The following is a 144,179-nucleotide window of genomic DNA, read 5'->3' as shown; positions in this document are numbered from 1 at the left end:
TATCGGCATGGACACAGTTCCTGCCTCACATGAGACCTGTAGTCTCAGTAGGAGGGAGAACAAGTATTCCAATCCCTATTTTATAGATGAAGAAACGGAGTCACAAGAAGTTAAGTGACTTGCCCAGGAACTTATAGTAGGTAACTGGAGGATTAGAATCCAGCTCCTCTGGCTTCCAGGCCTGTGATCATTCCACTAGGCCACTCTACTTCTCAAGGGGAGCACTAGAGAACTGAAAAAGGCAATCAGCCTTCTGGCGGGAAATGTAACTCAACTCTTATCAATTTGTAAAGGTGGGAGTCTGGGAGAGCTGGATATTTGAAATCTACAAATAACCCAGAAACTTGGTAGCTATTAGTTTCATCATCCTCCCCAACAAAATAATTTAACAGGGCAGCAAAATGTACTGAAAAAATTTTAGCAACTCTCCCTTCACCCTGGCCATCTTTTCTATGCTGTCCCTTCCTCTGGAGGCACTATCAAACAGAGAATTGGACAACAGATTGTCGCTAAGAAGAACAAAGATAATCCACTAATGGTTTACCTCCAAATTAGCCGTAATGATGGTGAGTGATGATGAGTAATGATGTCTACGAGCACAGAGTTTTTTGCAAATCTCTCGCTAACCTTCCCAAGAACCTTCTGGTTGAAACAACAGTTCCATTTTGTACAGATGTGCATTCTGAAGATTGAGAAGGGACTTCTTTGAAGCCAGACGGGTTTTCAGAATCTAGTGTTCCTGGCCCTTTGCCTGGGACTGATCATCCAGACTAAGCTACCCTCTGACAAGCTTTGCATTCTGTACCCATTCCAAGAAGCAGCGTGGCTCAGTGGAAAGAGCACGGGCTTTGGAGTCAGAGGTCATGGGTTCGAGTCCCGGCTCCACCACGTCTGCTGTGTGACCTTGGGCAAGTCACTTAACTTCTCGGAGCCTCAGTTAGCTCATCTATAAAATGGGGATGATGACTGTAAGCCCCACGTGGGACAAACTGATCACCTTGTATCCCCCCCAGCACTTAGAACAGTGCTTTGCACATAGTAAGTGCTTAACAAATGCCATCATTATTATTATTATTGTCTGCTGTGTGATCTTGGGCCTCAGTTACCACATCTGTAAAATGGGGATTAAGACTGTGAGTCCCATGTGAGGCAACCTGATTACCTTGTACCTACCCCAGTGCTTAGAACAGTGCTTGGCCCATAGTAAGTGCTTAACAAAGAGCATAATTATTATTATTACCCAGAAAGTAGGTGTTGGTCGTGGCGTTTCTGACAGACTGAAGCAAAGAACTCCTGACTTCCAAACACCAAAGTACCCTTCTTGTCTCCTGACCTTTAAGTGTTACTCCAAACATCAGAATCCAGATACTTGCAGCGTGGCCTAGTGGAAAGAGCACGGGCCTGAGAATCAGAGGACCTGGGTTCCAATTCCAGCTCTGCCATGTACCTGCTGTGTGACCTTGGGTAAGTCACTTAACTTTTTTGAGCCTCAGGTACCTTACATGCCAAATGGGGATTCAAGACCTGTTTTCTCTCCTACTTAGACTGTGAGCCCCATGTGGGAACTGCTTATCTCAAATCTACCCCAGGGCTTAGTACAGTGCTTGGCATCTAGTAAGCGCTTAACAAATACCACAGTCATTATTATTATTACGTGTAGGGTGAACTGGTTGGGCAGTCACATGGGCTGAAATGAGGTAGAACCTGCAGTCTGCAGGTCCCGAAGCAGAAAACATCACAGATGATAGTGGTGGCTAAACTTCTGACAAAGACCCAGTGGGGTGGGGAGGAAGGAGAATATTATGTGAAATGAAGCAGCCCATCAGCCCTCTGGATACATGCAGGAAATTAATTCTGTTCTAGCCAACTCTTGGCTGGAAACCATGTGCCTGCAACAGTATGATCTTGGCACCCTCTAATGGAAAGTTGCATCATTGAAATACTGCTTAACCTGCTGCTTTAGCGATCACTGCGAGGAGGCTATTTTTACTCTAATAGAGCAGTCATAACTCCCAGGCATCCTGGGTTCATGCAGAGCTCCAGTGAAGACAAGAAAATACACTGCCCAGATGTCAAGGCCACACACGGGAAATGGAGGTCATTTCATCCTCCCTCCCCACCTCCACTCCACGTCTGGAAGTCCTCCTGTAAACGGATTGCTGGTTTGCTTTCCTTTCCAAATGGCAAGAAACAAAATCCAACTATGACCTCGTGACTTTGTTAGCTTCAGTCAAACCCTGGGGAGAGTGTGCTTTGCCTAGTTATAAATAGCTTTCTTGGGCTTCTTAGACTGCAAAACCGTTCTGCAAACTGCTTCGTTTTCCTGCTGAGACAGAGCGGGTTTAGCGGGTTTCCAGAGCAAAGCCAAACAGGAAAGGAACTTGAGTTTTGGGCCTAATTCCCACTCAAGATACAACGAGTTAACACTGCTCCCCTGCTAACAGCTTGAGAGAGAGAGAGAGAGAGAGAGAGAGAGCCCTCAGGGAGGAGGAAAAACCCTGCCTGTCAGCAACGGATAATTACAGAAGTACAAATTCAGGTTTTGTGTGCTCCAGTGCATGCCCCGGTGAGTAGAGATGAGGCATGTTCAGGCCAAGAGCCTGTTGAAAATTTCACTCTCTGGGCAGGAACATTTCCTAATCTTCTTTTTGCCAATTTGTGGTGATTATGGTTTGGAGCCCTGAGATGCCTCTTCTTTCCCAGTTCTTCAGTCACCAGGCCTTTCATTTTTGCCGTTCTTATCCCTGGAAACCAGGTGGAGCTTTTCTCTCTCACTCACCACTACTTAATTGGCTTATTTCTCCTTTTCCCCAGGGCTGCTGTGGTCTCTGCTGCAATTCTGGAAGTCGTGAAATAAGGAGTAACTTCTAATTGGTCTGAGGGTCGGAAAGTGATAATCAGTGGGGAGTGTTTCATTGGTGAACATAAGGACTGACAAAGACACTTGGATATCATTGTCATCAGCATGTTTACTGAAAAAGTAACTCTAAAGATTTTAAAAAAGTCAAAACTCAGAGACTCAAGTAGCATGGCCTAAGGCAGGACCTCTCAAATGATATATTTCTATACATATTCTGGATTTAACTATACAGATATACTCTTGCACATGCTTGTATCACATACATGCACCCCAGATCCACGCTCAGGCAACATGCATGTGGGTGCAATGACTCAAGCGGTGGTCTCTGCAAAGCTATTCTTGTGGTGAGGTCAGTGCCCATTCAATAATCAATCATTCATCCCATCAATACTATTTATTAAGAGCTTACCCCATGCAGAGCACTGTACTAAATGGTCGAGAGAGTGCAATGGAATTAATAGGTATGAGACGCTTACACTCTAGCAGGGGAGACAGATGCTAAATAAATTACAGGCGGGGGAAAGCAATGAAATGTAAAGATATGTTCATAAGTGTTTCGATGATGTGGAAGCAGTGAAGTGTCAGTCAGTAGGGAAATAAAGTAGGGAGATGAGAGATGGGTCAGGGAAAGCTTTCTGGTGGAGATGTGATTTTAGCAGGGCTTTGAAGATGGGGAGAGTAGTGGTCTGCCAGATGCGAAGGGAAAGAAGATACCCCCAAAATACCCAAGATACTTAAAAAAATACCCAAATCTGACAGATCTTCACCCTCCCTACCCTTAAATGACTCCTAAAATCCCACATCCACCAACAAACTTTTCCCAGCCCTTCAGCTACCCTTTGCACTTACGTGTTTATTTATGCCCATCCTCAATAATTGTGTTCAAACTTACTTATTCTAGTTCCACTACTAGTGCATAGTTCTGTCTTCCGTAATAATAATAATAATTATGGTATTTGCTAAGTGCTTGCTTTGTGCCTAGTACAGAGATAAGGTAGGAGGGGGAAAGATGATTGAGTGTTTTAAAGCTGATGATAAGAAGTTTCTGTTTGATGTGGAGGTGGATGGGCAACCACTGGAGGTTCTTGAGAAGTGGGGAAACATGGACTGAATGATTTTGTGGAAAAATGATCCAGGCAGCAGGGTGAAGTTTGTAACCATAGTGGGGAGAGATAGAAGACAGGGAGGTCAGCCGGGAGGCTGATGCAGTAACCAAGGTGGGATAGGATAAATGCTAGGATTAATATAGTAACTCTTTGGATAGAGAGGAAAGAGCAGATTTAAGCAATGATGTGAAGGTTGAACTGACAGGATTTAGTGACAGATTAAATATGTGAGTTGAGTTGAGGATAACACCAAGGTTACAGGCCTGTGAGGGAGGAGGATGGTGATGTGGTCTACAGTGACAGGGAAGTCACGGGGTGGACATGTTTTCAGTGTGAAGATGAGAAGTTCTGTGTGGGTCATGTTAAATTTGAGGTGGGGGCAGGACATCCAAGTAGAAAGGTCCTGAAGGAGGGTGGAAATGCGGGCTGCAGAGAAGGAGCGAGATCAGGACCTAAGTTGTAGATTTGGGAATCATTTGCATAGAAATAATAGTTGAAGCCATGGGAGCAAATGAGTTCTCCAAGGGAGAGAGTGTAAATGGAAAACAGAAAGGGACCCGGAACTGAGTCCTGAGGGACTCCCACAGTTAAGGGATTGGAAGCAGAGGAAAAACCCCCGAAAGAGACTGAGAATGAGCGGCTAGAGAGATGGGAGGAGAGCCAGGAGAGGACAGTGTCAGCGAAGCTAAGGTTGGAATAATGTTTCCAGAAGGGGATGGTCAACAGTTTTCTACAGTAGGGCTAGCCTCCACCTAATATGAATGGTGACTTGGAAAGCAGAGTGGTCTAGCGGAAAGACCTGGGGCCTGGGGGTCAGAGGACCTGGGTTCTAATCCCTGCTCTGTCCCTGATTTGCTGTGTGACCTTGGGCAAGTCACTTGACTTCTCCAAGTCACTTAACTTTTCTCTGCCTCAGTTACCTCATCTGTAATGTGCATATAGCTGCAATTCCATTTTTTCTGATGATTTTGACACCTGTCTACATGTTTTGTTTTGTTGTCTGTCTCCCCTTTCTAGACTGTGAGCCCGTTGTTGGTTAGGGACCTTCTCTATATATTGCCGACGTACTTCCCAAGCACTTAGTACAGTGCTCTGCACACAGTAAGCGCTCAATAAATATGATTGAATGAATGGGTTCTAATCCAACCTATGTGCTATGTGCCAAGCACAGAGATAAGGTAGGAGGGGGAAAGATGATTGAGTGTTTTAAAGCTGATGATAAGAAGCTTCTGTTTGATGTGGAGGTGGATGGGCAACCACTGGAGGTTCTTGAGAAGTGGGGAAACATGGACTGAATGATGAATGATTTTGTGGAAAAATGATCCAGGCAGCAGGGTGAAGTTCGTCACTATAGTGGGGAGAGATAGAAGACAGGGAGGTCTTGTATCTACTTCCGCAATTAGTACGATGCAGGGCACAAATTAAATGCTTAATAAATGCCATAAAAAGGAATACTAGTCTATTGTCCTTGAAGTTGATGTGAACCAGCTGAACGAGAGCATAGACAACTGACTCAGGAAATAGTTTGGTTTGGTGCCCCTGGGGGCAAAGCTTTAGAACCAGACAGTCAAAAAGAAGGTCAATTGGTGCTACCCTCTTATTACAAAGCCCTTTTGGGGAGGACGCAGTATTGTAAACCCTGTGCGGAATTGGATACTGTTAATATATGTGTTAAACTGGAAGCTTGTGGGTGTCATTGCCATCTGCTGGTATGATCATATATTTCAGTGTTTTTTCTTGGTTTGTTAATTGTTCTTTAATAGTATTCGTTAAGTGCTTACTATGTGCCAGGCACTTCAATAAGCGCTGCGATAGATACGAGTTTGGACACAGTCTATGTCCCACATCGGGGCTCACAGCCCTAATCCACCATTTACAGATCAGGTAACTGAGGCACAGAGAAGTTAAATCATCATCATCATCATCAATCGTATTTATTGAGCGCTTACTGTGTGCAGAGCACTGTACTAAGCGCTTGGGAAGTCCAAGCTGGCAACATATAGAGACAGTCCCTACCCAACAGTGGGCTCACAGTCTAAAAGGGGGAGACAGAGAACAAAACCAAACATACTAACAAAATAAAATAAATAGAATAGATATGTACAAGTAAAATAAATAAATAAATAAATAGAGTAACAAATATGTACAAACATACCCAAGATCACACAGGTGACAGGTTGCAGAGCCGGGATTAGAACCCAGGTCCTCTCAACCCCAAACCCAGGCTCTTTCCACTCGGCTTCACACCATCCCACCGCCCAAACGGTTCTGTCAATTGTGGGGGTGCACCTTTTCCTTCATGAGCGGTGTCCTGATGACTCCAGGATGTCCTGAGGTGATTTTGGTTAATACTCTCAAAATTGGAACCAGGGCCTGGGGAACAGGATGGAAAGAGGCAATAGTGTAGATCCTTGACTCGGGGACAAAAGAAGGAATCATGGGGCAGCCGCTCAGACCTAAACCCCTGAAAAGTTGAAAAATGATTAAAGGGCTCTGTTCAAGGCCTCCTTGTCTTTTTATCTCATATTCAAAGCTGACAGATGGGAAATAGAGGAACAGTACACAGAGGGATTCAAAGTTGTAGAAGAACAGTGGGGGTGTCAGACGAAACACATGCACCCTGTCATTTGTCTTCATAAACTGCTCTGGGAGAATCCTTTCCCAAAGTCACCCTTGACACTCTGCATAAGGAAATGGGGGTTTGTACCTTCTTCCCACATATGACGTCACACCTGGACACCCCTGCCTGCAAATTGAGTACATGTAAATGGAAAAACCACTTACTAGTCTCTGTTTAAGAGAGGTAATTATATTTAAGCGATGCAGCATGGCTCAGTGGAAAGAGCTCAGGCTTTGGAGTCAGTGGTCATGGGTTCAAATGTGGCTCCGCCACTTGTCAGCTGTGTGACTTTGGGCAAGTCACTTCACTTCTCTGGGCCTCAGTTCCCTCATCTGGAAAATGGGGATTAAGTCTGTGAGCCCCACGTGGGACAACTTGCTTACCTTGTATCTACCCCAGCGCTTAGAACAGTGCTTTGCACATAGTAAGCACTTAATAAATGCCATAATTATTATTATTATTATTAAGAGTCCCAGGTGGTACTTTCTTCAATGGCTTTTCAACAAATGGGCCTCACACCACATGAAAGGTTTTACAGAATGTTAGGAGGTACATCCCCATCCTGCATCTGAGAAGGATTTGGTGAGGAAGGAAAACCCAGTGATTTGATTTTCATCTGTGGCGACCTCACATTTTATCTCTCCCTTATGTCTCTCTTGATGTTAAATAATTATGGTACTTGTTAAATGCTTACTATGCGCCAAGCATTGTTCTAAGCGCTTAAATAGATACAAGTTAATTAGACTGGACACAGTCTCTGTACCATGTGGGGCTCACACTTTTAATCCCCATTTTTACATAGATGAGGTAACTGAGGCCCAGAGAAGTTAAGTGTCTTGCCCAAGGTCACACAGCAGACATGTGGCAGAGCCGGGATTAGAACCCAGGCCCATGCTCTATCCATTATACCACACTGCTTCTCTGATGTTCCCCTTGCAGGGTTTACCTATGACCCTTGGAGGTACTTGGGGAAAAGTGTTACTCTAAAAGAGGGTAGAGATTACTGTCAGTCTGTCAATCATACTATCCAGGGCAACAGGAGAAGAAGCCAAGTTTCCTCTTCTCCCCTCAACCCCAAAGTGGAAAGACAGCTCGGTTAGAGTTAGGGTGATAACTCTAGAATTTGATCTAGTCCCCAGTTGTGTTTCAGGGAAAAAGATAAATGTGAGTTGATGATGATGACGGTATTTGTTAAGCGCTTACTATGTGCCAAGCCCTGTTCTAAGCGCTGAGGTAGATACAAGGTAAATAGGTTATCCCACATGGGGCTCAAAGTCTTAATCCCCATTTTACAGATGAGGTAATTAGGTTATCCCATGGGGCTCAAAGTCTTAATCCCCATTTTACAGATGAGGTAACTGAGGCACAGAGAAGTTAAGTGACTTGCCCAAAGTCACACAGCTGATAAGTGGCAGAGCCGGGATTAGAAGCCGCAACCTCTGCCTCCCAAGCCTAGGCTCTTTCTACTAAGCCGCGCTGCTTTTCTGAGTTGTGGCATTAATTAGACTTTGTGAATTGTTTGACTCAAATAAATTAAAAAATGGCAGAGCTCTGTGCGTCTCTTTTCATAAATGATAGCTATTGTTTAGGACCTTCATGGGCGTGGTCCTGAGCTGGGCAGTATGACAGTGGTGAAAGAAAGCATGGTCCCGGACCACTAGGACCTTTATATTCTCTAAAAGAAAGACCATATTGCTCCCTAGTCACCACCAGAACTCAGCCATGAGAGACGTGCTTAGAAGAGAACTGTAAAATGGGGATTAAATACCTGTTCTCCCAACTACTTCAAATATGAACATCATGTGGGACAGAGATTGTGTCCCACCTAATTATCTACCCCAGGGCTTAAAACAGTGTTTGACACATAGTAGGCACTTAACAAATACCATAAAAAAGAGGATCAGAAAAGGACAGAAAAAAATTTCCTTTCTGCTACCTTTTGAGACCTTGAAGTGATAGGGCCCGTGTCTAATTCCTAGCTAGACACAGCGTGGTGAGAAGCAGTGTCTCAGTGGAAAGAGCCCGGGCTTTGGAGTCAGAGGTCATGGGTTCTAATCCCGGCTCCGCCAATTGTCAGCTGTGTGGCTTTGGGCAAGTCACTTAACTTCTCTGGACCTCAGTTCCCTCATCTGTAAAATGGGGATTAAGACTGTGAGCCCTCTGTGGGACAACTTCATCACCTTGTAACCTCCCCGGTACTTTGCACATAGTAAGCGCTTAATAAATGCCATTATTATTATTATTATTTTTATTAGTGGATAGAGCACAAGCCTGGGAGTCAGAAGGTCTAATCCTGGCTCTGCCACTTGTTTGTCTGCTGTGTGACCTTGGTCAAGACCTTCACTTCTCTGTGCCTCTGTTACCTCATCAGGAAAATGGGAATTGAGACAGTGAGCTCCACATGGGACAGAGACTGTGTCCTACCCAATTTGCTTGGGACAGAGACTGTGTCCAACCCAGTTTGCTTGTATCCACTACAGTGCCAGGCACTTAGTCAGCGCTTAATACCACAGTTATTATAATCTGTGTATTCTTTCCCAATGCTTAGTACAGTGCTCTCACACAGTAAACACTGAAAAAATATACTATTACCACAGCTACTACTACTACTACTACTACAGCGTGGCTCAGTGGAAAGAGAATGGGCTTTGGAGTCAGAGGTTCAAATCCCAGCTCTGCCAATTGTCAGCTGTGTGACTTTGGGCAAGTCACTTAACTTCTCTGTGCCTCAGTTCCCTCATCTGTAAAATGGGGATTAAAACTGGGAGCCCCCCGTGGGACAACCTGATCACCTTGTAACCTCCCCAGCGGTTAGAACAGTGCTTTTCACATAGTAAGCGCTTAACAAATACCATTATTATTATTATTATTATTATTATTATTATTATTATTATTACCATGTCCCTACTGGTTAGTAAGCCCAGCCCCAGGGTTCCTCCACAGGTGGATTAGTGTGGCTTCATGTATCCCACTTTCCCAGGCTTCTCCCCCACAGCATCAACTCCCCAAGCTCTTTTTCTCTGGACTGTTATGGAGACAGTAGTTCTATCAATGCTATTCATTGGGCGCTTACAACCGTACTAAGTGTTTGGAAGAGTACAATACAGTCAGTAGGCACAATTCCTGCCATGCAGTTTACAAAGCTAATCCCCCTTCTAGACTGTAAACCCAATGTGGGAAGGGATTGTCTCTATTGCTGAATTGCACTTTCCAAACACTTAGTACAGTGCTCTGCACACAGTAAGCGCTCAATAAATATGATTGAATGAATAAATGAATAATGGGGGAGACTGATATTAAAATAGATTCCAGGTAGGGAAGCCACTTATTATAAGGATATGTACTGTTTGTAAGCACTGTGGGAGTGGGACAAGGGGAGTACCTAAGAAGCAGCATGGCTCAGTGGAAAGAGCACGGGGCTTGGGAGTCAGAAGTCATGGGTTCTAATCCCGGCTCCACCGTTTGTCAGCTGTGTGACTTTGGACAAGTCACATCATTTATCTGTGCCTCAGTTACCTCATCTGTAAAATGGGGATTAAGACCATGAGCCCCATGTGGGACAACCTGATTACCTTGTATGTCCCCCAGCACTTAGAACAGTGCTTGGCATATAGTAAACACTTAACAAATGCCATCATCCTTATTATTATTATTAAGTTCCCAGGGGGTGAGACTAAGTGCATAGTCAATCAGTCAATCCTATTTACTGAGCACTTACCTACGCAGAGCAGTATAGTTAGCACTTGGGAGAGGGCAATACAATCAAGGTGGTAGACAAGACCCCTGCCCACAAGGAGCTTACAGTCTACAAGGGGAGACAGGTATTAAAATAAATTACGGATAGTGGATTAGGTGACACAATAGGGAGGATAAATATGGTGGAGGGATGAGAACCCAGAAAGAAAATCCTGGCCTTCTAGCTCAGCTTCCTTCTCCAAGCCCTTCCCCTGGAGTAATTTAGAGTTCTGGACTGTGTGCTTTTTAAGCTGTTCCCACACTTTCCATCCCTCCAGCACACCTCCTTTTTGCCAACACAATCGTTCCTCTAACGCCAACCTACTCACTGTACCTTGATCTCACTGCCAACCCCTTGATCACGTCCTCCTTCTGGACTGGATCTCCCTCCCCCTTTATATATATGATGGGCCATCGCTCTCCCCAACTTCAAAGTCTTATTAAAATCACACCTCTCCCAAGAGGCCTTCCCCGACAAATTTCTCATTTCCCCATTCACTCTACCTTCTATGTCACTTACGCACTTGGATTTTTACCCTTTAAGCACTTGACATTCACCCCATCCTCAGCCCCACAACAGCTATGTAGATACCGTTGTGGGCAGGGATTGTCACTGTTTATTGTTGTATTGTGCTTTCCCAAGCCCTTAGCAGGTTCTGCGCACAGATGAGCTTAATAAATACTATTGAATGAACGAATAAATGATGAAGATCTGCGATATATTTTGATGTCTGCCTCCTCTAGATTGTAAGCTTCTAGTGGGCAGGGAACATTTCTACCAACTCTGTTGTACTCCAAGTGTTTGTACAATGCTCTGCACACAGTAAGTGCTCAATAATTACCACTGATTGATATGTTTCCCAAGCTGGGTTCTAGATAAAAGCATGGAATGGGACAGAGGTAGGGCAGGGCCTGGCAAATTTCTCAGTTGGTCAGGAGAGGGTAAGGCTACAACCTTCAGAAGTGGTGGAGGCAATAAATTTTTTTAATTGCATTTGTTAAGTGCTTTCTATATGCCAAGCACTGTTCTAAGCACTGGGATAGATACAAGTTAATCAGGTTGGACACAGCCCCTGTCCCCCATAGGGACAGTCTTAATCCCCATTTTACAGATGAGGTTAACTGAGGCACAGAGAAGTGAAGTGATTTGCCCAAGGTCATACAGCAGGCAAGTGGCGGAGTGGGATTAGAACCCAGTCCTTCTGACTCCCAGGCTTCATCCACTAGGCTAAAGAAACCTGGCTCAGGCATCTGCTAATTTGGGTTCCACCATAAGGTAAAGAGAAAACTGAACTATGGAAAACTGAACAGAGATAACTGGACTCTGAGAGAAGAGCAAAATGTGGTGCAATTAATATTACAAATTAGCTAGAGTCTTTGCTTTTCTCTCCCTCCTGCTGCTTATGGAAAGGAAAAGGTTGTTTTGGCCATTTTAGTGCTCATTAGTGTCAGGGAAGATGGCTCAAGGGAGCACTGATATTCGAGTTGTCATATACTTGCATAGCACACCAGATTTTGAACATACAATATTCCTAGACTCAGGAATACTGCTGGATTAGTTGAGGGCATAACCCTGTCCCGATTGGCCCCGTGAATCAGGAGGGTGGAGATCTTGCACACCTGTACCATCGGCACTTGACTAGGAGAGCCAATTAGCACCCCCTTAGCTGGCAAGTGGTGGATGAATGTTGAAGGGCTGCACATAAGGAAGGAAGGGGCAAAATGCAATTAATATTGTGGAAGGGTGGCTTGCTGTCTTGGCTCTCTGAAGTCTTGTCCACTAATAATTTTACCTGCAAGAGGAAGGAGAAATCAAATGCTAGATTCATTTTTGCTTTTTAGGAGACTTCTTTGGTCTTCCTTTCTCACACATTTTCATGCAGTGAAGCAGGGTGGTCTAAGGCATCAGGGGTGCTGGGTTTTAACCTTGGCTTTACTGTTTGTCTGCTGTATGGCAAGTAATATCCCGTTAATTGTTGCAGCCTTGGACAAGTCACTTAACTTCTCTGTGTTTTCAACTTTCTCATCTGTAAAGGTAAGGATTAAATACCTATTCTCCCTTCTCTTCAGACTAGAAGCCCCGTGAGAGACAGAGACTGCCTGACCTCATTTTGTAACTACCCCCAGTGTTTAGCACATAGTCAGTGCTACTGTTGTTCCTAGAATTGTTGTTATGGTCTATTTTAAACCTCTTTCATCACATCTGGAAGCTGAAAACTTGTGGGTAGGGATCAAGTGTATTAAGCATAGTATATTTTTTTTCAAATAGGTAATACCGTACACTTTTTATAGTAAATACTCAATAAGTAGTATTGATCTGATGGGAACAGGGTTAACTACTATAGTCTAATCTAACCTCTCAGCCCAGGTTCCCTGGGCACTGAGGTAGAGGAACTACTCAGTCAAAGGCCAAGGAGGGTGATAAAGGGTGGGGGTGAGGGAGATCATGATCACTTGACCAATATTACTAGAGGCTCCATTAAAGCCTTTTCCCCCCAGGTGGCCTTTTGACAGCATGTGTGAGTTCAGATGGTCTGAAGTAAAAAAACAAAAAAAACCCCAACAACTGTATTAACCCACTCGGCTTTCAGGACCCTGAAGCTTTCTCTAGAAGCCTTTTAGTTTTAGAATCCCAGTTTCCACAGCAACAGAACACAATGGTTTCTGTGGAGTTAAGGTCTATAAATAATTTCTAGATCAGTAGTTGTGATATTAACTATGTGGATTCAGAAAAAGGGTGCATGGTAACTAGCAGGAAAAGGTCACTGTCCAAAGGAAATGGCCTCATTAGGGGTTGCATAGGGCAACATTAGTTGCATGTGTATTTCAAATAACTTTTGTTTAAGCTTAGATAAATTCAGCTTTGCAAGACACTAAAGCTTCATTTCTGTTTAAATGAAAATATTTAGAATGAACCATCTGGACTCTAAATATTAAGGAATCTGAGCTGCCCTTATTTTCCCCCTGGAAAATTTATGGATCTTAAAAATATTTTGGGGGATGGCTGGGCTTGTAGAAGCATCCAGATGGTGTGAATTTGATAGTGTGAATACCACTTATTGCTTCAGGATAACAGTAGAAGTCAATGGTAGTATATGTAGAGAGAGTTACCCTTTGTTTGCAGAGATGATGCCGCGACCATGAAATTCACCCAAGAGTATGTGTGTGATGGAAAAGACCAAAGTGGGGCTCAGTCACAACTGTATTAAACACACAAGAGATTGACTCTTACTGTGCAGTGTGCAGACACTGTGCAGTGTCTGGTGCACCCTCTCCATCCCCTCCGTCTTACCTCCTTCCCTTCCCCACAGCACCTGTATATATGCATATATGTTTGTACATATTTATTATTTTACTTGTACTTATCTATTCTATTTCTTTTATTTTGTTAATATGTTTGGTTTTGTTCTCTGTCTCCCCCTTCTAAACTGTGAGCCCACTGTTGGGTAGGAACTGTCTGTACATGTTGCCAACTTGTACTTCCCAAGTGCTTAGTACAGTGCTCTGCACACAGTAAGCGCTCAATAAATACGATTGCTGATTTTGCTTTAGCTTTTTATGTGATATTTAAGTGCTTACTAAGTGCCAAGTACTGTACTAAGCACTGGGGTAGATACAAGCTAATCAGGTTGGACACACTCTAGGTCCCACATGGGGTTCCCAGCCTAAATTCCCATTTTTCAAATGAGGGAACTGAGGTACAGGGAAGTTATGTGACTTTTCCCAGCAGACAAGTGGCAGAGTGGGGATTAGAACCCAAGTCCTCTGACTCCCAGCCCTGGGCTCTTTCTACTAGGCCATGCTGCTTCTCGATGATCCTGGGAGAGCTTCTACTCCAAAGAGCCTCCCCTTTCCTGATTGTGCTGCGCTGGTCTAGCGGCAATAACTGACTCCCAGCTTCAGCATTATGTGAGGTTTTGTTTAACTTGTCTTATGCCGTCTAGTCGATTCTGACACATAGTGACACCATGGATGCATCTCTCCCAGACTGCCCCGCTCTCCATCTGCAATCGTTCTGGTAGTGTATCCATAGAGTTTTCTTGGTAAAAATATGGAAGTGGTTTATCATTGCCTCTTTTCATGCAGCAAACATGAGTCTCCACCCTCGACTCCTCTCCCCCCGCCCCATGCTGCTACTGCCCAGCATAGGTGAGTTTTGACTTGTAGCAGATTGCCTTCCACTCACTAACCACTGCCCAAGCTAGGAATGGAATGGGTAGGCCTCTGCTTGACTCTCCCTCCTGTAGCCGAGACTGGTAGAGTATTGGAAACTCTTCAGGTGTGACCCTGAGAGGGGTTTGTTTTGCTGCAAGGACAAATAAATAACAAAATTGAGGTGGAAAGGATTTTGAGCAATCATTTGGTCCAGCTCCCTGCTTCTCCCAACTGCCCCACCCATGCACATAATCCCACCCCTTAAGCATCTAGGTACTCACCCTGCCCCTCAACCCCAGCACTTATTTAATATCCTTATATTACTCATTTTCTTCTCTTATCTGCCATTTTAATGCCTGTAAGTTCCTTAAAGGCAGAGATTGTATACTAATTGCATGTACTTTCCCAGCTGCTAACTGTAGTGCTCTGTTCACAGTAAGCACTCACATACCACTGATTGATTGGAGAAGTCTCCAACCTAACCTCTCCTATCCTGTTGCCGGAGATTCAGGTCCTAGAATGGACAACTGTCCTTCCTTGGGGAGGAGAACCCCTGGGAAGGTAGGGGATGAGCCCCAGTTTGGGGGGAGAAGAGGAAAGAAGGAGTGGGGGCTGATGTTTCTGCAAAAGAGCTTATCTGATCAGTCCCACTCTATAAAGAACATTTTTTCTCCTAAGAGGCTTATTGTATTTTTATTCATTTTCAATTGCAATAATTGGAAAAAAAATCAAATTTAGCTTTTCATTAGGTTGAGTTGATGGGTCAATAAGTAGTTTTGTGTGAACTCCTGGGAAGATGGTGTTTTTAGGGCTGGGGTGCCCACTGTTGGGTAGGGACCGTCTCTATATGTTGCCAACTTGTACTTCCCAAGTGCTTAGTACAGTGCTCTGCACACAGTAAGCGCTCAATAAATACTATTGATTGATTGCAGAACACTGTACTAAGCTCTTGGGAGAGTACAGCACAACAATTTAACAGACACATTCTCTGCCCACAATGAGCTTACAGTCTAGATGGGGAGACAAGATAACAAGGTACTCCGTAGCAAACACGCTGGGATCTGAGAAGATAAAGACTAAGGGAATGCAAAAGGATAAGAGTGAAGAATCCATGAGGAAGCCAAGGGCAAAAGTGAGATCTTAGTCAAAATGGGGGACAAAAGATAGGCAGCTCTGTCTGAGAAAGTCTGCCCTTGTGATTAATGATTAATCTAAGGGCTCAAAAATCAGTCACCGGGTTGTCATTGGTTAATAGATATTTTACTTTGGCTCCTAGATGAGAACTCAGTTTCAGATTTTTAACTTTTTTGTTTTGCCCTAGAAAAGTTTGCTGTGACACCAGCTAGCCACCAGAGCCTTAAAGCTGGCTGGTAGCCAGATGAGTGGCTCATCCAGCCAATTATCTGGGCTTCATTCATTCATTCAATCGTATTTATTGAGCATTTACTGTGTGCAGAGTGCACCCAGTAAGCGCTCAATAAATACGATTGATGATGATGATGATGCAGAGCACTGTACTAAGTGCTTGGGAAGTACAAGTTGGCAACATATAGAGACGGTCCCTACCCAACAACGGGCTCACAGTCTAGAAGGGCTTCAACAAGACAACACTATCCTTGCCTCTTTACCAATCATTGCTAATATTTCTCTTTACATAATGAACTTTACAACGTGCACAGCAGTCTATCCAGTACCACATTTGATGTGCAGATGACAATTCCCAGGAATCTGTCTGCCAGGCAGACCACTGGGGTATGTCCAACACTCACGTCTGAAATCCCAGTAACCTCACCTGCTCAAATAATCGTATCATGGCCAGCCATCGTAGAATTTCAACTCATCTAGAGCCCTTCCAGACCTGTCTTTCCACTACCTGTTAGGAATCTGGCCTCATGCAGGGCTCTTGCTTGGGAAGGGCTCTGCTTAGAGGTTTGCCCTGGAAGAAAGCTGGGACCCTGGGGGAAGAGAATACCCACCATACTTCAGCTTGCCATGAGGCTTGCAAGGCACCCAACCCCATCCAGACCTCCAGTACTAGCATGTCTCCCAAGTTTGTTAGGAGGATCATAAAACAATGTGAAGCATTTTGCCAACAAAATGCTTAATCCCATCATAATAAATGTGGCAAATCTGAATGGAAACTCATACTAACTGATGCCATTTTTACTGGATTTTTTTTCAAATGTTATGCTATGGTGCATAGTAATAATAATCATGGTATTAATTAGTTACTATGTGCCAAGCACTGGAGCAAATACAAGATGATCGGATTGGACACGGTCCCCATCCCTCATGGGGCTTCCTACCAAGGGGGTGGGAGAACGGTTATTGAAGCCCCATTTTATGCCTCATTAGAGAAGTTAAGTGACTTGTCCAAGGTCACACAGCAGACTAGTAGGGCTGGGATTAGAACCTGGGTCCTCTGACTTCCAGGCCTGTGCCTGGGTTCTAATCCTGGCTCCACTGCTTTTCTGCTGTGTGACTTTGGGCAAATGACTTCACTTCTCTGGGCCTCAGTTACCTCACCTGTAAAATGGGGATTGACTATGAGCCCCATGTGGGACAGGGACTGTGTCCAACCTGATTTGCTTGTATCCAACCCAGAGCTTTCCACTAGGCCGTGCTGCTTCCTCCAGGCTTTAACTGCTAACTTTGTCATACCACATTTGGCTTTCTTTCCTTTCTTTTTTTTTTTGTATTGAAAAAGCTATTGTTAAAATTGGAAGACTTGAAAACTTGATCTGTTTGGGTTTAAAAAATACATTTGATCCTAAATGGCTTCAACAGTATTTGATCCTAAATGGTTTCTTCAGTTTAAAGAAACAATATCTTTGCTAAGCAGCCTCCCAAGAAAATCTCCAATAACAATGCAGTGTTGGCCAGGGTAACTAACTGCATGCCAGGTAACATTCCATTCTATTAATTATTCATATAGAGCCTATCTCTCTGCCATCTCTCCCCCTTATTTATGGTATTTAACCACCAGCCAGCTGCACATTTCAGGTGATATCTCTTTGCTCCAAGTGGAACAGAATGTCCAAACCACCAGGGCTCGGGGTATCGGGAACATGGCAGATGCTAGAGCAGGAAGAAGGAATGTGTGAGCAAAGTCGGGCAAAAAATGGGAAGAAAGAGGCAAGAAAAAACAAAATGAGAAAGCTGCCTAGGAAATTCTGCATTGTCAGAATCAACCAGTTTCTGATTGATTGATCCCTCACAATCAATCAATTGATTGCCAATCATTCAATTGCATTTATGTTGGCAGAGACTGTACTAAACTGGGAGAGAGTACAACCTAACAGAACAGACACATTCCCTGCCCACAATGAGCTTTACAATCTAGAGGTGGGGACAGACATTACCTTTGTTTTAATAAACCATATAAATAAAAAAATGACTGATTTTCAAACTATTTTTTCACTGACAGATCAAAAGTCAGGAAGAAACAGCATTGAGGAGGGTTGGTGGCTGTTCATGTGGGAACAGTTGACTGGACTCATGATAAACTATGGAAAAAAATCATTCTCAACAATTAATAATAATAATTGTGGTGCTTACTATGTGTCAGGCACAGTACTAAGCCCTGGGATAGATACAAGAAAATCAGGTCGGACACAGTCCCTGTTTTACATGGGGCTCACAATCTTTATCCTCATTTTACAGATGAGGTGACTGAGGCCCAGAGAAGTGAAGTGACTTACCCAAGGTCACAGAGCAGACGTGTGGTGGTCAGCATTAAAGCCTAAGTCCTTCTGATTCCCAGGCCCATGCTCTATCCACTAGGCCATGCTGCTTCCTGGAACCCTGCTCCCTACCCTACTACATAACAGGGAGTTGAATGGTGTTTGGCTGCCATTTCCCTCTAAGCTAAAAATGAAATGGCCAGTTTTGTCCATGACTGTGTCTGCCTGGGATTCTTTTGGAAGACAGTAGAAGAGTCCCGAGTAGTATCAGGGAAGCAGCGTGGCTCAGTGGAAAGAGCCCGGGCTTTGGAGTCAGAGGTCATGGGTTCAAATCCCGGCTCCACCACTTGTCAGCTGTGTGACTTCGGGCAAGTCACTTCACTTCTCTGTGCCTCAGTGACCTCATCTGTAAAATGGGGATGAAGACTGTGAGCCCCCCGTGGGACAACCTGATCACCTTGTAACCTGCCCAGTGTTTAGAACAGTGCTTTGCACATAGTAAGCGCTTAATAAATACCATCATTATTATTATCAGTGGGGTTGGGAGGTCAGGAACTATATTGGCCTGTCATTTCTGGCTCCTCAGTGGGCTAAACTCTTTTCCCTGGAAGTCCTGTTGGTGACACCATTTCTGAGTAAAGACTTGGGGAGGAGCATGGGCTAGGGGATAAAGCACAGGCCTGGGTTCTAACCCTGGCTCGGCTACTTGTCTGCTGTGTGACCTTAGGCAAGTTACTTTACTTCTTTGGGCCTCAATTACCACATCTGTAAAAGGGAGATTAAGACTGGGAGTTCCATGTGGGACATGGACTGTGTCCAACCTGATTATGTTGTATCTACTCCAGAGCATAGAACAGCGCCTGGCATGTAGTAAGTGCTTAACAAATACTATTTTTTTTTTTAAAAAAGTCACCAGGTAATAATGCTTGAGCATCTTTTCCATGTGTCGACGTAGAGGGAAGCTATTACATTGTCTTTCCAAGAGTCTATTGGTGTCCATATTGGTGATGGTTGGATCATTGACCAAAGCCACCAAGATATTGCTTATCTTCTTATTTCTTAAGAATGGCCTCTGTCCTAAATGCTCTGGAAAGGAATATAGAGGTTGAGAACAGTCACAATCAAACATTTATTGAGTGACCCCAAGGTAGGTGGAACTGCAGTAGCTGAGAATGAAGATGTCACATGAATGCCCTCAAGGAGCACATATATAAAGTACAAAGGGACATTAAATGAGTACAGATGGAGTGTAGGAATTGGAGATCAAAGAACTGCCAAGGGGTCTCAGCTTGATGCATTTGGGATGCCAGAATTATTCCCTAAGTGCTCTTTACATCTACAAGGTGCTCTGCTCATTAAACAGTTTCTTGTTTATAGAAAAAAGGAACTGGACTGCAGGAACAGGTTTAGAGGGGGAGATGCTGAGACAATTGGGTGTTGAGATGGGGTAGAGGATAGATTGAAGACTACAGCTTTTCGGTTCAGGTATGAAACCTTGGGTCTAAACTACCTCCACATTTTTATGATTCCTATAATGTCCATAGTGAGAAGATTGGGTAATGCATTTCCCTTTGGGATCAACAATTCTGGGGGAAGGGAACAGTGGGGCAGTGGGGATGGTAAAGCATTTCTGATTTAGATGAGAGAGCAACCCCAGAATAGAAATACCCTTGAAGCGAGCATCCTCTCACCCCCAGAGTTCATCCCCAAAACGTGGGCCGCGGCTGTTTCGGAGAGGGGATAGGAAAAGTCAGCTATCACATGGCTTAAGGCAACATTCAGTCTCAAGCCTGCCCTGGGTACTTCATGAGACCTGTACAAAAGCAAAATTCAGTTTCAAGCTTTCAGCAGCCTTTTTGTTGAAAGCAAGTGGTTTTAAATTATTGACTTTTAAGGTGTGATTAATAAGGAGGCTGAAGGATTCAAAGGCACTAAATGCAGCAAACAATAGTGACTACCAAGACGGGCTCAAGCAGTTTTTGTGTTTTGTTTTGTTTTGTTTTGTTTTTTGAATTCGTAGGGAGAGGCAGGGACTGAATGGAAATTGTACTGTCAATGCAGAAGTTGGTTGTACTGCCTGGATCTAAAGTTCTGTAGAGATGGGTGGAAGCCACATGTGGTGGTTCTGCCCTAGAATTTAAGACAGTATATGATTAAAGCTCTTAGTAGGCTGACATCCTGGCAGTCCTAACGGTGCTATTGTTAGAGCTCTCTGTGTACATTCTCCCTTTTCAAACCTTTGAATTTGATTTTTTCTCTTTATATGTATAAAATAATAGTGCCAATAGCTTAAAATTAGCATTCCTCTCAAACTGAAAGCATGAAATTTTTAAGAACATAAATCATCTCAGTGATTTGGAGAACAAAGATTACTGAGCAATCTATTCCTTGAGTTAACAAATAACAAGTTACCACTATTACCCTCTATTTAAACATCAGCTTTCCACTGGGAGGGAGAGTACACCCTTAAAACAAGTTTACCCACCAAAACTGGCTTTGTAGGGCCATCCAAAATTTGGAACTTACTACTTTTGGCAAAAGCTTTAAGGGGAAAGCCCTTTTTTCTGCTGTCCTTGCCTCTGCCTTTGATGCCACTATTGATGTTAGCAGCATCCTGTTCAGTCAAGGAAAAAGGTGTAGATGTATATAATCCCTTGGCAGGTGATAGTTACTGTAGTTGTTAATCCACTCCTCTTTCACCCTGGTCACTGTGAAGGGAAATAACGATAATAATAATAATGACGATGGTACTTAGTGCTTACTATGTGCCAGGCACTGTTTTAAGCGCTGGGGTAGATACAAGGTAATCAGGTTGTCCCACTTGGGGCTCACAGTCTTAATCCCCATTTTACAGATGAGGTAACTGAGGCACAGTGAAGTGACTTGCCCGAGGTCACATAGAGGTCAAATGGCAGAATCGGGATTAGAACCCACTACCTCTGACTCCAAAATCCATGCTCTTTCCACTAAGCCACACTGCTTGTGAGGGACGATTAGAAATCTGAGGTAAGAGCTGGGTGACGGCAAATAGTTTGACCCAATCCTGCCATGGGGACCTGACTATCGAAAGATCCAGAGGAAGAGAAAGAATTTTAGGAAAACTGACTTCATCTAGTTTAGCCCCAAAATAGGAAGGAGCCAGTGGAAAGGTAGAATGATCAAGAGAATTGGTTGTCTCTAAAGTCAGCAGTTCATTACGGCTGGGAACAAATTAAACCCAGAAATATGGAAATGTCTCCATGGTCCAAATTAGTTCAGGTCACTAAGGAGGAGGTTTTTTTTATCTCTAACTGTCTTCGATGTAAATGATGGTGGTAACTATCCGTGTGTGTGAGAGAATTGTGATGCCTATTCAAAAATCTGTTCCACACTGCCCACTTGTAAAAAACCGCTTTCTAATTATTTGCGGCACCCAGAACTGTTCTTGACCTTACATTTTAGACTATCCTTCAATATGAATCATGCCAATGAACGTCTATTCAGTTGCAGTCTTCCAGTGACTCTGGTTTGTAGAAGGCAAGCAAATTTAAGGGTTCCTTTTCTGGGCAGGTCACTTCTCTGTGCCTCAGTTACCTCATCTGTAAAACGGGATTGAGATTGTGAGCCCCATGTGGGACAGGGATTGGGTCCAACCTGATTACCTTATATCTACCTCAGCACTTAGGACAGTTCATGGCATCTACTAAGCACTTAACACATGCCATAATTATTATTATTAACTCTCTTCCCAAGTGAAATGAGCAGTGCTTTTCTGAATAGAGTACTGATGCCAGATAAAATTACACACTCTTGTAGGCACAAATCAGGAAAGCCATAAAAGGAGGTACAGCTTACAAAATAGAGAGAAAAGGAATACAAACCTTGCAAAAAGAGATCCAAGTGAAATGTCATCTGTTTTTTAGGTGGTGAGAAGGTTGATAGCATGCCTTGAATAATTTTGGTATAAGCAGTGGTGTAAGCTTAAAATTGGGATCTGCAAGCAAATACAAAGAAAGGAGGCTCCCATTAGTGGGGTAGAGATGTGTTCTGACTTCAGCCTCCATTTCGAGCAAAGGGGAAGGGACACTTAAAATTAGAAATGTGTAAGCATGGGGAAGGGTGAATGGTAGGGGTCCCTCTGCACTCTAGGGGCTTCTTAGGCCCAGAATTTTCTTCATGTAGTATGTGAGATAAGCAGTCCTTTTTAGTTAGCATGCAGCAAAGGGGATGGCTTTCCTCCTGACCTTCCCAAGATGGCTGCCACTTGGGACATTCAAGATTGTGCAATCAATCAATCATATTTATTGAGCGCTTACTGTGTGCAGAGCACTGTACTAAGCGCTTGGGAAGTACAAGTCGGCAACATATATAGTCCCTACCCAACAGCAGGCTCACAGTCTAGAAGCACATATGGTATGTATGTGCACATACCGGACCTCATCAAGGTGATCGCCCCCACCTTCCCTCCACATCACCCACAGACAACTTTAATGTTCTCTGTTACAGGATATTCCATTTCCCCCACCCTCCCTGAAAAGATCTTCCTTTGGCAGTCTCCTGAAATAGCAGAATCCTCTAAAGGCCTGACATTTTTCTATTTGCTTTTATTTAGGCAACCAGAAGTGGCTTGATGGGGGAGGTCTTAGGAGAGGGGTTTGGAGGGAGTAGGTCTAGGCTCCGTTTTCCAGACCAAGGAAGAAGGGCAGATGGGAGGGCAGACCAAGGGGTTCCAGGCTAGCTTCTCCCCTCCTCACGGAATGGGGGTGGATTGTAAGGCTGGCTAGGGTGAGCTTGTTGTGGTCAGGGAATGTGTCTGTTTGTTGTTATATTGTACTCTCCCAAGCACTTAGTACAGTGCTTTGCACACAGTAAGTGGTCAGTAAGTACAATTCAATGAATGAACGAATAGAGTCTGGGATGGGCCCTCTCTGCCTTGGGGAAGGGAGGGCAGGCCAGTGAGAACACATAGGACAGGATCTCAGGACCGAGCCAAACACAGAACTGAATCCACTGTCTTGTTTCTGGTTCCTGCTGCAGCCTGGGGCAAAGTTGGAGAGGTTAGGCTGCAGCAGGAGCTAGGGATGAGGCCAGGGGATCCTGTCCCTGAAGGGCTTGGACTTTGACAGCTCCAAATTGACTTTAGGAGCTGCTGTAGGGGGCAAAGAATGAATATTCCTGAAGCAAAAACAGAACCTCTGTGCAGCCATCCCCCATGACGATTCGGAGCTGCAAAGTCTGGCATCCACTGCCTTGTCCTGGCTATTGTCGGGGCGCTGCAGCTGTCTTTCCACTGCAGCTTTTCAGCCCCTTCCCCACCCATGGACAAGCCCCCACCAAATTATGAGAGCGCTGCTCCCACAACCAAAAGCCTCTCTGCCTCCTACCAGTCCTGAGAGCCAGGGCCAAAACTGTATATATGTATATATGGTTGTACATATTTATTACTCTATTTATTTATGTATTTATTTATTTATTTTACTTGTACATTTCTATCCTATTTATTTTATTTTGTTGGTATGTTTGGTTCTGTTCTCTGTCTCCCCCTTTTAGACTGTGAGCCCACTGTTGGGTAGGGACTGTCTCTATGTGTTGCCAATTTGTACTTCCCAAGCGCTTAGTACAGTGCTCTGCACATAGTAAGCGCTCAATAAATACGATTGATTGATTGATTGTGGCAGAGCTTGCTGTGGGCAGGGGATGTCTGTTTCTTGTTACATCATGCTCTCCTAAGTGCTTAGTACAGAGTTTTGCACACAGTAAGTGCTCAATAAATATGATTGAATTAATTGAATGAACACTACCTGGGGGCTTAAACCTGTTCCTCTCCAAAGATCCCTTCCAGTGCCCCTGAAACAATATCTCTGCGGGTTTTTTACATTTTCAATTGTTTTTATTATTTTTATTTTACTTTATTATAAAGTCTTGTAGTCAGACCCTACTCTGCCCCACGCCAGCCTGGCTCCCCCATTGCCACCCCCCGAACGGAGATTCTGCCCGCCCCAAACCTTTCGTGCCCTCCTGCGAGAAACAACTCCAAGTGCAGGGCATGTGTGTGGGGCTGCTATCTTGGAAATCTAACATCAGGCATCAGGGTTGGACCACAAGCTATTTTCCAGCCTGAAGATTCTTAGGATTTCATAACCAAGTTACAAATTAAGCTCAATAAGTAAATTAGATGCCACTATGGCATTAGTAAGCAGCCCAAGCTGATTTCAGTTGCAGCATTTGAGAAAGGCTGGTCAAAAGAAAACTTAGGTTTGCAAAGATCTTTCAGGAAATTCCTTCTGCAACTTCTGCAGATTCTTCCCTGGCATGCTGAAAGAAATTCTCTAGCTTCTTTGGAAAAAAAACAATTCCCTCATCACGTTTTCTAAGCTATGCGGGACAGACAACAGCTGGGAAAGATCCAAGCACAGGGAAATGGCTTTCGTTTTTTAAATAGAAATGAGAGAATATCCGTCCCAAGCTCTGAAAAACAATATCACTAACAATCGGTCTCCAATTAAGAGGGCATATATGTTCTGGTGGATGAAATTGGAACCAAGGAACCTGGTATAAAGACGTTGAATCGGACACGGGAACAAGGAGTGAAAAGTAGGCTTCCATTCTTTTCTTTCAGTCTAGCATCAGATATGAAGGAAAAAAATCCATCTCTTCCTCTACTCTCAAAGCAAAATGTATTAAAACAAATGCATTTGAATCTATACATGTTTTCCCCTTTAGTCTTTTTAGGAGTATAATTCCTGCTAGTGGAATTTTATGTTTGTAGCTTAAATTTTTAGTACCTTATGAAAGCTTAATAGTTCACCATAATATGGAGGCATCACTCCCTCCTACTTTGAAGTCCAGAGTCCTTAAATTTTCTCTCCAGGCCAGCCAGTGACCTACCATGTAACACTACACCTTTCAAAACCAACCCATATCCTCTTATCTTCCAAGCTTCTTTCATTCCTCTAGGAGCCCAAGTGGACAACACACCACTCTATCATAGCTTGACTTTGTCAATCCTGTCCATAAAATGGGCAGTTAACAAAACTCTACTTGCAGTGTTCTAAGACCCTTGGATAAATTCATTCATTCAGTCGTATTTATTGAGCACTTACTGTGTACAGAGCACTGTACTAAGCGCTTGGAAAGTACAATGTGGCAACAGATAGTCCCAACCCAACAATGGCCTCACAGTCTAGAGGGGGGAGAAAGAAACAACAGAACAAGTAGACAGGTGTCAATACCCTACCTCCTTCCTCTCCCCACAGCACCTGTATATATGTTTGTACAGATTTATTACTCTATTTATTTTACTTGTACATATTTACTATTCTATTTTATTTTGTTAATATATTTTGTTTTGTTGTCTGTCTCCCCCTTCTTGACTGTGAGCCCGTTGTTGGGTAGGGACTGTCTCTATGTGGGCCTCAGTTCCCTCATCTGGGAAATGGGGATTAAGACTGTGAGCCTCCCATGGGACAACCTGATCACTATGTAACCTCCCCAGCGCTTAGAACAGTGCTTTGCACAGAGTAAGCGCTTAATAAATGTCATTATTATCAATAAATACGATTGAATGAATGATGTGAGCCTCCCGTGGGACAACCTGATCACTTTGTAACCTCCCCAGTGCCTAGAACAGTGCTTGGCACATAGTAAATGCTTAACAAATACCATTATCATCATTGTAACCTCCCCAGCGCTTTGAACAGTGCTTTGCACAGAATAAGCGCTTAATAAATGTAATTATCAACTTGTACTTCCCAAGCGCTTAGTACAGTGCTCTGCACACAGTAAGCGCTCGATAAATACGATTGAATGAATACCATCAAAATAGACAAAATTATATATATATATATACACATCATTAATAAAATAAAGTAATAAATATGTAGAAATATACATATGTGCTGTGGGGAGGGGAAGGGGGAAGGGCAGAGGGAGAGCGTGGGGGTGATGGGAAGAGGAGGAAGAGCAGAGGAAAAAGGGGGGTGCAGTCTGGGAAGGCCTTCTGGAGGAAGTGAGCTCTCAGGAGGGCTTTGAAGGGAGGAAGAGAGCTAGCTTGGCGGATGTGTGGAGGGAGGGCATTCCAGGCCAGGGGGAGGACGTGGGCCGGGGGGCGACGGCGGGACAGGCGAGAATGAGGCACAGTGAGGAGGTTAGCGGCGGCAGAGGAGCGGAGGGTGCGGGCTGGGCTGAAGAAGTAGAGAAGGGAGGTGAGGATAAGTGCTGGATGCAGTTGATTCTATTGGAATCCCAACTCAGTAAGCAGTCAGGGCAAAATTCAATACTCCAATCTTTAACCATCGAATGATCTAGGAGACCCTATTCTTGATCTTCTTGTTAGAGAACCCTTGTAAGAAATGGTGTAGCCTGGTGGATAGAGCACAGGCCTGGGAATCAGAAAGACCTGAGTTCTAATCCCAGCTCCACCACTTGTCAGATATGTGACCTTGGGTAAGTCTCTTAGTTTCTCTGTACCCCAATTACCTCATCTGTAAAATGGAGACTAAGACAGTGAGCCCTATGAGGGACAACGGATGTGTCCAAGCCGATTACCTTGAATCTGCCCCAATGCTTAAAACAGTGCCTGGCACATAGTGAGCGCTTAACAAATACCATTATTATTATTCATTCATTCATTCAATCATATTTATTGAGCACTTACTGTGTGCAGAGCACTGTACTAAGCCCTTGGGAAGTACAAATTGGCACCATATAGAGACGGTCCCTACCCAACAGTGGGCTCACAGTCTAGAAGGGGGAGACAGAGAACAAAACAAAACATTAACAAAATAAAATAAATAGAATCTCAATTTTGACTTCAGATCTGCATTCTGGCCAAAATGATATCAGAGCCATCAATTAGTCCTTTTTTTTTTTTTTGACAGTTGATTCTGACAAAGAATCGCAGCACCGTGGATAAAAATAGTGGGCTTATTTTCACTGGCAAGAATGGTGTAGCATGGGTAAGCAGTATTGCTGCCAAATATTAATATGGGTAAGACATACATCTAGCTCAATTATCCATAAGAATAGGATAAAGAGGAGGCAAATATTTTTATGGTGCTCTGTAGTGTCCTTTCCTGGCTTGGTGACATAATGGCACTCTTTGGATTTGCATTAACCAAATTACTTTACATTACATTGCACATTGTATAGGTCAACTAGACCTTTTCCTGAAGTGGAAGATCATTTTGCCTCTGCCACCCAGATTTCTGGCTTAACTTGAGAGGGTAGCTCTAGTATCTCCTACCGGCTGGACCTGAAGGAATATTGTTTTCAAATGCCACATTTTTAAATCCTCTCCTGGCATATATCCTTCTTTTAAGGCTGAGGAACTGTAGTAGTAGTAGTAATAAAATTTATTAAGCACTTACTGGTTGAAATGCACGGTACTAAGTACTGAGAAAGAATACATAGGTGGGAATTAGACCTGGTCCCTGCCTCTCGGAAGGCTCACCATTTATGTAGTAGAAACAGATTCTTGAAGGCCTTCACAAGAGGCAGCTAATCAATCCTAAGAGTGTTTCTGAAATACCACACAGGATCCTACCTGGACTTCATGTGATTCCTTTACTTAACCTGACTTTTTCTCACATTATTTAGCCAAATGCAGATTGATGGGGTAAAATTTCCATAACGGAGTTGAAAAAAAAACAAGTCACCAATGCTGCTAAACTATATGGAGCAAAAACTTATCCAAGTGCTAGGTTTAATGAAATTCCAGATCAGCTATTACCCAAAAGCATTAAGCCAACTTAACTGTTTGAGTTCAAATACACACACTGTTCAGTTGGCACCTAGTTCATCCATTCATTCATTCATTCAATTGTATTTATTGAGTACTTACTGTGTGCAGAGCACTGTACTAAGCACTTGGGAAGTACAGGTTGGCAACATATAGAGATGGTCCCTACCCAACAGTGGGCTCACAGTCTAGAAGGGGGAGACAGAGAACAAAACAAAACATATTAACAGAATAAAATAGAATAAATATGTACAAATAAAATAGAGTAATAAATACATACAAACATATATACATATATACAGGTATATACATATATATACCTAGTTAGCATTCCCCCAGACATTCTTGAAGCTGGGATATTTCAATCAGCCAATCAATTGTTCTTATTGAATGCTTACTGTGTGCAGAGCACTGTAATAATAATAATAATAATATGTTGGTATTTGTTAAGCACTTACTATGTGCCAAGCACTGTTCTAAGCACTTGGGAGAATACAATATAACAGAGTGGAAGACATGTTTCCTGCCCACAATGAGCTTACAGTCTGGGGCGGGGGGGGGGGACACGACACACATTAATATAAATAAATAATGGATAAATACATTCATTCAACTGTATTGAGCACTTACTATGTGAAAAGCATTGTAACAAGTGCTTGGGAGAGAACAATATAACAACAGACACATTCCTGCCCACAATGAGCTCACAGTCTAGAGGGGGAGACAGGCATTAATATAAATAAATAATGGATAAATACATTCATTCAACTGTATTGAGCGCTTACTATGTGGAAAGCATTGTAACAAGCGCTTGGGAGATAACAATATAGCAGACACATTCCTGCCCACAATGAGCTCACAGTCTAGAGGGAGAGACAGGCATTAATATAAATACGTAGATAAATTACAGATACATACATAGTGTATAAGTACTGAGGGGCTCGGGGTGGGGGGCGTTTGGTGAATAAAGGGTGCAAATCCAATTGTCTGTTAACTATTATCTCCACCATTACCATCAACATTCCTAACACCTCCTTGGTTCAAAAAGTCATCTCTGCCCCATCCCCTTTCTTTTAGACATTAGGAGAACAAATATTAGAGAAAGGGAAATGGAGTTATACTTTCTTCCAAATTGTCCACTTTCACTTTTCCCCTTTTCATGACCCCGTTCACAAAACCAAACTTTGAACGGGGCAAATCTGGCATATTTATACACGTGTATTCAGAGCATTTAAATTGGGCCTTGAGTTGAGGAGCAAGAGCCAAGAGCATTTCCTGGATCTATCATTTCCTCTCCACTCAAGCAGCTTCCACTGTGGCTCAAGCGCTTTTCAAATAACAGTTGGACTGCCCAGTCAAGATCCTATCACCAGCTTCATCTTGCTTCATTCAGTCTGTACTACCCACTGCTACCCAGATCATCTTCTTGAAATGTCTCTTAGCACCCCTCTAATGGCTGCCTATTTCCCTTCACCTCAAGGAAAAACCCTTGACCTTTGACTCCATGGCTTTCCATGTCCTACGTATCAGGTTGTTTCCCCCATTATTCCCAGTTCACACTCTTTGCTCCTCTTCAGCTCATGTATCTCACTCGTGAACCTCCTGCCTCTGATCCCTTGCTCATTCTTCTCTCCTGTCCCAAATCCATCTGCAACAGGTCTCTCCATATTCAAAGCCTTCCTAAAATCCATGTCCTCCAGGAAGCCTTCCCTGGTTAATTCACATTACCCTAAATCACATCAATCCAATAGTTCATTCATTCAATCATATTTATTGAGTGCTTACTTTATTTTGTTAGTATGTTTGGTTTTGTTCTCTGTCTCCCCCTTTTAGACTGTGAGCCCACTGTTGGGTAGGGACTGTCTCTATATGTTGCCAACTTGTACTTCCCAAGCGCTTAGTACAGTGCTCTGCACACAGTAAGCACTCAATAAATACAATTGATGATGATGATGATACTGTGTGCAGAGCACTGTACTAAGCACTTGGGAAGTACAAATCGGCAACATATAGAGATGGTCCCTACACAACAATGTGCTCACAGTCTAGAAGGGGGAGACAGAAAACAAAACAAAGACAGTAGACAGGTGTCATTACCATCAGAATAATAGAGTTATAGCTATATCCACATCATTAATAAAATATAGTAAATATATACAAATAAAATAGAGAAATAAATATGTACAAATATATACAAGTGCTGTGGGCTTTGATATTAACAATTAATAATAGTTAATTGTCACAGGCCCAAGAGAGGTAGTAACTTCGTGGCTTCGTGGCTAGAACATGGGCTTGGGAATCCTCCCAAGGACCTGGGTGCTAATTCCAGCTAAGCCACTTGCCTGCTGTGTGAGCTTGGGCAAGTCACTTCACTTCTCTGGGCCTCAGTTACCGCATCCATAAAATGGGGATTAAGACTGTGAGCCCCGTGTGGGACATGGACTGTGTCCAACCTGATTAGCTTGTATCTATCCTGTGCTTAGTACAGCGCCTGACACTAAGTGCTATAAAATACCATTAAACACACACACGCACAAATATGTGAACTGCATTTTATAGGTTGAAAAGTAGAAGAGATTTTTGTAAGAAGACAGCCCTTTTCAAACAGGGCTTTGAGAAGCAGTGTGTCCTGATGGGAAGAACACAAGCATGGACGTTAGGAGACCTGGGTTCTAATCCCAGCTGTAGGATCTGGGAAAACCACTTAGTTTCTCAGTGCCTGTTTCCTCAACTGTAAACTAGGGTTTAATACTTGTTCTCCCTTCCTTTTAGACTGTGAGCCCCATATGGGACAGAGACTGCCTGATCTCACTGTACTTACCACAGTGATTGGCGTATTTGAAGCACTTAACAAATTTCACTAATATTATTATTTCTATTATGGCTTGAGATGGGCTGGTGGTTCCAGGTCTCAGACCCATTATCATCCATTATATTTTCTAATTCTTAAGGAGATGATGCTAGACTTGTCCTGGAGAGAGAGGAAACAAGCTAGAGCAGAGCAGGATTAGTAAACAATCTCAATTTATGCTTCTGTTCAATTAAGAACACTTGGTGCAAAGCATTATTCTAGTGCTGAGAAGAATACATGGACATGAAGACAGACTTTCAATCATTCAATTGTATTTATTGAGCACTTACCAAGTGCAGAGCACTGTACTAAGTGCTTGGAAAGTACAATTCAGCAACAAATTGGTTTGGGTTTATGGGTTTATAATCTATGCAGGGGGGAAGAGAGATGTGTAGGGCAAAAAAGATAGTCTACATCCGTGAAGCCAGAAGCAACAACCTTGAAAGGTGAGTAGCTTGTCTCAACCCCTCGACCACCTCATCGCTTCAGTCTCCCTGTTCAAATACCCACAATCTGCCTAACATTCTGAATGTTGAATAAGCACAGTAAATGTTGGGAAGGTAGGTTTTCCTCTCACAATGACTGGCAAGAGAATGGAGGCAGTTGGGCCTTCAGGTCACTCTTCAATCCTAGAGTTCTGGTGGAGGGGAAGACCCAGGCTATCTTCCTCCCAGTTGTCCAGACAGAGTATGAAAACTCTTCCAGGGCTCACATTTGTTAACCTTACTCAGTCTAGTTCAGGGCTCTGCATGCATGAAGTATTTAATAAACTGATGGTTGACTGACCATTCACTTTTCCAACCTCTCCTACCGTTCACCACCAGGGCAGAGAGGCTTCAGGGGGTTGTGGAGGGAGTGTCAAATAGGTTTATTTTTAAACCACTAAACCTTGAAGTTAAAATAAAAACAGTAATGAGTTCAAACTGCAAAAAGGAATTTGAGATTAGTGTTCCATTTTGACAGTCAGGTTTGGCTGGAGCATGGAGACACTCCCTCGTTGAAGGAAGCCAAGGACAGATTAGGTAAGTGGTAAGTGGCACGAGGGCCTCAACCAGTTGTACGAACTTTCTCTCTCCAAAACTCACAGTGTATGGACAGTTGCTGTGTCCTCTAGACTGTAAGTTCGTTGTGGGCAGTGAACGTGTCTGCCAACTCTGTTAGACTGTATTCTCCCAGTCACTTAGTGAAGTGCTCTGCACAAAGTAAGCGCTTGGAAAATATGACCGATTGATTTGGATGATGAATAGATAGTGAGGCCAGTGACTATCTGCAGATCTGAGTAGAGATCAGAGGTGGCCAAAAAGAGTTGGGTAGGAACGGATTTCTCTTGAGGCTATTCCGTTTCCCATAGGAGGCATCGGATCCCAGTTAGAACTTGCCTCTAAATTGCATTGTTTTCTTCATCTGCCTCCATGCCCTAAGCACAAAAACAGGATATTGACAATGCTAGTCCTCGAGACCACGTTCCTCAAAGCTCCGCCGTGCTGGTATCCCCCATTCCTCCCCCCAACCAGTCCCCACCATGATACATATCAACGTAGTAGTCGTACTAATAGTATTTATTAAGCTCTTACTGTGTGCAGAGCTCTGTACTTAGTGCTGGAAAAAAATACACAAGAGGTATTCGTCACAATCCCTGTCCCTCAAGGGGCTCGCAATCTGAAAATAAAAAAGGGAGAGAGGGGACTGGCGAAGGCACATAAGAGATGAAACAAAACAGTAAGGTAATATAGATGAAAGAAACAGATACAGAGATTGGGAGGATACTGGGGCTACAGGAGCAGAATTTCAGGCTCTTTGCAGCTGTAGAGTTCACAGTCATCATCATCATCATCAATCGTATTTATTGAGCGCTTACTATGTGCAGAGCACTGTACTAAGCGCTTGGGAAGTACAAATTGGCAACACATAGAGACAGTCCCTACCCAACAGTGGGCTCACAGTCTAAAAGGGGGAGACAGAGAACAAAACCAAACATACCAACAAAATAAAATAAATAGGATAGATATGTACAAGTAAAATAAATAAATAAATAGAATAATAAATATGTACAACCATATATACATATATACACGTGCTGTGGGGAAGGGAAGGAGGTAAGATGGGGGGATGGAGAGGGGGACGAGGGGGAGAGGAAGGAAGGGGCTCAGTCTGGGAAGTCTGGGAAGGCTCAGTCACAATCGCAGCCACCGCCACAAGCTTCCGGAGGTTCTGTGGAGGCAGCATGCTGTAGCTGTTATTCTCTGCCCCTCTGGAGATCAAAATCTTATCTCGGGACTTCTGAGTCCCATATCAGTCTGTTCTACCTAACTGGTACTGTGCCCAGGCCCGCTGTCTCTCTGTTTTCCACATTCTTTTCTCCCTAGCTGCTCCTGGGTTCTCCCTCACTGCCCCTGGAGTGATCTTGAAATGGCTGGAACAGCTTCCTTATGCCGTGCAACCAGCTACATCATTCCTTTTAGTGTTCAGCGCTAGGCCCAGCTATTTGAAAGCCTTCCTAGATTAGGTAAAAAAGTTGGTGAATTCACCACGGACCCATTGCCCACGTCCTCTCTCTGATCTGGAACGCCCCTCCCACTTCGTGTTTGACAGTTCACCACTATTCCCACCATCATAGCCTTATTAAAATCATAACTCTTTCAAGATGCCTTCCCCGACTACACCCTAATTTCCCTACTCTCTCTCTCCTCTGCACTGCCTATGCACTTGTATCTGTACCTTTTAAGCGCTTGATATTCACCCCACCCTCATTTAAGTACATATCTGTAATTTAATGTTCATCTCCTCCTCTAGACTGCAAGCTCCTTGTAAGCAGGGAATGTGTCTACAATCTCTGTTGTACTCTCCCAAGCACTTAGTATAGTGCTCTGTACAGAGTAAGCTCATAGAACACAGATCTGGGAGTCCGTGCTTGCTGTGTGACTGTGGGCAAGTCACTTCACTTCTCTGTGCCTGTTACCTCGAGTGTAAAATGGGGGTTATTAATAATAATAATAATAATAATAATGGTATTTGTTAAGCACTTACTATGTGCAAAGCACTGTTCTAAGCACTGGGGGGGATAAACGGTGATCAGGTTGTCCCACGTGGGGCTCGCAGTCTTCATCCCCATTTTACAGATGAGGTAATTTAGGCTCAGAGAAGTGAAGTGACTTGCCCAGAGTCACACAGCTGACAAATGGCGGAGCTGGGATTAGAACTCACAACCTGTGACTCCCAAATCCGTACTCTTTCCACTGAGCCACGCTGCTACTTATTAAGATTAATACTATGAGCTCCATGTGGAGTAGGGACTGTAACCGACCTGATTAGCTTGTATCTATCCCAGCGCTCTGAACAGTGCCTGGCACATAGTAAGCACATAACAAATACCATAAAATTATATATGTATAATTTTATATATTATTATATATATTATATATATATTATATATATAATTGATTGGTTGATTGACCTTTTCTCCATCTTTCTTTATAAGCAGTTGGATCTCTACCCCTTAAACACTTGTTCACCCCACCCTTAGCCCCATAGCACTTAGATACATATCTTTAGGCTCTGCCATTTCCCCATCAGTAATTTATTTTATGATTACTACTAATAATAATTATTACTGAGATTTTTGCAGAGCGCTTATTATATTCCACATACGGTACAAAGCACTGGGGTAGATACCAGCTCAGAGTCTAAGGAGGAGGGAAAAGAGGGGTTTGGGGGGCTGTTTTATGGTATTCATTAATCATTCATTCATTCATTCAATCGTATTTATTGAGCGCTTACTGTGTGCAGAGCACTGTACTAAGCGCTTGGGAAGTACAAGTTGGCAACATATAGAGACAGTCCCTACTCAACAGCGGGCTCAAAGTCTAGTAGGGGGAGACAGACAACAAAACAAAGCATATTAATAAAATAAAATAAATAGAATAGTAAATATGTACAAGTAAAATAGAGTAATAAATCTGTACAAACATATATACAGGTGCTGCGGGGAGGGGAAGAAGGTAAGGCAGGGGGGAATGGAGAGGGGGGATAGGGGGAGAGGAAGGAGGGGGCTCAGTGTGGGAAGGCCTCCTGGAGGAGGTGAGCTCTCAGTAGGGCCTTGAAGGGAGGAAGAGAGCGAGCTTGGTGGATGGGCAGAGGGAGGGCATAGATGAGATTTGTCTGAGGAATAAATGTGGAAGAAAAACAAGCTGCACAGCATCCAGAATGACTTTCTGACAGAAGGTGGGATGTTCTGAAGATAGTGTGTCCATGGGAGTTGCCGTTGCTTCACTGATCTCCAGTGGAGTAGGATCTCCTGATCTCTGGGACCTTGTACACAGTTACGCTGTTGGAGGCTCCTACTTGCCCTTTCATTCATCCTCCCTCCCATCCCTGCAGCACACGTGTATATCTGTAGTTTATCTATAAATCTATCTACTTATTTATTTATGTTAATGTCTGTCTCCCCCTCTAGACTGTGAGCTCGTTGTGGGATGGAACGTGTCTGTTGTTATATTGCACTCTCCCAAGCGCTTAGTGCTTTGAGCACAGTAAGCCCTCAGTAAATACAACTGAATGAATGACTGAAGAAGCGGCATGGCGTAGTGGAGAGAGCAAAGGCCTGGGAGAGAGAAGGCCATAGGTTCTAATGCTGGCTCTGCCACGTGTCTGCTGTGTGACTTGGAGCAGGTCATTTCACTTCTTTGTGCCTCAGTTGCCTCATCTGTAAAATGAGGATTGAGACCGTGAGTGACTTTATCAACCCGATTTGCTTGTATCCACCCCAGCGCTTAGTACAGTGCCTGGCACGCAGTAAGTGCTTAACAAATGCCACAGTTATTATTATTAATGCTTTGAAGGAGAGGAGAGTGGTGGTCTGGCGAATATGGAGGCCCCTTCCTTCCTCTCCCCCTCGTCCCCCTCTCCATCCCCCCCATCTTACCTCCTTCCCTTCCCCACAGCACCTGTATATATGTATATATGTTTGTACATATTTTTTACTCTATTTATTTATTTATTTATTTTATTTGTACATGTCTATTCTATTTATTTTATTTTGTTAGTATGTTTGGTTTTGTTCTCTGTCTCCCCGTTTTAGACTGTGAGCCCACTGTTGGGTAGGGACTGTCTCTATATGTTGCCAATTTGTACTTCCCAAGTGCTTTAGTACAGTGCTCTGCACATAGTAAGCGCTCAATAAATACGATTGATGATGATGATGATGATGATGGATGGGGAGGAAATTCTAGGCTAGAAGGAGGACATGGGAAAGGGGCCAGCGGCAAGTTAGACAGGATCGAGGGACAGTGAGTAAACTGGCACCAGAGGAGCGGGGTGTGCGGGCTGGGGTTTAGTAGATCTGTGAGGGCAGATAGGAGGGGTGAGTTGATTCAGTACTTTAAAACCAATGGTAAGGAGTTTCTGTTTGATGCAGAGGTGGATGGACAACCACTAAAGGTTCTTGAGGAATGGGGAGTCACGGATTGAGCTTTTTTGGGAAAAAAGATCCATGAAACAGAATGAAGTATGGACTGGAGTGGGGAGAGACGGGAGTGTGGGAGGCGAGGAGGAGGCAGATGCGATAGTCACAGCGGGTTAAGATAAATGCTTGGATCAGGGTGGTAGCGGTTTGGATGATGAGGAATGGATGGACTTCCCTAGTGCTTAGCACAGTGCTCTGCACACAGTAAGCGCCCAATAAATACGACTGAATGGATTTTAACGATAAGCTCTTAGCAGCAGAATCTGGAGACAGATTGAATTTATGGGTGAAATGGTAGAGGCGAGTCTAGGACGGGCCTGTGAGACAGGGACGACCGTGGCATCGTCTACAGTGACGGGAAAGACAGGGGAAGGGCAAGGTTAGGGGGGAGGATGAGTTCAGATTTGGACATCCTCACAATCAAATCTCTGTCGCTTCCCTGTAATAATCCATCAGACAAACCTCATCCATAAATTTAGGGGCCTCCTCCTCGGTCTTCCACTGTCCCATATTTTCCCCGATAATGGTCACCAATTTCATCTCAGCCTTTCTAGCCCCCGTTAGTATTTTCAGCCTACAAACTTCCCGAGGTTCATTCATTCATCATCATCATCAATCGTATTTATTGAGCGCTTACTGTGTGCAGAGCACTGTACTGAGCGCTTGGGAAGTACAAGTCGGCCACAAAGAGAGACGGTCCCTACCCAGGTTAATAATGATAGCACTCATCAATCAATAAATTATTTTATTGATTAATATAATATATAACGCACAATTATAATATAATTATAATAGCAATTAATGCTAATATAATTATTTTATTGATTAATGTATTATCAAATTATTAAATATTAATTATTAATGATAGCATTTATTAAGCACTTACCATGTGCAAAGCACTGTTCTAAGCACTGGGGAGGTTACAGGGTGATCAGGTTGTCCCGGGGGGCTCACAGTCTTCATCCCCATTTTACAGATGAGGGAACTGAGGCACCGAGAAGTGAAGCGACTTGCCCAAAATCACCCAGCTGGCAATTGGCGGAGATGGGATTTGAACCCATGACCTCTGACTCCAAAGCCCGGGCTCTTTCCATTGAGCCACGTCGGTTCCCACCACCAGCTGGGTGCTTTGTCTTCAAACGTGCCACCTTCCAACTCCAGTAGGCACCCCTCACTTCTGGCACTGCGGGTTTGGGGTAACAATGATTCTTTGTTCACCCCTTCCACACCCTTCGCCATCAGGGAGCCCTCCAATCTCAATCAATCAATCAATCAATTGTATTTATTGAGTGCTTACTGTGTGCAGAGCACTGTACTAAGCGCTTGGGAAGTACAAGTTGGCAACATACAGAGACGGTCCCTACCCACCAGTGGGCTCACAGTCTAAAAGGGGGAGACAGAGAACAAAACCAAACATACTAACAAAACAAAATAAATAGAATAGATATGTACAAGTAAAATAAATAAATAGAGTAATAGATATGTACAAACATATACAGAGAAGCAGCGTGGCTCAGGGGAAAGAGCACGGGCTTTGGAGTCAGAGGTCATGGGTTCAAATCCTGGCTCCGCCACGTCAGCTGTGTGACCTTGGGCAAGTCACTTCACTTCTCTGAGCCTCAGTTACCTCATCTGTAAAATGGGGATTAAGACTGGGAGCCCCAACATGGGACAACTTGATCGCCTTGTATTCCCCCCCACCCCCGGCGCTTAGAACAGTGCTCTGCAATCAATCAGTCGTATTTATTGAGCGCTTACTGTGTGCAGAGCACTGAACTAAGCGCTTGGGAAGTACAAGTCACTTCTCTGGGCCTCAGTTCCCTCATCTGTAAAATGGGGATTAAAACTGTGAGCCCCCCGTGGGACAACCTGATCACCTGGTAACCTTCCCAGCGCTTAGAACAGTGCTTTGCACATAGTAAACGCTTAATAAATGCCATTATTATTATTATTATTACAAGTTGGCAACATATAGAGACAGTCCCTACCCAACAGTGGGCTCACAGTCTAAAATAAAATAAACAGCATAGATTTCTAATAGTAAGCGCTTAATAAATACCATTATTATTATTAATTATATATACATATATACAGTTTTTGTCTCTCCAGGCAGGGACTTCCCCACCCGTCCTGGCTCCTTCGGTCGTTTGGATGATTATTTCTCCCCCTCTCCTGGCATCCCTTCCGACCCGAAAGCGTTTGGATTTCCAACTAGGTGATGCCACCCAGGGTGGGCTCGGTTAAAACAGGTCAGTCTGCAAATCGGGGGATTTTAAAAAAAAGGGAAGATTGAACCAGCCGCTAGCTCTACGTCCTGGTGTGCCGGGCTCGCCGCCCCCGAAGCTGTTTTCCTAAAAACAACCCCCCAAAAAAGCCTTCTCCTCTCCACCAATTTTCTGGCCCATCCTTGCCCACCCAACGCGGCTCGCTGAGAACAAGAGCAAAGCGAGGATTCCCCCCCATCCCGCAGCCAACCAATGAAAACCCTGGAAACACGAGTGGGCCTCCGCGGCCAGCCAATGAAAACGCTGGACGCCCGAGAGGGCCTCCCGCGGAGCCAATGAAAACGCTAGACGCCCGAGAGGGCCTCCCGCGCCAGCCAATGAAAACCCTGGACGCCCGAGTGGGCCTCCTGCGAACGGCCAATGAAAACCCTGGACGCCCGAGTGGGCCTCCTGCGAACGGCCAATGAAAACCCTGGACGCCCGAGAGGGCCTCCCGCGCCAGCCAATGAAAACCCTGGACGCCCGAGAGGGCCTCCCGCGTCCAGCCAATGAAAACGCTGGACGCCCGAAAGGGCCTCCCGCGGCCAGCCAATGAAAACGCTGGACGCCCGAGAGGGCCTCCCGAGGCGAGCCAATGAAAACCCTGGACGCCCGAGAGGGCCTTCCACGGCCAGCCAATGAAAACCCTGGACGCCCGAAAGGGCCTCCCGCGGCCGGCCAATGAAAACGCTGGACACCCAAGAGGGCCTCCCGCGGCCAGCCAATGAAAACGCTGGACGCCCGAGAGGGCCTCCCGAGGCGGGCCAATGAAAACGCTGGACGCCCGAGAGGGCCTCCCGCGGCCAGCCGATGAAAACCCTGGACGCCCGAGTGGGGCTCCCGCGGCCGGCCAGTGAAAATCCTCGAAGCTTGAGTTGCCGGGGGGGGGGGGGCTCTCGCGCCCAGCCAATGAGAACCCTCGACCCGCCCTGGTGGGCGTGGACTCCCGCGTCCGGCCAATGAGAACCCTGGACGCCCCGAGCGGGCGGGGCCTCCCGCCTCGTGATTGACAACCCCCCCGAGACCGTTGGAAAAGCGAGCCGGCCGGGAGAGTGAACCCTCCCCAGGCCCCGCCCCCCTCCCCCGTCCGGACCAATCAGCTGCCCGCGCCGGGTCCAGCGGAGCGGGCGGGGTTCGGAGCCCGACGGCTTCGTTGTCGCGAGAGTTGGGCCGCCCCACCCACCCACCCACCCACCGGGCCTCGTTCCCGCTGCCGGGGCAGGGTGAGGGGTAGATCCGTCCGCGGCGGCGAGATCCCTCCGCCCGTCAACGGTCGTGAGGGGCGGGCCGGCCGGCATGGCCGGGGGGCCTCGCGCGTAGCGACGGGCCGCGCGGCGCGGGGGGGCGATGGGGGCGGCCGCCGCCTCTGGGACGACGACGACGACGACGACGACGACGACGACGACGACGAGGAGGAGGAGGAGCCGCCGCCGGGGACGGGCGGCGGGAAGGAGCCTCCCCGTGAGGGGGGAGCGGGAGGCGGCGCGCCGCCGGCCCTGAGGAGAACCGGCGCCACAGGCCGGCAGGCCTCGTCGTCCTCACGTCGTGGTGGTGGTGGCGGTGGTGGTCCCTCCGTCCCTCCCTCCCTCCCTCCCCGCGACCCCGGCTTCGTCAGCATGGTGGAGAAGCGGTGCCCGCTGCAGAGGGACGGCGTGTACCGCTGGTTCTCCGAGCTTCCGTCCCCGCAGCGGGTGGAGTTCCTGTGCGGCCTCCTGGACCTGTGCATCCCGCTGGAGCTGCGCTTCCTGGGCTCCTGCCTGGAGGACCTGGCCCGCAAGGACTACCACTCCCTGCGGGACTCGGAGATCAAGGCCAACAACCCCGCCGACCTGGGCAGCCTGACCAACCTGACGGACGAGGTGGTCCGCAGCAAGCTGCTCGTCTCGCTGGCCCTGCTGGGCTCCGAGCAGCGGGAGGCGGCCGGGGTCCTCTACCGCACCCTCACGCACATCGACTCCGTCATCCACGACTACGGGCTGCAGCTCAACGAGGGCCGCACGGGCGATGAGTTCCTGCTGCTCTTCACCATGGCCTCCAACCACCCCGCCTTCAGCTTCCACCAGAAGCAGGTCTTGAGGCGGGAGCTCACCCAGATCCAGGGCAGCCTCGCCGGTGGTGGTGCCGGGGCCGGTGGTGGTGCCGGTGGTGGTGCCGGTGGCGGCGGCCGCGGGCATGGGCACGGCAAGAGCCCCCCGGCCCACGCCAGCCCCCTGCCCACCTGTCCGGCTTGTCACAAGGTACGTCGTCCTTCCTCCTCCTCCTCCTCCTCCGAACCCTGACTTTGGAGTCACAGGTCAGGGGTTCAGGTCCCGGCCCCGCCAGTTGGCAGCCGTGTGACTTTGGGCACTATATGTCGACAACTTGTACTTCCCAAGCGCCTAGTACAGTGCTCTCCACATTGAGCGCTCAATATGTACGATTGATTCACTTAGAGAAGCAGCGTGGCTCGGCGGAAAGAGCCCGGGCCTTGGAGTCAGAGGTCAGGGTTTCAAATCCCGACCCCGCCAGTTGGCAGCCGTGTGACTTTGGGCACTATATGTTGACAACTTGTACTTCCCAAGCGCCTAGTACAGCGCCCTGCACACAGTAAGCGCTCATAAATTTGATTGATTCACTTAGAGAAGCAGCGTGGCTCAGTGGAAAGAGTCCGGGCTTTGGAGTCAGAGGTTAGGGGTTCAGATCGCGGCCCCGCCAGTTGGCAGCCGTGTGACTTTGGGCACTATATGTAGACAACTTGTACTTCCCAAGCGCCTAGTACAGCGCCCTGCACACAGTAAGCGCTCAATGTATACGACTGATTCACTTAGAGAAGCAGCCTGGCTCAGCGGAAAGAGCCCGGGCCTTGGAGTGAGAGGTCAGGGGTTCAGATCCCGGCCCCGCCACTTGGCAGCCGTGTGACTTTGGGCACTATATGTTGACAACTTGTACTTCCCAAGCGCTTAGTACAGTGCCGTGCACACAGTAAGCGCTCAGTAAATACGATTGATTCACTTAGAGAAGCAGCGTGGCTCAGTGGAAAGAGCCCGGGCTTTGGAGTCAGAGGTCAGGGGTTCAGATCGCGGCCCCGCCAGTTGGCAGCCGTGTGACTTTGGGCACTATATGTTGACAACTTGTACTTCCCAAGCGCCTAGTACAGTGCTCTGCTCACTGAGCGCTCAATATATACGATTGATTCACTTAGAGAAGCAGCCTGGCTCAGCGGAAAGAGCCCGGGCCTTGGAGTGAGAGGTCAGGGGTTCAGATCCCGGCCCCGCCACTTGGCAGCCGTGTGACTTTGGGCACTATATGTTGACAACTTGTACTTCCCAAGCGCTTAGTACAGTGCCGTGCACACAGTAAGCGCTCAGTAAATACGATTGATTCACTTAGAGAAGCAGCGTGGCTCAGTGGAAAGAGCCCGGGCTTTGGAGTCAGAGGTTAGGGGTTCAGATCGCGGCCCCGCCAGTTGGCAGCCGTGTGATTTTGGGCACTATATGTTGACAACTTGTACTTCCCAAGCGCCTAGTACAGTGCTCTGCTCACCGAGCGCTCAATATATACGATTGATTCACTTAGAGAAGCAGCGTGGCTCAGCGGAAAGAGCCCGGGCTTTGGAGTGAGAGGTCAGGGGTTCAGATCCCGGCCCCGCCAGTTGGCAGCCGTGTGACTTTGGGCACTATATGTTGACAACTTGTACTTCCCAAACGCCTAGTGCGCCTAGTACAGCGCCCTGCACACAGTAAGCGCTCAATGTATACGATTGATTCACTTAGAGAAGCAGCCTGGCTCAGCGGAAAGAGCCCGGGCCTTGGAGTGAGAGGTCAGGGGTTCAGATCCCGGCCCCGCCACTTGGCAGCCGTGTGACTTTGGGCACTATATGTTGACAACTTGTACTTCCCAAGCGCTTAGTACAGTGCCGTGCACACAGTAAGCGCTCAGTAAATACGATTGATTCACTTAGAGAAGCAGCGTGGCTCAGTGGAAAGAGCCCGGGCTTTGGAGTCAGAGGTCAGGGGTTCAGATCGCGGCCCCGCCAGTTGGCAGCCGTGTGACTTTGGGCACTATATGTTGACAACTTGTACTTCCCAAGCGCCTAGTACAGTGCTCTGCTCACTGAGCGCTCAATATATACGATTGATTCACTTAGAGAAGCAGCGTGGCTCGGTGGAAAGAGCCCGGGCTTTGGAGTCAGGGGTTCAGATCCCGGCCCTGCCAATTGGCAGCCGTGCGACTTTGGGCACTATACGTTGGCAGCTTGTACTTCCCAAGCGCCTAGTACAGTGCTGTGCACACAGTGAGCGCTCAATATATGCGATTGATTCACATAGAGAAGCAGCGTGGCTCAGTGGAAAGAGCCCGGGCTTTGGAGTCAGGGGTTCAGATCCCGGCCCCGCCAGTTGGCAGCCGTGTGACTTTGGGCACTATATGTTGACAACTTGTACTTCCCAAGCGCTTAGTACAGTGCCCTGCACACAGGAAGCGCTCAGTAAATACGATTGGTTCACTTAGAGGAGCAGCGTGGCTCAGTGGAAAGAGCCCGGGCTTTGGAGTCAGAGGTCAGGGGTTCAGATCCCGGCCCCGCCAATTGGCAGCCGTGTGACTTTGGGCACCATGTGTTGACAACTTGTACTTTCCAAGCGCCTAGTACAGCGCCCTGCACACAGTAAGCGCGCAATAAATTTGATTGATTCACTTAGAGAAGCAGCGTGGCTCAGTGGAAAGAGCCCGGGCTTTGGAGTCAGAGGTTAGGGGTTCAGATCCCGGCCCCGCCACTTGGCAGCCGTGTGACTTTGGGCACTATGTGTTGACAGCTTGTACTTCCCAAGCGCTTAGTACAGTGCCGTGCACACAGTAAGCGCTCAGTATATACGATTGATTCACATAGAGAAGCAGCGTGGTTCAGTGGAAAGAGCCCGGGCTTTGGAGTCAGAGGTCAGGGGTTCAGATCCCGGCCCCGCCAGTTGGCAGCCGTGCGACTTTGGGCACCATATGTTAACAACTTGTACTTCCCAAGCGCCTAGTACAGTGCTCTGCACACTGAGCGCTCAATATGTACGATTGATTCACTTAGAGAAGCAGCGTGGCTCAGCAGAAAAAGCCCGGGCTTTGGAGTGAGAGGTCAGGGATTCAGATCCTGGCCCCGCCAGTTGGCAGCCGTGTGACTTTAGGCACTCTATGTTGACAGCTTGTACTTCCAAGCGCCTAGTACAGTGCCGTGCACACAGTAAGCGCTCAGTAAATACGATTGGTTCACTTAGAGAAGCAGCGTGGCTCAGTGGAAAGAGCCCGGGCCTTGGAGTCAGAGGTCAGGGGTTGCTCTGCACACAGTAAGCGCTCAATAAATTTGATTGACTGATTCACTTAGAGAAGCAGCGTGGCTCGGCGGAAAGAGCCCGGGCTTTGGAGTCAGAGGTCAGGGGTTCAGATCCCGGCCCCGCCAGTTGGCAGCCGTGTGACTTTGAGCGCTATATGTTGACAACTTGTACTTCCCAAGCGCCTAGTACAGCGCCCTGCACACAGTAAGCGCGCAATAAATTTGATTGATTCACTTAGAGAAGCAGCGTGGCTCAGTGGAAAGAGCCCGGGCTTTGGAGTCAGAGGTCAGGGGTTGCTCTGCACACAGTAAGCGCTTAATAAATATGATTGATGATGATTAATTGATTCACCTAGAGAAGCAGCGTGGCACAGTGGAAAGAGCCCGGGCTTTGGAGTCAGAGGTCAGGGGTTCACATCCCGGCCCCGCCACTTGGCAGCCGTGTGACTTTGGGCACCATGTGTTAACAACTTGTACTTCCCAAGCGCCTAGTACAGTGCTCTGCACACTGAGCGCTCAGTATGTACGATTGATTCACTTAGAGAAGCAGCGTGGCTCAGTGGAAAGAGCCCGGGCTTTGGAGTCAGAGGTCAGGGGTTCAGATCCCGGCCCCGCCAGTTGGCAGCCGTGTGACTTTGGGCACTATATGTTGACAGCTTGTACTTCCCAAGCGCCTAGTACAGTGCTCTGCTCACTGAGCGCTCAATATGTATGATTGATTCGCTTAGAGAAGCAGCGTGGCTCAGTGGAAAGAGCCCGGGCTTTGGAGTCAGAGGTCAGGGGTTCAGATCCCGGCCCCTCCAGTTGGCAGCCGTGTGACTCTGGGCACTGTGTGTTGACAACTTGTACTTCCCAAGCGCCTAGTACAGCGCCCTGCATACAGTAAGCGCTCAGTAAATTTGGTTGATTCACTTAGAGAAGCAGCGTGGTTCAGTGGAAAGAGCCCGGGCTTTGGAGTCAGAGGTCAGGGGTTCAAATCCCGGCCCCGCCAATTGGCAGCCGTGTGACTTTGGGCAAGTCATTATATGTTGACAATTTGTACTTCCCAAGCGTTTAGTACAGTGCTCTGCACAGAGTAAGCGCTCAATAAATTTGATTGATTGATTCACTGAGAGAAGCAGCGTGGCTCAGTGGAAAGAGCCCGGGCTTTGGAGTCAGAGGTTAGGGGTTCAGATCGCGGCCCCGCCAATTGGCAGCCGTGTGACTTTGGGCACTATATGTTGACAACTTGTACTTCCCAAGCGCCTAGTACAGTGCTGTGCACACAGTAAGCGCTCAGTAAATTTGATTGATTCACTTAGAGAAGCAGCGTGGCTCGGTGGAAAGAGCCCGGGCTTTGGAGTCAAAGGTCAGGGGTTCAGATCCCGGCCCCACCAGTTGGCAGCCGTGTGACTTTGGGCACTATATGTTGACAACTTGTACTTCCCAAGCGCTTAGTATAGTGCCCTGCACACAGTAAGCGCTCAATATGTACGATTGATTCACTTAGAGAAGCAGCGTGGCTCGGTGGAAAGAGCCCGGGCTTTGGAGTCAGAGGTCAGGGGTTCAGATCCCGGCCCCGCCACTTGGCAGCCATGTGACTTTGGGCACTATATGTTGACAGCTTGTACTTCTCAAGCGCTTAGTACAGTGCTGTGCACACAGTAAGCGCTCAATAAATACGATTGATTCACTTAGAGAAGCAGCGTGGCTCAGTGGAAAGAGCCCGGGCTTTGGAGTCAGAGGTCAGGGGTTCAGATCCCGGCCCCGCCAGTTGGCAGCTGTGTGACTTTGGGCACCATGTGTTGACAATTTGTACTTCCCAAGCACTTAGTACAGTGCTCTGCACACAGTAAGCGCTCAATATGTCCGATTGATTGATTGATTCACTTAGAGAAGCAGCATGGCTCAGTGGAAAGAGCCCGGGCTTTGGAGTCAGAGGTCAGGGGTTCAGATCCCGGCCCCACCAATTGTCAGCCATGTGACTTTGGGCAAGTCACCTCACTTCTCTGGGCCTCAGTTCCGTCATCTGGAAAATAGGGATTAAAACTGTGAGCCCCTCATGGGACAACCTGATCACCTTGTATCCCCGCCCCTCCCCCCCGCCCCCCCCCCAGCGCTTAGAACAGTGCTTTGCCAGAGCACTGGACTAAGCCCTTGGGAAGTCCAAGTTGGCAACATATAGAGACGGTCCCTACCCAACAGTGGGCTCACAGTCTAGAGTCACATAGGAAGCGCTTAACAAATACCATCATTATCTTATTACCTCCCCCCGACCTTTGCAGAAACCTCGGCCTTGTCCTACCTCCTCCCCCCGACACCACCATTCAGGCAGTCGGTCGTTCAATCGTACTTTCGTAAGAATAATAAAATTACGGCACTCGTTAAGCGCTTACTACAGGCCAAGGACTGTCGTAAGCCTTGGGATAGATGCAAGCTATAAAACTAGCTATATAGATGTATAGATAGTTGGGTGACTTTGGGCAAGTCGCTGAACTTCTCTGTGCCTCGGTTCCCTCATCTGTAAAATGGGGATGAAGACTGACCCCCTTCTAGACTGTGAGCCCGCTGTTGGGGAGGGACCGTCTCTATATGGTGCCAACTTGTACTTCCCAAGCGCTTAGTACAGTGCTCTGCACACAGTAAGCACTCAATAAATACGAATGAATGAGTGAATGACTGTGAGCCCCACGTGGGACACCTGATTACTTTGTATCTACCCCAGCGCTCAGAGCAGTGCTTGGCGCATAGTAAGCACTTATCAAATACCATTATTACTATTATTATTATTACTTATTGAGTGCTTACTGTGTACTGAGCGCTTGGCAAGTACGAGTCAGCAACCTATAGAGGCCGTCCCTACCCAACAACGGGCTCACGGTCTAGAATAATAATAATAATAGTATTTGTTCATTCATTCAGTCGTATTTATTGAGCGCTTACTGTCTGCAGAGCACACAGCGCTTGGGAAGTACAAGTTGGCAACATATACCATTTGTTGCTTAACGTATTTGTTAAGTGCTTACTACGTGTCAAGCACTGTTCTAAGCGCTGGGGAGGTTACAAGGTGATCAGGTTGCCCCACGGGGGGCTCACGGTTTTAATCCCCATTTTACAGATGAGGTAACTGAGGCACAGAAGCTAAGTGACTTGCCCAAAGGCACACAGCTGACAGTTGGCGGAGCTGGGATTTGAACCCATGACCTCCGACTCCAAAGCCCGTGCTCTTTCCACTGAGCCACGCTGCTTCTCAATAAAGGCATAGAAGGGGGGAGACCGACAACAAAACAAGTAGACAGGTGTCAGTACCGTTAGAATAAACAGAATTACAGCTATATATACAACATTAATAAAATAGGGTAATAAATACGTGCAAATAAAATAGAGTAATAAACGAGTACAAATTGGCAGGTGTGTTGAAGGGGGTTAAAAATAACCCAGAAAGGGAGGAACCCCTTTATTAATAATAATAATAATGATGATGATGATGATGGTATGTGTTAGGCTCTTACTGTGCCAAACGCCGGGATAGATACAAGGTGATCAGGTTGTCCCACTGGGGACTCAGCGCCTCGATCTGCATTTTACAAACGAAGTAACTGAGGCCCAGAGAAGTGACTTGCCCAAAGTCACCCGGCTGACCAGTGGCGGAGGTGGGATTAGAACCCACGACCTCCGACTCCCAAGCCCGGGCTCTTGTCACCGAGCCCCGAGGGGGATGCGTTTTCGAAAGCGACAGGCCGGCCCCGGCGGGGAACTGATTTCTTGGAAGTTCCTCCGACAGTTCGTGTCAACAGATCTCAACGCCACGGAAGCGGAGGTGACAAGTGACATCTTCGCCGGGATCGGGCTCCTCATTTAGGAATTATGAGGCACCCGCCGTTCAAGGAAGGAAACGGAAATGGAAGGCAGTTACCCCTTTAAAGTCTTCGGTATAAAGTTATCAGTGAGCTAGGTTCAAAAGACAGGAGAGGCTGCAGACTTTTGAAGGGATTTCCATCAGGCGCGGAACCCTGTCAGATAACTGCCTAGCGCATTTTCAGACTATTTTTATGCTTTTTTTTTTTTGAGCTCCTTACAAACCTAAGCTTAGCGTACCAATTACAATATCATGTAAGCGAATGTAATAGTGCACCAAGACGCAGGACTTTGGAGATGGGGGAATAGCATCTTTAAAATAACGGCTGCCCTTCAAATTTCTGCATCTTCCTTTGTCAGAAAAAGCCCTTCTTTTACATAGTGCCTCTAAGAAACCAAAGGACCTTCTAATGTAGTCACATTATGCGACTGTATCTGAGTATACATCTGCATTTCAGTTTCCCAGGCTCTAGGATTTGGGTAAGTTTCCCGGTTGTCGGTTTGATTAGGAAAATGTGTGGTATTGGGAGTAATCTGATCCGCTAGGCTTCACCAGGGAACGAGTCTACCAACTCCAGGTTGTACTCTCCCATGTGCTTAGTACAGTGCTCTATACAAAGTCAGCACTCATTAAATAGCACTGATTGAATCACTTCAACTTTTTTAGAAAACAAATTTCCCAGTGATATTCAGATTAATTGAATTTCCTGAGTGCCCCCAAATGACTTGGAACCCACTTAAGAAACTTAGGACACAAAAATAGCAGAACCTTGTGCTAAACTCTCAAAGAAAAGCATAGTAGGCCTTAGCGACAAGGTAATTTTTTCCTCTGACGTTTAAGTGCCGGGGAACAGGGCCACTTATTCTGCAAGGACAAAAATTGTGCCTCTTTGGAAGTTGAAGAAATTGAGGCTATATTTCCTTTTGGCCTCAGCTGACTTTCTTTTCTCAGTCAATCAAGGCTATTTATTAAGCACATAACTGTGCTTAATACTGTGAACTCTTCTCACCTTCAAAGCCTTATCAAAATCCCAGCTCCCCCCCAAGAGGTCTTTCCCAGCTAAACCCTCATTTCCTCCACTTTCTCTCCCTGATTCATCTTCTCACTTGGATTGGTGTGTCAGCCCCACCGCACTTAGGTATCTGTAACTATTTATATTAATGTCTGTCTCCCCCTTCAGACTTGTGGGCAGGGAACATGTCCACCACCTCTGTAATAATAATAATAATGATAAAAATGATGGTATTTGTTAAGCGCTTACTATGTGCAAAGCACTGTTCTAAGCTCTGGGGGGGATACAAGGTGCTCAGGTTGTCCCATGTGGGGCTCACAGTGTTAATCCCCATTAACTGAGGCACAGAGAAGTTAAGTGACTTGCCCAAAGTCACACAGTTGGCAGAGTCTCTGTACTTTTCCAGGTGCTTAGTACAGCGCTGTGCACACAGTAAGTGCTCAAATATGATTGTGCAGTTGTATATTGTAGTAAAAACGTAGATAATATTCACTGCCTGAAAAGGTTTTGGAGTTTTTCTTTAAAGTAGTATGCTGAGGCAAAACAATTTGGCATTAGCTATTCACAGTTCTTTTGGGGCCTGTTAAGTACGGTAATTTTTGATCGTTTGTAGAATTTTACATTGTGAAAACTGTTCATCCTTGGAAGAGATGTGAACTTGAGTTGACTGTCGCAAAAAAAGTTGTACGTTGATCACAGACCTGTTCTGATATATTTAATTACAATTTATCTGTGATGGGTATTCATTCACCCTCACTTGCAGTACCCAGAAAAAAGTACAGAAATCAGTCAGTCAGTGGTATGTGAGTGCGTACTCTGTGCAGATCACGGTCCTAGGCGCTTGGGAGAGTACCGTAAAACAGAATCAGCAGACGTGTTCTGCCCATGAGGGAGCTGAAAAGGTGTTTTGTTTTTTTTCCGATTGTGAGCCCCAGAGGCACAGGGGTAATGAGTCTTTTAGACTGTGAGCCCACTGCTGGGTAGGGACTGTCTCTATATGTTACCAACTTGTACTTCCCAAGCGCTTAGTACAGTGCTCTGCACACAGTAAGCGCTCAATAAGTACGATTGATGATGATGTGATACCCACCTACGTGTTCTCTCCCAGCACTTAGTACAATGATCTGCACACAGTAATCACTTAATAAATACAATTTCTAAAATAACTGCACTTTATTAAGTGGGAGGCCCTTTGTCCTTGGGATCCTACCTTTCTAGCGGCAGGTAGCAGTTGGTTCTCAAACCAGTTTGGGGTTTTGAAAAAGGCAGTGAAGTTCAGTTAGTGTAATTCTGTTTGGCTTGTCTTGCCCTGTATTAAGCTCTTAAAGGACCCCAGTGAAACTTGGGTCTTAATTGTCTGTTCCAAGCCTTTAGAGAGAGATTTAACGGAAGCCTTGGAAAACTTGGTCTTTGTGCTGTTCTGAGAAATTCAAATGCCTTAGTATCTCCTTATTTGCAATATTTAAAAGTCTTAATGAGAGATGACCTTTTTATATATTTTGTATCTACAGCAGCACTTGACATGGTAAGTGTTTTAATAGGTATCATTACAATGATTAATTTTAGGTAAAATTATAATTACACATCAATAAAATGACATTTTACCCCAAATTCACATTTTAATGATATTAAGCATCTTAATGAAGTCAAGCACCGGTTTAGTTACAAGATAATCAGATTGGACATAGTCCTCACTGTGGCTTTCTGTCTAATTAGGAGGGAGTAGGATTTCATCCCCATTTTACAAATGAGGAAACTGAGGTACAGAGAATCGATAAAGTTAAGTACTTAACAGAGATTCTTGAGGAAGGGGGAGATGTGGACTGAATGATGATTTTTTTTAATGATCCGGTCAGTAGAGTAAAGTATGGCCTAGAGTGGGGAGAGAAAGGAGAAAGGGAAGTCAGCGAAGAGGTTGCAGTAGTAAAGGCAGGTTAAAAGTGCTTGGATCAGTGTAGTAGATTGAATGGAGAGGAAAGGGCAAATTTTAGCAGTGTTGTTAAGGTAGAACCTACAAGATGTGATTGATGACAGATGGAATATGTGGGTTGCGGGAGAGAGATGTGTCTAGGATAATGCCGAAGTTACCGGTTTGGGAGACAGGGAGGCTAGTGGAGTTGTCTACACGGATGGGAAAGATGGAGGGCAGCCGTACAGCATACTACTACTGTGTACTGTACTTATTCGATGATAGCCGGCACTGCAAATGCGAAATGCCCTGGGCAGTAAGAAATGCTAAAGATCAGAGTTGTAAAAAGCCACTTGCCCAAAGCAATCAATGATTTCTACTCTGTGAGCTGATAAGCGTTTTAAGTTTATTTGCAAGGGTACTATAAATTATTGGGCAGGTAGTGGATGATCCTAAATTTTGGATTAGCTGGGGCAATCCCATTCCTTTGGCTTATGCTAAGCATCCCAGTTGGTGGCTGACAGACACAGGTATGCCAAAATTGGGACTGCGGTGGAGACAGGATTCCTGGTTTTCGTTTCTGACCTTGAGGGGCCCTACTGGGGAACTGTTCACAGAGTGAATGCCTGGAGGGGAACTAGGTTTTTCTGGGATCAAAGTGGGATGGAGGAGTCTCCCTACTTTTCTCTAGCTACCATCTCCAGGCAGGTAGCATTCTTCCCCCAGGTGTTTGGGGCTGCAGAGGTCTTATTGCATATCCTGGAGTGGATTTGAGGGGACTCTGGATTTCACCCCAGTTTGGGAACTGGAGACAACACCACCTGGCTTTCCTGCTGTCAGGAATTCCCTGCACCAAAGCTCCAGGAAATCTTCATAAACTTATGCCATCTTTGTAATTTTGCTTTCCTCTACCCTAATAGTGTTATTTGTTACAGATCAAAGCTTGTGCACAACTTGCTGCTCCTAATTATCGTGATTAGGGATGCAGTTGCACTAGAGCATTATTTTATGTATTTATTTTTGCCATTCCCAATTGGTCTTTCAGGTAGTAGGCCCTAAGAATTATTTGTGAAGCAAATTCATCGGCTCTGTATGTATGCACGGTGCCAGAATTAGACTGATTTGGAATTTTGAAAGACAGTAAGGTTAAAACATTGCCTTTGATCTACATCATACTTTTTGCAAAATGAAACTGCGTCATTCCTCTATATAGGAAAGAGGGGTATAAGTGATAAGTATTATAATCAAATTCTCAGATTACTTAACTATTATCCTAACACTCCGGCTTTCACATTTTAAAATGAAATTCTATTAAGATGCTCATTCTTCCCAACTAATTTTTGGCCTTTTTTTTCCTTTGGAAGTGCATTAATAGTGATTGGGATTGTATAGCACTCTTTAATGATCATCTAGAGTTCTAAATTTATGTATTTGACACATTTTACTTTATATAGTCAGGCAGTAGCATTTACTTGGTTTAGTCTTTTCACACACAAAAAAGTAGCACTGTCTTGGATTTTTGTAGGAATATTTTGGGGATTGAATTTGAATGTTTTTAAAGGAGGCATGAAGGTGGTTGAAAATTTTACATGGCAGTTTTTGTCACTTGTAATTTAGTTGACCAAATAATTGGGTGAAACACCAGGCTCTTTTGGAGTGAAGGTTGGCTTATTTCCCTGGTGGTAGTTTTACTACTTTTAAAACTCTGATCATTTAGATTTTGTTTGATCATTCTTTTGGTCCCTTTTTTTAAACTAGTGAAGAAGGCATGTTAGGCAGAATACTTATTCACGTTACTTGCTTAGCATTTTTTAGACAGTGTTCCCAACCTTCCTTCACGCCCTTCATCATTGCCCATTTCCACTGTATATAATAATAATAATAATACTGATGATGATGATAATGGTATTTAAGTGCTTACCGTGTGCCACCCACCCATGCCCATCATCCCCATCAGCTGTTCCGTACATTTAACTCCCTTCTCAGGCCCCCGTTCCTCCCCCTCCTCCATCCTTTACCCCCAACGATCTGGCCTCCTACTTCATTAGTAAAATTAACTCCATCAAGTCTGAGCTCCCCAAAGTCACCCCTCCCCCTTCTCCATCCGCCCCGCTCTCAACCCTCTCTGCTGCTCTCCCATGCTTCCCAGCAGTATCTTCAGATTCATTCATTCATTCAATCGTATTTATTGAGTGCTTACTGTTTGCAGAGCACTGTACTAAGCGCTTGGGAAGTACAAGTTGGCAACATATAGAGACGGTCCCTAGCCAACAACTGGCTCAGAGTTTAGAAGGGGGAGATCTCTTCCCTCCTCTCAAGTGCTACTGCATCCACCTGTGCTTCAGACCCCATTCCCCCTCATCTTATGAAAACTCTCACCCCTTCCCTCCTCCCTTCCATAACTTCCATCTTCAACCGCTCACTCTCCACTGGTTCCTTCCTCTCTGCCTTCAAACACACCCATGTCTCCCCCATCCTAAAAAAAAACCCTCTCTTGACCCCACCTCCCTTTCTAGTTATCGCCCTATCTCCTTCCTACCCTTCCTTTCCAAACTCCTAGAACGAGTTGTCTACACTCACTGCCTCAAATTCCTCAACGCCGACTCTCCCCTTGACCGTCTCCAATCTAGCTTCCATCCCCTTCACTCCACCGAAACTGCCCTCTCAAAGGTCACCAATGACCTCCTTCTTACCAAATCCAACGGCTCCTACTCTATCCAAATCCCCTTCGAACTCTCAGCTGCCTCTGACACTGGATCACCTCCTTCTCCTCAACGCACTATCCAACCTTGGCTACACAGACTCCGTCCTCTCCTTGTTCCCCTCTTATCTCTCATGCCGTTCATTCTCAGTCTCCTTTGTGGGCTTCTCCTTCCTCTCCCATCCCCTTACTGTAGGGGTTCTTCAAGGGTCAGTTCTTGGTCCCCTTCCGTTCTCTGTCTACACTCACTCCCTTGGTGAACTCATTTGCTCCCACGGCTTCAACTATCATCTCTACGCTGATGACACCCAAATCTACATCTCTGCCCCTGCTCTCTCTCCCTCCCTCCAGGCTCGTATCTCCTCCTGCCTTCAGGACATCTCCAGCTGGATGTCTGCCCGCCATCTAAAACTCAGTATGTCCAAGACTGAACTCCTTATCTTCCCTCCAAAACCCTGTCCTCTCCCTGACTTTCCCGTCACTGTAGACGGCACTACCATCCTTCCCGTCTCACAAGCCTGCAACCTTGGTGTCATCCTCGACTCCGCTCTCTCATTCACCCCTCACATCCAGTCCGTCACCAAAACCTGCCGGTCTCACCTCCGCAACATCGCCAAGATCCTCCCTTTCCTCTCCATCCAAACCGCTCCCTCGCTGGTTCAATCTCTCATCCTATCCTGACTGGATTACTGCATCAGCCTCCTCTCTACTCTCCCATCCTCCTGTCTCTCCCCACTTCAGTCTATGCTTCACTCTGCTGCCTGGATTATCTTTGTGCAGAAACGCTCGGGGAATGTCCCTCCCCTCCTCAAAAATTTCCAGTGGCTGCTTGTCAACCTACGAATCAAGCAAAAACTCCTCACTCTCGGCTTCAAGGCTGTCCATCACCTCGCCCCTTACTACTTCACCTCCCTTCTCTCCTTCTACAGCCCAGCCCACGCCCTCCACACCTCTGCCGCTCACCTCCTCAGTGTGCCTCGTTCTCGCCAGTCTCGCCATCGACCCCTGGCCCACGTCCTCACCCTGGCCTGGAACGCCCTCCCTGCACACATCTGCCAAGCTAGCTGTCTTCTTCCCTTCAAAGCCCTACTGAGAGCTCACCTCCTCCAGGAGGCCTTCCCAGACTGAGCCCCCCTTTTCCTCTCCCACAGCACTTGTGTATATTTGTACAGATTTATTACTCTATTTTACTTGTACATATTTACTATTCTATTTATTTTGTTAATGATGTGCATATAGCTATAATTCTATTTGTTCTGATGATTTTGACACCTGTCTACATGTTTTGTTTTTGTTTTGTTTTGTTGTCTGTCTCCCCCTTCTAGACTGTGAGCCCGTTGTCGGTTAGGGACCGTCTGTTTATGTTGTCGACTTGTACTTCCCAAGCGCTCTGATCTGCACACAGTAAGCGCTCAGTAAATACGATTGAATGAATGAATGAATGCTATGCACTGTTCTGAGCGCTGGGGTAGATGCAAGGTAATCAGGTTGTCCCACATGGTGCTCACAGTCTTAATCCCTATTTTACAAATGAGGTAATTGAGCCACAGAAAAGTTAAGTGACTTGCCCAAGGTCACATAGCAGACAAGTGGCAGAGCTGGGATTAGAACTCACGTCCTCTGACTCCCAAGCCTGTGTTCTTGCCACTAGGCCATGCTGCTTATTCACTTGTTCATTCAGTCGTATTTATTGAGCGCTTACTGTGTGCAGAGCACTGTACTAAGCGCTTGCGAAGTACAAGTCGGCAACATATAGAGGCGGTCCCTACCCAACAGTGGGCTCACAGTCTAGAAGTGTCTAGAAGCTTATTAAAGTGTGTCATTGTAGGGATGGACAAATACATTTTCTGCCAAAATCCTAGAGATCAGTTCTACAGAAGGTCAGAACCCTGGATGTCTTTGTGTTTGTTTTAGGGTAAAGGAAGTAGTTTAGGTTGGCTATCTGCCATTTTTCACTCAGGGAAGAACCAGAGGAAATGGTCTTGGTTGCACTACAAAGGAATTGACTTTGATACAAGGTTGGCTGTAGGTTAAGATAGGGGAAAGAGATTTCTGACAATGTAATTAAACAGTGGAAGAAGTTATCAAGTGAAGTTGTGGAATTTCCTCCAGAGGCTTTTTTAAAACTGAGAAATATTTTGATCCTCAACTGAAGATCTTTTTTAGTGGGGGCTAGACTGGGGGAAAGAAATATTCCTCCCTAAAATTGAAAGGGTGAAGTTCAAAAATATTGCTGGATAAATTTCTCTGATCCAGTGAAGAATTGACATAATTTGCCCCTTCAGTGGTCTCGGCACCAGGAATGAGCAACTCTGTTCCGTCCATAGTTAAAGTTGGGTTCAGTCAGAGCTTCAGGTTGGTTAGGGGAACTCCCTTAGGATGGTTTGCTGGACTGGGATTTTGTCTTGGGTTCCAAAAGCCAGAGGAGCTGGTGCTTACTGCTGGCGCCTTTTCAGGGCTACAGTCAATAATGACTTGAGGGTTGAAGGTACACCACTCGGCTTTAGAGGACTGACAGATTTTCTGTTAAATAGTCAGTGACTAAGTCTGTTATGCCTGCCAGCCATCTTGCAGTGAATGGTGCTGGCTGTATGAAGTACCGGATGAAAGAGGGTGCTGGTTCAGCCAACTCCTTACCACTCTGGAATACTTAATACATGTCCCCTTGCTGATGTTATTGTGCTTCTCCCCACCCCACCCCCTCCTTAATCTCCCCCAACCTTAAACTAAAGACCTACATAAATAGCCAGCCTCATTATTTTGGGGTGTCTATTGCCAGTGGCAGCTGCACCCTTTGGAAGAATTCTTGATATATGAGCAACGCTTTTTCTGACGACATTGTTCACCCTTTTGGGGGGAAAGGCTGAACATTGTGGAGGACATTTCTTGCACATTTCTTTCATTTAATGCACATGAGGATAAAAATCTCACAGACAGCAGGTTTGTTTTAGAAAGAACAGATTTGTGACTGAACTTCCCCCACCTGGATTTCCACAAATCAAATCAACTCAGGACCACAGCAGTGCTCAAGGGAAGCCAGCTGGATACAGCAGCTTGTTAGTTTTGGGTTCCTGAAGTGCCCGTAGACTTTTCCCATAGATAGACATGGCCTAGTGAAAGAGCACAGGCCTGGGCGTCAGGAAACGCGGGTTCTAATCCCGGCTCCACCCCTTGCCCCCTGTGTGATCGTGGGACAGATCATTTAACTTCTCAGTGGCCCAGTTGCCTCTTCTGTCATATGGGGATTAAATCCTCTCTCCTTCTGAGACTGTGGCAACTTGATTATTTTGTCTCTACCCCAGTGCTTAGAACGGTATTTGACACAGAGTAAGTGCTTAACTAATACCATTAAAAAATACAATGGGAGACTGGTTACCCCAACAGCATTGGACACCTTCACACCTACCAATTGATCACTGTCCTTTCTCTTTAATCCCACCGCGATCTCTTTAATAATAATAATAATAATAGCTTTTGTTAAGCGCTTACTATGTGCCAAGCACTGTTCTAAGCGCTGGAGGGGGGGAATACAGAGTAATCAGGTTGTCCCACATGGGGCTCACAGTCTTAATCCCCATTTTACAGATGGGGTAACTGAGGCCCAGTGAAGTGACTTGCCCAAAGTCGCACAGCTGACAAGTGGCATAGTCACGATTTGAACCCATGTCCTCTGACTCCAAAGCCCATGCTCTTTTCCACTGAGCCACGCTGCTTCTCTAATCCACTCACCAATCCACCAAAATCTGGTAGTAGTAGTATTCCTTTTAACTACCATTCAGTTCAGTGAGAATTGTAGTGTGTGTTAGGGAAAGCAGCAAGTAATTTGAAATTAGAAAACGCATGTTTTTATGCAGTGCCTCCAGCACCCCTCCCCCTGCCTCCAAATAAATGCCTACTGCTTTAAAAAGATGGTGAAGATATTTAAATGACATGTTCTCTTTGTGTGTGGGAGGGGTGAGCAGAAAGGTATTGTCTATATAGTTTTGTGAATATGTATTTAATTAGATGCTTGTAAAGTAGGTGCAAAAAACTTCATTATATTTGTGGGTTTTCTTGGTTTTGCTTTGTTTCCCTTTTCTTGGCCTGGGTATTTTTTTTTTAGGCTTAGCTATGTAATGGGAAGGCTGGAACACCTTTGTGGAGAAATAGTGGTGACAAAATCGTACAGCAATTGATTGCCTCTCATTTTAAATGAAAAGAGTATAGAGCTGAGATGTTCAGGCTTCAGGTTCCCAGGATTTATGTTTTTCCAGCTTCATACTAGCAGGATCTACCAATGGCATGTGAGAAGGGAGGAGTGAGTGAGAAGAGTGACAGGGAATTCTTAGATTCAGAGCACCTTTGCTAAAATATGATTTAATGGGCTAAAGGAAAAAGGAAAATGGAATAAAATAAATCTTTATGCCAATTTTAAACTGCAAATATATCACAGAATCAAGCAAACAAAAGCAAATACCAGGCAAACTAACCAGCATAAAAATCACCTAAGCCAGGCCATTATTTTTAAGACTATCATTGTTTTTATAACAAAATACTGAATACTTCTACCCTCAGAAGAGACCTATTCTCTTCTTGGTTAGACAGACAGGTACTTTGTATTCTGTCCCTTTTTTTCCTTCTCTTTTTATTTTCAAGTGTGCTCTTACTGCTGGTCTCATGGCTTTCCATTAGTGTGCCCCCACCTGATGCCTCTTTTTGCTAGGGTTAGAGTTTCTAAGCAACCCTGTGGAGAAAGAAAGAAAGGGGCAAAAGAGTGGGTCATTAAGTTTTTGAGAGAGGGTGAATGGAGGTGGATTTGTGGCCAGAGAGGAACTTCTAATCCTCCTAAGCCTCCTGATCAAGACTACTCACCAGCTTCTTGGGTGGGGCGGGAGGGAGAGGAAGGGTCCAAAACCCACCAACCTGTATAGTGTGGTGGGAAAAGAACCAAAGCCCGATAAGGAGCAAGGCCTAGTAGAAAGAGCACAGGCCTGGGAGTCCGAGGACTTGGGTTCTAATCCTGACTCCATCACTTGCCTGCTCTGTGACCTTGGACAAGTCACTTCCCTGTGCCTCAGGTTTCTGATCTGTAAAATGGGGATTAAAGAACTGTTCTTCCTCCTACTTATATAGTGAGACCATGCCTCCTTTCTGATCTCGCATCCTCCTGTCTCTCCCTGCTTCAGTCTATACTTCACTCTGCTGCCCGGATTATCTTTGTACAGAAACGCTCGGGGCGTGTCACTCCCCTCCTCAAAAATCTCCAGTGGCTGCCTGTCACTCTTCGAATCAAGCAAAAACTCCCCACTCTCGGCTTCAAAGCTCGCCATCACCTCGCCCCTTCCTACTGCACCTCCCTTCTCTCCTTCTACAGCCCAGCCCGCACACTCCGCTCCTCTGCCGCTAACCTCCTCACCGGTGCCTCGTTCTCGCCTGTCCTGCTGTCGACCCCTGGCTCACGTCCTACCTCTGGCCTGGAATGCCCTCCCTCCACACATCCGCCAAACTAGCTCTCTTCCTCCTTTCAAAGCCCTACTGAGAACTCACTTCCTCCAGGAGGCCTTCCCAGACTGAGCCCCCCCCCTTTTTTCCTCTCCTCCCTCTCCTCCCCTCGTCATCGCCCCCTCCATCCCTCTACCCTACTCCCTTCCCCTCCCCACAGCACTTGTGTATATTTGTACGTATTTATTTCTCTATTTTATTAATGATGTGTATATAGCTATAATTCTATTTACTCCATCAGAATAAATAGAATTATAGCTATATTTACCCCAGCACTTAGAACATTGCTTGGCACATAGTAAGCGCTTAACAAATGCCATCATTATTATTATTATCTAATATTTCCTGTTTTCATTTCTAAATAACAAAGGTGGTCCTTGTTTTAACTATGCTCACTCTGCAAACTCTCTACAATGTCATTCAAGGTTAGTATTACAGTGAAACCCGTGTTTACCCTGAGTTTATGCAAATCTTCATCATTATTCTAAGTTTGAACTGCATTCTTCAGTATCATTAGCAGCAGGATTTATTGAATGTCTGCAGTGGGTAGAACACTACTAAGTGACTAAGTGCTTTGGCATGTGTAGTCTTTGCCGTCAAGTAGCAGATAGTCTAAGAAGGGGAAACCAGCAGATAGAAAATTGGTAATCGGTAGAATAGTAAGAACAAGAAGCAGCGTGGCTCAGTGGAAAGAGCCTGAGCTTGGGAGTCAGAGGTCATGGGCTTTAATCCCGGCTCCACCGCTTGTCAGCTGTGTGACCCTGGGCAAGTCACTTGGCTTCTCTGTGCCTCAGTTACCTCATCTGTAAAATGAGGATTAAGACTGTGAGCCCCACATGGGACAACCTGATAATCTTACGTCCTCCCCAGTGTTTAGAACAGTGCTTTGCGCATAGTAAGCACTTAATAAATGCCATTATTATTAAGAACAGATGATAGAAAGTGAGTAATCAAGTAAGATAAACAAATGCTATACATGTGAATAATGGAATGGCATGACCAGGAAAGTGGGGATTACTTGGGGGATGTCTCTTGGCATTTTTGGAGGGCTTTAACGGTGAGGAGAAATGTGGTTGGGCAAAGTTGAATAATAATAATGGCATTTGTTAAGCATTTACTATGTGCCAAGCACTGTTCTAAGTGCTGGGGGAGATAGAAAGTAATCAGGTTGTCCCACGTGGGGCTCACAGTCTTAATCCCCATTTTACAGATGAGGTAGCTGAGGCAAAGAGAAGTGCAGTGCCTTGCCCAAAGTTACACAGCTGACAAGTGTTGGAGCTGAGATTAGAACCCATGACCTCTGACTCCCAAGCCTGTGCTCTTTCCACTGAGCCATGCTGCTTCTCATTCCATTTAGAAGGAAGGAGGCACAACTGATGGACTGGATATGGGAGAGTCAAGAGGAAAGTGGTAGTTAATTTGGGAGGAGTGACTCCTGCAACCTGGGATATGGTGGAAGAAGAGTGGGCCAGAAAGGAGACAACTGGTAGATAGAGCCTTGAAACGAGCACTTAGTTTTTGTTTTATACAGAAATTAATGGGGTACCATTGGGACTTCATCCGTTCTCTGCTTTCTAAATGTCTAACTTCTAGGCCTGATCTGTGGATAACTCAGTTTAAAAATAGCAGAGGTGGTGGTGGGGATTAATTAAGCCTTTTCATTGGGTCAAGAGCTGTCACCTCCAGGGTTACCCTGAACTGGCTGTGGATATCCCTGGGGTTAAAAATAGGTTTCGTGGGATGGGGGATAGGGGGGAAGATAGCTGGGCCGGGCTGGAGGCTGCATAATATATAGGTTCAACCTGAATCTTCAAGAACTATCTTTAACCTAAGAACCAAAGAGCCTAATCAGGTCTGTTTTGTGGACTTTTTTTTTTTCCTGGAAGGGGACTTAGGAATGGATCAGTGAAGGAGTGGTTGGTTGTCACAGAGTGACTAACAACTAGTTTTCTGCCATAATTATGATACAACTTCCTAGTGTGAAGAATTTTACTGTTCCTTGGCAGTATCAAGATCCTGTCCCCAGTTTCTTAAAAGGCTGGGTGAGGAAGGGAACCCACGGAAGTGAGGAGTGCTGTTACCCTCACCAAAGCACAGGCACTGCAGAGCTGCAGGTGAGCAGTGTTAGGTGCCAGGAGCAAGAGGCAGAAATCTGCAGCACCTGGAGGTCTCCATACTGAGTACTAGCCCGGCCTAACCATGTACAGCTTCCAAGATCAGATGAAATCGGGCACATCCAGAGTGGCGAGGGTGTAGGTGGCACATTGCCAGTTGCCCCCTTCCTCCTGCGACCCTGCAGCACCTCAGCCTGGTGGCTCTGATCTTCCCATCAAGTGGCCGGACACAAGGACCCGTCACAGCTGGCCTCTCCTCCGTCTCGCTTCATTTACCTGGAGTCCCTGTAGTAGCCTTCCTGCCTGCCCTCTCCAGCCTTTACTACCTGCTCTCTTGCTGCTTCGTAACTTGCTCTCTGCCTTCAGACCCCATCTCTCCTTACCAGTCCCTGCCCTCACCTGGTAGGATCACCCCCTCAGCCACCCTTGTATTATAATTTAACTATAATGGATTTATTTTTCCGGGGCGGGGTGGAGAATTCTTACGGCCCTGGGCTGCAGCCCCTAAAACTCCGCATTAATCTGCCCTGGAGATGATAGCCAGCTATTGCCACTCAAAGACTGCCCAGGTACTTCCAAGAGATATGGGAGATTTCAGTGGTAATAACAGCAAGTGAAAGTCTGGGACTTGTTCCTCAGCATAGGAGGGAGAATTGGGAGACCAGGACATAATCCCTTGGGAATAAGGGGCCTATAGCTGGAATACTGCTTGGTGTAGCAGGTGTGGTAGGAGTTGCTGACCCCTCGTCTGATTTTTAAAAAATAAAAGCATCTGGAGGCCTTCCTCTCTCATTTGAAATAGCAGGACTTTATTTTTTGTGAATACCTGATGAGATGAAATATTTAACTTTTTTAAAAAAAAACTTTAGAGCATATGATTCTTCCCTCCCCCACTTTGCCCTCCCCAATTGCCACTTCATTTCCCTGTCACCTAAGCACTTGGGTACTTTTTTCTCCCCCCATCTACTTAGGTAGATAATCTTTATTCCTTCCTCCTAGCTGCAATTTATTTTAGTATCTACTTCCCTTCATTAGTGTCTGCTCTTAATTCTGTTGAACTCTCCCAAGGGTTTAGTTCATTGCTCTGCACAATGTAAGTGATCAATAAATAGTATTAATTGATTTCTCCATCCCTCATTTTTGTGTTTTTTCCTCGATAGGAGACTTGAACTGATGTTTTTAGAGGCTAATCCATAGTGATGTTATTGTGCATAGCAACCTTGTATATAGTTTCCCGGAAATATAAGAGTAAGACTATAGATTTAAAAATATTAGATGGAATATTGTGAGATGGGGAAAACGGTTTGTTATTAGCATTGGCTTTGGCTTTAACTTGGTCTAAGTCAGCAAATAGCTTTTACTCTTGAAACCATTTATTTTCTCGTACTGGTTTGTTACTTAAATACATACTTATTTTAGTAAAGCGCTACCATATTTTGCTTCCACCGTATTTTATAGTGCCTTTTATCAGTTTCTCAAAATGCTAGGCAACATTAACCCATTATTTTCAATAAGGCCGGGATTAAGATTGACCAATACAAGCTGATTAACTGGGTGCTGTTGCAGGTGAACCCTTCAGTTCCCATTGTGCAGGGCAGGTGTGCTGTCCGAGTGGCCAGTGAGCCTAAGCTAGTGTTTCTGGTACTCCCTGTAAAAGCTGGAAGGTTTTTGACATGGATGCACCCCCGCATCAGCTGTTAGGTTAGCTTGCTCGGGCCAAGAGATACCTGCCCTTTGGGGTGAAGGTTGGAGGTTGTATACAGTGGTCCTAGTGGTTTGCCCAAGACAAGGAATCTCTGTGAAAGGCATTTTCAATTATCCGTCCTTCTTGCTTTCCTGGTTTACTGCCTACCCCAGTGTCAGTGCCGTTGAGTGCTGGGTGGTGACAACTGCGAATTGCTTTTCTGCAAAATGAATTCGTGAGTTTTATGTGTTTTTGTGGTGTAATTTTGAGTATTTGAAAAGCACCTTTAACACTGACTTGGTCCTTGCTTTTTTTAAAAAAAAAAATTTGTATTCGATGTTACAAACTTTCAGAACTTGATTCGATTTGACCAGTTTGTTCTAACTGGAGTCTTCAGTTGAGTAAGTGAATCAATTGAAAGCAATCGATCCCTCTTTATAGTCACATACTGGGCGTAACCTCCTCCAATAAAACTCTACATTTTTTAAACTTCCTCTGTGTCACCTCATATAAAGAACTAAAAGAACTTAACTTGATCTTCAAAATCAATTCTTACAGTGGCTTGTTTTGCAGGGAGGTTCAAAAAACCTTGTACCACCCCAGTGGGTAAGAAAAAAGCAGCTGCTGCATGCCTTTACTAAACCTTAGGGAGTCTGTGGCAGCTGCTGCCAGGACTGCGGTTTTGATCTTTGGACTCTGAGCCACAAGGAGCCTGAAATTCTGCTCCTCTATCCTCCATACCCTACTGTTGGTTTTTTTGTTAGTTTTTAGTTTGTGTATCTGTCCATATCTTTATCTTATTTGGTTTCATTTCTCTTTATGTGTGTCTGTCACCCACCCCCTCTCCCCACACCGCAGCTTTTATTTTTAGATTATGAACCCACTGAGGATCAGAGAGACCATTTCTGATTTTCACCTAGTATATTCTTTTTTGACACTTAGTACAGTGCCTTGCAAACCGTAAACACTTAATAGCTACCATTGGTACAACTACAACAAAGCATTTAACATTTTTGCCGGTGAAATGTGAAACCAGGAATTGAACATGTACAGTGGGGACGGTAGAGGGTTTTGATATGCTATATTGACTATTTGGGGTGATTGTCTCTATTATTTGGATTTACCTGGATTACCTGTATATTGGTTTAAAAAAATCCACAAAATAAAATCCCTCTTCACAAATATTTAAGCCCCCAGCGCTTAGAACAGTGCTTTGCACATAGTAAGTGCTTAACAAATACCATCACTGTTATAAGGCAAGTGCCTGCCTGAAATTGACTTCAACCTGGCTTCTAGACTTGGGTTTCAAGAGGATTCTTATTCCAGACCATGTAAATAGTAGTATATGTTACCTAATATGTACTGCTTCTTGACTATGAATTTGCCAGTATCAAACTCACTTTTAAGGGGGTAACTTGTAAGCTTAATGTTGAATTTATTGCGAGGCTCTTCCAGACCCTTAATTGAATTTGGAACACTTAAGGTAATGTTTATGAAATGAATTTCATTTTTGCTTAGATCTCAGATTTGAAAGATCAAAAATTGTTGGCTTGAAAATAGAATGAAAAGAATGACTCCCTGACTCTTACATTGCAAAGGCTTTTGTACATTTTTTCTAAAGTACTAAGTGTGTATACTGGCAAGATTTTGAAATTAGTGGGGAAAAAAATTACTTAGCTATTGGAAAAAAAATTACTTAGCTATTGGAAAAAAAATTACTTAGCTGTTGGGCCAAAAATTGTCAGTGCAGCGTGCATGACTACAATACCTTTAACTTCCTAGCTGAAGGGCACCATTTGGAACCGATCAGACCTCGGCTTGTGTACATCAAGCTGAAATGACTTTAGCACTCCAGTGTGAGCATGAGTCAGATAGCATTTGAGTTTAATTGGACAGGTCACATGGGGTAAATTAACTTTAACCAAAAATAACAAAAAGAATTGGCCCTTTAGGAAGAGCACAAGTTAAGATGCATAAACAAAATTTCAGAGCAGGACTAAAGCTTGCTGGGAGAAGTGCTTGTACATGGAAGAATAAGTAGAAAGTCATTGGAATGAAATACTGAAGATATTTGAAGGTTATTAATTTTTTGATTACTGGATTTGGATCATTTCATGTTTAGTGTTATTAAATTTTTGGTTTGTGTTTTTTGTTTTTGTTGAGGTCTTTTTTTTTTTCTAATAAATGTCATGGATCTCATGGCTCCTGATTCCAAATGCTAGTGGTTTGGTGGTTGAAGCTTAGGCACATCTTTGTTGACTGAAATTTTGCTTTTCTTCCTGTCGTGTTAATATTCTCTCTTCTTCCCATTTCTTCCCCTGATGGAGAAGGTGGATGGAGCTGTTACAGGCAGTCCTTTAAGTAGTTGGTGGGGTCTCTTGAGGGAGAATACAGAGCATGAGCTATGTTATGCTAGGGAGAAACTGGGGACTTTAAGGTGTCCAGCCTAGAAAATCTCCATATCTGCTCATAAACCAAGTAATCCTCAAGTAATTCAGCCCCCTTGATAGTAGAGAACTGGTGGTCTTTTACAGATCAGTTTATCAAACTTTTAACGCCGGTCTTTAATGCAAACTTATAGCTAGGTCCAAAACTATCTGCTCTAAATGTTTCTTGTGTTTTACCTGTCTGTCAAATATGCAGTGGACCTTTCCAGTGGCTAATGTTAAAGTGATGGGATGCTTGATGATAGGGATTATAAGTAACCTGAAGAGCTGAACCAGTTGTTTGGATCAGTGGTTTAATTTTAATTAAAATCCTCTTGGTCCAGAGCCTAATTCTTTCAGATCCCTTATCACTTAACCCCGGGGAAGTTCAATCCACGGAAGTCCTAGTAAATATATCTGGCCACTAAGTGTGTTGAACTTCTTCTATAATATATCTTTGAAAAGTACATTGTTTTGAAAAAATAAACGTGGTGACTGGTTAATTATAACCCATTATTTTTTACTTGTGGGTGATTAGGAGTGCAACAATATTTGTTGGCTGGAGGGAATTTAATATAGCAAGCAGAGTGCATTTCTTCATGGGAATTTTTTTTTAGTCTCTTCTGGATACTTTTTTTTTGAGGAAAAATAAAAGATTGAATTTTCACTTTCTTGGATGTGACTAATTCTTTTATGTGCCTTCCAATTGGCTTCAGAAGCTCCTCCTTTTTATTTAATAAAAAAATAATTGTGGGGATTCCGGAGTTTATTATATGCCAACCACTGCAGTGCAGTCAGATCATACACTATCTGTGCCCCACATGGGACTCATAATGTAAGTGGGGAGGAAGAACAGATATTTAGTCCCCTATTTTACAGCGTGGTGAATTGGGGCAGAGAAGAATTAAGTGACATACCCAAGATCACACAGCAGGCCAGTGGTTGAGGCAGGATTAGAACCCAGGTCTCCTGACTCCCGGGCCTATGCACTCTGTTGCTTCCCACTTGACATGCTCCTCTTTATTCTGTTATTATTCTCTTATTTAATGGAAAAGCAGGTTAATTTTTCATTTGTGGATGGTATTTTTATCAAGGTAAAGCTTTTTCTGCTGTGAGGTGGTAATATTCTGCAGTTCTACATTGATCTAAACTACCCAGCTAATGAAATACAAAATGTATAGACCTTTAGATAGTATATGTCAAGGCCTCTTAAAATTGATCATTATGTCCTTTGGCGTGACCTTTCTTGGGTTCAGGTGAGGTTTGGTGGCATCAAGCCCAGCCATGCGAAGCCTCCAACTTACCCTTGATCAAGTTTCACTCTTTTACCTGTGTCTGTAAATGATTTTTAATGTCTGTATCCTCCATTAGATTATAAGCTTCCACCTCCACTAGAATGTAAGCTTCCTCAGGGCAGGGTTCACCCCCAAAAGGAGGATCTTCTGAAGCCGATCGGAAGCCACATGGAAGAATACAACCTGATATCAAAAGTGATGTGCTTGCGTGACTCTAAGCTTGTTTTTCAGCCCTAAAATACTAAGTTGTACCCAGAAATACCAACAGGGAATTCCCCGTTGTTCAAGCCAATAAGTCAGGTACACTGTCAGGTCCCACAATTGCCATCTCAAAAGTGATGTGCTTGCGTGGCTCTAAGCTTGTTTTTCAGCCCTAAAATACTAAGTTGTACCCAGAGATACCAACAGGGAATTCCCCGTTGTTCAGGCCAAGTCAGGAACACTGTCAGGTTCCACAGTTGCCATCACATTTGCTTGTCCTCTAGACTGTCAGCTCATTGCAGGCATGCAGGCAATACAACGGGGTATTGCACTCTCCCGAGTGTTTAGTACAGTGCTGTGTACATAGCGCTCAATAAAAACCATTGATGGTGATGATTTGCTTTGTGCCAGTATACGTGTTTTGTGATGAAGTGTTTAATGCTTATGGTTCCTGTACTTCACATTTCTGTTGGCTGATCTATGTAATATGTCTAAACTGTCACATTACCAAATCACAGCTTTTCCCTTCATGCTTTAAATAATGAGGTTCACTTATTACATATATATTATATGGCCTGCTTTCCAGAGAGAGGTGTAACAGCTGGCAATCCAGGCCTTATCTTGATCTGATTTCAGCCCATACCCTACCCACTTCTGGCACCAGACAGCGGTGTTCAAGTGGAACCAGAAGTATCGGGGGACTCATTTCTGGGATATGGTGTGATGAGTGGGTAATTGTCCAGTGAGGTGCAGAGAGGTGTCCCAGCTACTGTGCTGAGGCACGCCCCCACCCAGCCCCCGCAACACCTTCTTCCTCCAGCTGCAGACTCCTCAAAATGGGGGGCTGAAATTGAGTTCCATCTGAACCCCGTCTGCCCCTACTGGGTTCAACTTTGTGGCCACCTAACCCATCTCCAGGGACTTATGAACCACAGGTTGGGCCGGGCTGCTTGAAGGCAGTGGGTGGTGTGGACTTGCTTTTCTGTCCATTTAAATAAAAATTAGGGTGAGTGTAATCACTCAATTTATTAGGATGTATCCTCTTTAAAAATAAAAAAAAACCCATTAAAATGGTTCTGTAGAATTTGATGCTAAACAGTGACACTCTCAAACCTATTTTAGCAAATAAGGGATTCCTTAAGTTATTGCTGAGTACCACCACTGGGTTTCAGTATGCATCTATTACTTTTAAACTTAAAAAAATTCCCTCTTGGTTACCAGTGTGTGCTTCTGACCTGCCACAGGAAAGGTTCCCGTAAGAATTAATATATGAAATGCTGAGAGATCAGTTTGTATAGAAGGATAAAAATGAAGTTTTTCAAGCATATTGTATGGCTTAAAAATTAAGCTTCAAATAGCTCATTTATTCCCATTTAAATCATTCATTCATTCAATCATATTTATTGAGTGCAGAGCACTGTACTAAGCACCTGGGAAGTACAAGTTGGCAACATATAGAGGCAGTCCCTACCCAACAACGGGCCCACAGTCTAGAAGGGGGAGACAGACAACAAAACAAAACATGTGGACAGGTGTCAAGTCCTGAGAATAAATAAAATTAAAGCTAAATGCACATCATTAACAAAATAAATAGAATAGTAAATATGTACAAGTAAAATAAATGGAGTAATAAAACTGTACAAACATATAGACAGGTGCTTGTGGGGAGGGGAAGGAGGTAGGGTGGTGGGATGGGGAGGAGGAGAGGAAAAAGGGGGCTTAGTCTGGGAAGGCCTCTTGGAGGAGGTGAGCTCTCATTAGGGCTTTGAAGGGAGGAAGAGGGCTAGCTTGGCGGATGTGCGGAGGGAGGGCATTCCAGGCCAGGGGGAGGACGTGGGCCGGGGGTCGACGGAGGGACAGGCGAGAACAAGGTACAGTGAGGAGGTTAGCGGCAGAGGATCGGAGGGTGCGGGGTGGGCTGTAGAAGGAGAGAAGGGAGGAGAAGTAGGAGGGGGCGAGGTGATGGAGAGCCTTGAAGCTGAGAGTGAGGAGTTATTTTTTGATGACAGGCAGCCACTGGGGATTTTTGAGGAGGGGAGTAGTAGCGGTCACAGACACAGCAAGCATGCATCTCTATAAACCCAGGAGGTTGCACAGCAATTTACCTTGTAGTAGACCAGTCTCCTGTAGGGTGAGGAGCAGCAGTGACAATCACTTGTATAGATGATATCTCCGACTCCAAGAAGTCCTCCAGGTTTAGAAGATAAAACAACTCACACTGACAGGAAAAACTTGGCTCAGCAAGAGGCCTTCTTGGATCCCCTTTCCGCAGCTCCCACTCGCAGAGAACTGAAACACTATTCAAGGTTTAAACTACTGACTTAGAGTAGGTAAAAAAAAAAAAAAAGCCAACTTAAAATTATTAGAAGACTTTGGTTTATGTACCTGTAGTTAAACTTGCTTTTAGGATAGACGAGCAGTGGATTTAAACAATAGTGAAATCATTTTCACATGATACTTTGAAAAATAAATCCTAAAATGTATGTGTAATTACTCTGTTTCCACCTCCCTCCCCCTTCAGGTCACTCCAAGAGCTGAGACCCCTGTAAACAGTGTCAGTAACAGTTTGGAAAATGCACTACATACATCAGCACATTCCATTGAAGAGTCATTACCTAAGAGACCTTCAGGAAAACACTCCAAAGGTGAGTCCCAGCTGGCTTTGCAAAAATGCGTTCACTCCGTTAAGGAAAAAGGCAGTTTTTATTTTATCAAGGAAGACAATAATTTTAATGATATGTAATTGGCGATGACATCTCTGATGGACAAATTGATGACCACATATAATTCCCATGTTTACACACACAGTCTGCATATTATCTTCCTTGGCACTTCTGCAGTACTGTTGCTTCTGGCCCTTCTCAACATTCTCTCCCCCCAACCCCAATATACCCACAATAGCTCACCTTTCTCCCACTCTCGTAGCTCATACACCTTTCTTCTCTGCCCACCATATTCTTGGACATGTACATACCCACACTCACCTCTCCCAGAAATAAATATTTGAAAAGCTTTAGTTTTTGCTCTCCAAAGGATGTTCAGACCAACTATCTACAGAAACAGCACTAATTCCTCTCACATTTGAATGAGAAGCTTGGGGAACACCTAAGACTGGAGAATGGCCAGTTCAGTGGTGGGATAATCCTTACTGCTTTTTTACAGGCACCCAAAAATGAACTACCATTTTGGAAACTGAAGCTAATACCTGATGGAACTTATTTCCTTCATGAAAATATGTGTTAATGGAACTTACTCCTCCAAGGAAATATGTGTTAGTGCTTGGCAAGGGCCCATTCCATTCTTGACCCAGAGTCTTGGCCAGGCCCAGCCTCACCTGCTGGGTGGATGTGAAGTTTTGTGGGTGCTCTTGGGGAGGACCTCCTCCCTCCAGCTAGTAATGGGCATTTGTGGCCTCTACCAACTCCATCCATGCCGTGCTATGAGAGGATTATGGACATCTGTTCCTAGCGGTTTATCTGTTGTGAACAGATGTCCTATTTTTAGTGTGGATAATTGAAAGCCTTTGTATACTGGAAATGCCTTAAAAATCAATGTACTTTTCTTCCATCATGTGAGTTTAGTCCATTTTATTAAGTTTAAACTACTCTTTCCTGCTTGCTCCCTCCACTGGCATGGAGACCATTTATCCTTCTGTTTATCTGAAAGGCAAACTCATTTGCTTCTGATTATCATGTAATATTAATACCCTGCACATGTGGATGCTTGTCTTGGACCTTGTTTGTAAAAAGTCGTGATGTTCATGTTCTATAGCAATTTACAATCTAAAATGGACAGTATTGATTAAAAGAAGATCTGAGGCTCAAATTCACTGTATATGCTTGATTATTTTTGGTAACTGCATTGTTTATCCTCATCAGTATTTGAGTGCCTGCCCTGTGCACAGTCCTAAACTAGGTAGTAATAGCAGTAGTAACATTTACTGAGCACCCACTGTACTTTAGAAGTACGAAGCAACTAAGCAACTTATTTTCCCTCCATAAGGAACTTTAATAGAAGAGACAGGCATAAAAATAGTTAGAGAGCAGTCAGTACACATAATGTAATATATGAGTAAACACAGATACATGAGCACTGAAATGAGTGTAAGTTCATAATGTTGATGACTGATATTTAAGCGCTGTGTATTAGGCACTGGGGTAGACACAAGATAATCAGGTGGGACACAGTCTATCCCACATGGGGCTTACAATTCATGAGGGAGAACAAGTATAGAATCCCCATTTTACAGATGAGATAACTGAGGCACAGAGATGTTCAGTGGTTTGCCCAAGATCACGTGGCAGGGAAGTGGTAGAACCAGGATTACAGCCCAGGTCTGTGATGAGTTTTTATGGCTTTAGATGCTAGGAATTAATTGGGGAAGGCATTTTTGAGAATGTGGGCTTTCATAGGACTTTGAGTATGGGTAACAATATTGCCTATCTGATTTGCAGAGAGAGGGAACAACCTGGTAATAGCTTGAGCCTAGGACAGAAGCAGGAGAGCTGAGTGTGAAGTACAGTTAGATTAACATGGAAGGAATAAAGAGTGCAAGTTGCAGAGTAGTGGGTGAAGAGAATGTGGGGTGAGTTGGTGGAGAGTCTTGAAACCAACTGTGGTGAATTTATGTCGATACGGAGGAACATGAAGGACCTGTGGAGGGTTTTGAAGAGTTGAAAGATGTGTGCCGAGCAACATTTCCGGAAAAAGAAGCAGCGTGTAGCATAGTCTTGGAGGAGGGAGAAGCAGGCGGCTGAAACAGTATTCAAGTCTAGGAGTAAATAAGTGAAGTAGATATAACTGTGACCAGGGAGATTGGGATTAGTAATTTGGCACAGTGCTCTGCACCCAGTAAGCACTTCATCGAATGCCATTAATTGAAATGTCTCCCGAAGGAGATGATTTTAGGATAATTTTGAAGGTGAACATCGAGGGACATGGTTGGACAGATGTGGGGAAGGAGTTCCTTGCAGAGGGAGGGCATTTGTAATGGGTTAGAAATCAGTCAATCGTATTCATTGAGTGCTTACTGTGTGCAGAGTACTGTACTAAGTGCTTGGGAAAGTACAGTATATTAGAGTTGGTAGATGTGTTCCTCACCCACAAAAGGCTTACAGTCTAGAGGGGAAGACTGGCATTAATATACTATATTAGTCTACTGTCCATAGACAGATTTGTAAAAACACAAATAAAGATCCAGGTACATTGCCATTTGTCAGGAACATGGACAAGTAGAATAATATTAACCCCAAATTATAGACATGTGCCTCCTGAGTTTTTTATGTTTTAATGGATTATTTTTATTTTCTTGCCATGGTTTTTGCCAAATTGACAATGATTTGAAACCGATCCAAGGATACTGCTGTTAATAATAAGCCAGAAGATTGTGCTTTGGACTTCATTTCTAGTCTTCTCAACAAAATTAACTTAGTTGAGGGCAATATTGTGCTACCTGAACACTTTCTATCTCTTAGATCTCCTACCATAGAGTAGTTATTATTTAGAGGACACTAGGAAATAAATATTACAGGCATTATCTGAGGTACAGCCATAATACGGTCTTTGGAAATAGGGACATTTCAAGAACAGCCATATTGTGGGATATGTTTTCCCACAGACTTTTGCCATTATTATTAGAGAAGCAGCGTGGCCCAGTGGAAAGAGCATGGGCTTTGGAGTCAGAGGTCATTGGGTTCAAATCCCGGTTCTGCCAGTTGTCAGCTGTGTGACTTTGGGCAAGTCACTTAGCTTCTCTGGGCTCATCTGTAAAATGAGGATTAAGACTGTGAGCCCCCCGTGGGACAACCTGATTACCTTGTAACCTCCCCAGCGCTTAGAACAGTGCTTTGCACATAGTAAGCGCTTAATAAATGCCATTATTATTATAATTAATAATTGGGATATTTTGCAGAATTTGTGGAGAATGCAATAGTCCATAATATTAAATAAAATATTACTTATTCTCTATCAAAGTAACTCAAAGCATAACATCACAACATTAAATAGGGGTTTTGAAATAATTATTTGTCTTTGCAGGTCCCTGCAGAAGAAGAAACTTATTCTGCTAATGGTGGTAGTGTTTTTTCAAATTGTAGTGAAAAACGTGCCCAACTTTGGTTAAATGACAGCCTTCTATTCTTCATAAAGCACCTTGTAGCAGGCTGTCTTTCTGAACATCTCTGGATGCCTTTGTACTTCACTGTATATCATAGTTTTCTTCTTCAGTCATTTTTTAAAGTTGATTGAAGATCCAAAAATTTTGCAGGTGGTGGAGCTAAGATTCTAGCCTCAGCGGCAGCCTTGACAGTCTCCTCTGCAGCAGCTTGGGACCAGGGTTTTCTTCTGTTCATCTGAGTGTAGCCCAGAATAAGGGTGAGGTAGTTGACAGATTTAGTCAGTCTCTTCGCCTTCACTGCAATTCTGTGCTCTTTTCAGATGAGGCAGAGAAGTTGGCTGAGGAGGCTGGGTGGGAGAGCAGCTGAAAGAAGGTTTCAGCTGAAAGCAGTACAGAATCAGAGCAGGAGAGATGGGGTTGCCTAAAATGACTTAAGGTCTCTTGTCCCTTCTGTCTTCTTTCCAAGGGACTGATCGAAGCGGAAAAGCTGGGCTTCAAATCTTTTCCGGGAACGACTGAGGTTGAAAAGGCAGGGAGGGGATTCTTGATGGTGATGGTATTAGGGCTTATAGTGTGCCAAGAATTGTGCTAAATGCAAGGGTAGTTATAAAATAGATTGAACACAGTTCTGATCCTACATGGAACTCTAAAAGGGAGGGAGAACAGGTATTTTATCCTCATTTTACAGATGAGGAAACTGGACTAGAGAGGCTAAGCAACTTGTTTGAGATCCCACAGAAGACGAGCGATGTAGCTGGGACTAGAACACAGGTCTTCTGACTCCCTTGCGCATGGTTTTTGTTTGTTTTGGGGGTTTTTTGGGAGGGGGGTGGAGGGTGGTATTTGTTCAGCACTTGCACAGTTCTAAGTGCTGGGATAGATACATGGTAATCAGGCTGGACACAGTCTGTGTTTCACATGGGACTCGTAGTCTTAATCCCCATTTTTCAAGTGAGGTAACTGAGGCACAGAAAAGTAAAATGACTTGCCCAAGGTCACACAGCAGACAAGTAGCAGAGCTGGGATTAGAACCCAGGTCCTTCTGACTCCCGGGCCCATGCTTTTCCCATTTGGCTATGTTGCCTGCAGTGATTGGACATAATGTTGGGCAGGAATTCCAGACCATGGACCACCTTAAAAATTACTGCCTCTGTGGATTTTACATATGGTGGTGGTTTGCAACTGGAGGCACACCTGTACTCCTTTATAGGTCTAGATGTCAAATTTTGGTGTTGCTTTGCCTGTTTTTCACCTCGTAATTTCACTCTGTGAGGATAGGCACTTATTTAAACGTTATAGATTTTTGGCAATTTTCACGTGGCACTCAGGGAGTGATGTTATTGCACTTCTCTGCCTTCTGTGAGTCAATGTCCATCCTTCAAGTATCATTGATCAAGAACATCTCAATCCTAGGCAGGCATAGAGGTCCAGGTAGCGTCTTCCCTTCTGGTGCTCTGTAGTTTCGCTGACTGCCCTTTACACTCACAACCTTGCAGGAAAGGAAAGTATATAAAGCCCCAAATTACAGACTTGCGTGGGTGTGGGTTGGTGCTCTGGTCAAATGGATTTTGAGGCATGGACTAAGTAAGATTGTGCCAAAGCTATATTTGGCTGGGTTCAGGCTGGGTCTAGGTAACACCAAAGCTTCTCTCCCTCCCAACGCCCCCCTGTCCATGAGTCTGTAGTATTTATTGTGTCCCTCCTGTGGGCAGAGCACTGTACTAAGCACTTCAGAGAGTACAGTTCAGTAGAGTAGGTAGACATCTCTGCCCACAAGGAATTCGTAGACTAGAGGGGGAAGCAGACATTAAATTACAGGTGGTTGTGAACATAAGTGCTGTGGGGCTGAGCGTGGGGTGAATGGGAAATAGTGAATAGGGAAGCAGTGTGGCTTTAGTGGAAAGAGCACGGGCTTGAGTGTCATAGGATGTGAGTTTTAATCCCAGCTCTGCCACTTACCTGCTGTGTGACCGTAACAAGCCACTTAACTTCTCTGTGCCTGTTACCTCATCTATAAAATGGAGGTCAAGGCTGTGAGCCCCACGTGGTACAAACTGCTAACCTACCTCATCGCTTAGCACCGTGCATGGCACATAGTAAGCGCTCAACAAATACTGTAATTATTATCAAAGTGCTTAAGGGGTGAAGACCCACGTGCATAGTCGGTCAATCGTATTTACTGAGCACTTACTGTGTTCAAAGCACTGTGCTAAGCCCTTGGGAGAGTACAGTCCCTGCCCACAGATGAGCCTACAGTCTTAGAGGTGCACAGGTGCTACAAGAAGGGAGGGCAAAAAGGGGAAGCCAAGGCTTAGGGAAAACCTCTTGGAGGAAATGTGGTCTAGGACTCTTGGACTGGTCTGGGAGGATGAGGAGGAGACGGGATTGAGCAGTAATAAGCTTGTGAAGTGTATGTATTCTGCTCATAATTGGTGGGCCTCACTGTGAGACCCACTCATGTCCAGGGAGATGTGTTTACTCTGGCCCTAATTCTGCTTAAACCAGGTAGGGCGTAGCAACAGTTAGGTCGGGTCAGGGATTTTCAGTTCTTACAAGGCTCTTTCATGTATTAATAACCTTGCTATAAGAGTGGGCCCTGGAGAGTCCTCAAAACTACAAACAGTAAAAAGCGAAATCTAATTCAGAGTGTAATTTTGAATTGCTCTCTTCCATATGGCCAGATATGTAACTAGAACCACATGTTGCTGCTCCCAAAAACAGTTCCTGGAGCAGTTGTTGATATATAGGAGAGTGAATCTCTGTGATGTACTGTGGCTGACATTTTCAGAATTTCATGGCACCTAAATCTGGCTGTCATTCTGTCGTATTTCAGAATGGGAGATTAATTTATGGAAGACATATGCTCACCCAGCATTATAACCACTTCAGTGGGCAGTATGTTTTGAATAATAACGAAAAAGGGCAAACAGTGAACAGTAAAATTTTGTATAGCTCTTAGCACTACGTTCTTGTAAAGCATCATGCTACAAAAAATAGAGTAATTGTGTTAGTAGGAAGTTCTCAAGGTCTCAGAATTTAATTCTGTTCTTAAATGGACAATATTATTTGTGTCAATTGCAGGGATCCTCTTTTTTCTGCCTTTGTATCAGTCAGTGATGTTGCACTTACTCTGTGCAGAGCATTGTACTAAGCACTTGGGAGAGTACATTAGACATGATGTCTGCTTTCAAAGAGCTTCTAATCTAGCATGTAACATTTATTAAGTACTTATTCTTCACTAAACACTGAGGTTGGTAAAAGGTTATGAATTTGGTTGCACTTTGTCCCACACTATTGCCCTCCCTCTGCCCATCCGCCAAGCTAGCTCTCGTCCTCCCTTCAAGGCCCTACTGAGAGCTCACCTCCTCCAGGAGGCCTTCCCAGACTGAGCCCCTTCCTTCCTCTCCCCCTCATCCCCCTCGCCATCCCCCCATCTTACCTCCTTCCCTTCCCCACAGCACCTGTATATATGTATATATGTTTGTACATATTTATTACTCTATTTTACTTGTACATATCTATTCTATTTATTTTATTTTGTTAATATGTTTGGTTTTGTTCTCTGTCTCCCCCTTCTAGACTGTGAGCCCACTGTTGGGTAGGGACTGTCTCTATATGTTGCCAACTTGTACTTCCCAAGCGCTTAGTACAGTGCTCTGCACACAGTAAGCGCTCAATAAATGCGATTGATTGATTGATTTTTAAATCCACACTTCACTCTGCTAATATCTACCCACTTAATTCATACCTCAGTCCTTTCTGTCTTGTCACCAACCTGTTATCCACATCCTCCCTATGTCCTAGAACTCTCCCATCATATACGACAGACCACCACTCTTCCTACATTTAAAGGCCCACTATGCCTTGAAAAGCGGCCGGGCCTAGTGGAAAGAGCATGGGCCTGGAAAGGATCTGGGTTCTAATCCTGGCTCCACCACCTGTCTTTTGTGTGACCCTGGGCCAATCACTTAAACTCTTAAACCCAATTATCTTATATCTGCCCCAGCACTTATTACAGTGTCTGGCACATAGTAAACACTCAACAAATACTACTACTACTACTCATCATTATTATTAGTTACTAAAATCACATCTCCTCCTCCATAGTAGTCCTTGACTAAGACGTAATTTCCCCTTCTCCCTCTCCTTTCTGGAGTTATTACTATTAAGTGCCGTGGAGTTGTTTCTGTTTTATAGCGACTCCATGGATATACTTTCTCCAGAACGTCCTATCCTCTGCCATAATCCACAACCTTTCTAACGGTTCTTCCGTTATCATTGTTACGGTCTCTATCCATCTAGGTGCTGGTCTGCCTCTTCCACGTTTTCCCTGGATTTTTCCTAGCATTAGTATCTTCTCCAGAGAATTAGTCCTCCTGATTGTGTCCAAAATATGCTACTCTGTCACATTATTTGGCCTTCCAAAGACCGCTTTGGTTTAATTTGCTCTAAAATCCATTTGTTTGTTTTTCAGGCTGTCCATGGTATTCGCAAAAGCCTTCTCCAACCCACATTTCAAAAGAATCGTTGTTCTTTCTATCCTGTTTTTTCACCGTCCAGCTTTCGGATCTATACATTGTCACTGGAAACATCATAGAGTTGACGATTTGTATTTTTGTGAAAGTTGTTACATCAGCACATTTCATGACTCTTTCCAGGCTTGTCATAGCAAGTCTTCCTAACGTTAATCTTTGGTGTATTTCTTGGCTACTAGTTCCTTTATTATTGATTTCGATCTCAGGAGAGAAAATACAATGTAATCTGAGGAGACATAGTCTTTGTCCCTCCCTGGGCTTATAGTTATAAGAGGGAGGGAGAACAGATTTCACCCCCCACCCCACCTTTTTACAGATAAAGAACCCAGGGCACAGTGTGTGGTTATATCACTTTCTCAAAGCTCCATATCAGGCAAGTGCTGGTCCCAGGGTTAGAACCCAGGTCTCCTGATTTCTGGTTCCATGCTCTTTCTTTTTGGTCACATTGCCTCCCAGTAAGTAGTCTTTGTGAGAATTGTCCGTTGTTTCAACAACAACATTAATGTGAAGTCAGTGTGAAATGGATTTTAAACCAGAAATAAGCCTTTCTATCCCCTGCTGTATTTGTGGGTAAGACCTCACCCATCAGTTGCATCATTTTGAAAATGGGCTTCTATATACAGTTTACTGATTCTCCGTTTCACATGTGCAGCTACTTGTAAAAGCAAGAGGAAACTTCTGAAATGTTTTTCAATCACCCACCCACCCTTTTTCTTTCCTTTTTTATTTTCATAAAAGATGGATCATTGACTAGTGCTTTAGTGACCAGCGGATATTGCTCGCATTAGTGGGGATAAGTTTTTAGTTTACTTAATATAAAGCCAAGTACTTAAATCTGTCAAATGTATTTTTAGTATCAACTTTATAGGAATTTTAAAAATTCCATGTGGTCTTAATCACCGTATGATTATTTAAAGGGTAATTTCACCCTTTATTGCATAGCTTTAATAAAGAATATATTTTGCCATTGGGAGCTTGAAATTGAAATCTAAATTTTAGTGAATTCCATGTCATTTTTCTATAAAGAGCTACCTGACTCTTACAAGCACATGCAATACATTCGGTAGAAGAGCCATTGTCTTATTAGTAGGAACATGTTATATCCCTTTAAAATTTAATTTTTATGTGTATACTGTTCGGTATTAAGTGGCGGGTGGATTTGGTTTCTTTTAGTGTCTGTGCGTTGAAGTTGTTGTATATTACTCCTTTCATTTTGTTCTAAAAAAAAAAATTGCAGTTATTCCTTCAGAGCTAGAGGGTTCACCAGTGTTGGATTTTTTAGAGACTGCCATCTGATACCTACACATTGGGTTTTATCACCAAATTGCCAGCCATTCAGGCCAAGGCATGCGGGAAGAGCAGCTGCTGCTTTGACTCTGACAAACAGGGGAGCATGTAAGCTTACCATATGGTTAAAAACTGCAGACCACAACTGCAAAGATTCAAACACATTAGAAATAGTTAAAAACTAGTTCATCATCCATAGTCTTCTGAAGTACACACTTTGCTTCACAAATCCTTTCGTACTGTTGTGTAAGAAGCATTAATAAAATACATTCAATTAAAGGGAACATTAAAAAACTGATTTTTAGAGTACCCTTACTAAACTTTTTGGAAACACTGTAACTCTTCCATTGTAACATTACAGATAACTTGCCACTTAATTGGGCTTGGGCAAACTATTCACTTACAAGTCTTTTGGGAATTGGAACTTCATTCTGGTTTATGGTGGAAATTTGATGATAAAATGTACTTTCCAGAATGGCGTTGTTGATTAGGTACCTGCAGGAAGTACCTGATTTTCTGTTGTTGAAATATATCAAAAATACTCTATTTTTGGAAATAGAAATTTGGGGGTAGGAGGAGGGGTTGAATCAGTAAACTTAGAAAGAATGGAAACACGAAATGAGTTTTCATTTTTAGCAGGAATGTACTACTTGGCCAGATCAAACCAAGTCTAAGATGATCGACTTTTAGAGTATGAACCATATTCTTGAAGAACGTATATGTCCCCTTCATTACAAAAATGGAAAAATTTGTCCAAAGTTGAAATTTTTTCCTTCACCCTAGCTTTTTCTAAGGGATTGCCTATCCAGTGCCTTCAAACTGTTGACTTGAAGATCCTTGTTTAGTCATTTATATTTTTTAAATTCTGTTTGGACTGTGGTTTGCTAAACTTTTTTCAGTTAAAAATAAAGTTTAAAAATCTTACAACTTTTTTTAAAGTAGGCTTGGTTTTTTTTAGTTCTGAACTATTATTCTATTTTAATTTCTCACTGAGCAAGCTAGCAGTTTACCATGGTAGCATAACATGATTAGGGGTTTTGGAGAGAGAGTGTTTTGGGGTTTTTTGCCAGTTTATTAAACAGATCAGATAGGAGTTACTAGGTCAGAGGGTAAATTTGCGACGTCATCTTCTGCCATAAAAGCAAGGGTCAGAAATTGAAAGGATTTTGGAGAGGAAGTAATGTGTTCCTGCAGACTCCCAAAGGGAAAGTAGAAAATTTACTTGGATTTTTGTTATATAGGGGATAAAGGTGGTATTGTTAGCTAAGGTGATAGTATTAGGATTGTGAGGGTTATTAATATTAAGCCTTTATTTTTTTGTTGAGAGTGTGATTCAATAGAGTCTCTTGTATTTTGGTTGGCTATAAAATAAATTTAAAATGTTCATCATTAGATTTCAAGACTGTGGCTTAGTGACGAGCGTGGGCTTGGGAGTCAGAGGACTAATCCCAGCTCTGCCACTTGTCTCCTGTGTGACCTTGGGCAAGCCGCTTAACTTCTCTGTGCCTCAGTTACCTCATCTGTAAAATGGGGATTAAGAGGGTGAGCCCCACTTGGGACAACCTGATTACCTTGTTTGTATCCCGGTGCTTAGAACAGTGCTTGGCACATTGTATGCGCTTGACAAATGCCATAGTTGTTATTATCAAGACGAGATATACCATCCACAATAACTTTGGGTAAAAGGTCTTTAAAAATGCAGTTGTATTGTGAAAGGTTATATTGAGTATTTTTTTCATCATAGACTTGCTTATTAGATCCAATCAATCAATCAATCATATTTATTGAGCTCTTATTATGTGCAGAACACTGTACTGAGTGTTTGGGAGAGTACAGTACAACAGAATTAGCAGAAGCGCTCCCTGCCCTCAACAAGCTTACAATCCAAAAGAGGAGACGGATGTTAATCCTTTTCACAATATCTGAAAAACTAATATGAAATTCCTTTACTCGCTGTATACTGTAATGACAGATGTCACTAAATTACTGTTTTATCTTTATTGGAGGAACTCAAAGCATTATGTGACAGTTTTAAGAAGATGAGGAGTTGTATGCCGCAGCAGCTCCAGTGTGTGGGGGCTGCGGCACATATTGCCCAAGGTATACTGTAGCAGGAGTGGTATTCACATCACTGGTTTAAGTTGCCAACCCTGCAGCAACTGAATGTAATGTCAGGGGTAGGGCTACGGATCATGGGATACAATGGCAAGTAGTGCTTTGTTGTCTAGTTCTCACCTGGGTAATTATCCTAAGGTTTAGTACAGTGGGATGTATGTTGTCGATGCTTAATATATACTACTGCTACAGTGCATTTCTGGATTTATGCATTGTGGCGGGTTCAGAATCTGGGGTATGCCTGTACTTGGGATGGCACCGTTTTCTTTGCCAACTCATTTCCGATCTTCTGAGCCCTACATTATAGACAGGTGTATTTCAAAAAAAGGCAACTCCGATTAGGAGGCTAACATCAAACAAAAATTAATAGATTCACTGATCACTTATGTGTCCAGCATGCATCAGAGTGCTTGAAGAGTAGAGTCAGAAGGCCTGATGCGGGCCCTCAAGAAGCTTACATCATAGTGGAGAAGACAGATGCAAAATGATTTACAGGTAGACAAAGAGAAAAGAAAAATGGGTGCTTTGATGAATGTGTTTGAATAACAGAGTAAGTGGATTTTATGTGGAACTACTATGGGTGAGTGAGAGCGAGTAATGTGTAGCTGGAGCAAAAGGTCCAAAGTGATAGTTGGGGTTGTGACCTAAGGAGAAGAAAAATTAATTGTGGAAAGGTTTCCTGAAAGTGATGTGATTTCAGGAGGGCTTTGAAGATGGACCATTTCAATTCTTGGTATGTAGCGAATTCAGCCGTCCTCCTGAATAATTTATTTAGTACAAATCTGTTCTGGCAATAGACTGTGCAGCCAGCCGGCTGTAGGTTACATAAACTGTCATTTTATTGAGCTAACACAAATCACAGTTCTGATCAGACTAAAGATTTTGAAAAGGTCTCTACAAACATTTAAGTCCGGGAGTTTAAAAAGTCTCTTTTCTTGCCCCCAAAACAGTTGAATAATATCCATCTGGTTTTTAGATTTTTTTTCCTGTCCAGATATGAGTCATTTCCCACTTTCTGTCCAGATGGTTGTGGTGTGTGTGGTTTTGGGGATTTTTTTGTTTTTTTATTTTTCATAGCCTCTAATATTGTGAAGCCTTGGAACACTTAGGCAGACATGTGGTATTCTGTGGCCAGCTAAAATGCTGACAGCATCATTCTGCGTTCATTGACTTCGTACAGAGTATTGTTTAAGAACACTAAAGGATGTGGATGTGAGTGATTGCTTGGAGTAAGGGTTTTTAATTCTGGTGTGGAGAAACATGAACGTTCCCTATTGTTTGCAGACTAAATGAATCTCAGGAAGGGGGAAAGGAACATTGAGTGGTTTTGTTGAATGGAGGTAGGAGGTGTTCAATCTTTAAATATAGAACTTTCTGTGTTGCCGAAAAGGGAAATGAGCATTCTTTAAAAACACATACAAATCTTCCTGAAGGGTACTATTTTAGGCTTAAAATGTTATTTTAAACGAGGTGGATATTAGTGCCAAAGAAAGTGCTTATGTAGCTCAATGTAACTAACTTTGGGGGGGCCCAGTGTAGGGAGCAGCAGTGCAGATGGAGAATAACTCTCAGGTGAGTATTCTCACCGTGAACATTAATGTAAATAAGGAAGTCGGGTAAAGGGTGACCTTAAGCCTTGAGTATTTTAATAATTCAGTGTATGGTGTGTCCAAAGCTAAGTCCATTTGAGAGTATCCGTTTTAGTCACTTGGTAAATAAGTGACTTATACCCTTCTTTTTCTTGCATTTTCTCTTATTTCCAGACCATACTCTTGAGCTGTCTTGCTGACACCTTAAACTTAACATGTCCAGAACTGAATTTCTCATCTTCCATTGTAACCTAGTCCTCCCTCTGTCTTACATATGTTGACACTATCAGCCTCCCTGCCTCAGAAGCCCACATCTGTGGCATCATCACATCCAGTTAATGGCAAAATTCATATTCCATAAAACTTCCCAGAGTCACCACTTCTTTATGGAAACAACTACCACCCTGATCCAAGCTCTTGCCATATCAGTGTTAGACTGTATCAACTTCCTCACTTATCTCCATGCCAACACAGTCCAGTTCATACTTCATCCTGCTGCACTGTAAATCTTCTGGCGTTTTCTCTCAGCACATATCTTTCCATGCTTTAAAACCCTGTGTTGGCTACCCATCTTCTTCCATGTTAAGCAGAAGCTCTTTATCATTGGCATCAAGGGTCTACACCAGCTCCCTGCACCTGCTGTGTCCTAGCTGCCGCTCCCTTTGCTCCTCCGAAGCGTGCCTTCTAACTGTATCTTACTCGGGATTCTTCCACGTCCATCACCTCACTCACACTGTTCCCTAGCCTGGAACTCCCTCCTCCTCTTTCAAATCCACTAGGCCATACTCCTCCCATCTTCAGAGCCCTTCTAAAAATCCCACCTCTTCCAAAAAGCCTTCCCAGATTAATTCACTGTATCTCAGTTGTCAGCTCAGCAGTTGCCCTTAGCTCGTATATATTTTATTCCTATTCTTAGCTCTCCTCTACATATGTTTATTTCTATCTTTATATTTTATTTATAGATTTAGTGGCACATTCAGCTATTTGTTCAGCTGTTCTGCGTCGAAATGGTTATACTGCTTCATGCTTTATCTTCTTCCTATTTTCACCATCCGTAAATAATTTGTCTGGCTCCCACATTAAATTGTAAGCTCCTTGAGAGCCAGGAGCATAATGCCTTACTACTATTGTTCTCCTAGGTAGTTAGTACTGTGCTAAGTATTCAGCAGGCATTCGTTAAATGCCACTGATTGAGGAAAGCTGACAGTATTGACCAACAGACTGAATGTGAGAAGGAAGAAGCTGTGAGCTTGTTGTGGGCAGAGAGTGTATCTGTTGTATTGTGCTCTCTCAAGCGCTTAGTACAGTGCTTTGTACACAGTAAACATTCTAAATACAACTGAATGAAGAGGTAGCAAGGAGTCAAAGAACACCAAATTTACACACTTCTGGATTAGGGCGGTATTGGTAGTATTGTTGATTATGATGGGAAAGTTAGGATGGGGCATTTAGAAAAGAAAATGAATTCAGTTTTTACCATGTTGGCTTTAAGGTGCCCATGGTTCATATGGAGATGTCCCATAGGCAATAATAGTAATTGTGGTATTTAAATGCTTACTGTGTGTCAAGTGCTGTATTGAGCCAGACACAGTCCCTGTCCCACATGGGGCTCACAGGCAAGATTGTAAAGCTGGTGAAATAGATTTGACTTTCCCTCTTTCATTACTTTCCACAAATTCAGTAGTGTGGTCAGTGCTAGGGAAATGAGGAGCATGGTCTGATAAGCCCCACTAGAACCTCCTGACGAAGTCCAGTAGAGTAATTCTCAAACCACTTGAATCTGCAACCCCCCTAAAAACCTCCCGTGATGCCTCCATTCCTGCAAAAAGAAAGACATGTTAAAAGTGGATCGTTTTTAAGGCAGTGAAAATGTTGCATTGCTTTTTGGAGCTTTGAAACTCTAGTTTCTGTTCCACATCAAAGCAGATCTTGAAGATTCAAGGCCTGTGGCTACAAATTTGATTCTTATTTCCTCCCCGTTCTATTTCTCCACCCCTTCTATTATCTGTCAGGCTGAAGTGGGTGGGGCAGGCGAGGGAATGAGGCAGTAAGATTGGGAAGCTTGTGGAGGATCCTGAGTAAGAGTAGGATTTGAATGTCTTCCCTTAACATCTTAATCTTTTAACCATTTTTTTTCCACTTTTTATGTGAATTCTTCTCCTGTCCTGGCACTGTTTAAAAACCTTCAGGATCCTGTGCCCAGCGGAAAGAGTCCTGACCTGGGTTTTGGAAGAGGTGGGATTTTTAGAAGGGCTCTGAAGATGGGAGGAGTATGGCCTATTGGATTTGAAAGAGGAGGAGGGAGTTCCAGGCTAGGGAACAGTGTGAGCGAGGGGATGGAGGTGGAAGAATCCCGAGTAAGATACAGTTAGAAGGCACGTTTTGGAGGAGCAAAGGGAGAGGCAGCTAGGACACAGCAGGTGCAGAGAGCTGGTGTAGACCCTTGAAGCCAATGATAAGAGTCTGGGGATCTGGGTTCTAATTCTGGCTCTGCCTCTTACCTCCTGTGTGATGTTGAGCAAATTACTTAACTTCTCTGTGGCTCATTAAAATGAGGATTCAATACCTGTTCTCCCTCCTACTTACATACATATTTTTATATTGTAAATTGTTTGCCACACAGCAAACCCTGATATATCCCAGAAGATCTAGTCAACTCAGTGATAGTAAAAATTAGAGAAAGCACTGATTGGGGAACTGTACCAGCACTGAGCCATCACTTATTGATGATCCTTAAGCATATTTGCATAATTCCCATAGATCTGTCAAAATTACGTTCTAATCTAAAATAGGTATTCACACTTAATATTATATTCCGTAATAACTTGTCATTGTCCCCCTTCCCAACCACACTTTCTTCTAATTCAAGTTCTAGTGCTTGATGCTAAGGAGCACTGTTTCACTCTTCCTTCCCCCACCTCCCTAAAACAGCACTCACCTGGAACTGCTGCTTGAGAGCCTCCCTATGCTTAGCAAATTGAAAAATCCCTGAACTGTGGAGGTTTTTGAGCTCTGTTTTGTAAATGACTTAAATTGAAATTGCTAGCAGTCCTTCTATTAGCACCCTATATTGTTTCATGTAATTTGGTGTACTTCAATGCTTCATTCTTTCTTCTTTCTCACTTTTTGTTTTTAACAGTGAGTGTTGAAAAGATTGAATTGAAGGGATTATCGCACAAGAAGAATGAAAGAATTGTTGAATGTTCCTTTGAGGTAAGGTTTAAAGTTCCCGTTTTGTTGAGAGAGAAATTATGGGCCCTATGCTACTTTCTTTTTTAGTTAGGTTACAGCTACTTATTTTTTTAATATTCTTTGCCAGCCATTTTCTGACTAAAATGTTTTGCCTTTTTGTGTGATATTCTGCAAAAGCATAAAGTCAATTTATGGATTTGTGAATTCTCCTTATTCTTGATGGTTGGATTGCTTTTTCCCCCCTACAAATCCACTTTTTGTTCAGAAATAGTTATGACTATCTTACTACAGTTTTGCTCTTCTTTGAACACACATGATATTTAAATCAGGGCCGTAAATTTATACAGTATTGCTTTGAAAGCGTACATGAAATTTTGATACATCTTAGCTCTGCAAATACAGTGTAACATCATAAACTGGTGTTCAAAACTCTAGAATTCTCAAACCTGATGCTTTCAAAAAATACTGTATTACAGTACAGAGTTGCGATGTAGCTTTACAACCTAACATGGAAAAATTGTCTTTACTCAGTGAGCTGGGCTTCTTCCAAGAGTAATATTCAGAGATCCCATCTTCTAGCTGCCTTTTCCATTTGATTTCTAATCTTCCCCACCTGGTATCTCTGCCTGCCATTTTAGCACTTCTACACCACCTAAATAGTTAAAGTACTCTCAGTCCCCAGTAGCACTTAGCTACATATCTTTATAATCTATCTGTAATTTATTTATTGTCTCCCCTACTAGATTGTAAACTCCTTAAGAGTGGGGATCATGCAAACTTATTTTATTGTACTCTTCAAAGAGCTTAGTACAGCACTCTACAAATAATAAGCATTTGAAGTCTGTTGATTGATCATATTGACAGACCTGCATTTTTCCCATCCCCTTTATTTAAAAGAAGGGGCATGCATCTTTGCATCTAATTTTAGGATTGGAGAAGGAAGTGTAGGGGGAGCTGCAGAAGATGGGAAAAGGCTGACTATATACCCTTAATTTTTCCCCGAGCTTTCTTGAAGAAACACCATCTGTTGGTTGCTTTACAGCTCTGTAACCATAATGCATTATTTTAAAGCCTATCTATACACTGTAAGCTTCTTGTGGACAGGGAATGTCCCCATCATCTCTACTATATTGTACTTTCCCAAGTGCCTAGGACAGTCAATCAGTCAATCATATTTGTTGAGTGCTGCTGTGTGCAGAGCATTGTACTAAGCACTTGAGATAGTACAATATAAAAGACACATTCCCTGTCCGCAACAGTCTTACAGTCTAGCCGGGGAGGGAGACGTTAATATAAATAAATTATGGATATGAACATAAGTGCCTTGGGGCTGAGGTGGGGGTGAATAAAGGGAGCAAATCAAGGTGATTCAGAAGGGAGTGTTAGGAAAGGAAGTGAGGACTTAATCGGGAAGGCCTCTTGGAGAAGATGTGCTTTAAGCAAGATTTTGAAGGTGAGAAGAATGTTGTCCAATGTGAAGAGGGAAGATGATCCTTTTCCAGAGACAGGACATGGGCCAGATAGATGAGATCGACGTACAACGAGTAGATTGGCATTAGAGGGGCAAAGTGTGCAAGTTGGGTTGTAGGAGAAGAGTAGCAAGGTGAGGTAGGAGGGGGCAAGGTGATTGAGGGGTTTAAAGCCAAGCCAGGAGTTTCTATTTGACATGAAGGTGGTTGGGCAACCACTGGAGGTTCTTGAGGAAAAAAATGGTATTTATTAAGCACTAACTATGTGCCAAGCACTGTTCTAAGCACTGGGGTAGGTACAAGGTAATCAGGTTGTCCCACGTGGAGGTCACAGTCATAATCCCCATTTTATAGATGAGGTAACTGAGGCACAGAGAATTGAAGTGATTTACCCAGAGTCACACAGGTGACAAGTGGTGGAGCTGGGATTAGAACCCACGACCTCTGACTCCCAAGTCTATACTGTTTCCACTAAGCCACGATTTTTATAGAAAAATGATCCAGGCAGCAGAGTGAAGTTTGGAGTTGTCTTCTTTCAAGTACTTAATACGGTGCTTTGCACATAGGAAGCGCTTAGTAAATACGATTGATTGACCGGAGTGGGGAGAGACAGGAGGAAGGGACATCAGCAAGGAGACTGAGGCAGTTAAGGCAGGAGAAGGAAAGTGCTTGGATTAAAGTGGTAGCAGTTTGGATGGAGAGGAAAGGGTGGATTTTAGCGACGTCGTGAAGGTTGAACCAACAGGATTTAGTGATGGATTGAATATGTGGTTAAATATGTCCAAGACTGAGCTCCTTATTTTCCCTCCCAAACCCTGTCCTCTCCCTGACTTTCCTTTCACTGTAGATGGCACTACCATCCTTCCCGTCTCAAAAGCCCGCAACCTTGGTGTCATCCTTGACTCTCCTCTCTCATTCACCCCACACATCCAGTCCATCACCAAAACCTGCTGGTCTCGCCTCCACAACATCGCCAAAATCCGCCCTTTCCTCTCCATCCAAACCGCTACCTTGCTGGTTCAGTCTCTCATCCTATCCCGACTGGATTACTGCATCAGCCTCCTTTCTGATCTCCCATCCTCCTATTCCCCGCTTCAGTCTGTACTTCATTCTGCTGCCCGGATCATCTCTGTACAGAAACGTTCTGGGCATGTCACTCCCCTCCTCAGAAATCTCCAGTGGTTGCCTGTCAACCTTTGAATCAAGCAAAAACTCCTCACTCTCAGCTTCAAAGCTCTCCATCACTTCACTCCCTCCTAGCTCACCCCCACATCTCTCCTTCTAAAGCCCAGCCCGCACCCTCCACTCCCGTGCCGCTCACTTCCTCACTGTGCCTTGTTCTCACCTGTTCCGCCATCGACCCCCGGCCCACGTCCTTCCTCTGGCCTGGAATGCCCTCCCTCCACACATCCGCCAACTAGCTCTTTTCCTCCCTTCAAAACCTTACTGAGAGCTCACCTCCTCCAGTAGGCCTTCCCAGACTGAACCCCCCTTTTTTCCTCTCCTCCCCCTCCTCCCCTCCCCATTCCCTCCTCCTCCCTATGCCCTACCACCTTCCCTTCCCCACAGCACTTGTATATATTTGTACATATTTATTACTCTATTTGTGCATTTACTATATTTTATTAATGATGTGGATATAGCTATAACTCTATTTATTCCGATGGTATTTACACCTATCTACTCGTTTTGTTGTCTGTCCCCCCCCCCACCCCTTCTATACTGTGAGCTCGTTGTTGGATAGGGACCATCTCTAAATGTTGCCGATTTGTACTTCCCAAGCGCTTAGTACAGTACTCTGCACACAGTAAGCGCTCAATAAATACGATTGAAAGAGTGAATGAATGAAAGAGAGGAGTTGATAATGCCAAGGTTATGGGTTTGCGAGACAGGAAGGATGGTGGTGCTGTCTACAGTGATGGGAAAGTTTGGGGAGATAAAGAGTTCTAGTTCGGACAGTTTAGGCAGGACATCCAAGTAAAGATGTCTTGAAGGCAGGAGGAAATGTGATACTATAGAGATTAGAGAATCATCTGTGTAGAGATGGTAGTTGAAGCCACAGGAGCAAATGAGTTCTTCATGGGAGTGGGTTTAGTTGGAGAATAGAAGGGGACCCAGAATGTGTCTGCCAACTCTGTTGTATTATACTCTCCCAAGCGCTCAGTACAGTGCTCTGCCTATAGTAAGCACTCCATAAATGCCATTGGTGATTGTGTGCACACATGCGACCAGTCATGACTTTCCCAATTTCTCTCTCAGCTTTACTGTACTGAACCATAATTCGTTTCATGTTTTTACAACTTTACTGTATTTACTTCAGTCAAATAACACAGTGTTATTAAAGGTGAACTCCATGACAGTAATGCAGGATTTATATCAAGTCTGTCGTGGTGTTATTTTCAAATCATCTACCCTCTAACTCAGTAATTAATTCTCTTTGAATCAGTGATTGCTGTAATCTGATTTTTCCTTTAAAAGGGATTCTTGAGAAACATTATCATAGTGTGCCTTCAATTTAGATTTCTTATTAGATACAATATAATCAGGTTGGATTCAGTCCCTGTCACAGACGAGGCTCACATTCTAAGTAGAAGGGAGTAGGATTAAATCCACATTTTACAAGTGATGAAACAGAGGCTCAGAGAAGTTCTGTGACTTGACCAAAGTCACACATGAGGCAGGTGGTGGAGCCAGGAGTAGAGCCCAGGTCCTCTGACTCAGGCTGGTACTCTTTCCACTAGGTTATGCTGCTTCCCGGCATATTGTTGTTTAGTGGCCTTAGGATCTTGAAATTCTCATTGCAGGCAGCTGCTATATATGGTAAAATAAATGCTTTAAAAACCTAGTGAATTTATAGTCTTGCACACAGTGATGTAGCACAGATTGCTGGGAGCAATTGCAGTAAACTAACTTGGCATAAGTTAATTGGGGAAAAGGGTTATTCTATAAGCAGATCAGACACTTCAGAGACATTGGGAGCGTAGGGAGCACGTTCAAAATAACTGGCCTTGCACTTGGGAAATGAAGTAGTACTCTAATTTATTACTCTATTTTACTTGTACATATCTATTCTATTTATTTTATTTTGTTAATATGTTTGGTTTTGTTCTCTGTCTCCCCCTTCTAGACTGTGAGCCCACTGTTGGGTAGGGACCGTCTCTATATGTTGCCAACTTATACTTCCCAAGCGCTTAGTACAGTGCTCTGCACACAGTAAGCGCTCAATAAATACGATTGATTGATTAGTACAGCAAAGGACAGTCTGGAATGGAGTATCCATTGCACACAATTCTTCTCAGCTTCTTCTGTAAGCATGGCTAGGACCTCACAATCAGTGGCTTGTCACACAATCCCTGGACAACATCACTCCCGGTCATTTCTTTTCCGATGAGCGAAGCAGACTGGCTACAGCACATAAAAGAAATTCCGTGGAGGACTTGGGGAGCGGATGGGTGAACAGTCCTGCATACCCCATCCCACCCTGCCTGCCCAAGGGGGTGGACTAGGTGGGCACCTACGCTCCAGGCAGCTGGTGATGCCCGCAGTCCCTGGCTTCAGGGACTAGGAAGTGAATGAGCAGAAGTAGGTGTTTCCCAGGCTCCTTCCCAAGACAGTAGGATTATCCTACTATCCAGTGTGGTAGTCCCTGAGAAGTCGACTTGCAGAGGGCTGGCCCTACCTAGGGAAAAAAAAATAACAGGGAGGAAAAGCACCTCATCTTCAAGCTAAACTTAGCATCTGTAACTTTAAAACCATTTCCTGTTGTGTGATTGCTCTTTCCTGTACTTGAGGGCTGGAACAAAGTCGGGGCCCATCAGGGACTTGGCACCCATCAAGTGTGGGCTGGTACTGTATGTGGTCTTCTCCTGCTACCCCCCTACTCGTTCTCTTCTAATTGTTCATCATCCTTAATTCTGTTGTCTCTGCCCCTTGTTCACACTATTCCCATGGCCCAGATCTCCTCCCTCCCTACCCAGATCCAACAGACTTCAGCTCTCTTCATGCTCAAGATCCCCCACTGAATTTCAGTATCTGTCTCCCCCATTAAATTCTAAGCTTCTTTGGGACAGGGAGCACGTCTCTTCATACTGTTTTACCTTCCCATGTATTGTACCCAATGGGTATTCAATAAATACCATTACTAACTATGGAGGAGGGGTTCCAGTGGGTCAGTGGGCAGCTCCTATGGGAGGATGCACAGTCCTCCTCACAGTCCTCCGTGGCATTTTTTTTCTGGGTGCTTTGTCTTTTTCTTTTCATGCTACTGCTATACATTTCACTCATTGGGAATGAAATGACGAGAAGTAGAATTGCTCAGAAGCCAAGTAGCCTAAAACCCTCCCAATTGGCTTATTCATTAAGTTCCACTTTTAGCACCAAGAGGAGCAGGATTAGGGACTTGTATTTGAAGGGCAGTAGGACAAAATTTACAGTGTCAAATTTCAACAAATTGCAATTGGTACTTATTCTCCCTCTTCTTGAGGAACACATGCACTCACTTCCCATACCCTAATTTTTATTTGTCTGTTCAGGCATACTCTTGGTTTTGAGCGACTACAATATTTGAAATCTGGAGATATGTCGTGCCTTAATTGCTGATCAATCAATCAATCAATCAATCAATCGTATTTATTGAGAGCTTACTATGTGCAGAGCACTGCACTAAGCGCTTGGGAAGTACAGATTGGCATCACATAGAGACAGTCCCTACCCAACAGTGGGCTCACAGTCTAAAAGGGGGAGACAGAGAACAGAACCAAACATACCAACAAAATAAAATAAGTAGGATAGAAATGTACAAGTAAAATAAATAAATAAATGAATAAATAGAGTAATAAATATGTACAACCATATATACATATATACAGGTGCTGTGGGGAAGGGAAGGAGGTAAGACGGGGGGATGGAGAGGGGGATGAGGGGGAGAGGAAAGAAGGGGCTCAGTCTGGGAAGGCCTCCTGGAGGAGGTGAGCTCTCAGCAGGGCCTTGAAGGGAGGAAGAGAGCTAGCTTGGCGGATGGGCAGAGGGAGGGCATTCCAGGCCCGGGGGATGACGTGGGCCAGGGGTCGATGGCGGGACAGGCGAGAGCGAGGTACATTGAGGAGATTAGTGGTGGAGGAGCGGAGGGTGCGGGCTGGGCAGTAGAAGGAGAGAAGGGAGGTGAGGTAGGAGGGGGCGAGGGGATGGAGAGCCTTGAAGCCCAGGGTGAGGAGTTTCTGCTTGATGCGCAGATTGATCGGTAGCCATTGGAGGTTTTTGAGGAGGGGAGTAATATGTCCAGAGCGTTTCTGGACAAAGATAATCCCGGCAGCAGCATGAAGTATGGATTGAAGTGGAGAGAGACACGAGGATGGGAGATCAGAGAGAAGGCTAGTGCAGTAGTCCAGACGGGATAGCTGATGTAAACCAGGGTCCCTAAACCCCACCTGACATTAGGTCTAATCTCTGCCCTGGGAAGACTGTTCCCTCCCTGCCCCTTCCTCTCCTCACCCTGCCTCTGCTTTCAAATCTGACTTCCCATTTGGTTTTTCCACATCAGAGGCTCGGAAGGGAGGTAGCACAGAGGGGGAAGGCCAGATCTCCTCCTCTAGACTGAAGCTTATTTTGGGAAGGGAGTGTGTCTGTTTATTGTTACATTGTACTCTCCCAAGTGCTTAGTACAGTGCTCTGCACACAGTAAACGCTCAAAAACATTTGAATGAATGAATGAACAGATAGGACAGAGACTTTTTTTCTCCTTCCCTGGACAGCTGCTTGTAGTCTAAGCTTAGCCTCTCCTCCCCCGCCCCACGATTTCCATTTATTAACTGTGACAGGGTGAAAAGTGACAGGGAGCTAACATTAAGGAAAGAGGTACTTGCCTGAGGAATTTCTGTCTTATCACAGCTTTATGCTCCAAAGCATCTTGAATTGTCCCTGGTCTGGGCAAAACCTGGCAGGTGCCTTGGAGGTAGGAACTTAGACCTCAGCGGCAAGAGTCAACGTAACCAGTCAAACCCAACAGACTCACCACTGTTTGGTACGAGACTCTCAGGAACTGGATAGTGATTTCTCTCCTCTGCCTCCATCCTAATATTTCAGGTAGAACTTATATATCTATAAATTATATATATTATAAATTATTTATATTAATGTCTGTCTCCTCCTTCTAGACTGTAAGTTGGTTGTGGGCAGAGAACTTGTTTACCAACTCTGTATCGTACTCTCCCAAGCACTTAGTACAGTGCTGTGCACATTAAATGCTTAATAAATGCCATTGATGATGATAGAACCAGTTAGCATCCCCAGCTTGCCTTTGTATATTCAATCAATGGTATTTAGTAAGCACTTTTTATGTCCAGAGCATTGTATTAAGTACTTGGGAGAGAACAGTATAACAGAGTTGTTAGACATGTTCCCTGCCCACAGAGAGCTTCCAGTCTAGAGCGGGAGACAGACATTAAAATAAATTACGGATGTGTACTCAAGTACTGTGGGGCAGAGGGTAGGGTAAATAAAGGGTACAGATCCAAGGGCAAGGGAAATACAGAAGGGAGAGGGAGTAAGGGAAAGCAGGGGTTAGTCAGGGAACACCTTTTGGAGGATTTTCATAAGGCTTTGAAGGTGGGGAGAACGGTAGCCTGTTGGAGATGAAGGGGAAGGGAGTTGCAGGACATGGGCGATGGGTCAGCGGCGAGGTAGGTGAGATTGAAGTATAGTGTGTAGGTTGGTGCTAGAGGGGTGAAGCAAGCATGCTGAGTTGTTTTTCGTACCTTCCTCTCAAATAATGCATTTTGGACCACTCATCTGTGAATTTATCAAAAGCCCTCTTGAACGTAGTGATAAATTTTGCAGGAACCTGCAAGGATTTAACCGGGCAATATATCTTTACATCTAACCGCATGTAAAAGGTGGATCGTAGCTCAAGATCTTAGCTTGGCTTGGTACATGGGATATGAAACAGCTCGGTGAGAAAATAATGGCCAGGGCCAAACTTCACTGGCGATTCAGCACCTGGTCATGGCAAATCCCCAGAGTCAGAGCCCCAACAGGGGTGTTTCCTCCACAGTCCATGAGCTGGATCCAATTTAATCTGGAATGGTAAAGGGAGCTAAGTTCAGCCAGGGACGATCGTAAGGTTGCCAACTTCAGCTTAATAGCTGACCTGCAGTATGTAGAAATACCTTTTGCCAAGATATCAACTCAGTGATGTAGTGGCAGAAAAATACAGTCTGAACAAACAATTCAGAGTACTCTGACTTTATTTTATTTGTTACTAGCTGTCTATAAAGACAGGTTACTCCCACAAGAGAGGAAAGGCAGGCCGGTCTGGGGAAAGAGCACAGGACTGTCGGGAGTCTCAGTTTCCAGTCCCTGCTCTGCCACGGGTTTGCGGTGTGACCTTGGGGATAAAATGGGGATAAATGGGGTTAAAGGAGATTACGAGATTTGGGCAGCGTTCAATCTGATCACCTTGTGTCTATTTTAGGATTTAGAAACACAGTCTTTAATAAATTCCCATAATAATCAAAATTAATGTCCTTCAGGGTTTGAAATGGGATTTTAGATTTTAATTTTTCTGAGGGCATAATTGTATGGCCTGAGGAGGAAAGGAAGAGTCAAGAAATTATGAAATTAGAAACTGTTTGGGTTTTGACTCAGTATAAAAGTTGTGGGAAAAGAAATTTTCCATTATGTAATGCCCTTTGGAAAAAAAACATAGCGTCAGTACTTTTGGTAGAACACTCTAATGACTGGAAAGTTTTCTTATGTTGACAGTTGCCGTTGGTATTTAGTATGGAAAACTTTAACTTATTTAAAGAATTAACTTTTTCTTGTAGTTGAGATTCTTAAAACTTTGACCGAAAATTCCTAGAGTGAAATGTCTTCCCTTTAAGCTTAGGTGTGCTTTAAATGGAAAGTGAGTTTTAGTAATGAGACTGGCCCAGTACTTCCTTTTTGTTAGGGTCTTCCAGCTTCTGGCATAAAGCTAAATCATAAACTATACACTAATGAAAATTCATGTGGCCCTTTTAGGGTATGTGCAGTGGTGGTTTAAAAAAACCATGAATAGTGAGGAATATTTTAATTTTCAACAAAACCCTAGGGATATATGAACAAGCCCGTATAGTTTCTGTACTGAATCTCTAGCTTGATCATTAAAGGTACATCTTGGATCTTGATCCTTTTCTTACATAGGTATTTTACAAGTAATTAATAGGAAAACTGCTCAGGGGTGAGTGACGTTTCACCGCAACTGTGCCTCTCTCTTGTGCCTCGGACATTATTCTGCGATCTCTGTTACCCTTTGTCTCTGTCTTTGTTTTTGTGTCGGGCTGTATTTTTCTGTTTGTCGGTCTCAGGCTTTGCCTCGTTCAGCCTGATACTTGGGATTCTCTGCTGCCATTACTTGGAATCACAGGTCATCACACCTGCTGTTGGCAATCACCACCCTGTTCTAGACCGTGGCACATCAATCCATCAGTCTTACTGAGCGTTTACTGTATGCAGAGCACTGTACTAAGCGCTTGGGGGAGTACAACACAACAGCCACATTCCCTGCCCATGACGAGCTTACAGTCTAGAGGGGGAGACAGACATTAATATAAACAAATTTTATTCATATATATACATATATGAATAAAATTTGTTATTTTATATATATACGTATACACACAAACACACACACACAAGTGCTGTGGAGCGGGGGTGTGGTGGTGAGTACAGGGAGCAAGTCAGGGGATGTAGAAGTGAGTGGGAAAAGAGGAAATGAGGGCTTAGTCAGGGAAGGCTTCTTGGAGGAGATGTGCCTTCAATAAGGCTCTGAAGGTGGGGTGAATAACTGTGTCGGATATGAACAGAAAGGGCATACAGGCCAGAGGCAGGATGTGGGCGAGAGGTTGGTGGCCAGATAGACGAGATCTAAGTACTGTCAGTAAGCTGGCATTAGAGGAGCAAAGTTTGCAGGCTGGGTTGTAGTTAAAGGAGCAAAGTTTGCAGGCTGGGTTGTAGTAGGAGGGTAGTAAGGTGAGGTAGGAGAGGTTTTTATTGGCAAAGTGGCTCCTCTCTGGTGGATTGGAAGGCTGAGGCATGCACTGCTATGACTGATTCTTTCCTTCCCCTGGTTTTCTTTCTACTTCCAAATTCAGACTTGCCAAATCTTGTCAGTTCTTCCTCCACAACATTTCGAGAATCCACTCCTGCCTCTCCATTTAAAACTGCCACAGCGCTGGTCCAAGCACATTTCTCCCCTCTCCAGTCCATACTTCTCTCTGCCATTGGATTGTTTTTATGAAACTTCACACATCTCCCTTCTCCTCAAAAACCTCCAGTGCTTACCCATTCCTATTTATATCCTATTTATATAACTCTGGATTATCAGCTTTAATCAATCAGTGGTATTTAATTGAACTCTTATGTGCAGAGCACTGTACTAAGCTCTTGGGAGAGCACAATACAACGGAATTAGCTATAAGCTACACAATCAGCTCTCTCCCTGTTATCATCTCTCTTCCTCCACTACACGGCAATTTACGCATTTAGTTCCTTTTTAAAACCAACCTACTCCTTATGCTTCATTTTGCCTCTCCCACCACTGACCTCTTGCACACATCTTTCTTCCTGTGTGGAACTCCCTCCCCCTTCTCATCTGGTTGTTACATCCAACTTCAAAGCTCTTCTAAAATCACATCTCCACCAAGAGGCCATTTCCAAATAATTTGTCTTCTTATCACTCTTTATTCTCACCACTGTGACTTTTGTATCACCTAGGCACTTGAGAACTCACACTCCACCCTAGCACTCTTCTCTATACTCTAGTACCTTCCCTTATCCTCATTTATTTTAATGTCTCTTTTCCCCTCTACATTGTAAGGCCTTTGATTGAGGGGCTAATTTTATTACAATCTCCCAGCTACTTCATTATAATGCTCTGCGTGCACACAGTAGATGCTCAGTAGGTACTATTGATTGAAGAGTAAAAAGAGGGATTCTGTTTTTATTGATGAGTAGAAAATTGGATGAGTGAGTCTGAGAGCTTTTATTTGCATCCTCCTAAGTCTCGTAGGAAACAAACACCTCATTCAGATGTTGCACAGAAAGTATACAAATTACCAATGAATTTCTATTCCTCTCTGATCTTAACTAAATTGTATTTCAGGTCTCATGGTCTGATTCTTCAGTAACATCAATAACCAAATCTTCCACTGAAGTGACTGAATTTATTTCAAAGGTAAATAGTTGAGCTACATTTTTTTCAGGAGAGCAAATGAGGGAACTTGTGCTACCGAGTGATTTCAGTGAGTTGAGCACAAGTGCAAGACCGCATTTTTGTTTTTGTGGCGTTTGTATTATATAGTCACAGCCGTATGTAAGCTTGTGATCACATTCATGAGCAGGTCAAACTCTCTGGCAATAATAGTGATTGCCGTTCATTTTTAACGTCATCCCAGTTCTTCTGTCTTGCCCACTGGGTGAAATGGGGTAAGAAGATCAATTGCAGTAGCAGCCACAGTCTTATTTCTAAGTGCTTGCTGTGTGCTTGGTGTTTTGGTGGTGAGAGCAGACATAAGCTTTATATCATGTCAGTCTGAGTGTGAGGAAAGTGAGAAGAGGGTAAGCTCATCTCATTTAGCTGGGTGTCTCTGGCAGTTGTGCCCTGGGCTGGTTCAAACATGACAGCTCAGACCCAGAAGCAGAAGAATAGGGGCAAGGACAGTGACAACTGAACTATGACCAGATGGCTGGATGTTGTTAGGCCAAGTAGGAGGACCTCTGGCCTAGGTGTCAGGAGATGCGGTTACCAACTTAACTTTTGGTTCAACAATTTGCGTGTACGTGCTCACTGTTGTAATCTCTCTCTTTTAGTTGTCTCAGCTGTACCCTGAAGAAAACCTGGAAAAATTCATTCCTTGCCTAGCTGGTTCAGATTCATTTTATCTAGAAAGAAACCACATGGACCTGGAATCGGACCTAAGGTAAAACTCTCTTTACCAGCTGCTCTTCGGTTCCTTTCCTTTTCCAAAAGGGAAACATAAGAAAGGGGCAATGTCTTCCATAATCCAAGTTTTGAAATAATGCACGAATTTTGGAAATCGCGTTATTGTTACTTGTTTGCTATGAAGAAAGATGAATAGAAATCATTATTAGGGATTTTCAAACATTTTAACATTCTGCTTCCCTTCCCTCCCGAGGTGCCAGGGTATTGCCTAGTAGCGTGTGCCAGGGAAGGAAGAGAATAGTTCCCGTGTCACCTAAGCCACCTTGGGAATGTTGGTTCAGCCAGAGGTAGTTCTGGAAAAGGTACTCTAAACCTAGAGCAGACCCAGGAATTCAAAGATCCAGTTAGGTAGATTTATTCTACTACTACTGTATGGAGTACACGCCTTATGAGGGAGTGGGTATGTACGCAAACTAAACCCATTCTCTTGAGCATATCAGAATTTTAATCAGGGTGAAAAGCTTGAAGTCAACTTTCACAGAGTCATGCTAGGAAGAAGCCGATCCATTGTCTGGATCTAGTGGGATTGATTGAACGGATTCAGGTGTCTTTGAAAATGTCATTTTTCTTGTTCTGCGGTTAGCTGTATTCTGCAAATGTCCTGATTGAGAGTTTTTACCCTAGAAAATATTTGAATAAATGTAGTCTTTTAGAATTGAGATACGGGAAGCTGGCTTCATAGTTAAAATATGGCAAATTTCTTTAAAAACTGTTTTCTTAGGACAATAATCCAGAACTTTAAAAAAAAACTTCTAGGAATGCACTTCGGTTAATGGTCTGGAAATTATAGCTCAATAAATATCATTTTCATTATTATTGGTAATAATAATTGTAGTATTTGCTAAGCATTTACTATGTGCCAAGCACTGGGGCAGATTCAAGATAATCAGCTCTCACATGGGCTCACAGTGTGAGGAGGGAGAGCAGGTATTGAATCGTCATTTTGCAGATGAGGGAACTGAGGCACAGAAGTTAAGTGACTTGCCCAAGGTCTCACAGTAGACAGGCTGAAACCTAGGTGCTCTAATTCCCAGACCTGTGCTCTTTTCACCAGTTCCTACTGCTTCCATAATTTAGAAAACACTGGCAATTCTACTTCAGTCAGTCAGTGGTATTTATTGAGCACTTCCTGTGCGCAGAGCACCGTACTAAGTGCTTAGAAGAGAACAGTACAAAAGAGTTGGTAGACTCGTTCCCTGCCCACGATGAGCTTACAGTCAAAAGGGTCACATTCTGTCACATTTCAGAATCCTTTGTGAGTACTGCAATAGAAGCGGTATGGCCTAGTTCATAGAGCTCAGGCCTGGGACTCAGAATAATGTTCTAATCCCCGCTCCACCACTTGTCTGCTGTGTGACCTTGGGCAAGTCACTTCACTTCCCCTGTGTCTGTTACCTCATCTGTAAAATGGGGTTAAGACTGTGAGCCCCATGAGAGACAGGGACTGTGTCCAACCTTATTTGCTTGGATCTACCCAAGCGCTTAACAAATACCTCTATTATTATTATTATTATTATCCTGGCACAGTCCCAACCTGGTGTATACTAATGAACCTCCAGATTTGGAGGGTAAGGGGGTTACTTTCTCCTCTCGACCTTTCTTGTACATACCATTTGAAAGTGTGTTGGATCAGGGCAGTGTGGTGATCCTCTCTGGCCTAGAACTAGAGTTTCTCAGTGACTATCGGGCTACTGTGACACTGGCATCTTGTTGCTGGAGGGCCCTGGATTAATTCGCCCGCTAAAAAGGGGGACCCTAGAAGTCTCAGTCATCATCAATCGTATTTATTGAGCGCTTACTGTGTGCAGAGCACTGTACTAAGCGCTTGGGAAGTACAAGTTGGCAACATATAGAGACAGTCCCTACCCAACCCTTCTCCCTCTGCCTCCTTTCTCCAAGAGGAACTGACACTGTTGAAAGGACATGAGGAGAATCTGCCTGGTCACATGAAGTAAAAAACAGAATGAAATATGGAAAAAATCTAGAAATTCAAACTAATTTAGTGCTAAATATCAAATTATAATTTGGCCTGTTTCATTCCTAAACTTTTATGCAGTTTTTTTAACAGTCGTTGCACAAAGACAATGTGCCTCACACTCTAGTAGTGCCTCTATGAATTTGTGCTTTAATTTTCCATCTTATGATTACTTATACTTGTGAAGTTGAAAGGGATCATTTTGTTTTAACTTCTAGGTATTTGGCCTCTTTACCGTCACATATATTGAAAAATGACCACGTTAAGAAATTCTTCAGCACTTCATCTCTCATCCAACAACTTCGAAGTTCAAGTGAGTTTAAATCAAGTAGCGCAGTTCAAGAGCGACCACTCTCTCCCCACAAATCCAGCCCATAAAACCATGAAAAATGCACGACTGTGAATTTAATGTCTTAATTTTTTGTTTGTTTTTTAGGTCCTGGCAACCTTTCCCTTTCTAAAGTAGGCACTATGATGGGGATATCTGGAAGGTGAGGAATCTTAAAATGATTATGAATTTCTGAACAGGGGAATAAAATTATTTATCTCTTGTTTAGGGTGAACAGTTTTTTTTTTTAAATGGTGTTTAAGCTCTTACTGTGTCCCAGGCACTGTACTAAGCATTGGGATAGATACAGGCTAAGTCCACGTTGCACGTGGGGCTCACGGTCTCAATGCCCATTTTACAGATAAGGTAACTGAGGCACAGAGAAGTGAAGTGTCTTACTCAAGGTCACACAGCAGACAAGAGGCAGAGCCAGGATTAGAATCCAGGTCCTTCTGACTCCCAGCCCTGTGTTGTATCTACTAGGCCATGCTACCTCTCATTCACCAGCTTTTCTCAAATGTCATTGGTTTGGGTTGAGTGGCCTGAAGAGTTAAAATCAAAACCTTAATTGAACTCATATTCCAGAGCATTTTGTTCAGGGCTTTTATCAGCCAGACATCAAGATAAAATATGTTATTCTTGGCGTTGTTTTTCAAACGGTAAGGTAGTAGTAGAAGAAATGGTATGTGAGCCCATTGTTGGGTAGGGGCTGTCTCTCTCTGTTGCCGCATTGTACTTTTCAAGTGCTTAGTACAGTGCTCTGCACATAGTAAGCGCTCAAATACGAATGAATGAATGAATATTGAACATCTACTGAATGAAATGCACTGATGTAAGCACTTGGAAATTTAAAAAAAAAAATGATGGTAACCTTCCTCTAAGGAATCTCAAAAATGGGCAACCGTCAGAGGGCTTTGAGGAATGGAAAGAAGTGCTGAGCACGATTTCAGGAAGGTGGTCAGGGCAGCAGTGTGGTGTAAAGAGAAGTTTCACTTCAGTCGATGATGTGCCAAGCAACGTTGAAGAGAAAAGGGACCGGCAGTTTTTCTCCTGTTCCTTCTCCCATCATACCTCTTAAAGACATGTGAAAATCAAAAACTGAGTATTTAAAGACTTTCTGATAAAATGTCAACAGGTGATCCCTGCTCTTCCAGTGATGTAACAATAGCAAGGGAAAGGAGAGAGGAAGAAGGGAAACAAAGAGTGTTGTCCACTTCACATTTTAAAATACACAGTGTTTGATTTCAGTGGGGAGGTGCTGTGTTTCGTTGGTCACACTTTAGGAGAAATATTTCCAAAGTAATACTGTAACAAAGCTCTGGTATGCCTATTTTGATACACTTGCAAATCTTAACTAAATTTGGGGTTCTTGACGAGTCATTGCTAAAGGACAGTGACCTGCACACCATTATCTTTGGGTGGTGGCAAACTTTTTTAGGGGTGGAGGTGCTTGCTTTCTACAGGATTTTTTTTAATTGTTAATTCTTGGGAATTTTCCTTGCAGAATTACTGCACTGGAGAAAATCCTTGAAGAAAAGGCCCAGTACTTACCTTTAAAAGTGCATAAATGCTTTGACTTCTCCCCTCTAAATCCTTTGCAAAGTGTACTTGACCTCTTTCTGTTTGACAAATTGTCATCATCCCCAACACTGCTGTACTTTATGATCCGCTCTATAAACTCTGTTGAGCAGCAGCATGGTATAGTGTTTTGAGCATGCGCGTGGGAGTCAGAAGGTCATGAATTCTAATCCCAGCTCCCCCACTTATCTGCTGTGTGACCATGGGCAAGTCAGCTCACTTCTCTGTCTCAGTTTCCCCATGAGTAAAATAGGGATTAAGACTTAGAGCCCCATGTGGCACAGGGACTGTGTCCAACCTGATACGCTTGTATCCATCCCAGCACTTAGTACAGTGTCTGGCAGACAGTAAGCACTTACCAAATACCAGAATTATTATTATCATCATTATCCCTGTCAAATTACCATTTAATTCAGTGCATTAAATGTAGAATTTAGCAGTAATCTTTCTTTCTGTGTACCTTAGAAAAGCATCCAGAATGTTGCCACTTGACAGTAGCTTGTGCTAATTTAAAAATAAAAAAAAAAACAAACAAAAAACTTATATTTGCAGACCCGTGTGTGGAGTAGCCGGCATTCAGTCTTCCCAGAGCACCAGTCAACATCACATACCGCACTCGGCTAGCGCAGCCGTAGCACTGCCCCACTGCTCTCCTTCAGGGAGTGCTGGCTCATCGTTGGCTTATCGCACCCAGATGGACACCACTTCCCCCATATTAATGTCTTCCAGTCTGCAGACCCCTCAGACCCAGGAACAAAATGGGATTTTAGACTGGCTCAGGAAACTGCGTTTGCACAAGTACTACCCTGTCTTCAAACAGCTCACAATGGAGAAGGTAAGATTCGTTCATTCATTCATTTAATCGTATTTATTGAGCGCCTACTGTGTGTAGGGCGTTGTACTAAGCGCTTGGGACGTACAAGTTGGCAACGTGTAGAGGCGGTCCTTACCCAACAACGGGCTTGCAGTCTAGACGGGGGAGACAGATAACAAAACAAAACATGTAAACAGGTGTCAAAATCGTCAGAACAAATAGAATTAAAGCTATATTCACACTGTTAACAAAATTAATAGAATAGTAACTATGTACAAGTAAAATAATAGAGTAATAAATCTGTACAAATATATACGAGTTCTGTGGGGAGGGGAAGGAGGTAGGGTGGGGGGGGATGGGAGGAGAGGAAAAGGGAGGCTCAGTCTGGGAAGGCCTCCTGGAGGAGGTGAGCTCTCAGTAGGGCTTTGAAGGGAGGAAGAGAGCTAGCTTGGCGGATGGGTGGAGGGAGGGCATTCCAGGCCAAGGGAGGGACGTGAGCTGGGGGTTGACGGCGGGACAGGCGAAAATGAGGTACAGTGAGGAGGTTAGTGGCAGAGGAGTGGAGGGTGCGGGCTGGGCTGGAGAAGGAGATAAGGGAGGTGAGGTAGGAGGGGGCCAGGGGATGGACAGCCTTGAAGCCGAGAGTGAGGAGTTTTTGCTTGATTCGAAGGTTGACAGGCAGCCACTTGAGGTTTTTGAGGAGGGGAGTAACATGCCTAGAGCGTTTTTGCATAACGATGATCTGGGCAGCAGAGTGAAGTATAGACTGAAGTGGGGAGAGACAGGAGGATGGGAGAGCAGAGAGGAGGCTGATGCAGTAGTCCAGTGGGGCTAGGATGAGAGATTGAACCAGCAAGGTAGCGGTTTGGATGGAGAGGAAAGGGAGGATCTTGGCGATGTTGAGGAGGTGAGACCGGCAGGTTTTGGTGACGGATTGGATGTGTCGTGTGAGCGAGAGAGCGGAGTCGAGGATGACACCAAGTTTACGGGCTTGTGAGACGGGAAGGATGGTAGTGCCGTCCACAGTGACGGGAAAGTCAGGGAGAGGGCAGGGTTTGGGAGGGAAGATAGGGAGTTCAGTCTTGGACATACTGAGTTTTAGATGGCGGGCAGACATCCAGATGGAGATGTCCTGAAGGCAGGAGGAGATACGAGCCTGGAGGGAGAGAGAGCAGGGGCAGAGATGTAGATTTGGGTGTCATCAGCGTAGAAATGAGAGTTGAAGCCGTGGGAGCGAATGAGTTCACCAAGGGAGTGAGTGTAGATAGAGAACAGAAGGGGACCAAGAACTGACCCTGGAGGAACCCCTACAGTAAGGGGATGGGAGGAGGAGCCCGCAAAGTTCTTTTTTGCTGTCAGTACGTCTTCTCAAACTCAGATACTGGCAAGTAAATTTGAAAGAGAAACTCTGAAATACTGAAATAAATGTATCTTTATTTACATACTGGGCACATAGTAAGCGCTTAACAAATACCATCCTTGGTTTTTATTAAAATACATCCTATGAGGTGAAGTGCATGCTGCTCTTCTGGGCTCCATGCTCCCTCTGCTGGATAAAATGATTTGTGGTGAAAGGGATAAAATTCCCCTTTTTTGCTCCGGACTTTTTCAGCAGGACACAGAATTCTAATCAGGATACCAAAGATAGCAAAACAAAGAGGCTTACCTAGAATATGGTTTTAACTAACCTGAAAAGAGAAGGGAACTTAAAAATCACTTCCACTTGTTTATTTCTTTAATGAGGTAATTAACTAAAATTATTAAACTGAATCCTGGTGAATTTCGAAAGGTGTCACAGTGTTGTGTGTGTGCCTATTTGGCATGAGTAACCTATAGAATGACTGCTGGGGGCCAGTAGCATCTGCCATCTTCCTGCATCCCCAAAACCTATGGAATTTTTGAGAGCGACATGGGTGAGAGTGTATATGTTTTTGAAATGAAAATGAATCCACCCTTTGCCTAATGGTTGTCAAATCTTGAACTTTGGATATCTCAAAATAGCCAATGTACTTTCTTGTAAACTAACTAATCCTCTAGCAGTACTTTCATTTCCGTATACTAAACTACTTTTTTTTTTTTTTTAAGAAACTGGTAAGGTCCTTGATCATAGAGTTGGAAAGGATTGCTAGGATCATTTGGTATCCCCCCGTTTCCAGGCAGGGATTCACAATCATCCAGATGGTTGGATATCTGTTTGTTTGGTTTTTTTTAGTAAGATCTCCAAGGATGCAGACTTAATACCCCTCTTGGTATTCAGTATCAGAAGTACTTCCTTTTGCCCAGTTAAATCTCTCCTGCTTTATTTTAAGCCCATTTTCTTTCATCCAGTCTATGATAGATTGACATCCATGTAAAACCTCTTCATATACATGAAAGCAGTTAAGTCTTTCCTACTGTGGGATAAATGACCCCATTCAGTTAGTCTTTGTCAAATTTATCTCTATCAATCGCCCCCCCCCCCCCCATTTGACACTCAATTCCAGACCCTCCCCTTTTTTTTCTACTTCTCTTTTGAAGAGCATTATCTAAAACTGCAAGTAGTTATTTTAATAATGGTCTGACCAGTGCAGAATATCGGGGAACATTTTCCTCCTGATTTGCATGTTATTCTGTTGTTGCTATATCCCAGAACTGTGTGCCTCTTTTAACAAGCACTACCTTTACCTTATGTTCACCTGTGGCAGCTGGATCATATTTATCTCAAGAATGTTGTCTTCTTTCATAAAAGGCACTTAGACTTTTACCCAGTTAACTGCTTCATCAGTATTTTGATTGGTTAGAGCAAATTCTATGTCTTAATAATTATTTTGAAGCTCCTCACTGTTCGTATCAATGATGTGCATTTTAATAACTGCTTTTATAAGTGTCTTTGAAATTGATGAAAAGGTACTCCAGCTAATGAAAGGAGGGGGCAGAATGGGACCACCGCCAGAAATTGTCATTGCCGGGGGTACAGTCCCAGTTCTAGTCCCAACTTTGAGTCTTCAGGAAGTGCCTTGCAGCAGAAGAGATTTCCCCAATCTGGCATTTCAAAAGCTCATGGAGCCAGTCATGGCAGAGGGCTGGGTTTTCCCATAGTGTTATTGCCGCTCATGGGCAGGGCAGGAGTGAGAATTTCCCACGCATTGTCTCTTAGCTCTCCCAATGTTGGGCTAAGGGAGAGCCAGGTTCCTCCTGCAACTCTGCTGTGGCTTAAGTGAGGGGCCCCTAGGTTAAAGCATTACACACTCAATGGTATTTGAGTGATTACTGTGGGCAGAGCACTGTATTAGGAGCTTGGGAAAGAATAGTACTATAGAGTCGGAGGGAATAAGTGCTGTGGGCTATCAAAATGCTTATGGGTTATAGGCAACACAGAAGGGAGGGTGAATAGGTTGGGAAAATGAGAGGTTAGGGAAGGGTTCTTGGAGGAGATACGATTTTAGTAGTGTTTGAAGATGTCACATTTGAAAGGGAGTTCCAGGGAGGTGGGAGGATGTGAGTAAGGGGTTGACAGTGAGACAGGTTGGGGTTAGGAGAGCACAGTGTGGACCTGAGTTCTAATCCTTGCTCCTCCGCTTGTCTCCTGTGACCTCCGGCAAGTCACTTAACTTTTCTGTGTCTGTTACCTCATCTATAAAATGGGGATTAAGGCTGTGAGCCCCATGTGGGACATGGATGGTGTCCAACCTGATTCCCTTGTATCTAACCCAGTACTTACAACAGTGCCTGGAACATAGTAACCGCTTAACAAATACCCTAAAAAAAGCATATATGCTGTAAGTTCATATGGGGCAGGGAACGTATATACCAATTCAGTTATATTGGACTCTCCCAAGCGGTTAGTACAGTGCTCTGCACACAGTAAGCACTCAATAAATACAATTGATTGATTGTTAGTGGGAGAAGAGTCAAGTTAGGTTGGTGAGAGAGAGATGATTGAGTGGCCTGAAACCAGAAGTGAGTAGTTTATGTGGAGGTAGATGGGCAACCATTGGAGATTTTTGAGAGGTGGAAAGAGGCGCACAGTCAGTGAGGAGGCTTTTGGGGTAGTTGAGGCAGAAAATGACAAGAGTTTGGATCAGCAGGGTAGCAGCTTGAATGGAGAGGAAGGGGTGGAGTGAAAGGCAGAATCAACAGGACTTGTTGACAGATGGACTATGCAGATAGAATAAGAGAGATGACCCAGAGATAATGCATCAGTTCTGGGCGTGAGACAAGAGAGGGTTGTTGTGTTGCCTACAGTCATGGGAAAGTTGGGCAGCCGTTAGGGGTTAAGTTTGAAGCGTCAGCGGGATGTCCAAGTTGAGACATCCTGAAGGCAGAAGGAAATACGCGAATGCAAAAGATTTGGGTCACTTGGCTCTACCACTGTGTTTCCAAACAGGAAGTGGCTCAACCAGTCACTTAGTGAGTGCTTACTGTGTAGAGCACAAGTGCTTGACAGGGGCTTACAGTCTAGGCTCCGTCTTTTTGCTGCCTTCGGAGCGCAATCCCCTGCTGGCATTCCAGGAAGGCTAGAGGTGGAAAAGTTAACCTTCCCGGTTTCCCACAGTATCTAAAACTCTAAGCACTAGAACATTGAAAAACTTCCTTGTGGATATATGTTGCTTTGTTGTGAATGGTTGACATGAAAACATGGAAATATTTCTATAAAATCCTGTTAAACGTTTTTGTTGCGGCTGGACATCTAATTGTAATCGTGATTGCTTAGTTGAAAGCCATCTTCAGGTTGAAGGTGTTTGTTTTTGTCTCTAAATGACTTTTCCCTATTTCTCCCGTATAAGTTTTTGAGTCTTACCGAGGAAGATCTGAATAAATTTGAATCTCTAACCATGGGAGCAAAGAAAAAGCTGAAGACTCAGCTAGAGCTAGAAAAGTAAGTGAAGACCGTGCGTTTGCGGTGGGTAAATGGATTTTATTATAAAATGCTGCAATAAGCAAATTAGCCCCACGGGCTGTGAGTTATTTATTTTTTCGATTTGCCTTTTGTGACTGGTTTGTTTTGTAGTTGTGATACTTGTTAATCCAGTCAGGTGGAAATTAATTCCTTGTCAAACTACAATTCTGTATTGTAATTTGTTAGACAAAACCAGTGGTGAATCTCAAAACGCTCAAGAAGGGTTTGATTTTATTTCCGCCCTTGAAATTGATCAGACCTCTCACTGCGGAGAGTGTGTAGCCAAGCAGAGTAGTTGAGAACTTGCCCGTGTTTTGTAATGAAAGGAATTGTTTTAATCAGCAGTTGTGTGTACTGTTTATGCTTATAGGGAGAAATCAGAGAAACGGTGCCTAAATCCTTCATTGCCATCTTCAGTTACCAGCAGTGGAGTGGCCAGGGTCCCACCTACTAGCCATGTAGGACCTATCCAAAGCATCCGTGGCACTCATGCTGCAGGTAAGAATTTTAAAGAAAATTATTTTGAGCTATAAGGCCTATATAATCACAAAAAAAAATGTGAGCACCCAGGTATGCTTGGCAGTGAACAAAGAGAATTTAAAATGGGGCTATCCAGTACAGCCTTAAAAAAAAAAAACACCAAAAAACCCCTTCACACCAGTAACAAACTCCAAAGCCACTGGTCTTCAGATTTTATGTGCGTGGGAATTTATCTTTTTTTATTTGTTTGTTTGTTTTGGTTTTTCTTTTAAGCACTTACTATTTGTCAGGCACCGTTCTAAGCTCTGGGAAAGATACAAGGATACAAGCTAAACAGGATGGGCAAAGTCCCTATCCCACATGGGGCTCACAGTCTAAGTGGGAGAGAGAACGGGTACTGATTCCCCATTTTGAAGTTGAGGAAAGTGAGGTACAGAGAAATAAAATGACTTGCCCAGAGTCACACAACAAGCAGTTGGCAGCACCTGGATTAGAATTCAGGTCCTCTGACTTCAAGGCCCATACTTTTTCCACTAGACCAGGCTGCTCCTTGCGGAGGCAAGAGAAAAAGGTGTGTGAAAGGAAAAGTAGTTAATGGGTTGTCTTGGCAGAAAAACCAGAGTCAGAGACTGACGTGGTGGGAGGGAGGATGCAGAGCAGTGTGGCTTAGCGTGAAGACCATGGACTTGGAAGTCAGGGAACATGGATTCTAATCCCAGCTCTTCCACTTGCCTGCCGTGTGACCTTGGACAAGTCACTTAACTTCTCAGTCTGTTCCCTCATCTATAAAATGGGGATTCAGTACCCGTTCTCCCTCCTATTTACGAGACAGGAATTGTGTCTGATCGGATTATCTTGTTTCTACTGCTGCGCTTAGTGCGGTGATTGGCACATAATAAGCACTTAACAAATACCACAGTTATTTATTGAAATGGGTGAGAACCAGTGCCCCTTTCTACTGAATGTGAAGGGATTTGGGCAGTGGCTGCTTAGTTCTTCATGGTGGGTGGAAGCGAACAGCAAATCTCTTTCATTCTGAAATGCTCCGAAGTGTTTGGGAGAAACACTAGTGGTCTCCCACGGCCACAATTATCCATGGGCACAGAGAACAGAGAGACTGATGCGGATGATGGTGTGCCGTCTTGCTAAACAACGTCAGGCTTGTGGAAACGCTTCATATCAGAATGATGATTCCCAGATGTTGGCAGGGAATCGCCCTGCAGTTCAATGCAGCCAGTTCCAGTTCATATGCAACAGGTACCAGTTTTCAAATGTTTTTTTCCCTTTGCTTTAGTAACGTCTCCCTTCCTCTTAGAGTTACGCGTGGATGTGGAACAGCCAACTCACCAGGTGCCCCGAGAAGGCAGTTCTTCTGAGTATTCCAGCTCCTCTTCTAGTCCCATGGGAATCCAGGCCCGCGAAGAGAGCTCCGACAGCGCTGAGGAAAATGAGAGACGTAAGAAACCTGAGCAGTACTTAGGCTTGTGTTGACCTGACTGGTGAAGTTCGTATTGATTTGAAGGTCTCTTTCCCTCTCTAGGTTTAGAGATTCACTTGGAAGGTACAGATAAGGAGAAGCCAGTCATGTTACTGAATCATTTCACCTCAAGCTCGGCCAGACCCACGGCTCAGGTTCTACCAGTGCAGAACGACGCGGGCTCAAATCCGTCCAGTCACCATCCTCTGCCAGCGCAAATGATGACGGGGGCCGCCTCTCACATAGCCCCTATTCGAATGCTGAGTTCAGTACACAAATCGGAAAGAGGAAACACCGATGTGAAGCTGCTTTCGTCCCCTATACACTCACTTTTGTCTCTCGAAGAAAGAAGTAAGGTCGCACCTGGACCGAGAGGCAGCATTAAAGTGGAAAAGAGCTTTGGGAATGCAATGATGGATGTGTTACCCACGTCCTCTCCCCATCAGCCCATCCAAGTCCTCTCTGGAGTTCCCGAGAACAATTCGGTCTCACCCACCGTTACCTTTGGTCCCCGGGCCAAAGTAGTGCATGCTTCCACTCTGGACAGAGTGATCAAAACAACGCCACAGCCAGCATTAGTAGTGGAAACTAGTACTGCTGCCACTGTAACGTCCAGCACGGTCTTCCATGTGGCTCGTCCGCCAATCAAACTCCTGGTACCTTCGTCTGTTCCTGCTGATTCTGCTCTCTCCGGACAAACGTCCTGTTCTAATAACGTGCAGATAAGTGTGTCTCCTGCAATAATAAATCCCAGGACTGCTCCGTATACACCCAACACCAAAGTTGCCTTTTCTGCAATGAGCAGTATGCCAGTGGCCCCCATGCAAGGCAGCTTCTGTGCAAATGGTAACACTGCCTCTTCCAACAGCCACCCGTCCACATCATTTGCGAACATGGCCAACCTGACCAGCTGCCCCGCCCCCAGTTCTAGCCCCACACTCTCTTCCGTCACTGAAAACAATTTCTATAGCGGCGGCGGCGGTAATAGTGGCTCTACGGGAACTCTCCCGGTACCAAATCAGAATAATCACCATCACCACCACCACCACCACCATCAGCAGCCGCAGCAGCAGCAACAGCAGCAGCCACCCGGATGCATAGTTTGTACTTCCTGCGGGTGTAGTGGGAATTGTGGTTCAAGTGGTATGACGGTCAGTTATGCTAACTATTTTCAGCACCCGTTTTCAGGACCTTCTATGTTTACTTTTCCATTTCTGCCCTTCAGTCCCATATGCAGCAACGGCTATATCAACACGCAGCAGTACAACGGCGGCACGACTTTCCCCGTGGTTCATTCCCCCTATAACGGTAACTTAACGCCCGACTCGGTTCTGAGCGGGCAGTCCACGTTTGCGGTGCCGCCGATGCAGAACTTTCTGGCGGGGACGGCGGGGGTGTACCAAGCCCAGGGAATGATGGGGAACGGCAACGGTTCGGGCCACAAAAAAAGTGGGAACCTTTCTTGCTACAACTGTGGGGCCACCGGTCACCGTGCTCAGGACTGCAAGCAGCCACCGATGGATTTCAATCGGCAAGGTAAGGACGTGTCTTGAGTCTAGTGGGCCTCGATGCGACTAAGGTCCGGGGAAGAGTTGACCGTGGGGGTGGAAAGCGATTTGTTTTGGGAAATGAAGACTCCAAGGTTGGTACGCTTTGGCAAAGCACCACGTGTGACCTTTGTTTTAGTGAGGAAACTTTACATTTCTTCCTCATTTAGGGAAAAAAAACCCCTAGTGAAAATAGACATTTTGAAGAGAACTTGATTGACTTGTATTTCTGCAATGACAGTTTTAAGAAATCGGGTATTTTTTTTAAATCTGAGGCGGAGGGATTCACTCGTAACCTGATTTCTACCCTCTTTGGGGTTTGGGTTTTTAGTTTTAATTGGGTGAAATCTACCTTCTTAGTGCTAACTCTTCAGTCCAGTCAGTGGACAGTTATTCAAACTTCCACATATCTAAAGGGTAATCTGTAGGGCGTTGCTGTGCATTTAGATAATACTTTTCAGCACTTCGGTGGCTAGTGGGCCCTCTTCTTTTTTTAAGATAATAGGTGGGATTGGGGAGAATCACCCCTCCTTCTGGTAAATGGGGTGCAGCCTAAACGGACTGACCTCTTTCACTTAGGTAATCTCAGAAAAAAATCCTACTGAAACGAAACAAGGAATTAGGGTTGCAGTTTTCCCATGGGGTACTATTTCCTTATAGTTGTATAATTGAGAAGCAGCGTGGCTTAGCAGATAGAGCCTAGTCCTGGGAATCAGGAGGACCTGAGTTCTAATCCCTGCTCCACGACTTGTCTGCTTTGTGACCTTGGACAAGTCACTTAACTTCTCTGTGCCTCGGTTACCGCGTCTGTAAAGTGGGGAATCAATACTTTGAGGCCATGTGGAACATGGACTGTATCCAGCCTGATTTATCTTGTATCTACCCCAGCGTTTAGTACAGCGCCTGGCGCATAGTACATGTTTAACATATCATAAAAGAGATTTAATTTTATAAATTTGTAAGATTAAATCCAAAATGTTTGGTGGGACTCGGTGCTAGAAGCGCTAGCGTTGCTTTTCGTAAAATTACATCATTGCTGTGGAAATAAATAGTGACCACGCTGTTTGTGATGATTTTGCAATCAAATTTGATTTTTTTTTCCCTTTTTCCCCCCTTTCCAGGTACTTTTAGGTTGAAATATGCCCCTCCAGCAGACAGTCTTGACTCCACAGATTGATATTTTTCTGTCAACAGAACACTATTAAGCCATGGAGACAAGGAAAATTAAATTCAAACCTGAGAAGTCTAGTCGCTGTTGAGCTTAATACTTTTAATCCAAAGGTGCTTTACTTTACTAGACTGGCTAGAAAATCTAGGTTAGGGGTGCCTCAAACCCAGTTTTATCGATTGCCAAAATCCTAGTTTGGAGCTTGATGTCAGGACTTGCCTAGTGGATATCACAGATGGTTGGTGAAGTTGGCCACCTACGTTCTTTGTTGCAATGCAAAAAAAAATATATATATATTACCTGAAGAGCATTGCCGTACTTGGTCCTTCTAGGCTGAAACACGTAATTCCAGGGCAGCTACATGTGATCCGAATTGAGAGCCGGAGGTGGAAGTTTCAAGGCGGAGTTTCACTAGCCGGGCTTGACACCCCAAGGCTAGGTAAAATGTCTACACTCTGGTCCGGGGGTGGGGTGGGTGGGTGGGGTGGGGGGGGTTGTTTGTTTTGTTTTGTTCTTCCATTTGTTTGTTTTTTCCTAAAAGTGATCAGGCACTAATCTCTGGGATTTTTAAGGATTGCACTACAGAAGAATGTAAAATGATTCAAAACTCTCCGCAGTTCTAGTAGACAAAGTAACTCTTGAAACCACTTCAAGAGAAAAAGATGGTCCACACTTAAGAATTGGCACCAGCAGGCCACATAACCTACTACGTAAAACAGTAATCTTTTTCTTTTTCCTACTTAGAGCTTGGGCTTTTTGGGCTGTTGTTTTTTTTTTTTTTCCATTTTTTTCTGGTAATAAACATACACTACGTCCACATTATTCGATAGAAATAGTTTACCAGCAACAAAGAAGCCTAATTTCTAAGGGTCCAATTCCCAGAGACTCAAGGATCATAAAGGCTTTGAGAATTCAGTTTTTCTTTTCTAATGCATTAAACAGCTTTTGAGTCCTGTTACTGTTCAACATGGGTAAAATCTTTGAGAGATGTTAACTACGCTACTTTTTTTTGCAAACTAGTTTGAAACGAACCCGAAGAACACCAGTAGTCATGTTGACTTCTACCCCAAGGCTTACCGCTAACGGATTCAGACTGATATTTCGACAGTAACACAATTTTATTATTGATCAAAAGACTTCAAAGTTTTCCTGTCGGCCTCCTTTGTTGCAATAGACTGTATTTCACTGGTTAATTGTATTAACTACCTAGAACCTGGCATTTGAAGTGATAAATCTTGGATGGAAGCCACAAGAGGTGTATGCCACTTATTTGAAATGATATATAGCTTTGCCAAGTTGGAGGAAATGAAATCCTAACTGTTCGGCTCCAAATGTCATCCACTGGAACGATAACTTTTGTTTTAAGGCGGGGATTAGACATCATAGGGGTCTCTGCCAAGCGCATGTTACCAAATTCTGAAGCCTGTATCAAAAAAATACTGACACAAAAGGCTGGTAGATTGGGCATTTGGGGGTTTCCAGCAAGCATTTGGGAATTGGAAATATTTGGACTGTTATAGTGGGACAGAGCCTCAAGCTCAGCTCAGTATTATCAGAACTATCCCCTGAAATTGGTACAAATACAGAGGCATTGTAACATGAGATGGCGGTGATACTTCAAATTTGTGGAGGTCCTGTTTTCCAACCTTATGGAAACCAAAGCAAAAAGTCGTGTGATATTTGGTTGTATGAAAAGCAGTTCATAAAAGAATTTAGTAATTTCTTATTTCTATGCAATGTAGAAGCTACCGACCTCTGTATTCTCAGCCCTGTTCATGTACTCAGTACTACAGCGTTGAATAATTGTGATGTTTGCAATGACTATTTTGAGGATGTTACACGATCTCTTGTGAAATTCTAAGACCTAAATACGTGGGAGTGATGAGAACTGACACAATGCAACTTTGCCTTAAAGAGTTCTAGACAGTAGGAGCAACTTGTCATGCTATATGTTTTTGTTGAAGGAAGACTTTAGGAGTTTTCATTGATGTTTACGATTTTAATATTTTTGAAGGCCTTTTCAGGGGCCTGGATGTGTGCTGAAAGCCAAACTTTTAACCTTTTTTTAAAAGAATATTTTAATTGTATTTAAATAAACCCTGTTTCAACACAATGCAACAGTTGAAATACTCTTGTCTCAAAATAGCAAAAAAAAAAAAAAATTGTTTGTGAGTTGTATTTTGTTTTAGTGGCCAATACTGGGGAGTAAACCCACGTGTGTTACCCTTCTGAATAGTTCAAAAAGTATTAACCAGTGTGTTTTAAGGATTTAAGGATGATCCGACTTTTAAAGTAAACATATTTGATTTACAGGTTTAAAAAGGAGAATTGGGCAGTGTAGCTCACACATTGGAAAACTGCCAAAACAAACTGGTTAAGGATACATTTTTTTTCTTGTATATGGCTGTTATCGTGTGATGTCAGAGGAGGGCATTGAAGTTCAAGAAAGTTTCAAAATTAAAGGGAAGAAATCCCTAATGCAGAAACCGTTTAACTGCCCAGTGTTTGAAAGGGCTTTCCCCTAAGGAATATTCCTGCTTTAAGGTATCAGAATATTTTACTGGTAGTGTTATTTGGTTCATTTCTCCCAAGAACAGCCAAAGTTCATAAACTTAAATAGCATGAGAAGAACCTTTAATCGGTCTTAAAAGGCACCAAGTTCTCTCTTCCCTTTTAAATACATAACAGCTTTGAGTTGTGATCTTAATCTCAGTGGCTAAAGCAACCAGGGAGGTGTTGGCAATCCCCACTTCTCTACTACAGTACCATGTGTCTGTCTGGCAGCCACTTATTTAAAAAAGAAAAAAAAAAATAAAGCTCTGGACCCCATTTTATCCTCAAGAATTTGTAGGAAAAAGTGAAATGTACAGATACATTTGGGGTACAGATAGAAATGTAGCATACGTTTGGGTAAAACAAATTATTTCAGCTTTTATGCAGAACACTTAAATACCTTATTTCTAACTTTTAATTTTGGTAGTCTAGGAAATTTTAAGTGTTTAAAACTTTAAAAACTTCCTAATTCCCGAGGAGCACTGAATAAATACGGGGTCTAGCACGTGTAAAATAACTTTATTTTAAACTTAAAAGCATTTACGTGATTGGAAGTATTGGGAATAGAACAAACCAGCATTCTCTGTAACCTCTGCAAGGCTCCAGGAGTCTATTTGTTCATAGTAAACAGTAGATTCAGTATTTGTAGTAAATATATAGAACTCTGGATCCTTTATTCCAAGAGGTCAGTGTGGTCGATTTTACACTACCAACATAAGTATTGAGGCACAGCAGTAGTAACTTTACCTAAATGTTATCACTGAGATCTCTCAAATCATTAAACTTCGTGAGCACAGTGTACAAAGGCTTCCACTGTTCAGTTTAATCCAATATTGCTCGTGAATACCTGCTCAAAATTAATGAGCGTCAACAAACCGCCCCCACCTTTTTCTTTTGGCAACCTCCCCCACGATACTTAAATACTTAACATGGTGTGCTGTGTAGTCCCAGACTGATAACTGGTGGCGTTACATGTTGGAAAGTCTTAAAGAACATAAGGGGAACCGTACCTCTGTTCAACTCCTCCGCCGATTAGAAGAAAACCCATCAGCTCCTTATGTACAACCAAGTTTTGTCGTCCATAGTTATCTGTACTATGGATCTGTCCCAAAGAGTAAAGCAAATTGTTTACAATTAAAGCCATGGATTCGAAGAGGCCGAATTATTTTAAAACTCCATGGATCGTACTGAACGTCAGCATACTCAACTGTTTTAACACTTGCAATATTCTAAAAGACGATACTGTGCTGGTTGAGGCCAAAGGTAAATGTTACTACTACAATATTAACTCTGAAGGAGGGGAGCAAAGGTCATCATCCCCAAATAATATCATAAACTTCATATGTATTGTAACAACTCTCATCATACTTTTCTATATCTGTTTATAAGTTCTTACACACAGTCTAGCAAAAGATGTTTGGTACTGAGATTGAAAGCAAATCTTCGTGTACTCAAGTACAAGGTAACGTCACAGCTTCTTTTGGACATAACTTTCTGCTAGGAATGAAGGAAAATTCTACTCCCATTTTTGAGCCATTCTTTTACTTCAGTCAATTCTAGTATTACAAATTGTGCATGTAACTTTATAAATATTTTTAAAAGATATAGTTTTGTAAATATTTAATATTCAGCTAATTTGATTTTGAATTGTAAATGTCCAGTATTCTGTTATTGGGATTTTTATGTTTTATTATACTTTGTTAAAAAGGAAAAATTGTACATTTTTAGAATGTTTTTATGAGTAAATTTAATGTACTGAAAATAAAAATTAAAACAGGCTGGCGTGCCATTCAATTAGCTGTTCTGCAGACTGAGACCAGGTTGCCATTAGATCTCAGTCTCCACGTCACAGATTAAGTCGAGAAGTTGGTTTTTTGGTTGGTGTTGGTATTTTCCGATCAGAGGCCTTGGAAAACTTTTCAAGGCCAGTGTGAATTTGATTCATGTCCCGTCACTCCATCAGCGTGAGATCTTCATGGTAGAATTTGGACGTAGCTTCAAAGCCAAGATTGCTAAAAGATTATGTGTTGTAATCCTGCTCATATGGGTAACGGTGAAGCTGTTCTGGTTACCCGGATGACAGAGGAGCTTGAAACGTAGCAGGAGTTTGTGAAATTGCCTCTAGAGAATTGGAAAAGGCAGCGAATGTGACGTCGTGGGTTGATTTAAGTTGTCTCATTCAGAGGAAGGAGGATGTCTTGGGGTCGTGTCCCATTCCTCTTCAGCCCTGAGACTTGATGGCAGTTTAAACGTTGGAGTCGTGACTATTTAAAGTATCCATCCAGGCAGCTGTTTTAGTCCCTTGGTATTTTGAAAGCCATGACAATATTTACTGCCTGCATCTGGCAGGGTCGTGGATGAGGTGGTGGTTACTAGCGGGCGTGAACCTTGCTGCAAATCTTTGAAAACGGAGGCCTGCAGGTTCAGGAGCTCAAATACTCATTTCCCGTCTCCTGTTACTCTGTACTTATCCTTGCTAATGGTGCCAAAGAGAACCTTGGTGGAAAAAGTGAGGGCTGACCACTTTTCTATCCTTTTGTACCTATGATGACTAAAGCAGTTTGCATGATCTTGATTTTCCAGGTAAATTGCTATTTTCCTATGAAATAATTCTCTAGTATTGTGGTTTTTAGATAATTACCCTACTTCACCAAACAGATGCAGGGTTTTCTTGACATGCTCCTTAAAGTTGCATGTTCACTGGAGCTGTTCCAACTGTCTGTGTAAATTGTCTCTAATGTAAAGTATTGGTTTAGTGCAAAATTTGCCAGTAGGTTGAGAAAAAGGGATCTTTTCTTCCCAGCTTTACGCATGTTGTCATTATGGCTTCAGTTAAGTTCACTGATCATTTTGTTTTGCATCTAATCAATCCATGGTAATTATTGTGCTTACTGTGTGACCGTACTAAGCGCTTAGGAGAGTATCCAGGTACAATTTGGTGGAAAGGGAATGTGAAGGGATTAAGGCCTTCCTGACGGGTTGAGATTGAGACCAGCATACCTCATTCCCAACTATTGATGCTCATAGTAATGGTGATGTACAGGAGTAACTTGAGAAGAATTAGAGGCAGGTCGGTGGAAGAAAAATGCATTTTTTACATGCACAAGTACTGTAATGCAAGTTTTCCTTAACATGACAATGAAGGGCATAATCCCTGTGTTTATAAAACCGACTGCCTTGTCAAAGCTTTGTTTCCCAGGGTCGATAGCCTATAGCCTCTTTCTTTAGCTTAACACTGCTCCAGATTTACCCCAGGCTTAAGTTATAAATGCACTGTGTAGTTGATCAAGATCGTTAGAGGTTTTAAAATGGAATGTCTTGAGAAAGGCGGGACAGGTTGTACACTCTTTGAGATGAGGAATTGGGTCTTCCAATTGTTGTACTTCAACAACAATTGTTGTACTGTTGTAGTTCAGGTGCTTAGTCCCGAGCTCTATATTCTGTAAGCACTCACTGCCAGTGAGTGGGCTGCTCCCTTTAGTTGAGCAGTAATTCATGATTATGGAAAAAATGGTACAAAGTTCCGGAGCCACCCAAACCAAATTCACTGCAATTAATCTGACCGCTCTAAAAGCCCTGCACTTCTGGTGCTGTATTTCACTGTTCCAAATAGCAGTGATAATTTTAAGCACATATGGTTTTCAAAGCACTGCCCTAAGCTGGGAAAGAGATACGAGGATATTAAGCAACAACCTGCCACCTTCACCACCCGCCACGGGCTCACAATATAAAATGAACAGGGGAACGATCAAAGCCAATGGTTCAAACCTGACTAGTGCTGCCCATCTTATGCTTCACTTTGACCCTTCCAGCAGTCTGTCTGCAGTCATCCAGGACAGCAACAGGGTAGGATACTACTTAAGGGCTGCTTATGAAAGCCCCAGAAGCTACTTTTAAATTAAGGATTTCAGCCTGGCCCTTACTGATAAAGGTATGAGTCTGGCTCCATGACCCAAGCCCCACTCTCTGCCCCATCTAGATATGTGCCCAAAAACAGTTTCTAGAGGAAAGTTTTCTTCATTAAATAGCTGACCTTTTCTGTGGTTGATGGGTATAGTTAAATCCTAGAAAGAAGAGAGCCACTCACACCAGCTTGGGACAAAAATCCATCCCTATCCGCACTGTATTAATTTAAAAAAAGCAACAATTTATACAGGAATCTTAACGATCACAGTAATTACAAGAATGGTGTCAGTCTTGCATAAATATGAAAGTATCTTATACAACCTAAATGGAACAGGATAATTTAAGAATTTACAATGCAGTAAAAATACACACTTATTAAAAGTTAGAAACTATTGAAACTATTGCCAAGATGCATGCAAATGCAAAAGTTAAAGTAGGCAAAGACAAGTTGAAACTTTTTATTGATTGATAGTGCCAAGATGCAGTAATATTGCTTTTCTCCATTAAGTAATGTTCCACCAACAGATGTAGGTATTCCACACACATTTAAATATACAAGGATAAATCTTAATGGACCTTCTATAACTGAGCCTATAGCAACATGAAAGTGATCTTCTAAAACTCCATGAATAGTAAAAGACCCCCCCATGCAAGTAGCATCAATAAGTCATTTGTTCTTTGCTACACGTTAAAGATATTAACTCAAGTTTAAATGTATGTAAAAAGCATCTTCCTCACAACTGACATGCACACAGAATGAAAATTTTGAGTAAGTTTAGAAAGGCTAACAATGATAGCTGAAGTATTCTTACAGACAGAAGGAAGCTAATAAAAGTGAAGCAGTTAAAGGTTTACTTGGCATTTAACAGATGAAAATACCATCAAACCAAAAGGTGCAAAGGGAGTGCAAAATGAAATTTAGAGTTTCAGAGTTTTAGGACACTAGTTCCTACTGTTGCACCGGCTCTTGTATCATTCTAAATAATGCAACAGCTTGTGGTACCCAGGATTCCAGTGTTTAGAGTCTCTAAACCTGAACAATCCCACAGTAAGATACAACAGCCCATTTTGGGGAGGGGGCATTTTTGTTTTTGAAACCCACAGATATGGAGGTACTGAAATCAGAAAGAATTCAAGGTGTTTCTCTAGGAATAACTAGTCAACCATGATATCTTAACGTATACTAACTTCCTAAAACTACAGTAGTTTGGTATGTATCATACTTATGAATTTGATACCTATGTAGAGGTACCATGGTAAGCTAGATTTTTTTTAACCCCCATTTGCCCTGCTTTAACTCAACCGCTGAGGCAAATGACTTAAGACGTAACATCCAACCACCTTAAAACTCTTGCCAGGTATTTGCTCCATAGAGGTGAAACCTTTCTACAGGAAAGCAAATCGTGAACATGAAGAGGACTTACATATCATACTGAATGCCTTTAGCTTATGAATGGAATTGCATGTTCTTGTAACATCCCCTTGCCCTCAAAGAAAAAAACCCACTAAAGAATTCAAACAACCACTTTATTGGCAACTTAAAATGCAAGGGATGTTTCCATTCCTAGTTTCCCTAAAACTTAAAAACTAAATACCCTAGGTGAAGCAGTTTTTTAATGCTAAATATTTTCAGGTGGAGCCGAATTCTGCTTGTATAATGACATTTCTAAAACCTCTAGGTGGCAATACTACTATTTTGATGAACTGTGATTAGATGAACTGATCAACCTCAGTTGAACATCCCTTTTTCCTGGGGGAGGGTTTGAAAAAAATTCTAGAACAGAAGCATTGTACTAGTTTTTAAACAGAAGGTTTCATTCCGAATGTCTCCTGAGAGGCATATACCATATACAGGAATCCATCTTCATCTTTCTCGCTTTCGTACACCTCAGAAATTGGTGTTGAAACGCTCACCATGCTGTGTCCATTCACCAATAGGAAGAAAGCCTGGTTGGCATTCAGCTGCAGGCGCCTTCTATTAAGGAGAAAAAAGAGGGATAGGAGAAAAGGTTTAGAGGAAATAAAGACTTTTCTTGTTAAAAATACCACCTCCTAATTGTGCTGGTTATGAAGAGAAGCCAGGATAGGAAAGCCTCACAAAAAGGGTCTCTGCTTTATGGCTAGGAGCTGCTTTGCCCTAAACTACTTCTAAGGCCTCCAACATGTGGTCTGGTAAATAATGAGACCCCTTAAGCTTTATACCTTCCCCCTCCTCTGCTCTGCACAGCCCACTTAGGAGATCTCAGTTGATTACAGTGGGTGGATGAGAAAGAAAAAAGATTAAGATGATATTAAAATTCTAAGAAATGACAAAAAAGGTGATTGCATGGATCCCATAAGTTATACACTCTCTCACTCTCTCTCTCCCTCCCTCCCCACTTCAATTTCACACAACTAGCTATCAGGCTAAGAAAAATGCACTCTCGCTATTTTTACAAAGAACTTCCAGTAGCTTTATGTCCTATCTTAAGGCTAATTAGGATCATAATCAACTTAAAAACAATGAGTGACAAAAAATTCTGGATAAATGGACTACGTAAACTTATGCTATGCTGTTTAAGTTCACACTTCTGTTGCCTTAAAAGAGAAAAATCTGTTGCAAGAAGTGATTTTCAGGGCAACTTAAGACCAAATCCTAAAAAAGTCTACCACTGTGCAAGAACCACATGAATGCACTCTGATTTTTCTCCAAGTCTAGTTCAGTCAAGGCTTAATTTCAGACTAAAGGAGAACATGTAATCCTCCAACAGTAATAAGCATACAAGTGGGAATAATGAACATTCATTAAAACATTTTAAGGTTTTATACTTGCACTAAATTGAGTAACTCTATTCCAGGTAGAAACTAATATTAGAGAACAGATGACTTGAGGTCTTATTCAGTCTGTATTTAAGTATTTGAAAAAGGAGACAATACCTGATTATTTTGATTAGCTCACTCATGTTGACGTGATCTGGTACAAGGAATTTTGTTTTATCCAGCACAGGAAGCTGCTTTTCACCCTTGTACCTTTCAATTATCACCTATAAATAAATGCAATAGATTAGTTTTTCAAATGTAAAACCCACCAATCAACTTCTTTATTTTGCCCCAAATTACATACTGCATAAAGTAGAAAATAGACAGGCATGCATGTATGTTTGCATATGTTCTCTACTTGGAAAGCTTGTGACAATTATACACATCCAGTAAACCTCCAATGAAAATATTATTAATCTTCAATTGAATTCTGGTGATAGTTATCTTTGAAAAGACAGTCACAGAAGATGAAAACTCACATTCAAATAAGTGTCAATGTTATTTATTAAGCACTTGTCTGCACAGCACTGTACTAACGCTTGGGAGAGTACAACAGAGTTGGTAGAGACCTTCTCTGCCCATTGTGCAGTTTTTTTAGCTATAAAACTGCCAGAGCACAAAATCAGAAACCAGGGCAGAGTTTGAGTTTCTTCCTGTACTTTACTGGTTTGGAACAAAAATAAAACCCTCTTCATAGATAGCAAAGGAATTCCAATATTTGGAAAATGTCTTATATGTACATCACAAATTCCTAATAGGACAATTTTCTTTCTACTCTCCAGTACATAATATGGATTCTGCTTAAAGTTAAATTTTTAAGACTTTTTTTGCATGTTTTTTCTTCACTTTTATTAGGAAGATCTGAAGTAGACAATCTGGGGAAAGGCAAAAGCTAGGCTGAAAGTCTCCAACCAACCTACCTCATGGTTAATTGTAATCCTCGCTTCCCTCATGCAAATGTTTTTTGTGCTTAAGGCTTAAGTTAAACTGCTACTGAAACCTGGCAACAGTGAACTATGCTGCAAGTGGACAGCCCTTACAACTTGAACAGCACATTAAGAATCAAGGTTGAGTTTGTTCAGGGATACTTTCCCATCGCCTATCTTCATTTCACAGTAACAGCCAATGGCCTTTTTTTTCCCAAGTTTAATAATAATAATATTAATAATGTTAGTATTTGCTAAGCACTTATCAATCGTATTGAGCGCTTACTATGTGCAGAGCACTGTACTAAGCGCTTGGGAAGTACAAATTGGCAACATAGAGACAGTCCCTACCCAACAGTGGGCTCACAGTCTAGAAGGGGGAGACAGAGAACAAAACCAAACATATTAACAAAATAAAATAAATAGAATAGATATGTACAAGTAAAATAGAATAATAAATATGTACAAATAATATAATAATAATAATAATGATAATAAGCTCTTACTATGTGCCAAGCACTGTTCTAAGCACTGGGGTAGATGCAAGGCCATCAGGTTGTCCCACGTGGGGCTCAGTCTTCATCCCCATTTTACAGATGAGGGAACTGAGGCACAGAGAAGCTAAGTGATTGCCCAAAGTCACACAGCTGACATGTGAGGGAGCAGGGATTAGAACCCACGACCTCCAACTCCCAAGCCTGTGCTCTTACCACTAAGCCATGCCGCTTCTCTTAGATGCTTGTCCCAAAAATTGGGGCCCCAGCATCAAATTTTGCTCCACTAACTTTTCTCCAAAGCTCCATCAGACCTCATTTATCTTTTTTAATGGTATTCGTTAGGTGTTTATTATGTGTCAAGCACTGTTCTGAGTGCTGGGGTAGATACTAATTAATCAGGCCGAATAAGGCCCTTACCCCACAAGGGCCTCGCAGTTTAAGGAGGAGGGAGAAAGGTATCGAGTCCCCATTTTGCAGCTGAGGAAACTGAAACATAGAAAAGTTACTTTCCCAAAATTACACAGCAGGCAAGTGGTAGATCCAGAAGTAGAACCCAGGTTCTCTAGCTTCTTAGGCCCATGCTTAGCAACCATGCTGCTTCCCATTTTTTCCCCCTGTGTCTCCCGCTAGAGAGAAAAATCTACGCATCTTTCACTTTGATTCCTTTGGCAGAATATCATATAGGCTGAGGCAGCTACTTTATAAACCTTGAGCTTCTGGGGCTAATGAGCTGTTTAAGACAAATCGAACTGAGCAGAGAGTTGGGTAGCCTCACCCAGATAGCCAGGTTATGTCCGGGGTAGGGTATCTCTAAAGGAGCGAAAAAAGGGACTTCAAATCTGAGAATGACAAAAAGGATGTGTGGCTACAATGGCTTCTTGAAAGGGCAGGACAGCCACTCAGTTCCCAGACCTGTCACAATTCCCTATGTCCATCTCAACCAAAAAGATAAATAATTTGCACATCCCTTTAACAAATCTTTTCATCCAAAACTAATGCTAAATAACCAGGTGGAAAACACAAGAGGACTGGCTGCAAATTCTAATGAAAAAAATAACCGATAAAGCTTTAAAAGTGGATTTTCTTTTTAAAAAGCATGGGAGTTTTGTGCATAAGTCAGAATAACTTAAATGCATATAATGGGCAAATAAAAAGATGCTGCTGTGTAGTGCTCTGCACATAAGCACACACTAAATACCACAGATTGGTTAACAATGGCAGGATCAAAGTGGCTCTCAAAGGTTCTTCTGTACCTTTGTTCCTGAAGTGTATATTTAGGGATCTCAAAATTACAACAAATACCTTTTTCTAATAATTCTAACACTGATAATAAGTGCTTAGTTAGTTCCAAGCACTAGCTTTTAGAGAAGCAGTGTGGCTCAGTGGAAAGAGCACGGGCTTTGGAGTCAGAGGTCATGGGTTCGAATCCCAACTCCACCACATGTCTGCTGTGTGACCTTGGGCAAGTCACTTAACTTCTCTGAGCCTCAGTTACCTCATCTGTAAAATGGGGATTAAGACTGTGAGCCCCACGTGGGACAACCTGATCACTTTGTATCCCCCCAAGCGCTTAGAACAGTGCTTTGCACATAGTAAGCGCTTAACAAATGCCAACATTATTATAATTAGCTGACATGGCTCACAATCTCCTAAAGGGAAAACTAGTATCTATTCCCCTGTTCCTGAAGAGGAACTGAAGCCTGATGTAACCAGTTAAGTGACTTACCCAAGGTCATACACAGGCCAGTGGCAGAGCTGGGCCTGAACCTCAGTTATCTGCCAGTCCTATGCTCTTTCCTCTAGGCCATTGTGCCCTGTCTGCTCAAAAGACCTCAGGTAGTGTTTTTAGTTGAGTGAAGATGGAGAGGCTTTGATTTTATCATTTACTGAAGGAACAAACCCCTCTGTCCTCGATGAAGGCCACTGATTAATTGACTGAGACTCGGTGTTCATAAATGACTCAAAGTACATAATCCTGAAATGTGCAATTCAAAAGGTGGTATGGCCTATTGGAAAGTAACCATTCTGGGCCTCAGTTCCCTCATCTGTATGAGGATAAGGTAACCTGCTCTGCCTCCTTCTTCAACTGTAAGCCTCATGTCAGACTGACACTTTCCGACTTTAGTACATAATAAGCAATTAATAAGTGCCATTATTATTAACCCCCGAGTTAGGATGCAGAATAACATTCTTGGCACTTCATTTTCTTTTAAGGTGGTGAATCTCAGGCATTACAAGAACTAAGATTTAATTTCTTTAACACTGAGCTGCATAAGGAATGTAATAGTCCATTCCGCTAGAATGTGTGCTTTCATTATGCATTTTGGCCAGACCACTGTTAAGAATTCAGGGAACATTCTTCTCCACACAGATATCTGTCCAGATAGAAATAAGTACTATTGCAGAAGAAACTGTAAGTGTGCATGCAGTTTTGGTCAAAATGAAAGTACGACATTAAAGAAGAAATGATACACTTTCTAAGAAGTTTGACTCCTTCATCCACCCCCTTTAGGAGGCCAGCAAATTGTTTTTTAAATCCATCAGACCGCCAACCCCACCACCCGTAATGCCTCTGTTCCTAGAGCCTACCCCAGTGAAAAAGAATGGCACTTGGGAAACTGGAGGGTAATCAGTATGGAAAGAAAATGGGAGAGAAGCATTCAGAAAACATTCAAAATCAGTTTGAAGAGGAGGTGTGAACTTAAAAATTTGAACCTGGGTCATGATTTGCCTAGCCCAAAAGTGCTCATCTTTGTGCAAGTTTTAGAAGCCTCTAGGGAATGAGTATGGATACAAGGACATATGTCCCTGTATTAAAAGAGGTGGAACCTCTGCTGGGCAAATGGTTAGCCATAAAGTAATGATGGCCCTTCAACCCACCCAGAATAACAATACAATGCTGAAGCTCCATAATAATAATCATCATCATATTTATTGCAGTGCTTACTGTGTGCAAAGCACTGTACTTAGAGCTTGGGATAGGACAATATATACATATAACATCCCTGCCCACAACAAGCCCATGAAATAAGAACAAAAAAATCTGTAATTCCCTTAGGGGAGTAAAATGTAAATAGAAAGAATAGATCAGGATATCTTGGGCCACTCTAACCCCTGATTACATTCTACCAACAAAGATTCCACTCAAAGCCATTTCCTTTTGTTGGTAGCCTAGTTATTGAACACAATTCCCCAATCTTTTGCCATGGCCATTATTGCTGGCATTTTTGTGACCACATCTTTTAAAAATTGAGCTGATTTGTGGTTTTAAGTATGAGATAACGTAGAACATAAAAAAGTTACCTCAAACCACTGGACATTCCAGCTCAGTGTTATGACGGCTCCGACAGTAGCAGGAGTCTACTTGGAGGAGCAACTGCAGATATTCCAAGGAGGGCAACAACTAGGATAGGGCTTACCTACGTATCCCTAATATTTTTGCCCTTGAATTTATCCACACCCACTGATGCTTCCTGTCTAGAAAATTTCTCAGCAAATAACTCCATATGCTTACTCACCAACTGTGTGAAATGTTTCCTTCAAGCACCAGTAGTCTCCCTGTGTCCTGATGTTAAAGGATTTGGGCAACAATAATTTGGTGTTTACCTTTTCCTTAATGATTTCAGACTTCAAATTATGTCCCCTCTCAGCAGTCATTCTCCAAAGTCAGGCCTAATTTTTTTTTAGATGGAAGCTGCTCCATTCTGCCATAATTGCTGCTGCTCTTTTCTGACTCTAGTTTCTCTAGCTCAGTTGTGTTTTTCCTAAGCTGTAGCAACCAATATGACATGCAAAATACCGAGTGTGGTCTTTTGTTTTCTACTCTCTCCCTGGTGTTGCCTAGCACATAAAAACTGACAGAACTGTTAAAATAGCAACAAAAAAAAGCCCAGTATGGAGTGACACTTAATTTGAAGAGGCGTGGCCTTGTTGAAAGAGTGCAGGAACAGGAGTTAAGAGGATCTGAGTCTAATCCTGGCTCCACCACTTAACTCCTGGGTGACCTTGGGCAAATCACTTCACTGTGCCTCAGTTCCCTCATCTGTAAAATGGTAATTCAATTCCTGTTCTCCCTCCTCAGATTGTGAGCCCCACGTGGGACCAAATTCTCACATCTACCCCAGCATTTAGTACAGCGTTTGGCATATAGCAAGTGCTAATACCACAATTATTATCACTATCATGAAGACATGTATACTTTGGAGGTACATCAGAAAGCAACCACTATCCAGTATTTTGGAAAATTCCCCTTTGTTAAGTCAGTGAGGAGTGTTTTCAAAAGACAAACACCTTTCGTTAAGTCACAGAATATTCTCATGCAAATAATTCTACATTTCTTTGCAAAAAATATACAGGCTCATACCAATCCCTCCTAAAACCCCAACACTCCACCCAGCAGTTTTTTAAAGACAGCAATTAGGGAAAATGATTAAGAGAAGATACACACATCTCAAGAAGGCTAATAATTCAAAGAAAGGAAATGCCTCACTACTTCAATGGAGTGTAAATTTCCCACTACAGAAGGCAAACAATCCTGAACAGATACATTCAGTGTCCTTGTGATAACAGCTTACAGACTGATATTTCCAATCACCCCATATTTTGTGATGAAGTCACACCAAAAAGAAATGAGTGAGACAAATAATAATAATGTTGGTACTTGTTAAGTGCTTACTATGTGCCAAGCACTGTTCTAAGCGCTGGGGTAGGTACAAGGTAATCAGGTTGACCCACATGGGGCTCACAGTCTTCATCCCCATTTTACAGATAAGGTAACTGAGGCCCAGAGAAGTTAAGTGACTTGTCCAAGGTCACACAGCTGACAAGCGGCAGAACCAGAATTAGAACCCATTCATTCATTCAATCGTATTTGAGTGCTTACTGTGTGCAGGGCACTGTACTAAGCGCTTGGAAAGTCCAAGTTGGCAACATATAGAGACGGTCCCTACCTAACAGTGGGCTCACAGTCTAGAAGGGGGAGAACCCATGACCTGACTCCCAAGCCTGTGCTCTTTCCATTAAGCCACACTGCTTCTCAAGAAGTTGAACAATGATTTACCACGTTTGTTGGTGGAAAAACACAAAACAAAAAGCTTAGCAGGATAACTAACAGATTCATATTATCTACTGGCTGCATTTGAGAACCAAGATCTAGAGAGTCCCAGAAGCAAGTGTTCTTTTCTGCTACAAGGCATCGGGTTTATTTCACAACATCAGAGCCCTGATACATCATCCTCTTCTCCTCCCGGCCCCCTCGCCGCCCCCACCCAGTTCACCCCCCATTGAATACGATAAATTTCTTCTAGTTCTACGAAACTCCTTGTGCACAAATGTTCATTCATGTCAAGCAGCTCTTTCCAGAAATTATATTTTTGTGACTGCAATATGATTTTGGGTTGTTTTCCAATCCCAAGAGCACAAAGAAAGGACAGGTCTTGTAACTCAACAGACTTTCTTGATAGATCTCAAATGAATGATAACTTTCAAGTGTGATTTTTCATGTTATATTAGTTACTACCTACAGGCTCAAACCTTTACCTACCGGTATTTTGGTTGGGTGCTGCTCTCGAATAAGTCGCACATCTTCTACTCTTTGTTCTGTGGGGAAAAGAAACGATTATAAAGAGCTTGGTAATCATCACTTTACACCGTTGAGCTCTGCACAGGTAAGCACATACTCTAATCCAAATTCAATCTGTATGTATAGTAATAACTGCTTCTGACTTGCATCTATGGTCTTTATACTACACTTTGAGAGCTGCAATTCTGTCAAGCTAGTGAATTCCCCCCCACCCCCCCCACCCCAACCCCCCACCTCAGCCCTCAAGAGTTTGGGGCTTCCCCTGCCTAGCATGGTTCACTTGATTTCCTAAAGCAATCAGGCATGGAACTGGATTAGTGATTAGCTGAACTGGATCAGTATCCTTGCTGACCTCGCAGCCTCCTGCCTCTCCCCACTTTCAGTCCACAATTCACCCTGCTGCCTGGATCATTTTTCTACAAAAAAACGTCCAGGATATGTCACTCCACTCCTCAAAACACTAAGTGGCTGCCCACCCACCTCAGCATCAAACAAGAACTCCTCACCACTGGCTTTAAAGCATTCTATCACCTTGCCCCCTCCTACCTCACTTCGCTACTCTCCTACAGCCCACACATTTCACTCCTCTAATGCTAACCCTTTCACTGTGCCTCCATCTTGCCTATCTCACCACCAACTCCTCGCCCACATTCTGCCTCTGCCCTGGAACGTTCTCCCTCCTCAAATCTGACAATGTTGTCCACATCTCCTCCAGGAGGCCTTCCCTAAGCCGCCCTCCCCTGCCCCAATCCCTTCTGTATCACCCTGACTTGCTCCCTTTGTTGCTCCCCCCTCAGCCCCACAGCACTTATATACCTATCTGTAATTTACTGATTTCTATTAATGTCTGTCTCCCCTCCATCTAGACTGTAAGCTTATTGTGGGCAGGGAATGTGTCTGATTATTGTTGTATTGTACTCTCATTCATTCAGTTGTATTTATTAAGTGCTTACTGTGCACTGAGTGCTTTGTTAAGCACTTGGGAAAGTACAATACAATAATAAACAGTGACAATCCCTGCCCACAGTTAGCTCACAGGCTACAGGTGGAAAAACAGGCATCAATACAAATAAATAAAATCACAGATATATACATAAGTGCTGTGGGGCTGGGGGAAGGTGTGGGGGAGAGCAAAAGGAGCAAGTCAGGGCGATGCAGAAGGGAGTGGGAGATGAGGAAAAGTGGGGCTTAGTCTGGGAAGGCCTCTTGGAGGAGATGTGCCTTCAATAAGGTTTTAAAGGGTGAGGAGAGTAATTGTCCAGAAGATTTGAAGATGGAGGGCGTTCCAGGCCAGAGGCAGGACGTGGGCCAAGAGTCAGCGGCGAGACGGGTGACATCAAGGCGAGCTCTTAGTCCAGTGCTCTGCACAGAGCGCTCAATAAATATGATTTAATTAAAGAATTAGGGCCTCCATCATCTATCTGATCAGCACTTTGTCCAGAAGTTCCTACAGAAATCAGCAGCCTCCCAGATACATACAACCTTACAGGGCAGAGTTTGTTTTAAGAAAATCTAAAAGAAATATAGTGTTTTCCCTTTGTTCATTTGGAGAAATCTCAGTTAATATAACAGCTCGATGTCTAGTATGGATGGTTCTTGTAATCTATTCACCTTAGTGACATGAGCAGCAGCGGAGGACTGAAGGACCTCATGGAGTGGTGAAGGGAAGCATTGCCCTGATTGATATGGCCACACCCAATTAGAATTTTGTAGATGGAACAGTGTTCAAATATCATTTGGTGTGCAGAAATTCTTAATGGGCTGTCCCTTACTCCATTCAACTCTTTTTTAAACTAAATTGAATTTTTTCCTGCCAATCTGAATAATTTTACACCTGAAATTTGGTGTAGTTGACAAAATCTGGACAAGTAAACAGAATTTGAAGGAATAGTTTCCATTCATGATTAATAATTCATCCTATAAATATCACATCTGCATTAAGCCCAACCACTTAAGAAAAAGAACTGCATCAAAAAGCCAGATTGCTCTTAGTGCAAACAGCAGCCAGATTTCTTAGTGTATAAAACCTTGTTCTAATCAAGAAATCAGTTGCCTGAATTTACTCTGAATCTGAAAACTACAAATCTCAACAAAACTGTCCACCTTGGGATTCAAAAAAGTAACATCAGGGCAAGGGAAAAAGCAGTTTCCATTAAGTGATATTTGATATCTTTCAGCACGATGGCTATCAGAAAAAACTAGAAGTCACCAGAAGCAAAGAGCCTTGGGAATAATCTTGCAGTACTGACCAAGAAAGAATGACACTTAAAAAAAATAAATAATTTTCTATTAGAGTAAACCATTTGTTTTTACAAATGCAACTTTCATTTTAGAATATGTGGACAAAACTCTGAGGCATAAGCTTAGTAAAAGGGAGCAACAAAATAAAATGGTAGCTGGATGAGTTTTTCACAGATTACCAACATGTGTCTCACTCAAAATAAGCCCCGAGTTACTGATAATGAGACTGTATTTGACAGCATTTGTTGCAGTGGCAACTGTTTGGCTGCCATCCTAACTGAATTTAATACCTGTGACTGAGGGTTGCTGACAGCAGAAGGAGAAAGCAGATTTGGGGGCAAAGTAGTAGTGATATCATGGGTCACTCCTAAAAGGGCAGGGTAAATCTACAGGCTCCTCTGCCAAGAGACTGTCAGCCATATTAGCTAGGACACAAGTAAAGATGTGACATGAAACAAAAAGAAGCCTCGAGTCTCTAGCCAAAAACAGAAGAGCAAAGTATTTTAGAAGTGTTACAAACTATTACTGCTAGATCCCCGCCTCTCCCCCCCCAACTTCGATAAACTGAAAAACTATTCCTGAAAGGTACATACTGTCCTTGCTGACTAATCTCTGAGATTTGCAAATGTGGGAAACATACACTTTCAATTTTACAAAATGCCACACTTTTCCTCAACTCCGATAACCATTAAGTTAGAAGGTAAATGCTCCCTTTGGGCATGGGGCACATGAAATTAATTCTGGAATTTTAAAAACAATGGAACTTGCACGATTATCTCCAGTGTCATCACCATGAAGAGCTTTTACTAGGCTCTTGTAAATTCTATAGACATCATTAGACAAGCAGGATCGCTGTTAAAGTTGCTAATGAAATTCACAGGAATCTAATTTACTGCTGAAATGAACATTTACAGAACTTCAGAGATGTTTCTCTGTCACACCAGAACATGCCATTTTAAGAGTAGTTATAAACAGCACTTAATACACGAAGTCTGCTATTCAGCTCCTGCATAAACAAGCTATCCTACAAGTACCACTCTTTTTTCATTTGTCTACTGTATACGGGAAGTGTAAACACTGTGATCATGACCTTTACTTTCATTTTCAATTGAGTGCCAATGAAATGAAGCTGGGTTTCTTGTTCCAGTCAAGACTGTAGGGAAACCAGCATAGATGACATAAGGCAATTTGCCTTCTTAGGAGGGTTAAAAATAGGAGCTTGATTTAAGGCCCAAAGAGAAAACAGGTCCTCCTGTTGTAATGATAATTATTTCCTGTGTACACTAAACTCTCTGGCTAACAATGACCCATCAGAATATCCTAAAATGGGATATTCTGTGACTGCGAGTCACGGGAGTGAGTTTTCCCAATCTCCCATGTCACACTATTTTTACTTCTTACAATTACAGTGCAGACATTTTTAGGAGATTCCTTCCACTTTGTCTGGATAAAGAGACACATGACTGATCAGCAAAAGGAGCAACACTACCTGAAGATGATTCAACAGTATCCCTGGCATCACCAGCACAACATGGACGTGTCAGAAGTTTGGCATGCACGAGTCCAAGCCTCGTGCTGATGGCTGTGCTTCCTCAAAATAATCTCTCCTGGAAACTCAGCATTTCCCTTTAAACTGGACTCCAGTTTTGGGAAAACAAAATAAGCCAGGCTGGAGAGAGGGATGAAGGTAAGCATAGATCGCCTGCAGCAGGCACCCATCCCAGTTGGCCAAAAGATGGCAGGCGGGGTCATGATTCAGCACGCCCTTGGTTCTTCTTGAAAAACCAAAATTTTGAGCATTTCACTTTCCACCGGGACTCCGGGGCCTGCCCATGTGTGCCTCTGTCGTCTTAGAGAATCATTCCTCATCATCATCCTAAGCCCTACCCCACCGACCCTTTGATTTTGTCAATTCTCTCAGGCCCCAAATGAAGTCCTTCTCTGACTGGGTAAACCCGGCTCAGTGGGTCGACAAGCCAACAGTCTGAGTTTTCTCAGCACCCCCTCTTCTCTGATTTCCTTCTCAGAAGACAGTACAAGGAAAAAAAATAGCTACAACCCAAATGTGCCTGGGGGTATGCCGCCTATTCACAGAAATCTAGGCTCCGCCACTGGTCTGCTTTGTGCTGCTGGGCAAGTCACTTCACTTCTCTGGGCCTCGGTTCCCTCCTCTGGAAAAGGAGGATTGAGACTGAGCCCCACGTGGGACAGGGACTGTGCCCAGTCTGATCTGCTTGTATCCACCCCGGAGCTTAGTACAGTGTCTAGCACAGAGCAAGTGCTTAATAATAATAATAATGGTACTTATTAAGCACTTGAGTCAAACGCTATTTCTAAGCGCTGGGGTAGATAGATACAGGGCAATCAGGTTGCCCCACGCGGGACTCACGGTCTTCATCCCCATTTTCCAAATGCGGTGACTGAGGCACAGAGAAGTGGCTTGTCCAAGGTCACGCAGCAGACGAGCGGTGGGGCCGAGATTAGAGCCCACGTCCTCTGACCTCCCAGGCCCGGGCTCTTTCCGTTAAACCAAGCTGCTTAACCAATACCGGAATAATGATTTTATTATTATTATTATGGAAAGGGGCCCTTCGCCTGGTAATGTGGCCATCCGGGTGATAAAAACGGCTTTCCCTCCAACCCTCCCTGAGGGAAGCCCCTTCTCGTCAACGTGCACCGCGAATCCGGCCGCCCGTCGCCCCCCAAGGGGGAGATGGGCCCACTCCCGCCGGGGGCTTGGGCAGGCTGCCCATAATAATAATAATAATAATAATAATTATTATTATTATTATTATTATTATTATTATGGCATTTGTTAAGCGCTCACTACGTGCGAAGCACTGTTCTAATCCTGGGCCGCCCCTGAGGAGACTGTCGGCGGGCCTCGGGGCCTCGGTGAGGGCCGGCCTCCCTGCCTCCACCCGCCTCAAGCCTCATCACATCGGCCTTACTGAGCGCGGAAAGCCCCGCATTAAGCGCTTGGGAAAGGACCGGGGGCGGCTCAGACACAGACCCTGGCCACCGCGAGCCCGGAAGCTCGAGGGGGAGACGGAGGTGAACAGGAATAAATAATAAATAAAGGAAGGAATAAACAAGGTGAGGGGAGGGGAGGGGGGCAGTTGGGAGAGGGCTTCCGCCCAGGCCGGATCACCCAAGGCAGGACCCTTCCCCGCTTCTCTCACAAACACCCTACACACATACACCACACACACCTCACAAACACACACAGACACCACACACACCTCACAAACACACACAGACACCACACACACCTCACAAACACACACAGACACCACACACACCTCACAAACACACACAGACACCACACACACCTCACAAACACACACAGACACCACACACACCTCACAAACACACACATACACCACACACACCTCACAAATACACACATACACCAGACACCTCACAAACACACATACACCACAGACCTCACAAACACACATACACCACAGACACCTCACAAACACACACACATACACCACAGACGCCTCACAAACACACACATACCACACAGACACCATACACACAGACACCACATACACCTCACAAACACACACATACCACACAGACACCATACACACAGACACCACAGACGCCTCACAAACACACACATACCACACAGACACCATACACACAGACACCACACACACCTCACAAACACACACATACCACACAGACACCATACACACATACCACACACAAACACATATCACACACAAAACCCACACAAGCCCCACACACAAACCCCAAGTCCCACACACAAACACATACCATACACAAACCCCACACAAGCCCCACACACAAACACATACCACACACAAACACATATCACACATAAACTCCACACAAACACATACCACACATAAACCCTACACACAGACCCCACACAAACACATACCCCACACAAACCCCACATAAACACATACCACACACAAAACCCACACACAAACCCCACACAAACACCACACACAAATACAACACACACATACCACACAGAAACCTCACACAAACACAACACACACCACACATAAATCCCACATAAACACATACCACACACAAACACCACACACAAACATACCCCCCCACACACAAACATACCACACATATAGACACATACCACACACCTCTCTCTCTCTCTCTCTCTCTCTCTCTCTCTCCCCGACCCGTCCCGCCCCTCCCCCGGCCTAGTCGACGCCCCGGGCGGGCCGACCGACCGGCCGACCGGCCGACCGACCGACCGACGGACGGTCCGGGCTCCCCTTGTCGGCGGCGGCGGCGCACACCCACCAAACGTCCGGCGTTGCTTGAAGGACTTTTCGGACGGCATGGCGGGGAGAACGATTGGAGGGGACTCCGGGGCGGCGGCGACGACGACGACGGTTGGTCTGGAGCTCCGTCTCCTGCGACGGCCGTTTCCCTTCTCCTCAACCCCCGACCCCCCGCCCCAAGCCCCGCAGCCGGGTCACGTGACGCGCCTGACGTCACAGAGGGGCGGGGCGGCGAAGGAGGCCGCGCCCGCCGCCATGTTGAGCGTGGCGGAAGCCGGCAGGCGGCGCCGCGGCGCATGCGCGCAGAGCGGGCCCTCGCCGGGGAGGGAAGCTCAGCGCCCCTGAGGCGAGAAGAAGCCGTCCCCAGGCGCCATCTTCCCGGCCTCACGGCTTCACGTTTCAGGGCAGCGCTGCAACTCAATAATAATAATAATAAATAATAATAATAATAATAATAAACACCACCGATGGTATTTGCCAAGCACTGTTCTAATATCCCCGCCCTGGGGTAATGTGAGAGCCTGCCTGTCTGTCAGACAACAATCAATCAATCAATCAATCGTATTGAGCACTTACTGTGTGCGGAGCACTGGACTAAGCGCTTGGGAAGTACAAGTTAAGGCAACGTATAGAGACGGTCCCTACCCAACAGGGGGCTCACAGTCTAAAAGGGGGAGACAGACAACAAAATCAATCAATCAATCCATCGTATTTATTGAGCGCTTACTGGGTGCGGAGCACTGTACTAAGCGCTTGGGAAGTACAAGTTGGCAACATATGGAGACAGTCCCTACCCAACAGGGGGCTTACAGTCTAAAAGGGGGAGGCAGAGAACAAAATCAATCAATCAATCGTATTTATTGAGCGCTTACTGTGTGCGGAGCACTGTACTAAGCACTTGGGAAGTACAAGTTGGCAACAAATAGAGACAGTCCCTACCCAACAGGGGGCTCACAGTCTACAAGGGGGAGATGGAGAACAAAATCAATCAATCAATCGTATTTATTGAGCACTTATTGTGTGCGGAGCACTGTACTAAGCGCTTGGGAAGTACAAGTTAAGGCAACATACAGAGACAGTCCCTACCCAACAGGGGGCTCACAGTCTAAAAGGGGGAGACGGAGAACAAAATCAATCAATCGTATTGAGCACTTACCGTATGCGGAGCACTGTACTAAGCGCTGGGGAAGTACAAGTTGGCAACATACAGAGACAGTCCCTACCCAACAGCGGGCTCACAGTCTAAAAGGGGGAGACAGAGAACAAAATCAATCGTATTTATTGAGCGCTTACTGTGTGCGGAGTACTGTACTAAGCGCTTGGGAAGGACAAGTTGGCAACATATAGAGACAGTCCCTACCCCACAGTGGGCTTACAGTCTAAAAGGGGGAGACAGAGAACAAAATCAATCAATCGTATTGAGCACTTACCGTATGCGGAGCACTGTACTAAGCGCTGGGGAAGTACAAGTTGGCAACATACAGAGACAGTCCCTACCCAACAGCGGGCTCACAGTCTAAAAGGGGGAGACAGAGAACAAAATCAATCGTATTTATTGAGCGCTTACTGTGTGCGGAGTACTGTACTAAGCGCTTGGGAAGGACAAGTTGGCAACATATAGAGACAGTCCCTACCCCACAGTGGGCTCACAGTCTAAAAGGGGGAGACAGAGAACAAAGTCAATCAATCATTTATTGAGCGCTTACTGTGTGCAGAGCACTGTACTAAGCGCTTGGGAAGTACAAGTTGGCAACATACAGAGACAGTCCCTACCCAACAGGGGGCTTACAGTCTAAAAGGGGGAGACAGAGAACAAAATCAATCAATCGTATTGAGCACTTACCGTATGCGGAGCACTGTACTAAGCGCTGGGGAAGTACAAGTTGGCAACATACAGAGACAGTCCCTACCCAACAGCGGGCTCACAGTCTAAAAGGGGGAGACAGAGAACAAAACCAAACATACTAATGAAATAAAATTAATAGAATAGATATGTACAAGTAAAATAAATAGAGTAATAAATATGTACAAACATATATACATATATACAGGTGCTGTGGGGAAGGGAAGGAGGTAAGATGGGATGGAGGGGGGAAGAGGGGGATTTATTTAGCGCTTACTGTGTGCAGAGCACTGTACTAAGCGCTTGGGAAGTACAAGTGGGCAACATATAGAGACAGTCCCTACCCAACAGCGGGCTCACAGTCTAAAAGAGGGAGACAGAGAACGAAAGCAAACATACTGACAAAATAAAATAAATAGAATAGATATGTACAAGTAAAATAAATAAATAAATAAATAGAGTAATAAATATGTACAAACATATATACATATATACAGATGCTGTGGGGAAGGGAAGGAGGTAAGGTGGGGGGATGGAGGGGGGACGAGGTGACATTTATCACATCCGCCTCCACCACATGATTCCAATAAATCTAGCAAGGATGCTGAGCTCACCAGAACCTTTTCAATCCCTGAGGAGACGGGTCTGGAGAGGCTGATTTCGACGAAAGACCCGGCTGAGGCCATTATAATAATAATAACAATAATAATAATAATGGCATTTGTTAAAAACTTACTATGTGCAAAGCACTGTTCTAAGCGCTGGGGAAATACAAGGTGATCAGTTTGTCCCACGTGGGGCTCACAGTCCTAATCCCCATTTTACAGATGAGGTAACTGAGGCTCAGAGAAGTTAAGTGACATGCCCAAGGTCACACAGCAGACATGTGGCGGAGCCGTTGTTGGGTAGTCTCTAGATGTTGCCGACTTGGACTTCCCAAGCGCTTAGTACAGTGCTCCGCACACAGTAAGCACTCAATAAATACGATTGAACTAATGAATGAATGAATTATGTGATAGGATAAAAAGGTCCAGGAACTCGGAATAAAGATCATCCGGCTCTAAAAGGCTCGGGATCACTTTAGGGTGGCACCGGGGCCCATTTTGGACAATGGGGAATTAAAACCACGGGGTAGGAACGAGAATACTGCTTTTCTAAGGTGGCAAACGGAAGGCCAGCAGTCACTACCATTGGCCCAAGCATTTCTGGAATTACATGTCCCAGGGATAATAACTGTGGCATTTGTTAACAGCTTACTACGGGCCAAGAACTGTTCCAGATGCTGAGGGAGATAAAAGATAATCGCGTCAGGCACAATACCTATCCCACATAGGACTCCCGGTCTAAGTAGGCGGGACAGCAGATATTGAATCCCCATTTTACAGATGATGAAACTGAGGTACAGAGAAGTTAACTGCCGTGCCCCAGGTCACACAGACCGTGCATGGACTCCTCTCTGAAGGTCAAAGGGGAAATGACATCAGAAAGGTGTAGAAGGTTGTCATTAGCGGTATTTAGGAATCAATTGTGTGCAGAGCACAGTTCTGGGGGTTTAGCATAATATTGAATCCCCATTTTACAGATGAAGAAACTGAGGTACAAAGAACTTAAGTGCCGTGCCCAAGGTCACACAGACCGTACATGGACTGCTCTCTGAAGGTCAAAGGGGAAATGACATCAGAAAGGTGTAGAAGGTTGTCATTAGCGGTATTTAGGAATCAATTGCGCGCAGAGCACAGTTCTGGGGGTTTAGCAGACATACAAGAAGTATAAAAAGCAATCACCTTCTGGAAGTAACTTACAAAACTAACAGGGGAAATGGCATGACAAACATTCAATAGTTACACAAGCAAGAGGGTAAACATTAAGGAAAATTACAAGTAGATAAGTAAGTCGACGGCAAATAAACAATTATGGGCATAGCAATTGAATTGTCCCTAGTTTCAGCGGCCACTTATCTATGCTTTTGGCTCCTGCAGCAGAGGACTTCCATGCCACAGCGTCAACTGAAATAGCTGCCAACACCCCAATCAGATGTGGAACTAATTTCAAGCTTCCTGCTAATCACACTTGAGATGGTAGGATGGTAGTTATGAGCTCACATCGTGCTGGCAGTCAATAGTAGTAGTGGTATATATTGAATTTCTACTAAGTGTAATGCGTTTGGGAAAGTATAACAGAAACACCGAGACGCGTATCTTGCACACAATGACTTTACACTCTAATCAATCAATCAATCATATTTATTGAGCGCTTACTGTGTGCAGAGCACTGTACTAAGCACTTGGGAAGTACAAGTTAAGGCAACATATAGAGACAGTCCCTACCCAACAGTGGGCTCACAGAGTCACTCATTCCCATTCTAGACTTCATGCCTCCGACTGTGGAATTCCTTGCTTTGTGGAAAGTGGAAAAAATGTCATGCTTAGACAAAACTGCTCAGACTATAAATTTAGACCTAGGTTAGCTCTAGAAGACAAACAGAAGTCTGAAGCAAGACCTCCATCTACTCATAAATGGAGTGGAGGATGAGGAGCAAGAGGGTGGGAGAATTGGGATTGGCTGCGAATTAGATCTCTTGATAAACCTTCAAACAAGCTGAGCTTGCCTCTTTTAATCCTGTCCCCAAGAAAAGCAAAAAGGGTCATGTATTGTTCACTGATTTGGGGAATGGTTGCTACAAACAATCTGAAATAGTAACTCATTCTCACAGAACGTGTATGAGTGGTATCTTTTGCAGTTTTGATTACAAATTAAACAGAATTCAATATTGCGTTGCCTTGTTTTGGGAAGAGTGCCTGCCATTATTGTTTTGAGAGAAAGAGGCTGTAAAAAAAACCTAATACATGAGCTGTTATTTCTAAACCTTTCCTCCATTAGTTGTAAAAAATGGAGGGCAATATGAATAACAAGAAGGAGGAACCAAACTGGATTAGGTCAGTGTAAATATCAGCTTGATGGTAGAATGTCAGCGTGGCTCAGTGGAAAGAGCGCAGGCTTGGGAGTCGCAGGTCATGGGTTCGAATCCTGCCTCCCCCACATGTCTGCTGTGTGACCTTGGGCAAGTCACTTCACTTCTCTGGGCCTCAGTTCCCTCATCTGTAAAATGGGGATTAAGACTGTGAGCCCCACATTGGACAACCTCATCTCCTTGTATTCCCCCCAGCGCTTAGAACAGTGCTTTGCACATAGTAAGCGCTTAACAAATACCAACATTATTATTATTATTATTATTAATGTCAACTGAAAACTTGCAAAACTTTAGAAAATGCTTCCTTTCAGAAACACTTCTCTGACTCCTTTATAATATAACTGCATCTACCAGAAGCTGCATGGCGTGGTGGATAAAGCATGGCCCTGGGAGTCAGAAGGTCATGAGTTCTAATCCCGGCTCCGCCACTTGTCTGCTGTGCGACCTTGGTCAAGTCACTTCACTTCTCTGGGCCTCAGTTTCCTCATCTGTAATATGGGGATCGAGACTGTGAGCCCCAAGTGGGACAAGGACTATCTACAGCCCGATTTGCTTGAATCCACCCCAGCGCTTAGTTCAGTGCCTGGCACATAGTGAGCGCTTAACAAATGCCATAATTATTATGCATTTCTCTTTAAAATGCATTTACCCTGCCCCCAGGTCAATCCAGATGAGCCACACAATTTCCCCACAAAAACAAAAGCAAAGAAATGAAATAATTCTTAGTTTATTTGTACATTTCCTTATGCCAGTTGACAATCCATTAGAGACTTCTTAGTCCACTGGAGTTCCTGGGATACAGTGGAATTTTGAAGATCCTGTTACAATGCCACAGGAAATCCTGGGTGCTGGGAATGAAAGGCATCCACGTATTGTATGACTTATAGCCTCAGAAACTTAATTATAGAGGGCCTGCTTTGCATTCCCAACAGAATGCTCACCAGACACCTGATGTCAACAATTTTAGAATCATCAAATGTAGTCACTCCGTGTCTATTTGTTGGTAAGGTGAAATGCCTAGCTCTACATCCCTTGTTCCCAAACAGCTGAAGTGGAGCCAGTGCAAAGTTTTGGGTGAAATGAGTTTGCCAGGCTGACTAAGCAGTAGGAAGTGTTTTAATTCTATAATGCAGGCAAACATTAAACTTTTCAAATAAATGATATCACAAAGGCTGCCAAAAAGAGTTGGTCAGTTATTTCCCAGAGGTGAAGTTGTTATTTTTTTTCCTTTTTATAGATAGCATCATGGAGTTCCTCAGTTTCAAACAGATATAAGATAAAATTCAGCTCTGATACTTTGTCTAGAAAACTGTCCATTAGAAACTGCCCTGGTTCCCTGAAATGGGCAATTTCTTATGGGACTTCAGGTCATGAGAATCAGAGCTAAAACTGAAACTCATTTTTTATGGTAATGTTAAGTGCTGACTAGGTGCCAAGCCCTGTACTAAGCACCGGGATAGATACAAGATAATCAGGTCAGACACAGTCTCCACCCCACATGGAGTCTAGAGGAAAGTCTTCTCTAACTTTTGAACATTATAATTCCCCTGTCACAAGATCACTGTTTTGTTTTGAAGTCAGTGTTAGGAAAGACACCCCAATTTTCCTCTTTCACAAATACAGAATTAAGATAAAAATTTCTTACAAGGTACCACTTTCCTTTCTCAGAAAGCTGCTCACCCTGGGCTTTTAACAAATCCAACTCAATACCTGCATGTCTTTAAAAAAGCAACAACAAAGTTTTGAGAAAGAACAGAAGAGCTTCCTCAAACAAAAGGACATAGTGATCTATAGTTAGGTTTCCTCACTCTAAAGGACAGGACAGTATCCTCTTTCAGGAGGTTATAGCATGTGGGGAAGAAGTTCACAGACTCTACCTGTTTCTTCCAGGATTAATAATAATGGTGGTGTTTGTCAAGGGCTTAATACGTGCCAGGCACTGAACTAACCTCTGGGGTGGTTACAAGCAGATCAGGTTGAACACAGTCCCTGTCCCATGTGCGGCTCACAGTTTCAACCCCCACTGAGGTAACTGAGGCCCAGAGAAGTGAAGTGACTTGCCCAAGGTCACCCACAGCAGACAAGTGGCAGAGGCAGGATTAGAACCCATGACCTTCTGACTCCTAGGCCACTGCTCTATCCACTATGCCATGCTGCTTCCCAGTCATTAGCTAGCTCAGTGGTAGAGAGGGATTTACTACTATAGTTCTTTTTTGTTGCATTTCAGGGCTGGGAAACAACAGATTTGGATTCTGTAGTCAGGGTAAAACAACACACACATACACACACACACAAAAAAAAACCAAAAACATACACTGGGAATTGTCTGAGACCTCTCAACGTGGTAGCGGAATATAAAAACATAGATGGAGGAGTGAAAAAGTGTGATGCTGCCTATCAGGCATTGAGGGTGGACTTGGAGTGGGTTTAGAAGCACTTGGCTTCAGAAACGACTGGTTTTCCTTTCCCATGGCATAGTCCTCAATTCCAACAGGCTTAGGAAAAACTTACCCCCAAGAAATACGATGCCCATAATGCTTGCAATTAATTTTCAACCAAAAGGATGAACATTTGCCTGAAAAAAATCTTGTCTGGACTGTCGGTCAATCACTCTGGAGCATTTATTGCCTACAAGGGCCTCACAGTCTTGGGTGGTGGGAAAACAGATATTGAACCTCTAATTTTCTCGACTGTAGACTGTAAACTCGTTGCGGGCAGGGAACGTGTCTGTTTATTGTTATATTGTACTCTCCCAAACGCTGAGTACAGTGGTCTGCACACAGTAAGTGCTCAATAAATACAATGGAATGAATGAACAAAAAACTGTACGAAGTACTTGGGAGAGAGCAAAAGAGGAAATATGATCCCTGAGCTCAGGGACTTTACAGTGTAGTGGAGCCACACATTTCAATAAATTACAAATGAGGAAGTAATAGAGTATATGATATGTACACTAATTCTACTCGGGTCTGTCTTTTCTGGCTTCTAGTAGAAAATTTGCTGTTTCCTCTCCAACCAAACTGCTACCACGTTAATACAGTCACTTATCCCATCTCACCTTGATTACTGTATCAACCTCCCTGGTAACTTCCCAGCCTGATTGATTGATTGATTGATTGATTTGGCCCTTCCATTGGTGAATTGGCCTGTTGTGCCTCTCCCCTTTGATGGACAGGAGTAGCCCATGGGGGCACTTGGAGATTTCACAGCTGGGAGATGCAAGTCGGGGCAGCAGGGACAGTGGTGAGGAGACAGGCTTTTACACTGGAAATTGGCTCTTATGGCACTGGGCTGGTAACCCAAAATCAGTTGCACTAGCCTGTCAAAGAACATGCCAGTGTTTCTAGAAGCAAATCACGGTTTGATTGATCCACTGATTCATTTTTTCTACGGGCACAAGCTTCCCCAACCCACTCACACAACTGTAAACCTCCCCACACTCTAAGTTGGCCAAGCTAAGGACAAGGAGTTGATCTGACCCTAGGCTAATTAGACTGTGAGCCCTATGTGGGACAGAGGCTGGGTCCAACCTGATAAACTTTTATCTACCCCAGCGCTTAGAACAGTGCATGACATGTAGTAAGAACTAAACAAATACCATAAAAATAGTAAGCATTTAACAAACTTATTATTATTACTGTTACTAGGGGCTGGGAAACCTCCATGCATGGAACTTCAGATGATGGAGTGGCTCCAAAGAGCTCATTCCTTAAGCATTCTTTATATATCATACGCCTTTAAAAGCATTCAGGATACTTACGTACCAGATATTCGCTTTTGTGTTTTATCTTATCCTTCTCTGGAGCTGACTGGTACAGGCAGCTATTGCCAACTGCTCAGGGAATGTACCAAACTATCAGGGAGCGTTACCAAGTCCATTCTGTTGTCCAAATTCTGGGACAACTCTGGGAGTGTTTCCAGAAACATTTCATGGCCAGCACGTACAGATCAATCAGTGGTATTTACTGAGTGCTTACTATGTGCAGAGCACTGTTCTAAGGGCTTGGGAGAGTAAAACAGAACTAGAAGACATGCTCCCTGCCCATAATGAGCTTACAGTCTAGAGGAGGAGACAGGCATGAATAAGAACAGAAAAGTAATTTGTAATAAATAATTTAAGAATATGTACATAAGGGCTGTGGGGTTGAGTATGGGGCAAATATCAACTGTCCAAAGGTCACAGATCCAAGTGCATAGACGAAACAGAAGGGACAGCGAGCCGGGGAAAAGAGGGCTTAATCAGAGAAGAACTCAAGAAGAAGATGTGACCTTAATTGTGTTTTGAAGGTGGAGAGAGTGGTGATCTGGCATATATGGAGGGAGAAGGAGTTCCAGGCTTGGGGGAAGATGTGGGAAAGGGGTTGACAGCGAGATAGACGAGATGGGGGCACAGTGGGTAAGCTGGTGAGCTATACCACTGGGTTTCTTTACAGACTTTTCTAATATTGTGTCCCTTTTTAGCCTTAGCACAGTCACCTTATTCCACAGACACACCTCCTACATGCAGCAGGGCTCTTCTTGGACTTCTGAACCACTGGGTAATCGGGTCGCTTTGCCAGTAACCTGTGTCACCTCCAGGCCTGGCCCCCTGACCTTGCCATCCTGGGGCCTCCTTCCTGATTCACCTAGTTCCATCTCCTCAG

At 43.8% G+C, this 144,179-nt stretch overlaps 2 protein-coding genes and 1 non-coding gene across 4 annotated transcripts; 1 reads left to right on the top strand and 2 right to left on the bottom strand.

Moving 5' to 3' along the window:
* Window positions 1–14,480: 14,480 nt before the first annotated feature.
* LOC119935257 lies at window positions 14,481–14,618 on the bottom strand. The gene has a single exon (XR_005453143.1). It is a non-coding gene; the product is annotated as a small nucleolar RNA SNORA7 (small nucleolar RNA).
* Window positions 14,619–40,067: 25,449 nt separating this feature from the next.
* Window positions 40,068–116,264, top strand: ZCCHC14 (zinc finger CCHC-type containing 14). Of its 2 annotated transcripts, XM_038753834.1 has the most exons (15): window positions 40,068–40,690; window positions 68,929–69,052; window positions 85,188–85,261; window positions 96,848–96,919; window positions 97,555–97,664; window positions 99,881–99,975; window positions 100,099–100,153; window positions 102,121–102,403; window positions 107,149–107,240; window positions 107,632–107,759; window positions 109,057–109,197; window positions 109,282–110,754; window positions 111,887–112,046; window positions 112,266–112,372; window positions 112,954–116,264. In XM_038753834.1, exons 1-13 carry the CDS (start codon window positions 40,070–40,072, stop codon window positions 111,940–111,942), a joined length of 3,324 nt encoding a protein of 1,107 aa, XP_038609762.1. In that variant the 5' UTR covers window positions 40,068–40,069; the 3' UTR covers window positions 111,943–112,046; window positions 112,266–112,372; window positions 112,954–116,264. The 2 variants fall into 2 exon arrangements, with proteins under 2 accessions (XP_038609762.1, XP_038609761.1); XM_038753833.1 differs by having other exon boundaries at window positions 111,887–112,372.
* Window positions 116,265–118,579: 2,315 nt separating this feature from the next.
* On the bottom strand, window positions 118,580–134,877 carry MAP1LC3B (microtubule associated protein 1 light chain 3 beta). Its single transcript, XM_038753835.1, has 4 exons — window positions 134,742–134,877; window positions 128,157–128,212; window positions 121,309–121,415; window positions 118,580–120,367 (listed from the first exon to the last, which is right to left on the bottom strand). Exons 1-4 carry the CDS (start codon window positions 134,779–134,781, stop codon window positions 120,193–120,195), a joined length of 378 nt encoding a protein of 125 aa, XP_038609763.1. The 5' UTR covers window positions 134,782–134,877; the 3' UTR covers window positions 118,580–120,192.
* Between the last annotated feature and the right edge of the window lie 9,302 nt (window positions 134,878–144,179).

Source organism: Tachyglossus aculeatus, chromosome 11 (genome assembly GCF_015852505.1).
Source record: "Tachyglossus aculeatus isolate mTacAcu1 chromosome 11, mTacAcu1.pri, whole genome shotgun sequence".
NCBI lineage: Eukaryota > Metazoa > Chordata > Mammalia > Monotremata > Tachyglossidae > Tachyglossus > Tachyglossus aculeatus.
The sequence above is the reverse complement of the archived record's forward strand: the minus strand, read 5'-3'. Positions and strand labels throughout refer to the sequence as shown.

Coding starts and splice junctions, on each gene's coding strand:
- ZCCHC14 (XM_038753834.1), top strand. CDS start 40,070: ATGGTGGAGAAGCGGTGCCCGCTGCAGAGGGACGGCGTGTACCGCTGG. Junction 69,053..85,187: donor TTCAGGAAAACACTCCAAAG/GTGAGTCCCAGC, acceptor TGTTTTTAACAG/TGAGTGTTGAAAAGATTGAA. Junction 107,760..109,056: donor CCGTGGCACTCATGCTGCAG/GTAAGAATTTTA, acceptor CCTTCCTCTTAG/AGTTACGCGTGGATGTGGAA.
- MAP1LC3B (XM_038753835.1), bottom strand. CDS start 134,781: ATGCCGTCCGAAAAGTCCTTCAAGCAACGCCGGACGTTTG. Junction 128,213..134,741: donor CAAGCAACGCCGGACGTTTG/GTGGGTGTGCGC, acceptor TTTTCCCCACAG/AACAAAGAGTAGAAGATGTG. Junction 120,368..121,308: donor GAGCTAATCAAAATAATCAG/GTATTGTCTCCT, acceptor TCTCCTTAATAG/AAGGCGCCTGCAGCTGAATG.